The 144,179-nt window shown below is 47.6% G+C and overlaps 2 protein-coding genes across 3 annotated transcripts; one reads left to right on the top strand and one right to left on the bottom strand.

Annotated features, from left to right (window-relative positions):
• The first annotated feature begins 4,888 nt into the window (after positions 1-4,888).
• On the top strand, positions 4,889-6,225 carry LOC103638007 (myb-like protein I). Its single transcript, XM_008661006.3, has 2 exons — positions 4,889-5,375; positions 5,594-6,225. Exons 1-2 carry the CDS (start codon positions 4,954-4,956, stop codon positions 6,042-6,044), a joined length of 873 nt encoding a protein of 290 aa, XP_008659228.1. The 5' UTR covers positions 4,889-4,953; the 3' UTR covers positions 6,045-6,225.
• A 5,236-nt stretch (positions 6,226-11,461) lies between these two features.
• LOC103638008 (26S proteasome regulatory subunit 6A homolog) lies at positions 11,462-120,361 on the bottom strand. 2 transcript variants are annotated; one of them, XM_008661008.4, is made up of 10 exons: positions 119,978-120,361; positions 119,746-119,862; positions 119,157-119,264; positions 40,782-40,973; positions 19,194-19,385; positions 18,310-18,428; positions 17,985-18,100; positions 11,957-12,063; positions 11,705-11,845; positions 11,462-11,554 (listed from the first exon to the last, which is right to left on the bottom strand). In XM_008661008.4, exons 1-10 carry the CDS (start codon positions 120,239-120,241, stop codon positions 11,477-11,479), a joined length of 1,434 nt encoding a protein of 477 aa, XP_008659230.1. In that variant the 5' UTR covers positions 120,242-120,361; the 3' UTR covers positions 11,462-11,476. The 2 variants fall into 2 exon arrangements, with proteins under 2 accessions (XP_008659230.1, XP_008659229.1); XM_008661007.3 differs by lacking the exons at positions 11,462-11,554; positions 11,705-11,845; positions 11,957-12,063; ... (2 more) ...; positions 19,194-19,385; positions 40,782-40,973 and adding an exon at positions 116,746-117,858 and having other exon boundaries at positions 119,978-120,321.
• Between the last annotated feature and the right edge of the window lie 23,818 nt (positions 120,362-144,179).

The following is a 144,179-nucleotide window of genomic DNA, read 5'->3' on the forward strand; positions in this document are numbered from 1 at the left end:
CGTGTTAGGCAGGGAAACAGGTGGCAAAAGTCATCCAAGCAAGAACGTGATGATGATGTCAAGACCATTAGAGCTTCTCCAAATGTCTGTTTTTAGAAAGACAGACCTTGTGCAGTGTTCGGTGCACCCGCAGATAGGGAAGGCTAGGAGCTTCCAAATGAAGCTCCAACGGCTCCTAGGTCCCTTGGGGCTATAAAAGGACCCCCTAGGCGCCTTGGAGTAGCAACTAAGCATACTTTGAGCACACCACAACTCCGAAACTCCGTGACCACTCTTTTGATTTGTTAGAGAGACATTTGAGAGTGTTCTTGAGTTGTGATTCTATCGTTTTGATTTGTGTGCTCTCTTCTTTGCTTGTGTGCGTGTTGTTGCTGCATTGTGCTCTTGTGTGCGTCTCTACTCCCCTCCTTACTCCGGATTTGATAGTAATCATTTGTGTAAGGCGTGAGAGACTCCAATTTGTGAAGATTCTTGACAACAGGATATTGATATATGGAAGACGATTGTGGCACTCAAGTTTGATATTTGGATCACTTGAGAGGGGTTGAGTGCAACCATTAACCAAAGGAGGTCACCACAATGTGGAGTAGGCATTGGCAGAACCACTGTAAAATTCGTTGTGTCTCTTGTCTATTTTACTTATTGCGATTATTGTCTTCTTGAGTTCTCTTCTCACTTGCAATATTGCTCCCAAGTTTAATACTCATCCTAAAGGAGCAATTAAGTGAAGAGTTCTCCTTTCTTCTCTCTTCTCATCCTAACTTGGTTTAAGTTCTCACTAACACTTTGTATAAACAAAGTTTGTGTTGTTTAGAGTTAATTTCGCAGGATCACCTATTCACCCCTCCCCCTCTAGGTGCTCTCACCCGTTGGCGAACTTGGTCGCTATGTCGAGGAGGTCGACAGTGGTCTTTGGTCGCCCCTAGACGAGTTCATGGACGAGTGCTTCATAGGTTGTGTCGTAAGTGAAGGCACTGACCACATCGGCATTGATGGCATCATGGAGTTCGTTCCTTTTCTGGGAGAACCTCCAGATGTAATCTTGGAGGCTTTCCCTGCTCTTTTGGGTACACCTCTTACGGTCCTAGGAGCTCCTTGGGCGTTTGTAGGTGCCCTAGAAATTTCCGATGAAGGCCTTACTGTGGTCGGTCTAGTCATGGATGGTGCCACTTGGCAAGTGCTCAAGCTAGGCCCTTGATCCCTCCATGAGGTGAATGGGAGGAACTTGATGATGAGGTGGTCATCCTTGATTCCTGCCATGTGGCAAGCAAGGTGGTAATCCTCCAACAAAACACCGGAATTTGAGGATCGATTGTACTTGGTGATGTTGGTTGGCGCTCGCACCTTTGTGCTGAACTGTGCCTTCCTGATCGCGTGTCCGATGGTGCGTGGCCCCGACCCAGGTGGGTTGGGGCTACGCTCGCGCGGCTGCTCTACTTCTTGCTCTTGTGTCTGGTTATTGAGGATGTGTCAGGTGTCGCAAATGTCTCTGGGGCAGTTATTCAGGAGAACGTTCACCCTTGTTGATCAGGAGGGTTGTGCCCCTTGCTCTAGGATGAGGTTGTGCGCGTGTCGTAGCTATACGCGACGGTGGGCACCTGTCGATCAATTCTGGCTTGTTGCACAGTGGCTTTCTCAGCTAGGTTGCTGAGGTTTCGGTACATCACCCTCACCTCCAGTTTGTCTGGCTCGGGGAAGGTTCAAAGCATAACGGTTGTCATGGCCATGTTGTATCCCGGGTTGAGGAAATATTGTGCCCCATCGCTGCTCTCGGTGAGTTGGTCGTGGATCTTCCTTTCCCAAGGTCTTTCAGCTTCAAGGCGCTTCTATTTGATGTCATTATAAACCCGGTCGAGTTTACAGACGAGAGCGTTGAGCTTCTCCTGCTGCTATCGGAGGGTGGCCTTAAGGAGAGGATGTGTGCCTTGCACTGGCGCTGATACTCTTCTTCCTAGTTAGGGGACTCCTTGTCCCCCATCATTTTTGTTCTATGGAGGTGTTGTCACGAAACTGGCCATTCCCACCGCCTTGTTGGCATCGGGGTTGGGATCGATCGAGCTATGGCTCGAGTCATCCTCGAGCAGGTTGAGGACAGACGTTGGTTGATGGCCGATGACGACCACAAATGTTGAAGGTAAAGCTCCCTCTGTCTTCTGCTTGATGGTGTTGGTAAGTCTGTTAAGGCACCTCTTCATGGCGGTGGCACGCCTCTTGATGAGTCACTTCTCCACCTAGCTGCTAGAGGTGACAGAGCGTGCGGGTCCTAAGCCTGTAACGACAAGCATGTCAGGGTCGACGATGCGCAGCTTGCCGGTGGTGGTGGTGAGGAAGTTGAGGGAGCCGAACAAGATGTGGCTTCCTAGTGCGAAGGTCTCGCCACCGGTGAGCGCTGAAGTCTGAGCCATCGGAGTGGATTGTGTCACTTGGCACACTAAAGGTCCCCTACCGGGTGCGCCAACTGTCATGGTTTCGTAAACTCGGGGACGATAGAATTTGTATTCGGTGGGGATGCTAGCGTGGACTCACTATGAATGGTGAATCACCTCGGACTCAAGCAGAGGGTTATACTAGTTCAGACTTTCGCCCTAGTCCAGTGTAGTGCTGATCGTAGATTCATAGTACTGTTTGAGGATTGTGTTACCGCTGCTGCATGCGTGGGAAGGAGGGGCCCTGCCCTTTTATAGCTCAAGGGTAGGACCTTACAGAGGAGACTTGTTTCCTACTGGTAAGAGCGTGATCTGTTGCCCCTAGTTGACGTATCTTCTTTAACGTATTTCATAGGGTCATGTGTCGCCATACTCTCGGTCTGGCATACCATCACGCTTGTCCGGACGTCTTTCATAGGGTCATGCATCACCGTACTCTCGATATGGTGTACTGTCACGCTCGTCTGGCTTACGGGTCCCTGTAGCGAGTCTGATGTTGATGTCCTCATAGTGGCGCATGGCGGCTCCCATAGTGTAGTCTCATGGTGCAATCGTGCGCGGCGCGACCTCGCCTTTCGTCATGGACTCTGCGTCATCCTCCAACGTGCATATGTGTACACTAAGTATGGTGTATCATCCTATCCTTTATGGTATAAAACTCACTGTAGGGACTCTGGTGCTTAGGTCCCCCATTACTGGAGATGACTGGCCCCACAAGACAGCTGGGATACGTCAGAGACTGTATGCGGTGGCATGTCATAATGTTGATAGGGACTTCTCGACGCCCCTTCGGTATGTCGCACACATGTCTAGGCGTGGTTTCCTGATGATGCGTCTCATCGTGGCCGATGTGGGTTAATAGTATTGGATTCAGGGGGCCTCCGCCTTACTAAGTTGCTCGGTGAGGACTTGGTCAGCCACTCTGCCTTGTGAAGTTGCTCGGCAGGGAGTTGACCGGCCGCTCCACCTCATAGGATTTCCTGGCAGAGAGCTAGTTGGCTGCTCCGCCTCATAGGGTTGCTTGGTAGAGAGCTGGTCCACCGCTCCGCCTCACAGGGTTGCTCGATAGAGAGTTGGTCCACCGCTCCACCTCGTAGAATTTCCTGGCAGAAAGCTGGTTGGCCGCTATGCCTCACAGGGTTGCTTGGTAGAGAGCTGGTCCACCGCTCCACCTCACAGGGTTACTCGATAGAGAGCTGGTCCACCGCTCCGCCTCACAGGGTTGCTCAATAGAGAGCTGGTCAGCAAGTGGGCCATTAAGAGGCTTTGGGCCTACTTCGGGCACCTGGTTCCTAGGTACCCGACAATATATGGTTGGCATATACATCTCCAAAGTATTTGAGGAAGTATCAAGTGCTTTTGGCTCATTAAAACTCTGCCAAAAGGAAGGAGCATGTGTTGAACATGAAATTTGGCAGCACTGGTATTGTCGGACGATCCAACGTGTTAGCTCAGATGGTCCACGCCCTGGACGGTTCGCGATTAGATGAGTTTGGGTTAGAGTTCTGATTTCTTTTAGGATTCTCTGGATATCTCGCAAGATTTTGTTGGACAATGCCTAGGAACGGGTGTAGAGCTCCCCCTATAAATATAAAGGAGTACAACCAATTGAAACACTAACAATCGATCTACAAATGGGTTTTATCTTATTTACCTTATGCATTAGCCTTAGGAGTAGTTCTAGCCCTAGCTATAGTTTTCCAACCTTAATATTCACCTTGCTTTGGCTTTACGTCGTCTTGAGGCGCTTTGGATAGCCTATCGACCCCAAAGCAACCCCAAGATCCTTCCTCCTCGACTAGGTCCCTCCCATGAGGCGGGATCTAGGTTCTTCTTAGAGCCCTCTGCGCCATCGCAGCCGGTCTGTCACCTTCACACGGACAGTCAGGAACCCCGCAGAGAAGTCCCTAAGGTCTTGTACGTCGCGCGCAGACCCTAGGGATCATTAGTATTTGGCCTGAAAAGGAGCCAACAGATATGTAATAATAATAATAAATGGTAATAATAATAATTATTATTATATCATACTATAAAGCACCGCAATCATGAAAATACACCACAAATGATAGAGTTAGCTTACAGTACTCAATCAAGCACCAGTATACTACTATATTGTCTGCCTAAGAGCAGTGGCCATGATGGTATGTCCATACTCATCTAAACATCTTGAACCATCAATGGATACATATGTGGGTGTCCACATATGTCCCTTGACACCTCATTTTCATGACCAATGTGCGCTAATATTATATCTATGAGATAGGAGTGTTATCTTGACATTATTACTAAAGTATAAAAGTATAGCGTGCATGGGCAAATGAACTTATGTGGATGACTCAATATCTTTAACTTTATTATATTAAAATCCATAGTTTTCTCAATACCAGAGTTGAATATTTAATAAAAACCATGACAAATAGATTCACCATGTGGCCTATAAATACATGGCCTTCTGATGTTCATTCTCCCCACCCCAACAACCATTATTCAGATTTCATAATACCATATATCGTAGTACCCAACCCCCATGGATCCTAATTATGGAGAGTGGAATTTCTCTGAGATCAAGATAGCGAAAGCTCTCATTGCTAGCCACAATGCCAAGAGTAGCTATTCTAGTGACATGAACAATAAGCAAACTGACATTATAGACATGCTCCAAGCAAGGTTTCCCACAAAAGAGAAGCATAAGGTAACCAAACTGTATGTTGATCTCATGTTGGAGAAGATGCAGATGATATTGAGTGGCAACCAACATGCAACAATGGGTAAGAAGCTTGTGAATGACAAGTTTGGGATGTCGATAGAGGATCCAGCCATAGATTTCATGGGTGGTGATTTAGTGGAGAAAAGGACGGCCAAAAGGAAGGCAAGGGAGGATATGAATACCCACCTAGATTCTCAGAAGGAGAGGCGGTACCGAAGGTTTTGGACCATAGACGAACACAGGTTAATGATTTCTTTATTTCACACATGCATTTGTTTTGTTCTATTTATATCTTTTGTCTTATTTTGGAAACACTTTTCACATTTTCATGCACATTATTGTTACATTCATTAGAATGACGTATGGGGTATTGGTTATTATGAGGTGTTTGAGATTTTTTCACTAATAATGTTAGTGTGGATACTATGCATTTTTCAATCTAATCCTTATCTTGGTGTAGGAATTTCCTCTATGGTTTGCGTGCATATGGTCGAAGCGACTGGAAGAACATCTCAAAGCACTTTGTTACCACTAGGACGCCAATGCAAATCTCTAGCCATGCCCAAAAGTATTTCCATAGGATGGAGAACATTGCTAGGAGGCAGCGGAGCAGCATCAATGACATTGTCCTCCACGATGATGAACCCAGGGTGCAAAGTAATGATTCTAGCCTACAGAGGTTCACCTTCACCAGTGGAACCTACAACCCAAATCATTATGGCTCTAGCAGCCAATTTGTCGCCATGAGTAACATTGCCAAGCATATGTGGTTTCCATCTGTATGTTGTATTGACCAAGAGAGCACCAGCAACAACCAAATCACTACCTTAGATAGAGGTGGGTCTGGTGGTTCTTGTGTGGCTCTAGAGGTGCAGGGGGTTGGGAGCAAGGCAAAACTAATTAGTGATTAGGAGGGAGATTTTCTTGTTGGTCAATGGATGATGATGCTGATGATGAAATAGGTGTTACATCTAGCCAAGTACCCTATGATTCTTGGCGACCTATTAGTTCATCATATACATGTGAATTAAATGTTATATCCAATAGTAGGGAGGGCACAATTTCGTCACAATGAAACCTTTTGAATTATTATATGTATGTGGTCATGTTCTAGTGTGTCGTCATTTGCTTCATTTTTACAACCAAGACCCTACCCCATCTCCATGAATGAATAATATAAATATATTATAGTTTAGATAACTTTCACACTAAAGAAAAAGCACAAGAGCTAAACTCACTAGAATACGCACCATACCCATCAACTAACATAACAAACAACAAAATGATCAAAAGCACTAAATAAAGCTAGAACAACTAGTTAAACAATCAGAATATTTTCAATTCTGGCCATCATCCCTCAAATCACAGTCTTGTCCTACATCCCCATAATCTTGCGCATCTCTAATCGACTTGGTCTGGATAACATCCCATGATAACTTGGCAAGTAGCTTGAGAGCAATCTTGAGCATAGTGTTAACACCTTTGATTAGCACCTCCTTGTCTCCATCACTTTGGAGTCCTACCCGAAGTCTTATAAGCGCGCATGCAAGGCATATAATCTCAATAGAACTATTGTGACACCCTAATTTCTGAATTCTAAAATTCAATGTTAGTTTGATAACATGTCTAGTTATATTTATGTTTCTAGGAGAAAGCAAGAGTTCCATAAAAAGAACCAAAAATAAATGTAAGGTAACAACCTACTTTTGTTGCATTCATGTTGGTGCATGATTTCTTTGTGTATTTGACGTTCTAGCCTAGAATTTGAACTAGGTTTATAGATCCTTTTTCCATCCTTGGCCAAAATATCTCCTTTCTCTCTCTCCATTTTCTCTTTCTAGCCTTGATAACCACACCAACCCACGTCGGCCACCGCCACACCCAACCACCCCTAGGTCAGCCTCGACCCACAACCACTCTATGCCCTAGAGGCTTCTCTCCCTACTTTTTGACCACTTTACGCCTCATGGACATGCCGTAGACATCATAGCCCACGACAACTAGCCATAGCCACCTCTAGCCACCCCTAGCTTGTAACACCCCGTCCACTCCTAGAACGGCGGTAATTACTCCTAGCAGCTCTCTAGGACCAAATATCATCCCCACATACCAACACGTGACTTTTGTGCGTACTTTGTCCTCGCTCATGCCTACCCAGGAACACTTCCCATCCGGTCACCCATCCCAAGACTGCTCTAGACCAAGCACGCTTAACCTAGAGGTTCTTTCGAGGTAGGCTTCAAAAAAAGAAGATGCACATGTACGATTATTTTATTAATTTATTTAAGCCTTGGGCCAAGATATCACCATCCACTAGAACCAGGATATCACAATTCACAATCCACCCCCCTTAGAAGATCGACGTCCTCATCGATCAACCCCAAGCAAGGAACCTCCCCTCTTGGACACGTCTGTGTGTCCAGTGTTGTCATATGCCATGCCATGTGACCACTCTAGTGTCACATGTGCCATGTGCCATGTACCCAAACCCTAGCCCACACACGCCTGTGAAACCGCGAGGTTCAGCTCTAATACCATTTGTAACACCCTGTCCACTCTTGAACCGGGGGTACTTACTCCTGGCAGCTCTCTAGGACCATATATCATCCCCACGGACCAACATTTGTCTTTTGTGCGTACTTTGTCCTTAGTCATGCGTACCCAGGAACACTTCCCGGTCAGTCACGCATCCCAAAATTGCTCTGGGCCAAGCACGCTTAACCCATAGGTTCTTTCAATGTAGGATTCTGAAAAAGAAGATGCACCTTGTTGGTATGAATATTCTATTAATTCTATTAGGTCTTGGGCCAGGATATCACCATCCACTAGGGCCAGGATATCACATAGCTTGTGCTAGCCAGCCACACCCTAGATGTCCCTAGCCTAGCCAGCTAACCATAGCCATGCCCTGACCACCACTAGGCATATATAGCTCATGTTAGTTGGTTTCCCTTAGCCAATGGTCGCCTTTGGTTGGCCACCTACCTCTAATGCACCCCAAGGACTGGCCATGCATGGTCGCCTCCCTTCTTCACTTCCTCCAGCCCTGACCACCCCTTAAACTCTATTTGGATCCATGGTGCTAAAGTTTAGCACTACACTTTTAGCTAAACTTTAGTACATGGAGATCCAAACAAGAGTGCTAAAAGGTGCTAAAAGTGAAGTGCTAAAATTTAGCACCCAATAGCAGTTTAGCTCCTCAAGGTGTGCTAAACTTCATCACCTTGTTAAAGTTTAGCACATGGGATCCAAACAGGCCCTTAGCCTCCCTAGTTAGAACCCTCTCCCTCCTGCCACCCATAGTCAGCCATAGCCCCTCCCCAACTAACCACATTCTTTGCGAGGTAGCCATAGCCAGCCAGAGCCCTTTCCAGCCAACTACGACAGTTCCAAGCTAGCCACATCCCCTCCTTGACCGGCCAGAAGCAAGTTTAGCTAGCCATTGCCCATTTTTTACTGGCCAAGCAAGGTTACACCCTTCTCAATTACTCCATAGCTTGAGAGAAGGCTTTGGTATAAACCCCCCTTCTTTCAATCTCTTCTCTTCATGTTTCTATTTTCAAGTCTATGGGAATATTACAAAGCCGCTCCACCAAGAACCCTAGCCTTGTGCTAAATAAACTCTTTCACTTAGAGTTCATAGCAAGAAAACTTTGTGTCAGTAGACTTCTAGAAGGTTTTGTTTGGTGTACTATTTCTAATTTATAATCCATGTGTGTCTTTCAATGCATATAGAAGGGGTCAGTTTGAGGGTATCATGGAACAAGCTTTCAAAGAACCCAAGACGCTATATTCGATTACATATTTGGAAATTAATCATGACATACAAATGATTATCACCTAGTTTTGGTCCTTCAAAATTGGGTGTGACAACTATTCAAAATATTTGCACCAAAACAGGCTCTATCGTGAACTTTCCAGATTTCCCAATAAATGGCAGCAATTTTTTACCATTTGGCGAACATTTTTCATATCATTTCCATTTATGGGAGGTAGTTGAAGCATGGTTTACAAAGCAGACTATGGTAAATAGCAACATGTTTTTCTTGGGGTTGTAAACCTATAGCGTGGCTATAATAAAGCTATGACATATGGTGGTTTATAAGAAAACCATAAAACATATGAGTAATTGCTTCAAAAAATATGACAATCATGAAATTTGATGAAGATAAGTATATTTTTAAGGTTCTAGAGATGTAGGAAACATTAGTTAATATGATATTAGGGCATGATTTATAAAACTCAAGTGTTCAATTTTCTAAAATACAAAATTTACTACAAAATATAAGTAGATAATAATTATGTTGTCACTATTAATACCCAAAACTAAAATAGTAGGGCTATTTCAAAAGCTACAGCTAAGCAATTTAGAGTACTATAGCACAATATATTGCTCGTAGTTGACATAACGATAAAACGACAATATCTTAGTGTGGTCTCTCTCCCGCATCTATAGCCTGCTATTTGAAACCATGAGTTGAAGAAATATTAGAAGACAAATGGCAGTAGTAGCCCACATTTCCCTGGCAATACAACATGATAACAGGAGGTGGTTTATAGTTTTGTCTTGGTCACATAAATAGCATGAAGGGTAACCCAACCAAGTCCTCCTAATCATATTATCTATTGTTATGATGGCATTGTTCTCAACCCGCCATAGGAAAAACTTTATTTTTGCTAGAATATTTTCTTTTCAAATATGTTTAAATGTAGGGCCACCTTCATTAATAGATCATAGCATTATAAGTAGTTTTGACTGAAAAACTACCTTTATTGCCTAATTTTCACCCAATTCTATCTTGTCCAGAACATAAAGGAAAGATAGTAGAGTCCTGAACAATCTTTTCCCAATTAGTCATTATGTCTTTAATAAGCCAACATCATAAGGAGATTCGAACCTCTATATTTATCATTTGACTTACTGATGTGTTTTTCTAATCACATAAATCGAAAAGATCATGAAACTTAAGGGATTACCATAAAGCCATGTGTCTTGCCAAAAAGAGTTTTTTTTTTATAATTTGGACTACGATGTGCCTTCCCTGAAGGTATACAACTCGTACTTCCAAAAGGTCAATCCAGGTAAGGAAATCTGAATTCTCCTTTTAGATACTTAAACTTGATAATGCCTTGCCATAAATCATCCTTTTCTCAAGCTTCCACCACCATCACTTACAAAGTAGACTAATGTTAATTTTTCTCTAGCACCACATGTTAATTACCTTGTGTCACTTTTGGTGGCTTTGAGGGATCTAGCAAGGGATAAAGTGCACTTTAGACCTTGTTCCAAACCTTTAAAACTAATAGTTAGTAGTTAAAATTAGCTGAGCGTTTTAAAACGGATGAGCTAATAGACCAACTAATTGTTAGTTATACCTATCAAATAGCTATGAGGGCTTATTTGGTGACAATGGAATTGGAGATTGATAGGGAAATTAGTTCATTTTCTCTCAATACTCTCTAAAACACCTCAATTTTCTTGACGACAAAGAAGCCCTTAGTTATTAGCTGCTCTAACCCAACTAAAACCAACTAATAATTTATTAACTGACTAACAATTAGCTCTAGATGTTTGGAACAGGGCCTTAAACGTTGTGGTGGCTAATAGACTAGCTAATTATTAGATATACCTCTCAAATAGCTATTAGTTATTAGCCAGCGCTGACTAATAATTAGATTACCTTATTAACAATTAGCTTCAGAGGTTCATAACACGACCTTAACGTGGTGTTATAGCAATTTCCAGAGAGCAGTATGGATAGGGTTGACAATAGGTTTCATATTTTACACTATAGAATTTAAGTATCATTAGCGGATTATAAACAAACTTTATTTCTATTCATTTTCGAACTAAAATTAATTTAGGGCTTAAACAAATTATGAAGAAAAATTTAGATCGCAATACTTTACCACCTAGATATGAGATAGGTATGAGATGTAAATGCATCTTTTATCGCTACTCAATATTCAGGCTTAAGAAAGGTACATAATTTGGCAAAAGGAGAAAAGCAGTTGAATACGTCCAGTGTCGTCGCTTTTGGCAAGTGACATTTCTTCGTGTAACTTTATGGCAACTACACGGCGCATGATAGCGATACGCTGCTTATTCAGGATACACGTCGTCAGACATCATAACACACAATGCAACATATCGTTCGATTCATAGACTCACCCTCACAACACAGATGGTAAGCAAACAGTTTTCTGGGGAGCCTGAGGCTGAAGAAAAATCTGAGGCAATGTTAAAAACTCGCATCTCAACGCAAACGTAAAAACGTAGCTTCGATCATCCACACAGTAGTGTTACAAACTAACTTGTGGTTCTGACATTTTTGCATATAGCTTAAGCATAGTAGTTCAAGCTTGACTTTTTCTTTGCCTGAACCTGCACGATTCCTTCATTGAAGTCCTCGTGAGTTACCTGTGCAAAGAAAAATCAGGTTAGGAAATCGCAATCATCACAAAAAGAAAAATCAACAAGTCAATAATCAACCTACGGGATGTCAGAATCCATCTATTGATGCAAGGAAAATATAATCGAATCGTGCATATGGAGGAGCGGAAGGCTCACCTCTGTAGCATCCCGCCGTAGAGCGAGCATGCCAGCTTCTACACAGACTGCCTTCAGCTGTGCTCCGTTGAAGTCATCTGTTGAGCGAGCCAATTCTTCGAAGTTGACATCCGGATTTACGTTCATTTTTCTTGAATGGATCTACAGTGCGACATACAGAAAACATCAGTTGGTAAATGACCTACTGAGTGAAGCAAAAACATCATTCATTGACAAACTTCAGCAAATTGAACATAAGTTGTGGAGACCGACTTGCAAGATTCTAGCTCTTGCTTCTTCAGATGGGTGAGGGAACTCAATCTTGCGGTCCAGCCGTCCTGATCGCATCAGAGCAGGGTCAAGGACGTCGGTGTTGAGAACTACGTTACCGCGGATCACCAGATCCGCTCCCTTCCCTCCCGTCAGCAGTAGAGGCGCAAGAAGATGTAGAGAACCCGTCTCCCTTCCCTTAAGCACGACAGAGGAAACACACGAGACACAGGATATAGGGTTGGGCCTCTGGCCTCTTTCTCTTCTCTATTCCATATGAGGGGGTACAAGTTATATATATATAGAGACGTGATCGTCATCAGGGGCATATTCGGTATTTGCCCACATAACCCTTCATTAGGGTTTCTCAACACTCCCCCTTGGGCGAATACCGCGACCAACACATGCCTCATTAAAACTCCCAAAAAACCCAATGGGAAAATATGGAGAAAGAGCGCATGGTGACGCATATTGCATTTACACTTTGTTGCCTCGTTAAAAACCTCATGTGAGAAACTTCAGGAAAACTCACCAAGGGAAAAAGAGTACAACAGCTGTCATCGTGACAGATTTTGATCCTCTCGGATCTAGATTCTATCGAATCTTCTACAAGGGCTAACTTTAGAAATGTGCTCCCCCTGATCCTTGCAAAATCATATCAATAAGGCAAAACATCTTCTTCTAGAAGTATATGCATATAAAGATTTAGTAATCAGATTGCATATCCTTGCAAGGACTATTTCAGTAACTTTACCTCTACTCACTTCTAGGATATACGAGGTAAGTGCACGTATCAATATAAATAAGTCACTTTGACTGATGGTGTTCGATCGACGGGATCTATATATTTGATAGAAAATTCCATAAAGGTTCACATATTGATCATCAAGCTCACGCCTTCAGGGCATAAAATATGACATTTATTGTCTCACGGTTGTGATCAATATAAGCATTCGCTCCCCCTGACGATGACATCTGTCAAAGTCTTTATCCCTCATAACTCAAGCATATTCTTCAAGATATATGTCTCATTGTTCATCTGGAATAACGAGAATGAATGAGATTGGGGTGCTATCATTTTCTATCTTACACCACAATTTATACATAGTTGTGCAAAGCAAATAACATATCCTTCAATAGGACTTAGGGGATAATATAGTTGCAATAGTACATATTCTAAATATGACACATCGCTCGAGGCGTTCATCCATTGCAACATCTATGATGGTGTAACAAAAGTCCATCTAAGATCGTAAGCCATCAGGGATTTTTCATCGATCAGATACATCGTTATAGTCTGTCATTCTGGCACAATGGGGATATTTTGCCAATAACACCTAAACCTTATAGGTTTCTGCCATCAGGGCTTTAGAGGATACCGTAATTCCACATCTAGTGGAAATTACCATGAGTAAAACTCATGGAATGCACATGTGCTTATTCGATGAACTTCAAGTCCTTTGGTACCTCATCTTATTCCTTTTCGGGTCTGTATGGGTCTTTATCCCTTTATAGGGATTATCAAACTTTGGTGTTCAATACAGACTTTGTTTCTTCTGGATAGGTTCCATCTGGGAACGATAGTCTCAACTACGAGATATTCTCCCTACATAGGAGAGTGATCATTCATCAGGAATGTATTATTCGGTATGAGATTTATATGTTGCATATTTATAATTCAAATATATGAGTCCTCCTAGGATCTCATGACGGATCTTCAGAATCCTATTAACTGCATATTTTAATTCATGCCATTTGCCAGATATATTACATAGCGAAACTGTGTTTATTCAACACATATGTGGGATGGATCTCTCACAAGACCACTTGAACCATCGCATTCACCACACATTATTTCAATAGTGCCCATAATGTCCGAACTTCAAGCTCGTGACTTTCACTTTGCGATTATTGGTTCAGCCTCGATTGCATTTATCAATGACCCGATAAGAGAGCTTAAAGCACTCATGCCTAGGACTTTGTTTTGGATCCATTTGCAATCTAGAGGGGCAAGATAGGTGTCGACATATTTGTCTCCCACATTTAATAATGATCTCCGTTATTTCCCAAAACGAAAGATTCATTGTTCTGTATTCCCAGCACAATGATATTGCGCGCATTGCTAGGAATTTCATCATCAATATGAACCTCTTCGTGAGGCAAATCACCATCAGGGTGAATTAATCGGAGGAGAGTTATCACAGACCACGTGAATCTGCAATCAGAAACATATGCTTTGACTAAGGCTAATGGATCATATTCGCAGGCGTCCCCAAGAATAGATCAAATACCAATAAGTCAAATGTGGATATGATATTAATCCCGGGTATATCCACATCTACATCAAGTAGAAGCATTCAAACCAATATGGTTACTCCTCAACGATTTCTGGCAAACTCCATATACACAGGAGTACACACCGAACGACAGGTTCAGTTTGGCTTTTGTGTGTTTAATAGAATATTGAGGCATTACACTATATGGGCATTCCTCCCCCTAATGCCGAGATATTCTAAAAGCATACATATAAAATCCCCAACCACAATCATCTAGTTTGTGGCCAATGTATGCTATTGTGGTGATTTATTTGGGAAATCTTACGCACATTACATATAGGGGTTTTATACAGTGAGCTTTGGACTTAGATTAATGTAGTGGCATGAATACTACATATTTGTCCTTCAACATGAAGGGTTAGTCTCAACATTCAGCGAGACACGCACAACAAGTTGCTTAATGGTTATAATTCTGCAAACTTATTGTTATTACTACCAAATGCACAGTCAATCATTAAGATTTAGACTAATATGCACAACACTATTTTATTCATAAGGATCCTTCAGGGGCTCATGAATACCATTCGTCGTTTGGAGCCATTAGTTGACTTCAGATCAACAAGTAAAATGACCATCAGGGTTTAACGCTCACAAAGACATTCACTGGTTGCATTGTGCTTTAAGCACATAGGAAAAATGTGTGTGTTTATATTGGTAGTGAAGTGCACGGTATCAGGCCAATGCTGCCAAGCAGAGATTTTTATATGAAGAGTTATATAGTCCAGCTCGTTTTATTATTGCCCATGGTTTACCCAATTACTCATACCGATCTGAAATTGGGTATCAATTTATGCAACATTTTTAGGTATTATAATTTTGAGAGAGAATTTATAACAATAGTTAATAGATTGTGATGCTGCCAGCAGGGCAAACATTTCTCCTCATATTATATACCAATTTGTTCTATAAAGCATTATTTCAATCTCTTCGTTGTTCGGCAAAAAGAGAAGCTTTGGAATAGAACAGACAAGGCCAAGAATTCCTTTTATCTGGGAAAATCACCATATAACTAGCTTTTGATGAAGCAAATGATGATAACTGCTTGGCAAGAACGAAACAATACTGATATCCGCCTAGGATCCATCTTCAACAACAGATATTACTGCTCTCATACGAAGAAATCATCAGGAGTAGAGAGGATACAACATGTCTCTACAAGATCTTCATATTTCTATCACAAATTATCATCACTAGTAGTCTAGTGGTCAAGACATATGACTCTTCTGGCTCCGAGGACCAAGAACATGTTAATGTCTAATTTAGCTTCAAGCTCTGTGGTGATATGGGATTTCATAGCTAGTTTATACTCTTCTTACTCCTAGTAGATCAGAGATAGATTACGGTAAGCATTTCAAAGGTGGAATCCAATGTAGTTCTGCTACATAAAGTCCAGGTATATGTCCATTCAGGACCGACCTTTACCATTTAGCTTAAAGCTATACCATACCAATCAAAGAATTATACCAAGTCAATTCAGTGACTATAAGTATTTACAATTCTGAGAGATGTATGCAACACAAGCATAGAGGTCCTAGATAGGACGAGTAAAGTGGTTCGACGGGAACACACAATGGTTTTTCACACAAACATTGTGAAAAAATTCTCAGAATTACCTTTCGATGTACTCGCAACTTCGTGTTGCTAAGGTACAAGACATTTATCTCAAAGTTCGCTTCATGTCGTTCAGCGACAAATAGCAATGTGCCAACATCTGGTTGAGCAATGTATGACTGAGATTCTAGCATTTATTCATCTGATAAGGTCTTATTGCTTACTAATAAAATCCCAATTTGTGATGTTTTCTGCGCCAAAAAGGCTTTCATGCATTATATATCTTCGGTTTACTTCGGATAAAACTTTTATGCATGAGGAGAGAGAGCAAAAAAATTAACTTATCTGTGCTTTATTGTATTTCAATTTATTTTCCCAGAATATTCAAGCACTATAGAGCTTGATATAGTTGTTATGGCCACTTGGCAATATAAATAAATATATGATGCCACACAAAACAATCAAAAAAAATATAAAGTTAAACAACATTATTTATGAAGGTTGCGCTATGCTGTGACTTCAGGGACTCGAATAATCCACCACATTCCACGCGAGTACAAGCTCCAGCGTATCTGGCGTCAACGTGTGTGTGGCCATCAAGGCTACAACAACGAATAAGCCTCCGTAACAAGCGCAACAGGCGCAATTGTGGCTTGATAGTCGGGGTACAGGATAAGTCCACACAACTCGGTGATGGCGGTCCGACTCAACGGGAGTGGTCCGACTAAGTGAGAGTACAACATAGCAATCACATGACGCAGCCAAGTTCGGACGACACAAATAACGTGTCGTGTTGCCAGGGCGCAACCAATGCTCGCCAATGCCATAACTCAACCGATTAACAACAAAGTCTGGTCGACATGTTTGAGTACCCACTATATAGTTTAATCGCTCGATATGAGTCCAAAAGCTCAACATAATATAAATATTTAGAGCGATTTAAATATGCACAATATAGAGTTTACATGCATTTTAATATTTTCTGCTAAATATCTACCACGATAAATAAAAGCAGAAAAATAAACACCAAAATTAATGCATGAGCATAACACATCAGGTGTAAAAGGCAACTTCCTTGTATGTAAGCATGCATTTTTCTAGTAATTATTTACTACAGGAAATAATTAATTAAGATACATACTGCAACAGAAAGCATGCCTTATTTTATTTATTATTTGCATCCATAAAATATGATAGAAAAATCACGCATGTAATTATCCGCATGTAAAATATGATAGAAAAATCACACATAGAAAAATCCAGGAGCCGTAGTTTTCCAACGCCAGAGGAATAAGCGGTTACGACTTGGTCAAAGAACTGGTATGGAGTGAGAGGCGGCCAGCCCACATAGCGCATGTCACGTGCATGTGGGCATGCAAGTTTTTTTTCATAACAAAAATCCTAACTACCTCAGCTTTCTCAGGCTTGTACGCACGTACACGCCCACGACATGAATGGATCACGACTTTGACCACATGAGCCGCCCCCATTCACCTCGCACTCTAGAACCATAGGATGCGCATGATTCTCGTGACTAGGCGGGCACGAACTCGGGTGCACGGGCGAGATTGAGTGGAGCCTCACCGGACATGGTGGAGCGATTACGAGATTCTACCAACATTAGATCTAAAAAAAATTATACCGTTCAATTGCGTGATCCACTCAAAATTTCATACGGGCTCGCAGATAATATACGCGATGAACAATAAATTGCAGATCCGCTCAAAATTTCATACCGTGATTTCTGGTTCGACAAACGGGAACGAAGCCTGTCGCGTAGGACAGTTCGGCAAGGCCGGGGACCTGCCGGTGTGACGGAGAGTTGATGCAGATCTGATCTCGCAGCAACGTCGAGGTAGAGCGTGCTGATAACGTGTTGAGAACTACGTTACCGCGGATCACCAGATCCGCTCCCTTCCCTCCCGTCAGCAGTAGAGGCGCAAGAAGATGTAGAGAACCCGTCTCCCTTCCCTTAAGCACGACAGAGGAAACACACGAGACACAGGATATAGGGTTGGGCCTCTGGCCTCTTTTCTTCTCTATTCCATATGAGGGGGTACAAGTTCTATATATATAGAGACGTGATCGTCCTCAGGGGCATATTCGGTATTTGCCCATATAACCCTTCATTAGGGTTTCTCAACAGTCGGCACGGTTCGTTGCAGCTATGACCTTTATTCTCTCATCACTGCTGAATCCATCCAGTTGATTCAGTAATTCCAACATTGTTCGCTGAACTTCTCTATCACCACGAACTTCACTGTACCAAGAGAACAAAATTATGGAGCATACATCAGATAAGCTTCTTCGTAATAAGAATGATTGGTTTCCACTAAATTGAAACATAAAAAAGTGTTCTACTTTCTGTGGTCTTGTGCAACTGATTCACATTTTCATCTCATAAAGAGTATCATCAGCCAAAGCAGGAATAGAACCATGCAAGAGCTAAAAATGTCATAAAAGGCATACCTATCAAAACGTTTGGTGCCGATGGCATCTATCTCATCAATAAATATAATACAAGGAGCTTTCTCTTTGGCAAGCTGGAATGCATCCCGGACAAGCTTTGCTCCATCACCAATAAACATCTGAACCAGCAAGAACATCGTTACTACCCTACTTCAAAATATAAAGTATGCTCAGAATAAAACAGATTTTCCATGGTAATGCAATATCTCCATTTTGTCGTCAATGAAAATGGAACAAATGGTCAATATTAGTAATGCAATCAGACTAATATTTTAGTTAAAGCACTAAACCATACAACTTTGTTTCCAAATTCCAAATCCAATTATAAAATAGAGACAGAATGTTATACAAGATCCTGATAATTCATCAACCACGACACATAACTGGCAACTGACTAAACTTCAACAAAGAAACTTTGGACTGACAAACTCCATAATAACAGAAAGATGCAATCCATATATCCATTTTCCTCAACAGTAACAATATTGGTATGTACAAAAAGCTTACTTAGACATTCAGGAACACAGTAGCCCTAGATAAGTTAACAAACTATGTTCAGAAGGTAGAAAGCACCAAGACATTCAAACTTGCTTCTGAGAAGCTTAGCATAAGGAAATATTGCTTCATGTTAATTCGTATACATAAGAAAAGGAAATCAACCAGGATGATGCAATTAAATAATAAAACTATTGCAGAAAGCTAACATAAACAAAGAGTGACAGAAGTTGCAGTACAAATATGATAACATGAAATGGAGCAGCAGTGTACCACAAGATTCATGTCAGAAAAAAAATATCTTATCATCGAGAAGGCATGCAGGCGCAGCTATATAACGGACACATAAAAAAGGAAAATAAAGCTTAATTCTCAAGTAAACTGATTACTTGCACAAGTTGTGGACCAGCTAATTTCAGAAATGTTGCATTCGTCTGTGCAGCACATGCACGAGCCATGAGTGTCTTGCCAGTTCCTGGCGGTCCATACAGAAGAACTCCTTTTGGAGGACGAATACCCAACTTCTGGAACCGGTCTTTATGTGTCATGGGCAGTACAATTGCCTCTACAAGCTCTTGAATCTAAATTCAATCACATAAGATTCAAAAGCACTAGGCCCGGATGGCTTTACAGGTTTATTCTTCAAAGTATGCTGGGATATCATCAAGGAGGACGTTCTTGAGGCTTTTCATCAACTTCATAGCATGAATGGGGCGGATTTTCGTTTACTCAACTCTGCCAACATCGTGCTTATACCTAAAAAGCCAGATGCTTTGACAGTGGGGGACTACCGCCCCATCAGTTTGATACACAACATCGCAAAAATCTTCTCCAAACTGCTTGCTAATCGGCTGGCCCCCTCCTCAACACTCTAATCTCCAAATCCCGAAGTGCCTTCATCCAGAAAAGATGTATACAAGACAACTTCTTTTATGTGCATAACGTAGTTAGAAGACTACACAAGCAAAAAAACCAACGCTCTTCCTGAAGCTTGACATCCAGAAGGCTTTCGACACAGTTAATTGGGGCTATCTCCTGGAAGTCCTCCAGACCATGGGTTTTGGCCCTCGAAGGCGTGAGTGGATTTCCATCCTTTTTGGGTCCGCCTCGTCTCGAGCCCTCCTCAATGGCCGACAAGGAGCAAACATCCAGCACAGGAGGGGGGTTAGGCAGGGAGACCCCCTTTCCCCTATGTTGTTCATCCTTGCCATTGATCCGCTGCAGCGTATCCTGGACCTTGTAGCCAGAAATGGGATCCTTTCCCCCATTCCGCTAACTACAGCAAAACTGAGGACTTCTCTCTATGCCGATGATGCTGCTATCTTTATCAACCCTTCTAGAGAAGACCTCCTGGCGGTCAAAGACATCCTGCACGCTTTTGGCTGTGCCTCGGGCTTGGTCACCAACCTTGAGAAGAGCTCTATCCACCCGATAAGATGTGATAACATAGACCTAGACCACGTGCTCCAGCCGTTCCAAGGGACCAGGGGGACCTTCCCGTGTCGTTACCTAGGCCTCCAACTTCACACCCGGGCGCTCCAGAAAATTCATGTCCAACCTCTGATCGAGAAAATCCAGAACCGTCTAGCCGGATGGAAAGGAAGCATGCTCAATCGGGCTAGTCGTCTCACGCTTATGTCTTCCGTCTTGTCTGCTATGCCCACATACCACTTGCCGGTCTTTCCCCTCGCGACATGGGCCCGTAAACACGTCGATAGGATCCGCCGCTCCTTCCTCTGGAGAGGAAAGGCTGAATCAAATGGAGGCCATTGTCTTGTGGCTTGGCCACTAGTCAGCAAGCCCAAAACCCTAGGCGGTCTGGGCATCCTCAACCTCGACAAATTCAGCTGCGCCCTCCGGCTAAGGTGGTGATAGTCGCCTAGAGGGGGGGGGTGAATAGGGCGAAACTGAAATTTACAAATATAAACACAACTACAAGCCGGGTTAGCGTTAGTAATGAAGAAACGAGTCCGTGAGAGAGGGCGCAAAACAAATCCCAAGCGAATAAGCAAGTGAGACACGGAGATTTGTTTTACCGAGGTTCGGTTCTTGCAAACCTACTCCCCGTTGAGGAGGCCACAAAGGCCGGGTCTCTTTCAACCCTTCCCTCTCTCAAACGATCCACGGATCGAGTGAGCTTTCTCTTCTCAATCACTTGGAACACAAAGTTCCCACAAGGACCACCACAAGATTGGTGTCTCTTGCCTCAATTACAAGTGAGTTTGATTGCAAAGAAGGAATCAAGAAAGAAGAAAGCAATCCAAGCGCAAAAGCTCGAAAGAACACAAGCAAATCACTCTCTCTAGTCACTATGGCGTTGTGTGGAATTTGGAGAGGATTTGATCTATTTGGTGTGTCTAGAATTGAATGCTAGAGCTCTTGTAGTAGTTGGGAAGTGGAAAACTTGGATGCAATAAATGGTGGGGTGGTTGGGGTATTTATAGCCCCAACCACCAAATGTGGCCGTTGGGAGGCTGTCTGTTCGATGGCGCACCGGACAGTCCGGTGCCCCTGCCACGTCATCACTGCCGTTGGATTCTAGCCGTTGGAGCTTCTGACTTGTGGGCCCGCCTGAGTGTCCGGTGCACACCGGACACGTACTGTTTGCTGTCCGGTGTGCCAGTATGGGCGCGCCTGACCTCTGCGCGCGCAGAGCGCGCATTAAATGCGCGGCAGAGAGCCGTTGGCGCGGAGATAGTCGTTGCTCCGGAGTCGCACCGGACAGTCCGGTGCACACCGGACAGTCCGGTGAATTTTAGCGGACTAGCCGTTGGAGTTTTCCCGAAGCTGGCGAGTTCCTGAGGCTGACCTTCCTTGGCGCACCGGACACTGTCCGGTGTACACCGGACAGTCCGGTGAATTATAGCGGAGTTGCCTCTGGAAATTCCCGAAGGTAGCGAGTTCGTGTTGGAGTCCTCTGGTGCACTGGACATGTCCGGTGGTGCACCGTTCACTGTCCGGTGTACACCGGTCAGTCCGGTGCTCCCAGACCAGAGGGCCTTCGGTTCCCACTTTGCTCCTTTGTTGAATCCAAAACTTGGTCTTTTTATTGGCTGAGTGTGAACCTTTTACACCTGTGTAATCTATACACTTGGGCAAACTTAGTTAGTCCAATTGTTTGTGTTGGGCAATTCAACCACCAAAATTATATAGGAACTAGGTGTAAGCCTAATTCCCTTTCAATCTCCCCCTTTTGGTGATTGATGCCAACACAAACCAAAGCAAATATAGAAGTGCATAATTGAACTAGTTTGCATAATGTAAGTGTAAAGGTTGCTTAGAAATGAGCCAATATAAATACTTACAAGATATGCATGGATTGTTTCTTTTATATAACATTTTGGACCACGCTTGCACCACATGTTTTGTTTTTGCAAACTCTTTTGTAAATCTTTTTCAAAGTTCTTTTGCAAATAGTCAAAGGTAGTGAATAAGAGTTTTGCAAAGCATTTTCAAGATTTGAAATTTTCTCCCCCTGTTTCAAATGCTTCTCCTTTGATTAAACAAAACTCCCCCTAAATGAGATCCTCCTCTTAGTGTTCAAGAGGGTTTTGATATACCATTTTGAAATACTAATTTCTCCCCCCTTTTGAACACAATAGGCTATCAATTGAAAATATTCAACACTTAAGTTTTTGAAATTGGTGGTGGTGCGGTCCTTTTTGCTTTGGGCTCATTTCTCCCCCTTTTTGGCATGAATCGCCAAAAACGGAACCATTAGAGCCCTTGAAGTGCTATCTTCCTCTTTGGTCATAAATGAGTGAATTAAGATTATACCAAAGACGAAGTCCGGTCCTTTTGCCTTGGGCTCTTACTTTCTCTCCCAAAGACAAAGACCTTTTCTTTGATGCTCATTTCTCCCCAAAGAATAGAGAGTTGCTTGGAGTGATGGCGAAGTATGAGTAACGGAGTGGAAGCCTTTGTCTTCACCGAAGACTCCAGTTCCCTTTCAATATACCTATGACTTGGTTTGAAATAGACTTGAAAACATGTTAGTCATAGCATATAAAAGAGACATGATCAAAGGCATATAAAAGAGCAATGTGTGCAATTTTAACAAAAGAAGTTCCTAGAATCAAGAATATTGAGCTCATGCCTAAGTTTGTTAAAAGATTGTTCATCAAGAGGCTTGGTAAAGATATCGGCTAATTGATCTTTAGTATTAATGTAAGAAATCTCGATATCTCCCTTTTGTTGGTGATCCCTTAAAAAGTGATACCGAATGGCTATGTGCTTAGTGCGGCTATGCTCGACGGGATTGTCGGCTATTTTGATTGCACTCTCATTATCACATAGCAAAGGGACTTTGGTTAATTTGTACCCGTAGTCCCGCAGGGTTTGCCTCATCCAAAGCAATTGCGCGCAACAATGGCCTGCGGCAATGTACTCGGCTTCGGCGGTGGAAAGAGCAACCGAATTTTGCTTCTTTGAAGCCCAAGACACCAAGGATCTTCCCAAGAACTGGCAAGTCCCCGATGTGCTCTTCCTATTGATTTTGCACCCCGCCCAATCAGCATCCGAATATCCAATCAAATCAAATGTGGATCCCTTAGGATACCAAAGCCCAAACTTAGGGGTATTAGCCAAATATCTCAAGATTCGTTTTACGGCCGTAAGGTGGGATTCCTTAGGGTCGGATTGGAATCTTGCACACATGCAAACGGAAAGCATAATATCTGGTCGAGATGCACATAAATAGAGTAAAGAACCTATCATCGACCGGTATACCTTTTGATCTACGGACTTACCTCCCGTGTCGAGGTCGAGATGCCCATTAGTTCCCATGGGTGTCTTGATGGGTTTGGCATCCTTCATTCTAAATTTGGTTAGAATGTCTTGAGTATACTTTGTTTGACTAATGAAGGTGCCTTCTTGGAGTTGCTTGACTTGGAATCCTAGAAAATACTTCAACTCCCCCATCATAGACATCTCAAATTTTTGTGTCATGATCCTACTAAACTCTTCACATGTAGATTCATTAGTAGACCCAAATATAATATCATCAACGTAAATTTGGCATACAAACAAATCATTATTAAGAGTTTTAGTAAAGAGTGTAGGATCGGCCTTACCGACTTTGAAGCCATTAGCAATAAGGAAATCTCTAAGGCATTCATACCATGCTCTTGGGGCTTGCTTGAGCCCATAAAGCGCCTTAGAGAGCTTATAAACATGGTTAGGATACTCACTGTCTTCAAAGCCGGGAGGTTGCTCAACATAGACCTCTTCCTTGATTGGTCCATTGAGGAAGGCACTTTTCACGTCCATTTGATAAAGCTTAAAGCCATGGTAAGTAGCATAGGCTAATAATATGCGAATTGACTCAAGCCTAGCTACGGGTGCATAGGTTTCACCGAAATCCAAACCTTCGACTTGGGAGTATCCTTTGGCCACAAGTCGAGCTTTGTTCCTTGTCACCACACCATGCTCATCTTGCTTGTTGCGGAAGACCCATTTGGTTCCTACAACATTTTGGTTAGGACGTGGAACTAAATGCCATACCTCATTCCTAGTGAAGTTGTTGAGCTCCTCTTGCATCGCCACCACCCAATCCGAATCTTGAAGTGCTTCCTCTACCCTATGTGGCTCAATAGAGGAAACAAACGAGTAATGTTCACAAAAAAATGCAATACGAGATCTAGTGGTTACCCCCTTATGAATGTCGCCGAGGATGGTGTCGACGGGGTGATCTCGTTGAATTGCTTGGTGGACTCTTGGGTGTGGCGGCCTTTGCTCTTCATCCTCCTTGTCTTGATCATTTGCATCTCCCCCTTGATCTATGCCGTTATCTTGAGGTGGCTCATTTGATTGATCTTCTTCTTCATCAACTTGAGCCTCTTCCTCATTTTGAGTTGGTGGAGATGCTTGCATGGAGGAGGACGGTTGATCTTGTGCATTTGGAGGCTCTTCGGATTCCTTAGGACACACATCCCCAATGGACATGTTCCTTAGCGCGATGCACGGAGCCTCTTCATCACCTATCTCATCAAGATCAACTTGCTCTACTTGAGAGCCGTTAGTTTCATCAAACACAACGTCACATGAGACTTCAACTAGTCCAATGGACTTGTTAAAGACCCTATATGCCCTTGTGTTTGAGTCATAACCAAGTAAAAAGCCTTCTACAGTCTTAGGAGCAAATTTAGATTTTCTACTTCTTTTAACAAGAATAAAGCATTTGCTACCAAAGACTCTAAAATATGAAATGTTGGGCTTTTTACCGGTTAGGAGTTCATATGATGTCTTCTTGAGGATTCGGTGTAGATATAACCGGTTGATGGTGTAACAGGCGGTGTTGACCGCCTCAGCCCAAAACCGATCCGAAGTCTTGTACTCATCAAGCATGGTCCTTGCCATGTCCAGTAGAGTTCGATTCTTCCTCTCCACTACACCATTTTGTTGAGGGGTGTAGGGAGAAGAGAACTCATGCTTGATGCCCTCCTCCTCAAGGAAGCCTTCGACTTGAGAATTTTTGAACTCCGTCCCGTTGTCGCTTCTTATTTTCTTGATCCTTAAGCCGAACTCATTTTGAGCCCGTCTCAAGAATCCCTTTAAGGTCTCTTGGGTTTGAGATTTTTCCTGTAAAAAGAACACCCAAGTGAAGCGAGAATAATCATCCACAACAACTAGACAGTACTTACTCCCGCCGATGCTTATGTAAGCAATCAGGCCGAATAGATCCATGTGTAGGAGCTCCAGTGGCCTGTCGGTCGTCATTATGTTCTTATGTGGATGATGGGTGCCAACTTGCTTTCCTGCTTGGCATGCGCTATGAAAGGGAATTAGGCTTACACCTAGTCCCTAATTAATTTTGGTGGTTGAATTGCCCAACACAAACAATTGGACTAACTAAGTTTGCCCAAGTTTATAGATTACACAGGTGTAAAAGGTTCACACTCAGCCAATAAAAGACCAAGTTTTGGATTCAACAAAGGAGCATAGTGGGAACCGAAGGCCCTCTGGTCTGAGAGCACCGGACTGTCCGGTGTACACCGGACAGTGTCCGGTGCACCAGAGGACTCCAGCTCCAACTCGCCACCTTCGGGAATTTCCAGAGGCGACTCCGCTATAATTCACCGGACTGTCCGGTGTACACCGGACAGTGTCCGGTGCGCCAAGGGAGGTCGGCCTCAGGAACTCGCCAGCTTCGGGAAACTCCAACGGCTAGTCCGCTATAATTCACCGGACTGTCCGGTGCAACTCCGGAGCAACGGCTACCTCCGCGCCAACGGCTCTCTGCCGCGCATTTAATGCGCGCTCTGCGCGCGCAGATGTCAGGCGCGCCCATTCCGGCACACCGGACAAGGAACAGTAGATGTCCGGTGTGCACCGGACACCCAGGCGGGCCCACACGTCAGAAGCTCCAACGGTCAGAATTCAACGGCAGTGTGACGTGGCAGGGGGCACCGGACTGTCCGGTGTGCACCGGACTGTCCGGTGCGCCATCGCGCAGACAGCCTCCACCAACGGTCAAGTTGGTGGTTGGGGCTATAAATACCCCAACCACCCCACCATTCATTGCATCCAAGTTTTCCACTTCCCAACTACTACAAGAGCTCTAGCATTCAATTCTAGACACACCAAAGAGATCAAATCCTCTCCAAATTCCACACAACGCCATAGTGACTAGAGAGAGTGATTTGCTTGTGTTCTTTCGAGCTCTTGCGCTTGGATTGCTTTCTTCTTTCTTGATTCTTTCATTGCGATCAAACTCACTTGTAATTGAGGCAAGAGACACCAAACTTGTGGTGGTCCTTGTGGGAACTTTGTGTTCCAAGTGATTGAGAAGAGAAAGCTCACTCGATCCGTGGGATCGTTTGAGAGAGGGAAGGGTTGAAAGAGACCCGGCCTTTGTGGCCTCCTCAACGGGGAGTAGGTTTGCAAGAACCGAACCTCGGTAAAACAAATCCGCGTGTCACACTCTTCATTTGCTTGCGATTTGTTTTGCACCCTCTCTCGCGGACTCGTTTTATATTTCTAACGCTAACCCGGCTTGTAGTTGTGTTTATATTTGTAAATTTCAGTTTCGCCCTATTCACCCCCCCCCCCTCTAGGCGACTATCAATTGGGATCAGAGCCCGGTGCTTCATTAGAGCCTAACCGCTCGAAGTGATGTCGGGAGATCACGCCAAGAAGGAGATGGAGACCGGCGAAAAGCCCACTACAAGCCACGGGAGCACTTCATCGGAAGAGTCCCGCACCAAGAGGAGGGAGAAGAAGAAGAGCTCCTCCAACAAAGGGAAGGAGAAGAAATCTTCTTCTCACCACAAAGAGAAGAAGGAAAAATCTTCTTCCCACAAGCCGCATCGGAGTGGGGACAAGCAAAAGAGAATGAGGAAAGTGGTCTACTACGAGACCGACACTTCATCAACATCGACCTCCGGCTCCGATGCGCCCTCCGTAACTTCTAAACGCCAAGAGCGTAAGAAGTTTAGTAAGATCCCCCTACACTACCCTCGCATTTCTAAACATGCACCTTTACTTTCCGTCCCATTAGGCAAACCACCAACTTTTGATGGTGAAGATTATGCTAGGTGGAGTGATTTAATGCGATTTCATCTAACCTCACTCCACAAAAGTATATGGGATGTTGTTGAGTTTGGTGCACAGGTACCATCGGTAGGGGATAAAGACTATGATGAGGATGAGGTGGCCCAAATCGAGCACTTCAACTCTCAAGCGACAACAATACTCCTCGCCTCTTTAAGTAGAGAGGAGTATAACAAAGTTCAAGGGTTGAAGAGCGCCAAGGAGGTTTGGGATGTGCTCAAAACCGCGCACGAGGGAGATGAGCTCACAAAGATCACCAAGCGGGAGACGATCGAGGGGGAGCTCGGTCGATTCCGGCTTCGCAAAGGGGAAGAGCCACAACACATGTACAACCGGCTCAAGACCTTGGTGAACCAAGTGCGCAACCTCGGGAGCAAAAAGTGGGATGACCACGAGGTGGTTAAGGTTATTCTAAGATCTCTTATTTTCCTTAACCCTACTCAAGTTCAATTAATTCGTGGCAACCCAAGATATACACTAATGACCCCCGAGGAAGTAATCGGGCATTTTGTAAGTTTTGAGTGCATGATCGAAGGCTCGAGGAAGATCAACGAGCTTGACGAACCCACCACATCCGAAGCTCAACCCGTCGCATTCAAGGCGACGGAAGAAAAGAAGGAGGAGTCCACACCAAGTCGGCAACCAATCGATGCCTCCAAGCTCGACAATGAGGAAATGGCGCTCGTCATCAAGAGCTTCCGCCAAATCCTCAAGCAAAGGAGAGGGAAAGACTACAAGTCCCGCTCCAAGAAGGTTTGCTACAAATGTGGTAAGCCCGGTCATTTTATTGCTAAATGTCCCATATCTAGTGACAGTGACCGAGGCGACGACAAGAAGGGGAGAAGAAAGGAGAAGAAAAGGTACTACAAGAAGAAGGGCGGCGATGCCCATGTTTGTCGGGAGTGGGACTCCGACGAAAGCTCTAGCGACTCCTCCGACGACGAGGACGCCGCCAACATCGCCGTCACCAAGGGACTTCTCTTCCCCAATGTCGGCCACAAATGTCTCATGGCCAAGGACGGCAAAAAGAAGGTTAAATCTAAATCCTCCACTAAATATGAATCCTCTAGTGATGATAATGCTAGTGATGAGGAAGATAACTTGCGCTCTCTTTTTGCCAACCTCAACATGCAACAAAAGGAAAAATTAAATGAATTAATTAGCGCCATCCATGAGAAGGATGATCTCTTGGACTCCCAAGAGGACTTCCTAATCAAGGAAAATAAAAAGCATGTTAAGGTTAAAAATGCTTATGCTCTAGAAGTTGAGAAATGTCAAAAATTATCTAGTGAGCTAAGCACTTGCCATGAAACAATAGACAACCTTAGAAATGAAAATGCTATTTTGTTAGCCAAGGTTGATTCTCATGTTTGCAATGTTTCAATTCCCAACCCTAGAGATAATAATGATGATTTGCTCGCTAGGATTGAAGAATTGAACATTTCTCTTGCTAGCCTTAGAATAGAAAATGAAAATTTAATTGCTAAGGCTAAAGAACTAGATGTTTGCAATGTTACAATTTCCGATCTTAGAGATAATAATGATATCTTGCATGCTAAGATTGTTGAACTTAATTCATGCAAACCCTCTACATCTAGTGTTGAGCATGTTTCTGTTTGTACTAGATGTAGAGATGTTAACATTGATGCTATTCATGATCATATGACTTTAATTAAACAACAAAATGATCATATAGCAAAATTAGATGCTAAAATTGCCGAGCATAACTTAGAGAATGAAAAATTTAAATTTGCTAGAAGTATGCTTTATAATGGGAGACGCCCTGGCATCAAGGATGGCATTGGCTTCCAAAGGGGAGACAATGTCAAACTTAATGCCCCTCCTAAGAAATTGTCCAACTTTGTTAAGGGCAAAGCTCCCATGCCTCAGGATAACGAGGGTTACATTTTGTACCCTGCCGGTTATCCTGAGAGCAAAATTAGGAAAATTCATTCTAGGAAGTCTCACACTGGCCCCAATCATGCTTTTATGTATAAGGGTGAGACATCTAGTTCTAGGCAACCAACCCGTGCTAAGTTGCCTAAGAAAATTCCTATTACATCAAATGATCATGACATTTCATTTAAAACTTTTGATGCATCCTATGTTTTAACTAACAAATCCGGCAAAGTAGTTGCCAAGTATGTTGGGGGCAAACACAAGGGGTCAAAGACTTATGTTTGGGTACCCAAAGTTCTTGTGTCTAATGCCAAAGGACCCAAAACCATTTGGGTACCTAAAGTCAAGAACTAAACTTGTTTTGTAGGTTTATGCATCCGGGGGCTCAAGTTGGATACTCGACAGCGGATGCACGAACCACATGACTGGGGAGAAAAAGATGTTCTCCTCATACGAGAAAAACCAAGATCCCCAACGAGCTATCACATTCGGGGATGGAAATCAAGGTTTGGTCAAAGGTCTTGGTAAAATAGCTATATCTCCTGACCATTCTATTTCCAATGTTTTTCTTGTAGATTCTTTAGATTACAATTTGCTTTCAGTTTCACAATTATGTCAAATGGGCTACAACTGTCTTTTCACTGATGTAGGTGTCATTGTCTTTAGAAGAAGTAATGATTCAATAGCATTTAAGGGTGTGTTAGAGGGTCAGCTATACTTAGTAGATTTTGATAGAGCTGAACTCGACACATGCTTAATTGCTAAGACTAACATGGGCTGGCTCTGGCATCGCCGATTAGCACATGTTGGGATGAAGAATCTTCACAAACTTCTAAAGGGAGAACACATTTTAGGATTAACAGATGTTCATTTTGAGAAAGACAGGATTTGTAGCGCATGCCAGGCAGGAAAGCAAGTTGGTGCTCATCATCCACATAAGAACATAATGACGACCGACAGGCCACTGGAGCTCCTACACATGGATCTATTCGGCCCGATCGCTTACATAAGCATCGGCGGGAGTAAGTACTGTCTAGTTATTGTGGATGATTATTCTCGCTTCACTTGGGTGTTCTTTTTACAGGAAAAATCTCAAACCCAAGAAACCTTAAAGGGATTCTTGAGACGGGCTCAAAACGAGTTCGGCTTAAGGATCAAGAAAATTAGAAGCGACAACGGGACGGAGTTCAAGAACTCTCAAATCGAAGGCTTCCTTGAGGAGGAGGGCATCAAGCATGAGTTCTCTTCTCCCTACACGCCACAACAAAATGGTGTAGTGGAGAGGAAGAATAGAACTCTATTGGACATGGCAAGGACCATGCTTGATGAGTACAAGACTTCGGATCGGTTTTGGGCCGAGGCGGTCAACACCGCTTGCTACGCCATCAACCGGTTATATCTACACCAAATCCTCAAGAAGACATCATATGAACTCCTAACCGGTAAAAAGCCCAACATTTCATATTTTAGAGTTTTTGGTAGCAAATGCTTTATTCTTGTTAAAAGAGGTAGAAAATCTAAATTTGCTCCTAAAACTGTAGAAGGCTTTTTACTTGGTTATGACTCAAACACAAGGGCATATAGGGTCTTTAACAAGTCCACTGGACTAGTTGAAGTCTCATGTGACGTTGTGTTTGATGAAACTAACGGCTCTCAAGTAGAGCAAGTGGATCTTGATGAGATAGGTATTGGAGAGGCTCCGTGCATCGCGCTAAGGAACATGTCCATTGGGGATGTGTGTCCTAAGGAATCCGAAGAGCCGCCAAATGCACAAGATCAACCATCCTCCTCCACGCAAGCATCTCCACCAACTCAAAATGAGGATGAGGCTCAAGTTGATGAAGTAGAAGATCAAGCAAATGAGCCACCTCAAGATGATGGCATTGATCAAGGGGGAGATGCAAATGAGGAAGACAAGGAGGATGAGGAACAAAGACCGCCACACCCAAGAGTCCACCAAGCAATCCAACGAGATCACCCCGTCGACACCATCCTCGGCGACATTCATAAGGGGGTAACCACTAGATCTCGTGTTGCACATTTTTGTGAACATTACTCGTTTGTTTCCTCTATTGAGCCACACAGGGTAGAGGAAGCACTACAAGATTCGGATTGGGTGGTGGCGATGCAAGAGGAGCTCAACAACTTCACTAGGAATGAGGTATGCCATTTAGTTCCACGTCCTAATCAAAATGTTGTAGGAACCAAATGGGTCTTCCGCAACAAGCAAGATGAGCATGGTGTGGTGACAAGGAACAAAGCTCGACTTGTGGCCAAAGGATACTCTCAAGTCGAAGGTTTGGATTTCGGTGAAACCTATGCACCCGTAGCTAGGCTTGAGTCAATTCGCATATTATTGGCCTATGCTACTTACCATGGCTTTAAGCTTTATCAAATGGACGTGAAAAGTGCCTTCCTCAATGGACCAATCAAGGAAGAGGTCTATGTTGAGCAACCTCCCGGCTTTGAAGACAGTGAGTATCCTAACCATGTCTATAAGCTCTCTAAGGCGCTTTATGGGCTCAAGCAAGCCCCAAGAGCATGGTATGAATGCCTTAGAGATTTTCTTATTGCAAATGGATTCAAAGTCGGAAAGGCCGATCCTACACTCTTTACTAAAACTCTTGAAAATGACTTATTTGTATGCCAAATTTATGTTGATGATATTATATTTGGGTCTACTAACGAGTCTACATGTGAAGAGTTTAGTAGGATCATGACACAAAAATTCGAGATGTCTATGATGGGGGAGTTGAAGTATTTCTTAGGATTTCAAGTAAAGCAACTCCAAGAGGGCACCTTCATTAGCCAAACGAAGTACACTCAAGATATTCTAAACAAGTTTGGGATGAAGGATGCCAAACCCATCAAGACACCCATGGGAACAAATGGGCATCTCGACCTCGACACGGGAGGTAAGTTCGTGGATCAAAAGGTATACCGGTCGATGATTGGTTCATTACTCTATTTATGTGCATCTCGACCGGACATTATGCTTTCCGTTTGCATGTGTGCAAGATTCCAAGCCGACCCTAAGGAAGCTCACCTTACGGCCGTGAAACGAATCTTGAGATATTTGGCTTATACTCCTAAGTTTGGGCTTTGGTACCCTCGGGGATCCACATTTGATTTGATTGGTTATTCGGATGCCGATTGGGCGGGGTGCAAAATCAATAGGAAGAGCACATCGGGGACTTGCCAGTTCTTGGGAAGATCCTTGGTGTCTTGGGCTTCAAAGAAGCAAAATTCGGTCGCTCTTTCCACCGCCGAAGCCGAGTATATTGCCGCAGGCCATTGTTGCGCGCAATTGCTTTGGATGAGGCAAACCCTGCGGGACTACGGTTACAAATTAACCAAAGTTCCTTTGCTATGTGATAATGAGAGTGCAATCAAAATGGCCGACAATCCCGTCGAGCATAGCCGCACTAAGCACATAGCCATTCGGTATCATTTTCTTAGGGATCACCAACAAAAGGGAGATATCGAGATTTCTTACATTAACACTAAAGATCAATTAGCCGATATCTTTACCAAACCTCTTGATGAACAAACTTTTACCAAACTTAGGCATGAACTCAATATTCTTGATTCGCGCAATTTCTTTTGCTAAATTGCACACATAGCTCATTTATATACCTTTGATCATATCTCTTTTATATGCTTTGACTAATGTGTTTTCAAGTCTATTTCAAACCAAGTCATAAGTATATTGAAAAGGAAATGGAGTCTTCGGCGAAGACAAAGGCTTCCACTCCGTAACTCATACTTCACCGTCACTCCAAGCATCTCTCCATCTTTAGGGGGAGAATTCAAAAGCAAAAGGACTTTGTCTTTGGGGGAGAAAGTAAGAGCCCAAAGCAAAAGGACCGGACTTCGTCTTTGGTATAATCTTAACTCATTTATTTATGACCAAAGGGGAAGAAAGCACTTCGCGGGCTCTAATGATTCCGTTTTTGGCGATTCATGCCAAAAAGGGGGAGAAATGAGCCCAAAGCAAAAGGACCGCACCACCACCAATTTCAAAAACTTAGTGTTGAATATTTTTCAATTGGTATCCTATTGTGTTCAAAAGGGGGTGAGGTAGTATTTCAAAAATGGTATATCAAAACCCTCTTGAACACTAAGAGGTGGATCTCATTTAGGGGGAGTTTTGTTTAGTCAAAAGAGAAGCATTTGAAACGGGGGGAGAAAATTTCAAATCTTGAAGATGCTTTGCAAAATCTTATTCATTCACCTTTGACTATTTGCAAAAGAACTTTGAAAAGGATTTTGCAAAAACAAATCATGTGGTGCAAACGTGGTCCAAAATGTTATATAAGAAAGAAACAATCCATGCATATCTTGTAAGTATTTATATTGGCTCAATTCCAAGCAACCTTTACACTTACATTATGCAAACTAGTTCAATTATGCACTTCTATATTTGCTTTGGTTTGTGTTGGCATCAATCACCAAAAAGGGGGAGATTGAAAGGGAATTAGGCTTACACCTAGTCCCTAATTAATTTTGGTGGTTGAATTGTCCAACACAAACAATTGGACTAACTAAGTTTGCCCAAGTTTATAGATTACACAGGTGTAAAAGGTTCACACTCAGCCAATAAAAGACCAAGTTTTGGATTCAACAAAGGAGCATAGTGGGAACCGAAGGCCCTCTGGTCTGAGAGCATCGGACTGTCCGGTGTACACCGGACAGTGTCCGGTGCACCAGAGGACTCCAGCTCCAACTCGCCACCTTCGGGAATTTCCAGAGGCGACTCCGCTATAATTCACCGGACTGTCCGGTGTACACCGGACAGTGTCCGGTGCGCCAAGGGAGGTCGGCCTCAGGAACTCGCCAGCTTCGGGAAACTCCAACGGCTAGTCCGCTATAATTCACCGGACTGTCCGGTGTGCACCGGACTGTCCGGTGCAACTCCAGAGCAACGGCTACCTCCGCGCCAACGGCTCTCTGCCGCGCATTTAATGCGCGCTCTGCGCGCGCAGATGTCAGGCGCGCCCATTCCGGCACACCGGACAAGGAACAGTAGATGTCCGGTGTGCACCGGACACCCAGGCGGGCCCACACGTCAGAAGCTCCAACGGTCAGAATCCAACGGCAGTGTGACGTGGCAGGGGGCACCGGACTGTCCGGTGTGCACCGGACTGTCCGGTGCGCCATCGCGCAGACAGCCTCCACCAACGGTCAAGTTGGTGGTTGGGGCTATAAATACCCCAACCACCCCACCATTCATTGCATCCAAGTTTTCCACTTCCCAACTACTACAAGAGCTCTAGCATTCAATTCTAGACACACCAAAGAGATCAAATCCTCTCCAAATTCCACACAACGCCATAGTGACTAGAGAGAGTGATTTGCTTGTGTTCTTTCGAGCTCTTGCGCTTGGATTGCTTTCTTCTTTCTTGATTCTTTCATTGCGATCAAACTCACTTGTAATTGAGGCAAGAGACACCAAACTTGTGGTGGTCCTTGTGGGAACTTTGTGTTCCAAGTGATTGAGAAGAGAAAGCTCACTCGATCCGTGGGATCGTTTGAGAGAGGGAAGGGTTGAAAGAGACCCGGCCTTTGTGGCCTCCTCAACGGGGAGTAGGTTTGCAAGAACCGAACCTCGGTAAAACAAATCCGCGTGTCACACTCTTCATTTGCTTGTGATTTGTTTTGCACCCTCTCTCGCGGACTCGTTTTATATTTCTAACGCTAACCCGGCTTGTAGTTGTGTTTATATTTGTAAATTTCAGTTTCGCCCTATTCACCCCCCTCTAGGCGACTATCACGCTACAAATCCTGTCTTTCTCAAAATGAACATTTGTTAGTCCTAAAATGTGTTCTCCCTTTAGAAGCTTGTGAAGATTCTTCATCCCAACATGTGCTAGTCGGCGATGCCAGAGCCAGCCCATGTTAGTCTTAGCAATTAAGCTAGTGTCGAGTTCAGCTCTATCAAAATCTACCAAGTATAGCCGACCCTCTAACACTCCCTTAAATGCTATTGAATCATCACTTCTTCTAAAGACAGTGACACCAATATCAGTAAAAAGACAGTTGTAGCCCATTTGACATAATTGGGAAACAGAAAGCAAATTGTAATCTAAAGAATCAACAAGAAAAACATTGGAAATGGAATGGTCAGGAGATATAGCAATTTTACCCAAACCTTTGACCAAACCTTGATTTCCATCCCCGAATGTGATCGTTCTTTGGGGATCTTGGTTTTTCTCATATGAGGAGAACATCCTTTTCTCCCCTGTCATGTGGTTTGTGCACCCGCTGTCGAGTATCCAACTTGAGCCCCCGGATGCATAAACCTACAAAACAAGTTTAGTTCTTGATTTTAGGTACCCAAATGGTTTTGGGTCCTTTGGCATTAGACACAAGAACTTTGGGTACCCAAACACAAGTCTTTGACCCCTTGTACTTGCCCCCAACATATTTGGCAACTACTTTGCCGGATTTGTTAGTTAAAACATAAGATGCATCAAAAGTTTTAAATGAAAGACTAGGTTCATTTGATGCAATAGGAGTTTTCTTAGGCAACTTAGCACGGGTTGGTTGCCTAGAACTAGATGTCTCACCCTTATATATAAAAGCATGATTAGGACCAGAGTGAGACTTCCTAGAGTGAATTCTCCTAATTTTGCTCTCGGGATAACCGGCAGGGTACAAAATGTAACCCTCGTTATCCTGAGGCATGGGAGCCTTGCCCTTAACAAAATTGGACAATCTTTTAGGAGGGGCACTAAGTTTGACATTGTCTCCCCTTTGGAAGCCAATGCCATCCTTGATGCCAGGGCGTCTCCCACTATAGAGCATACTACGAGCAAATTTAAATTTCTCATTTTCTAAGTTGTGCTCGGCAATTTTAGCATCTAGTTTTGCTATATGATCATTTTGTTGTTTAATTAAAGCCATATGATCATGAATAGCACTAACATCAATATCTCTACATCTAGTACAAATAGTGACATGCTCAATGGTAGATGTAGATGGTTTGCAAGAATTAAGTTCAACAATCTTAGCATGAAGAATATCATTTTTATCTCTAAGATCGGAAATTGAAACTTTGCAAACATCAAAATCTTTAGCCTTAGCAATTAAATTTTCATTTTCTATTCTAAGGCTAGCAAGAGAAATGTTTAATTCTTCAATCCTAGCAAGCAAATCATCATTATTATCCCTAGGATTGGGAATTGAAACATTACAAACATGTGAATCAACCTTAGCATTTAAACTAGCATTTTCATGTCTAAGGTTGTCAATCATCTCACGGCAAGTGCTTAGCTCACTAGATAATTTTTCACATTTCTCAATTTCTAAAGCATAAGCCTTTTTAACCTTAACATGTTTCTTGTTTTCTTTAATTAGACAATCCTCTTGGGAATCCAAAAGGTCATCCTTTTCATTAATAGCACTGACTAATTCATTTAATTTTTCCTTTTGAGCTATGTTAAGGTTGGCAAAAAGGGAACGCAAACTATCCTCCTCATCACTAGCATTATCATCACTAGAAGACTCATATTTAGTGGAGGAGTTAGATTTAACCTTCTTCCGTTTGCCGTCCTTTGCCATGAGGCACTTGTGGCCGACGTTGGGGAAAAGAAGTCCCTTGGTGACGGCGATGTTGGCGGCGTCCTCGTCGTCGGAGGAGTCGCTTGAGCTTTCGTCGGAATCCCATTCCCGACAAACATGGGCATCGCCGCCCTTCTTCTTGTAGTACCTTTTCTTCTCCTTTCTTCTCCCCTTCTTGTCGTCGCCTCGGTCACTGTCACTTGATATAGGACATTTAGCAATAAAATGACCGGGCTTACCACATTTGTAGCAAACCTTCTTGGAGCGGGACTTGTAGTCTTTCCCCCTCCTTTGTTTGAGGATTTGGCGGAAGCTCTTGATGACGAGCGCCATTTCCTCATTGTCGAGCTTGGAGGCGTCTATTGGTTGTCGACTTGGTGTAGCCTCCTCCTCCTTTTCCTCCGTCGCCTTGAATGCGACGGGTTGAGCTTCGGATGTAGATGGATCATCAAGCTCGTTGATCTTCCTCGAGCCTTCGATCATGCACTCAAAACTTACAAAATGCCCGATAACTTCCTCGGGGGTCATTTTAGTATATCTAGGATTACCACGAATTAATTGAACTTGAGTGGGGTTAAGGAAAATAAGAGATCTTAGAATAACCTTAACCACCTCGTGGTTGTCCCACTTTATGCTCCCGAGGTTGCGCACTTGGTTCACCAAGGTCTTGAGCCGGTTGTACATGTGTTGTGGCTCCTCCCCTTTGCGAAGCCGGAACCGACCGAGCTCCCCCTCGATCGTTTCCCTCTTGGTGATCTTGGTGAGCTCATCTCCCTCGTGCGCGGTTTTGAGCACATCCCAAACCTCCTTGGCGTTTTTCAACCCTTGTACTTTGTTATACTCCTCTCTACTTAAAGAGGCGAAGAGTATCGTTGTCGCTTGAGAGTTGAAGTGCTCGATTTGGGCCACCTCATCCTCATCATAGTCCTTATCCCCTACCAATGGTACCTGTGCACCAAACTCAACAACATCCCATATACTTTTGTGGAGTGAGGTTAGATGAAATCGCATTAAATCACCCACCTAGCATAATCTTCACCATCAAAAGTTGGTGGTTTGCCTAATGGGACGGAAAGTAAAGGTGCATGTTTAGAAATGCGAGGGTAGTGTAGGGGAATCTTACTAAACTTCTTACGCTCTTGGTGTTTAGAAGTTACAGAGGGCGCGTCGGAGCCGGAGGTTGATGTTGATGAAGTGTCGGTCTCGTAGTAGACCACTTTCCTCATCCTCTTTTGTTTGTCCCCACTCCGATGCGGCTTGTAGGAAGAAGATTTTTCCTTCTTCTCTTTGTGGTGAGAAGAAGATTTCTTCTCCTTCCCTTTGTTGGAGGAGCTCTTCTTCTTCTCCCTCCGTTTGGTGCGGGACTCTTCCGATGAAGTGCTCCCGTTGCTTGTAGTGGGCTTTTCGCCGGTCTCCATCTCCTTCTTGGCGTGATCTCCCGACATCACTTCGAGCGGTTAGGCTCTAATGAAGCACCGGGCTCCGATACCAATTGATAGTCGCCTAGAGGGGGGGTGAATAGGGCGAAACTGAAATTTACAAATATAAACACAACTACAAGCCGGGTTAGCGTTAGTAATGAAGAAACGAGTCCGTGAGAGAGGGCGCAAAACAAATCCCAAGCGAATAAGCAAGTGAGACACGGAGATTTGTTTTACCGAGGTTCGGTTCTTGCAAACCTACTCCCCGTTGAGGAGGCCACAAAGGCCGGGTCTCTTTCAACCCTTCCCTCTCTCAAACGATCCACGGATCGAGTGAGCTTTCTCTTCTCAATCACTTAGAACACAAAGTTCCCACAAGGACCACCACAAGATTGGTGTCTCTTGCCTCAATTACAAGTGAGTTTGATTGCAAAGAAGGAATCAAGAAAGAAGAAAGCAATCCAAGCGCAAGAGCTCGAAAGAACACAAGCAAATCACTCTCTCTAGTCACTATGGCGTTGTGTGGAATTTGGAGAGGATTTGATCTATTTGGTGTGTCTAGAATTGAATGCTAGAGCTCTTGTAGTAGTTGGGAAGTGGAAAACTTGGATGCAATAAATGGTGGGGTGGTTGGGGTATTTATAGCCCCAACCACCAAATGTGGCCGTTGGGAGGCTGTCTGTTCGATGGCGCACCGGACAGTCCGGTGCACCTGCCACGTCATCACTGCCGTTGGATTCTAGCCGTTGGAGCTTCTGACTTGTGGGCCCGCCTGAGTGTCCGGTGCACACCGGACACGTACTGTTTGCTGTCCGGTGTGCCAGTATGGGCGCGCCTGACCTCTGCGCGCGCAGAGCGCGCATTAAATGCGCAGCAGAGAGCCGTTGGCGCGGAGATAGCCGTTGCTCCGGAGTCGCACCGGACAGTCCGGTGCACACCGGACAGTCCGGTGAATTTTAGCGGACTAGCCGTTGGAGTTTTCCCGAAGCTGGCGAGTTCCTGAGGCTGACCTTCCTTGGCGCACCGGACACTGTCCGGTGTACACCGGACAGTCCGGTGAATTATAGCGGAGTTGCCTCTGGAAATTCCCGAAGGTAGTGAGTTCGTGTTGGAGTCCTCTGGTGCACCGGTCACTGTCCGGTGTACACCGGACAGTCCGGTGCTCCCAGACCAGAGGGCCTTCGGTTCCCACTTTGCTCCTTTGTTGAATCCAAAACTTGGTCTTTTTATTGGCTGAGTGTGAACCTTTTACACCTGTGTAATCTATACACTTGGGCAAACTTAGTTAGTCCAATTGTTTGTGTTGGGCAATTCAACCACCAAAATTATATAGGAACTAGGTGTAAGCCTAATTCCCTTTCAGGTGGCTTTGGAAGAGCTGGACGACAGAGGATCACCCTTGGAAAGGGTTTGATGTGCCTTGTAACCTTGCAGACAGGCTCCTCTTTAGCGCCTCCACCATTGTCACCGTTGGAGATGGCAAGACAGCCAAATTCTGGCACGACAGTTGGCTTGATGGCATGGCGCCAAGAAACCTAGCACCACACCTCTTCGAGCTAGTATCAAGAAAGAACAAGTCAGTTGCCATTGAGATCAATGACAGGAATTGGATCAGGTCGTTGAGAGGCAAGATTACCTCCACGGTGCAGATCGAGGAATTCGTCTCCCTCTGGTTTAGACTCCATGATTTCCACCTCCAACCATAGGTGCCGGGCTCCATTGCCTGGAAATGGAACCCCGACGGTGTCTTCACGGTAAAATCAGCCTACAATGCATAATTCATTGGATCGTACAGCCACATTAATTCTGATTTTGTTTGGCGGGCACGGGCGGAGCAAAAGTGCAAGATTTTTGCTTGGATTCTTCTACAGGACAAGCTCCTCACTGCTAACAATCTGGCCACTCGGGGTTGGCCGCACCAACCAAACTGCTCCCTCTGCAATGGTTCCTTGGAGACTAGCCCCCACCTCTGTTTGCATTGCCCTTTTGCCCGGGCGGTGTGGCGTCAGATTCTAGTTTGGGAGGGCTTGAGCCTCCTGGCCCAGGCTGACCCTACTCACTTCTCCAGCATAAAAGACTGGTGGGAAGCTACATCCTCCCCGCTCCCAAAGAACCAAAAGCGTGACTTCAACGGCCTCATGATATACACCCTGTGGAACATCTGGAAGGAGAGAAACCGGAGGATATTCGAAAACAGCGCCCTCACCCCTATCCAATTAGCCTTGAAGATTAAAGAGGACGTGTGCACTTTCAAGAGAGCCATGTTCCTCCAGTATTATGGTTGTTGTAGTGGTTTCGCGGATTTGTGCGGGTCTGTTGGGAGCGCTCCTCACGTTGTGTTTGCTAGTCTGTCTTATCTCGGTCCTCGGACCTGTATAGTGTATTTTCTGAACTATCTCCTTTTAATGATTAGGCAGAGCTCCTGCCATTTCCTTCAAAAAAAAAAGATTCAAAAGATACAAGTAATAGATAAGCAACAGGGCATTATTTAAAGCTTATAGAAGACTGATGGAATTTGCTCAGTCAATTTCCTCAGTTAAATACCTGCTTTTCAAGACCTCCAATGTCATTATAATCTTTAGTGGGCTTTTCATCCACCTCCATTGCCTTCACTCGTGAATCATACTCTGATGGCAATGTATCTAGTATAAGATAGCTATCTTTATTGACTCCAACAAGATCACCAGGCTTTAGCTTGTCAGGGTCCACTAGCCCAACAACAGGAAGGAATATAGTCTTGCAACCATCAAGACAAGAAATGGAGATTTGCAGCAGTTAGTTTGATTCCTTAAACTCAAAACCATGCATAAAATGCAGTTCATAAAATGTTTCGTTGCTTCAAATTTTGAGTATCAAACATGATTCGACAAGAGATGTCGAAGAATGGGAACTAAGACAATGTAAAATATACATAATCCCACACCTGCAAGGCTGGGCAGGTGAACACAGAAGAAGAAAAAAAATGTTGAATTACTGATTTGGAACACAATGTGACAGCTGGACAAGCATATTACAGAACTGCTTCTTTTGCGAAAAAAAACTCAGCCAATTATGGCTTCTTAAACATATTTACATTTTTCAGTTATATACAATTTATTACTGGCATAATCTGTTATGACCTGTCTGATTCCTTAGATTACATGAGGGGGATGGACGGGAGCTGGGCTTGGGAGCCCGGCGAGCTGACGCCGTGTTGTCGCCGGCGTGGGATCTGGAAAGTGGAAGAACAGGAAGCAGACGGCAAGGAGGCAATCTCCTCTTTTTAAATTGAACTTGTCTGCCCTCAACAGGGTCCAGGGGATATATTTATTTACACGACCTGGTAACAGACTCCCCTAATTACAGGATCTACTAACAGACTCTTGATACTTATCATAACAACTCGGCTACCTTTTAGCCTTATCTAATGCTTTGGCTCTACAGCCTTATCCCTTCTACTATAGACTTTCCCTGTCATAACATCTCTTCCCCCCCCCCCCTCCTCCTCCCACCCCTGTCGAGGAACAGCTCGTCCTCGAGCTGAAACAGCGGGTAAGAGGCCTTGAACTGCTGCAACGATTCCCAGGTCGCGGCTTCTGGTGGTGAATCAGTCCAGTGTACCAAGACATGCCAAACTCCACGCTGAAGCTGTGCCTTTAGTATCTTGTGTGGTGAAGGAAGGAGCCAGCCATTCTCCATTGCAGGAAGCTCTGGGGGTGTGGTTGGAGGAGGCCCGCGAAGTGGTTTGAGGAGCCCCACATGGAAGACATCATGGATCCGTACACTGGCTGGTAGCTGCAGCCGATATGCCACCGTACCAATGCCTTCGAGCACTTGGAAAGGTCCTGCATAACGAGGCCCTAATTTCCCTTTGGGCCTGTCGACGAGTGTCAAAGCTTGGCGATTCAGAAGACGGAGCCAGACCCGGTCCCCAACAGCAAACTCCAGGTCCCTGTGGTGAGCATCATAGTATTGTCGGGCATAAGCTTGGGCTTGCAAGAGTCTGTCCCGAACTTCCTGAAGGAAGTGATCCCGCTCCTTCAAAAGGTCTTCACGCTTCCTCCATGCTGCAAGTTCCCAACCGCCCCGTGCCAGGCACTGCTGCTGTGCAAGTTGCACGGCAGCACACGGCTGTGCAGACATCTCAGACTCCATCGAGGGCTTCTCCAGGGACATTATCGGTAGCCAGGGAGTTGTTGCGACACCCTCTAAGCTCCACGGCCTCACCAGGGGCCATGAAGCAATGGCGGGACGACATCGACCGACTACTCGGTATGACACATTCTACTTCGATCAGGTCAAGGACACGGTCATCTCGGCGCCAACACGAGGCGTCAACATCTGTGCGCTCACTCTCAGTAAGGGGCGCACAGACCAACGACCTCCGGACAGAACTCAACTGCAAGCGTGTGGGAGAGGATGCCTGAGTATCTTTGGAAAGGGCGCGCGAGCGCCTCCAAAACATAGATGGTCGCAACCTTGATCAAGACTTCGTGGCGGTTGCACCGCAGACGCCAATGGGCAACTGGTCCCAAACGGGTGTCCCCTTGGCCGGTGTGGGCTGCGCCGCTCTTGTGGATCATCTTCGCGCGGCGTCATGGCCACCCAAGTTCCGGCCATACCTGCTGGAAAAGTACGACGGAACATCGAACCCGTCGGAGTTCCTGCAGGTATACGTCACCGCCATCACGGCAGCAGGTGGAAACACCGCTATGATGACAACATATTTTCATGTAGCCTTATCTGGACCTGCCCGGACCTGGCTCATGAACCTCACCCCGGGGTCAGTCTACTCCTGGGAGGAGCTCTGCACGCGATTCGTTGCAAACTTCACCAGTGCTTACCAGCAGCACGGTGTGGAGGCCTACCTCCATGCGGTGAGGCAGGAGCCCGGCGAGACTCTCCGGAAGTTCATCTCCCGCTTCACCAAGGTGCGAGGTACTATACCTTGTATTTCTGATGCTTCCATCATCACGACCTTCCAACAGGGAGTACGTGATGAAAAAATGTTGGAGAAGTTGGCCACACATGACGTGGAAACTATCCCCACACTCTTCGCTCTGGCCGACAAATGCGCCAGAGCCGCTGAAGGCCGGGCATGGCACTTAGCCCCACAAACCGGAGCTGCCCAGTCGGGTGGCTCGGGTGTCGTCCTCCGGGACGGAAAGAAGAAAAAGAAGAAGGACCGCGACGACCAGAAGCCGCGGTCCACCGCTCTGGTGGTCGCAGCCACGACTGGAGGCCAGGGCGACCGCAACAAACGCCCACGGCCGCAGAGGGGTAACATTGGCTCATGCCCTATGCACCCCAACGGTCGCCACAAGGCCACGGAGTGTCGCGAGATCGTCGACCTCGCGAAATGCGTCAGTGAGCGGCGCGAGCAGTCTTCCAAAGACGGCTCTCCACCTCGCCGCCGACCTGGCAAAGAAAAGGTGGACGACGGCGAGGTGGCCACGGCTGAGCGGGACCTCGGGTATCAGTCGCCCGAGGGGGGCCTAAAGGATGTCTTCGTTGGAGGCTCCTACTCCGGTGAAGACAACTAGACGGACCCCAGAGGGATACCGTGCTCCACGATCTACGGAGCTGAAGCATGCCTTCCTCCGGAAACCCTTCTGGATTCCCCACGGGTCCAGGCTTCCGACAGGTACATACAGGAGTGGCCACAGCAAAAGACAAGGGCTCCCGTGTCAAATGCAGATGGGGACCCAGGGTCGGGACCTAGCCCTACGGCAAGTACCAAACCAAGAAGGGCTCTGCAACTCTCCTCCCAGCTGGGAAGGACCCTTCAAGGTAACGGGAAAACACCAACCTAGGGGCAACCATCTAGTTACGACGGAAGGAATGCCTTACCCCGATCCCGAAACATCTCTGTAAGTTCTATCCATAGGGCAAGGCTAAGGGGTCGAATCTGTTTCCCTTTTTGTAACTAGGTAACGCATACGTGTACGACAACCCAGTGGGGTCTGTCCCCATAAACCCGGCCTATTGGTCTGCACACATGCAAGACGAGTTATAAAGAAAAACTACCCCCTCAGTTGTGCCCCTACGATAGATCCATCTTGCTGCTCCATGGTCCTACCTTGCAGTCTTTCAGATAGTACTTTTTGTCTAACCCACCCGTACGGTTTCTATCTGTCTGACATAACGGCACCCGAATTGAGCAGCCAGGCTAGCAGTTTAGGGCCCCTGATACGAAAGTTGGGAGGTCCGACAGCCTGGGAGCCGGCTCCAGAGAACGGAACCCTGTTCCATGGGGTGTTCCGGAGCCTGTGTGGCCGCTTAGCCTGGTTCCGTACCCGAAAGCCTACACACTCCACCACTCTGTGACAGGGTACCTAGTATTTGGGGCTATAAGTCCTGTGAGTCCGACAACCTCGGGACCGGAGCTAGAGAATAGACATTAGTCTCCTAGGGTGGTCCAGAGCCCGTGTAGCCGCCCAGCCTGGTCCTGTACCGTGGGCCTGCACGCTCCACCGCCCTGCGACAAGTGTCCTAGTACCTAGAACCGCGACCCAAGGGGGTCCGGACACGCAACTTGGCCACCCGGACTGAAACCTACGAGTCCCGAGCATGTATCAAAGGATGGCGAATGTCAGACAGGGAACCCTATGGGTGTACTACTAACGCTCCCTAGCTGAAGCTGTGTACAGATCCAGTTCCCGGTGAGATTGCCTCCCGAGAATTGTTGACAACCCTTTCAGATACGCCGGTGTCCAGCCTCAACACAACAAGCCTGCATCCCAGGTGGGGGGCCAGGTACCAGGGAGGAGTCAGCAAAATCGCACACAGCATAAACAAGTTGAAAATAGATAAGTGCTAATACTGCTTAATAAATAGTACTCTTGAGTACCTTACAAAAAGCAAAAGTATTACATTTGTTTTCAAGTGGAGCCCTAGTTCCATCTCTACTCTGCAGGTATGAACTACCTCCACACAGGTAGGACCGCGGGATAGCTAGCTCCAAGCGGCTCGCCAGCGGAGGCAACCACCTCAACACCAACGGTGACGGCTGCCTCTGCACCGACGACTCGCCAGCAGTGGTGACCACCTCAACACGAACGCCACCGCGAAAAAGGTCCTCGCCCCCGTCTCCCTATGGAGGGCTACAACGAGGCCATTAAAGCCAAAGAGCCAGGGGTCCAGCGGCAGGTGGCACTGACGGTCTCGCTAGCGGAGGCGACCACCTCTGCAGTGGGCAGCCTCACCAGCGGTGGCGACCACATCAGCTCCTCCAACAACAGCAAGAAGAAGACAAGGTCGGCGGCACCACCATGAGTGCGAGCTCTCCAGTGGTGAGGTCGCCGGAAGGGATGGCCTTGATGCGGATCCCTCCAGAGAACACCGGCGCACCCCATCTAGAGGCCTGGAAAGCGGAAGGGCGCGATGGTCACAAGAAGGGTGAGGCATGTCTACTGCCAGGGAGATCGACCCCTTTTTAAAGGCAGATCTCCCCACTCGCGCCCCCGAAGCATCATGGGCGAAGTCCCCCCGACGTGCACCAAGGTTCCCACCTTATGACACGGGGGCCAGGCCCCACACGTCATACAGACTGACCCGAAGAAGGAGCGTACAACTACCCCGCGGTTATGCTCCCCTCCATTCTTGGGGCAACTAGCGGTCAGGAAGGCGAACCGCTGCACAAGGGGCATGCAACCGCCCGACGGTTAAGCGCTCCTACATCTTCGCCGTAACCAGCGGTCAAAAAGACGAACCGCCACGCAAGAAGCGTACAACCGTCCCATGGTTATGCGCCCCCTCAGCTTCGCTGCAACCGGCGCGCCGGTTACCGGGTGCGGAAAAATCGCACCACCGCTTGCGCCAATGCCATGTCTTCTCGGGGCCGTCGCGGAAGTCTGAAAAGATAAGTTTTTCAAAACAAGTGCAGCGACTTGAGGCACCCCGTGCATGGCCCAACAGTGACATTTGAGTATGAAGGTCACGGGCCAGTAAGCCATGGGAATAGGCGTAGCAGTCGGCATGGCCATAGGCGGGCCGGCGGTAATTGCGCCAACGGGCGCGCAGGAGCAGCAGGCCAACCACCAATCAGACTCTGGCCCCACTTGCAGACTCATATCCTCCTCTGAGGCGGGCCCGGGGGCCACTGTCGGTACCCTGAATCAGGGGTACCCTCTTCTACAGTATGGATATGCTATACCCGTACAACACCTCCAGGTCACATGGAGAGCGGCACCCGACCCCACCACATGGGCAGGCCTAAGGGCACCACGTGGCGAGGAAGGATAATACATCCCATGAAGCACCTTTGGGTCCGGACCTCCATAGAGGAACACTGGACCCCTGTGAGTGCCAGTCCGGAGCTCCCGAGGAGACATGACGGGTCCCCCAGGTTGGTCCCCGGTCCCCCCCCCCCGAGTGAGGTTCGGGCCTTAGCAAGGTCCCGGGACGGGGAGGACCCCGACACAGGCAAGGGTCCGGTGCCGACACGTGTCCAGGCCTTGCCCTACACTCCCCGCTCAGGCGGAAACCCGCCACGGCCGTGTGGCTTGTGACATAAGCCAACGGGCCGAGCCTGACGTAAGGCCCATATAGCTGTGCAGCCTTTGCATTTATTGCGGAGAGGATGCGCCGCCTGCCACCACGCTGACGGGCGATGCGCCCTCTCAGCATTTAATGTGTCCTGTCCAATCCGCCGGTAGACGGCGTCAGGGTCACCCAGCAGACGGCGCACCTGACCAGTCTGTTGGCAAACAATGCACCCATGCCGAGCGGCGCATAGTACTCATCATCCCTTCTACAAGAAGCGTCCCCTACACGCTGAGGATACGGAGATCTCGAGCGTCAGGGCACAAGAAGATTGCCCCAGCAGCAAACATTTGTGGCTCCAAGCGCTATATTCTTTATGTCCCTGGGCCCACATGTCGGGGCCCGGTACCTTTGTGCATGCCCTCCTTCAGCTATAAAAGGGGAGGCATGCGACGTTACACACAAGCTCAATCTTTCAAACCCAATCTCAGACTCACAGGCTCATACAAGCTCTCAAGCAATACATCACACAGTGGAGTAGGGTGTTACGCTCCGACGGCCCGAACCACTCTAAATCCTTGTGTGTTCTTGTGTTCTTCCCACTTTTCCATCTAACAAGCAAAACGCTTAGGCCACTCCTCATCTTAGGATTTAGGGCGGGTGCACTCCGCCACCCGGCCAGAGATTTGCTCTCCGACAGCTACAACTGTGTATTTACAGATGTAGGTGTTACTGTCTTTAGAAGAAGTGATGATTCAGTAGCATTTAAGGGAATGTTAGATGGTCAGCTATATTTAGTTAATTTTAATGATAACCAAGCTGAACTTGACACTTGCTTAATTGCTAAAACTAACATGGGTTGGTTCTGGCATCGCCGACTAGCCCATGTTGGGATGAAGAATCTCCACAAACTTCCAAAGGGAGAGCACATTTTGGGACTAACAAATGTTCATTTTGAGAAAGACAAGGTTTGTAGCGCATGCTAAGCAGGGAAGCAAGTTGGAGCTCATCATCCACAAAAGAACATCATGATGACTGACAAGTCGCTTGAGCTACTCCACATGGATCTATTTGGCCCGATCGCTTACATAAGCATCGACAAGAGTAAGTACTGTCTTGTTATAGTGGATGATTATTCTCGCTTCACTTCGGTGTTCTTTTTGCAGGAAAAATCACAAACCCAAGAGACCTTAAAGGAATTCTTAAGACGGGCTCAAAATGAGTTCAGGCTAAGGATAAAAAAGATAAGAAGCGATAATGGGACGGAGTTCAAGAATTCATAAATCAAAGGTTTTCTTGAGGATGAGGGCATCAAACATGAGTTCTCTTCTCCCTACACACCTCAACAAAATGGTGTAGTAGAGAGGAAGAATATAACTCTACTGGACATGGCAAGGTCCATGCTTGATGAGTACAAGACACCAGACCGGTTTTGGGCGGAGGCGATTAACATCGCCTGCTACTCCATCAATCGGTTATATCTTCACTGAATCCTCAAGAACACATCATACGAACTCCTCACTAGTAAAAAGCCCAATGTTTCATATTTTAGAGTCTTTGGAAGCAAATGTTTTATTCTTGTTAAAAGAGGTAGAAAATCTAAATTTGCTCCAAAGGCTGTAGAAGGTTTTTTACTAGGATATGACTCAAACACAAGGGCATATAGAGTCTTCAACAAATCCACTGGATTAGTTGAGGTTTCTTGTGACATTGTGTTCGATGAGACTAATGGCTCCCAAGTGGAGCAAGTTGATCTTGATGAACTAGATGATGAAGAGGCTCCATGCGTCGCGCTAAGGAACATGTCCATTGGAGATGTGTGTCCTAAGGAATTCGAAGAGCCTCCACAAGCACAAGATCAACCGTCATCTTCCATGCAAGCATCTCCACCAACTCAAGATGAGGATCAGGCTCAAAATGATGAAGATGAAGATCAAGAGGATGAGCCACCTCAAGAAGAGGACAATGATCAAGGGGGAGATGAAGTAAATGTGGACAAGGAAGATGATCAAGTTCAGGGTCAAAGACCGCCACACCCAAGAGTCCACCAAGCAATTCAACAAGATCACCCCGTCAACTCCATACTTGGTGACATCCATAAGGGGGTAACCACTAGATCTCGAGTTGCACATTTCTATGAGCATTACTCTTTTGTTTCCTCTATTGAGCCATACAAGGTAGAGGATGCACTAAGGGATCTGGATTGGGTGCTAGCAATGCAAGAGGAACTCAACAACTTCACGAGGAATGAGGTATGGCATTTAGTTCCACGTCCTAATCAAAATGTTGTAGGTACCAAGTGGGTTTTTCGCAACAAGCAAGATGAGCATGGTGTGGTGACAAGAAACAAATCCCGACTTGTGGCCAAAGGTTACTCACAAGTCAAAGGTTTGGACTTTGATGAAACTTATGCACCCGTAGCTAGGCTTGAGTCAATTCGTATATTACTTGCCTATGCTACTTACCATGGCTTTAAGCTCTATCAAATGGACGTGAAAAGTGCCTTCCTCAATGGACCTATCAAGGAAGAGGTCTATGTTGAGCAACCTCCTGGCTTTGAAGATAGTGAGTATCCTAACAATGTATATAAACTCTCAAAGGCGCTTTATGAGGGAAAAACCAACAAAGGGGGGATATCAAAATAGCTTATGTAAACACCAAGAATCAATTAGTCGATATCTTTACCAAGCCACTAGATGAGAAAACCTTTAGCAAACTTAGGAATGAGCTAAATATACTTGATTCTTGGAATCTTGATTAAAACATTGCACACATTGCTCATTTGTATACTTTTGATCATGTCTCTTTCATTTGGTGCAAATGCATATTTCTTATCATTCTTGTACCAAGGCTACGACTAATGTATTTTTCAAGTGTATTTCTATACTAAGTCGTAGATTGAAAGGGAAATGGAGTTCTCGGCAAAGAACAAGGCTTCCACTCCAACTTTGACGGTATCAACTACCCTTTGTCGTTGTTCCTTCACACTCTCAATTGGTATAATCCTTCACTCTTATTTACTTGTACCAATGGGAAGAAAGTATTGAAGGGCTCTCAAAGTCTCCGTTTTTGGCGATTAATGCCAAAGGGGGAGACAATATTAAGCCCAAAGCAAAAGGACCGCACCACCATAATTTCAAAATTTTCGAAATAAATCTTTAATTGATATTTGGCAATTTCTCAATTGGTATCCATGCTTCACTTGTATTGAGAAAGCAAAATTTCAATTGATATCTAAATAATGGAAATCTCTTCAATTGGTATCTTTTAAGATCATTTTTCAAAATTAGTATCTATTTCAAAACCCTCTTGAAAGCTAAGAGGAGAATTTCATTCAGGGGGAGTTTTATTTAGTCAAAGGAAAAACATTTGAAACAGGGGGAGAAATTTCAAATCTTGAAAATGCTTCTTGCAGTCTTATTCATATACCTTTGACTATTTGCAAAAGATTTTGAAAAGATTTTCCAAAAATATTTGCAAAAACAAAACAAGTGGTGCAAATGTGGTCCAAAATGTTAAAGAAAAGAAAAGCAATCCATTCATATCTAGTGAGATTATCAATTGGTTTAATTCCAAGTAACCTATCACTTACCATATGCAAACTAGTTCATTTCTGCACTTTATATATTTGCTTTGGTTTGTGTTGGCATCAATCACCAAAAAGGGGGAGATTGAAAGGGAAATAGGGTTAACCTTTTCCATAATTAATTTTGGTGGTTGAATGCCCAACACAAATATATGGACTAACTAGTTTGCTCTAAAACTCATGTATAACAGGTGCATAAGGTTCAACACAAACCAAAAAATATTCAAGTTAGGGACCCAATTTAAAAGGAGCAAAAAGAACTTGAGTGTGTTGTGGTCTAGCGCACCGGACTGTCCGGTGCACCACGACCGTACAGGGTCAAACCAGCCACTCTCGGGAAAACGCTGGCGTGCTCCGCTATAATTCACCGGACTGTCCGGTGTGCCAGCGGGCAACGGCCATTCAGCGTGCAACAGTCGACTCTGACAGATGAACAGTGCAGCACAGTACCGCGCCAGAAGTCAGAACAGCAAGTCAGAGGGGCACCGGACTGTCCGGTGCCGCAAGAGGACAAAGCCCCCAACGGTCGACCGGGCTCTAGACCCTAATGGCTGGGTGACGTGGTGGCGCACCGGACAGCCTACAGTGCCTGTTCGGTGGCGCACCGGACTGTCCGGTACGCCCATCGCCAGCAGCCTCCCCAACGGCTACTTTGGTAGTTGAGGGCTATAAATACACCCCAACTACCACAACTCCAAGCATCCAAGATTTCTGAACATTACATTCAATACAAGAGCTTTAGCATTCACTCCTAGACACAATTCAAAAGATCAAAGCCTGTCCAAGTCCCAAATTCACCTCAAATACTTAGTGACTTGTGAGAGAGTGATTCCATGTTCTTTTGAGCTCTTGCCTCTTGGATTTCCTTTCTTCTTTCTCGTTCTTGTTCTCAAGTGACTTGTAATCAAAGCAAGAGACACCTAAGAGTGTGGTGGTCCTTGCGGGGTCTTAGTGACCCGATTGATTAAGGGAAAGGCTCACTCAGACTAAGTGACCGTTTGAGAGAGGGAAAGGGTTGGAATAGACCCGGTCTTTGTGACCTCCTCAACGGGGACTAGGTTCTTAGAAACTGAACCTCGATAAAACAAATCACCGTGTTCATTCGCTTGATTTCCATTTGATTTGTTTTCCCCTCTCTCCCGGACTTGATTTTAGTTCTAACGCTAACCCCGGCTTGTAGTGTGTGTTTGAACTTGTAAATTTCAGATTACGCCTATTTACCCCCCCTCTAGGCGACTTTCAATAAGCATATGTAGAGCTAGATGCACCCATAGCATGAGGATTAAATGCAGCATTATGAGAAACCATATTATCATATCACCTATCATTATGAGCACGACTAGTAAATTTCTTATCATAAAGATAGGCATGGTTCTTTTGAGAACTACTAGCCATTGGAGCCTTCCCTTTCTCCTTGTTGAGACTGGAGGTCCTTTGGCTTGTTAAGTTCTTGGTTTCCGTTCGGAAACCAAGTCCATCCTTAATTGAGGGGTGTCTACCAATGGTGTAGGAATCCCTAGCAAAATTTAGTTTTTCATAACTTTCTTTGCAAGTCTTAAGTTGAGCATTAAGGGCATGTTTGGTTCGCTGTCTAACTTGCCACACTTTGTCTAACTTTTTTGCCTAAGGTTAGTTCTTCAATTCAGACGACTAACCTTAGGCAAAGTGTGGCACAGTTAGCCACAAACCAAACATGCCCTAAGACTTGCAACATCATTGTTTAACTTAGCAATAATAGAAACATGTTCATTACAAGCATCAACATCAAAGTCTTTACATCTATTGCAAATAACAACATGCTCTACACATGAACTAGTTACATTAACTTTCTCTAGCTTAGCATTCAAATCATCATTTAAATTCTTTAGACTAGAGATAGATTCATGACAGGTAGACAAATCAGAGGATAGTATTTCATTTTTCTTGACTTCTAGAGCAAGAGATTTTTGAACACTAATGAATTTATCATGTTCCTCATACAAAATATCTTCTTGCTTTTCTAGCAATCTATCTTTTTCATTAAGAGCATCAATTAATTCATTTATTTTGTCTACCTTAGTTCTATCTAATCCCTTAAACAAATCAGTATAATCTACTTCATCATCAGACGATTCTTCATCACTAAAAGAAGTATATTTGGGGATGTCTTGAATACATACTTTCTTCTCCTTAGCCATAAGGCACGTATGGCGTTCGTTGGGGAAGAGCGAAGATTTGTTGAAGGCCGAGGCAACTAGTCCTTCATCTTTGGAGTCGGATGAGGAACAGTCGGAGTCCCATTCCTTCCCGATGTGCGCCTCGCCCTTGGCCTTCCTATATTTTTTCTTCTTTTCCCTCTTCCCATTCTTCTCTTGTGCCTGGTCATAATCGTTATCGGGGCATTATGCAATAAAGTGACCAGTCTTACCACATTTGAAGCAGGAGTGTTTTCCCCTTGACTTGTTCTTATTGGGGTACTCCTTGCGTCCTTTCAGTGCGGTCTTGAAGCGTTTGATGATGAGAGCCATCTCATCCTCATTGAGCCCGGCAACCTCCACTTGTGCTACCTTGTTAGGTAGCACCTCCTTGCTGCTGGTTGCTTTTAGGGCAATGGCTGCGACTCGTAGAGGGGAAGTGGACCGTTCAAGGCATCGTCCACGTATCGTGCTTCTTTCACCATCATACGCCCACTTACGAATTTTTTGAGGATTTCCTCGAGCGTCATCTTGGTGTAACTGGGGTTTTCATGAATAAGGTTTACAAGATGAGGATCTATAACACTGAATGACCTGAGCATGAGTCGGACGACGTCATGATCCGTCCATCTTGTACTCCCATAGCTTCAGATTTTGTTGATAAGCGTCTTGAGCCTGTTGTACGTCTGTGCTGGCTCTTCTCCCCTTATCATCGCGAATCTCCCCAGTTCGTCTTCCACCATTTCCATTTTTGTAGTCATGGTGGCATCATTTCCCTCATGTGATATCTTGAGGGTATCCCAGATTTGCTTAGCGTTGTCCAAGCCGCTCATTTTGTTGTATTCATCCCTGCATAGAGACACTAGCAAGACAGTGGTGGCTTGAGCATTTTTATGTATTTGCTCATTTATGAATACGGGGTTGTAAGTACTATCAAAATGCATCCCATTTTCAACAATATCCCAGATACTAGGATGGAGGGAGAATAAATGACTACGCATTTTATGACTCCAAAAAGAATAATCCTCTCCATCAAAGTGTGGGGGTTTTCCAAGTGGAATTGATAGTAAATGAGCATTCGAATTATAAGGGATGCGAGAATAATCAAAGGAGTAATTTTGATTTACTGTTTTCTTTTTCGACGAAGAGTCTTTGTCGTCGTCATCCCTTGGTGAAGAAGAGGAGGCGTCACTGTCGTAGTAGATAATCTTCTTGATGCACCTCTTCTTCTTCCTGTCCCTCTTCTTGTGACTCGAGCCTAAGTAAGTGGGCTTGTCCTCTCTTGGCTCGTTGAGGAGCGACTCCTTCTCCTTGTCGTTGATCACCATCCCCTTGCCCTTAGGATCCATCTCTTTGAGCGGTTAGTCCCTTTAATGAAGAGTATAGCTCTAATACCAATTGATAGCACCTAGAGGGGGGGGGGTGAATAGGTGATCCTGCAAAATTCAACACTAATAGAACAAACTTGGTTTATAAAATGTTAGTTAGATCAAACCAAGTTGTGAGCTCTTGAGAAGAAATCAATCACAAAGAAAAGCAACATAAGAGACACAGTGTTTTATCCCGTGGTTCGGCCAAGTATAACACTTGCCTACTTCCACGTTGTGGCGTCCCAATGGACGAGGGTTGCACTCAACCCCTTTCAAGTGATCCAACGATCCACTTGAATACCACGGTTTTCTTCCTTAGACTGGTTTCCCCATTTGTGAGGAATCTCCACAAGTTGGAGCCTCTCACCCTTACAAAGTTGTTCACAACAAAAGCACTAGAGTAAGGGAGGGAAAGAGACACACACAAGAATCGCAGCAAATACACGCACACAAGTCAAGACGTGAGCACAAAACACGGTGCAGAGAGTTTACAACTCAAACGGTGCTCAAATCTCTAACACGATGATCCGAGTGCGTGGTGGCGAAGTCTAGGCGTCTTAGAATGTTCAGAGAATGCTTGGTGTTATGTTCCATGCGCCTAGGGGTCCCTTTTATAGCCCCAAGGCAGCTAGGAGCCATTGGAGATCCAATTGGAAGGCAATTCTTGCCTTCTGTCGGGTGGCGCACCGGACAGTTCGGTGCACCACCGGACATGAACAGTAGTTGTTCGGTTCCTGATCTCCTTCCTTATTGGGCGTACCCGACCGTTGGACCTTTGGTTCCGTTGGCGCACCGGACAGTCCGGTGTGACCAACTGACCGTTGCCGCGGGCCACGCGTCGCCCGCTGATTGCGCTGCCAACTGTTGGCCGCGGGCGCCGCTGACTCACCGGACAGTCCGGTGATTTTTAGCCGTGGCGCCTTCGCTTTTTCCCGAAAGCGACGAGTTCGTTGCTGGGCCAGCCTGGGCACCAGACACTGTCCGGTGCACCACATGCTGGTGCTGGTTTGGCTAAACTCAACCAAAACTTCTCCAATTCATTTCCATTTTTCTTGGTAGTGTCCCTAGCACTTAGAGAGATATGTTAGTATCCAAAACAATTTACTAGGGCTAGAAACATACCTTGATTCTTGATTTGCACTTCTCAACCACTTAGCACATATGAACTAAAACAATTTGTGTTGGGCATCTAATTACCAAAACATTTATAGAAATGGCCCAAGGGCACATTTCCCTTTCAGGTGCTCACAATATATCTGTGCTAGGCGGTAGGGGGTGCAACGGCCGAGGCCGAATTCGTGGGGAGAATCCCGGTCTCCGTGGCGGTGGGTTCGGACTGAGCACGACGGCCACGACGGAGGAGGTGGTGTATCTGACCGGATGGTCCCGCACGCCAGCGACAGCGAAAACGAGGGAACATGGGGAACTACTGTCACAGGGGCTCCACTAGTCAGAGACCCACCGACCGCGCGTGAGATACGGGCGTGCGCGGACTGACGAGTAAGATCCCCAGGGTCCACCTGTCGGTTGCAGCACGATTGAGGCAAGTCTGTTGGTGCGGCTGGCTTGTGGGCCCTGCGTGTCGGCGCACGGGCCGAGTGGGTCGCGCGGTGGAATGAAGTAATGGGCCGAAACCGGTATAGTGAGCCCATTTATATTCTTTCCCCTTTTCTTTCTCTTTTCTGATTTCCTTTTTCTCATTTTGGGATTTCAAATTTTGAATTTGAATTTTGGTTGTGAACTTGCACATATCAAATGTACAAATTCAAGTCTTAGTGTAGGAATAATAGATATTTATTTGTATGTGTATTTTCTGTATATAGTATTTCCTTTCTCTTCTTTTCCTTGTAACTTCCCATTTCTACATATTCAAATTAGGTATTAAATCCTCAATTTGGGATATTAATTTACTTCCATTAATGTGACTTCTTTTATTATTAAATGCACATACAAATAAAAGCCAACATGATGCACAAATTAGTAATGTGTCATTTATTAATTATTTACTTTTAGATGTCGTGTTCACATGTGCTAATAAATGGAGGCAACACTTATAAAGGACATCATCTCATTTCTTATGTATTACATATATCAGCCGAGCTCACGGTTAAGAGCGGCCTTGGGATCCTCTTTGATTAGAAGAACTTTGGATACTCTTATGATGATGTTTAATGATGATGGTTATAATTATGATCTTTGGTATTTCTTCTTATAGGGAGTATATTTGGGTAATAACTGGGTTTATTACTAAAAGTTGGCTCTATTAATAGTAATAAATACTTGACCAACTAAAAGCAACTGCTTAACCTTAACTCCACATATAACTAGTCCACTTTAGCCAACCGGGACATTTGCTGAGTACGTTGATGTGTACTCACCCTTACTTCAAAAACCACCCACCCTAGGTTGTCCCCACTGTATTCAGTGCTCAGGAGGAGATGCTGGCAACATGGAGGACATTGAGGAGTTTCAGGACTACGACGAGTTCTAGTTATCTTAGTGGCAAACCCCCCGTCAGCTGCCTGTGAAGGCCTTATCTTCTACGTTTCGTATTCCGCACTTTGATTATGTTAATGACTATGTTATAGACTCTATGGATGACTTGGACATCTTGATGTAATAAAGTACCTTTCCGCTATTTACTTTGAACAATATGTGATGATGTCCAATTATGTTATCATTGTGTACGTGAGTTTCTGATCCTGGCACGTACATGGTTCGCATCTGGTTTGCCTTCCAAAACCAGGTGTGACAATTATATATATTACTCTATATTGGTTAACCCCAACAAATAATCTTTCATTCATTTGGCAAAATGAATTCATGATTACGTGTAAAAATGTCAATTTCGGTTACAAAGGTACAATTACATTTTGTACAATGTCTACAATGGCAGCACATTGAATCTCAACGTCGCGCAGTCTGAGGAAATCGTATGAAGGAATGCAACAACGCAAGGAGGAGCAACGATTCACCTGTGTCGGTTTGGATTCGGTGACGTCAAGTGAATCGAAAACGACGACGAGGACGGATTTGGGCTGTGCTTCCTTTTCTTGTCTCCAAGCTTCAACGCGTGGACAGAACATCGATAATGTTTGGCGATAGTTTGTTGGATGCAGAGGATGGTGGAGTTCCTAGTCGCCAGCAACTTGAGTTCGCCCCGACAACTAGGGCGGCCTGATGGGCGGAACGCTTCCACCCGCGGCGAGTGGTCTGCAGCCGGACCCGCCCAACCTCGGGACCCTCGATCCCAGCTTCGCACAGGTGTCTGAGTACATCCGCCAGGATCCAGCTAGCGTCGTTGACGAGAGCTTTGCTATGGGAAGAGGGCGAGAGGGGAAGCTTCCATCTTGGCGCGGGAGGGAGGGAGAGAGAGAGAGAGACAGTGTACAACGAACGCTTGAGATCCGCCAGATTTACAGTCTCTGGTGACGCACTCTAAATTTACCGGACGTTTTGCCGTTCGTTGCTGGGCGGATGCAGGAGGTCACCGATCGCCAGATTTAGCGGACAGAACCTTTTACCGGCTCTTGTTGGAGACAGTCTTAATCTTCATATTATAGTGCACATTCTAATTGTTTTTTGCTACAATTTTCGAGTTCAACGAAGAAGCAGTAGATTTACAATATGAGGTTGGCTTGTTTGACTTGAACATGGAGCCACCTATTGAAGAGTCTTTTGTAAAAAATTCTTCCACAAATTTTAAGCTTGTTGCATGACATGGTGCTACTAGACGAGAAAGAGAGATATATGAGGGAGGCGTCTGTTTTATTATGGCCGCGTGGACTACTCGTTGCTGGGAGCTGGACGTGATGCTTGTTATCTGTTGATTAAGTCTTGCACCTTAGTCGGACTGCATGTTTACTTATTCAATTGTTTGCACTTAGTCTGCATGTGCCGAGCGCCGATGTGTGGTGCGCTTTCAGACAACACCAAATCCACCATGTTCGAGTTTGTCTGTGTGTGTGTTCATCTTCGATCGTATTCGTCGCCGGTGATCACTCGTCGATCCTGACAAGTGGTATAAGAGCTTCGTTCATCTGCGACGATCGCGAAGGTACAAGATGACATGCCGCGACGGCATTCGAGCTCCCCCACGCGCCTTGGTTCCAGCAGCCGCACTAGCGAAAGTAGCGGCGAGAACAATCACGAGCTGGTGATCCACTGTGTAAGGGAAGGCGGTGGCGGCGGACCGGCAAACTACCCCGTGCTCAACAAGACGAACTACACCAGTTGGTTGCTGCTCATGAAGATCAAACTGCAGGCACGCTGCATCTGTGGCGCCATTGACCCGGGAGCAGACATCCCGGAGCACAAGGACCGGATGGCTCTGGACGCCATCTACAGTGCCATCCCAAAGGAGATGGTTCCTGCGCTCGCGGTCAAGCCCTCGGCGAAGGACGCGTGGGAGGTCGTTCGCACCATGCGCGTCGGGGGCGACTGCATCCGGAAGACGAGCGCACAGCGAGTGCGCCGGGAGGGCAAGAGCGTTGAAGATTTCACGCTCTGGCTCACGGGCATCATCAACAAGCTCGCCACACTCGGAGATCCAGAGCCCGACGACAAGGTCATGGAGAAGTATCTCCGGATTGCGCGCTCGAGGTACAAGCAGTTGGTAATTTTGATTGAAACTCTGCTAGATGTCTCGACGCTTTTCGTTGAAGAGATCACGGGCCATCTCATGGCCTCAGAAGATGACCCGGAGCCCCAACCGTCCGTTCTCGCTGGCGGCAAGCTCTACCCCACTGAGGAGCAGTGGCTTGAGCGCTACAAGCAGAAGGAGGAGGGCTCGGGTTCACGCGGTTCCGATGGCACCGGGTATCGTAGGCGACGTCGTGGTGGCTGAAGGAGGCCTCGCGGCAGCAGAAATTTGAGTGCATGTGATGGCACAGGATCTTCATCAGGCCGCGGCGACGACATGTGCAGGAAGTGTGGCAAAGTGGGCCACTGGGCATGAGAGTGTCGCTGCAAGCCGAAGGCAGAAGGGCAGGCTCATTTGGCTTAGGAGGAGGAGTCCACCCTGCTCCTTCTCGAGGTCAGCGACGACATCAAGCTCCAGATGCGGGAGAAGCGAGCTATTGAGGAAACATCGACAGCTGCTTGCGTCGCGACCATGACGGTATCAAGTCCTCCACGCAGACACATTGAACTGGTGGAGGAAAAGGTGTTCGTCGTTCTAGACTCCAATCCAGAGCGTGACACGCGCCAGTGGATCTTCGACACCGGCGCCTCAAACCATATGACAGGTGCCTGGGAGGTCTTCTCTGACCTGGACACATCGGTGGCAAGCATGGTTTGGTTCGGTGATGGCTCTCTGGTGCAGATCGAAGGCTGCGGCACCATGCTATTCGACTGCAAGAACGACGAGCACCATGCCCTCGCCAACACGTACTACATTCCGCGGCTGACTGCCAACATTGTCAGCTGCGACCAGCTCGATGACAACGACTTCGAGATCCTGATCAAAGGTGGAGTGATGCGGGTGCGCGATGGACAGGGAGGTCTCCTTGCAAAGATCGATATGGGCCCGAGTCGGCTGTACGTGCTCGACCTCACCATGCCCCCACTGGTCTGCCTAGCGGCATACACAGGGGAGGATGCGTGGCGGTGGCACGCTAATTCGGCCACATGAACTTCACCGCGTCGAGGAAGATGAAGAAGGAAGGCCTAGTGCGGGGGTTACCTGCGCTATCGCAAGTGGAGCAACTGTGTGAAGCCTGTCTCGCCGGCAAGCATCATCGGGCATCTTTACCGGCAATCTTCTCTAGCATTCAACTGAACCATTGGAGCTGCTCCACGGTGACCTGTGCGGTCCAATCACCCCAACCACACCGAGCGACAATCGATATTTTCTCTTGCTCGTTGATGATTACAGCAGGTACATGTGGCTGACACTCCTGGCATCCAAGGACGCAGCACCGGGCGCCATCAAGCGAGTCCAAGCGGTGGCCGAGCGCAGCAGCGAAAGGAAGTTGTGCGCCCTGCATACCGATCGCGTGGGAGAGTTCACGGCAGGTCACTTCAACGACTATTGCGTCGAGCTCGGCGTGAGGCATGAACTGACTGCCCCATATACACCCCAGCAAAATGGCATCGTCGAGCGCAGGAACCAGACGGTGGTTGGCACCGCCAGGAGCATGCTCAAGGCCAGCGGCCTCCCCGGCTCATTTTGGGGGGAGGCGGTCTCCACCGCTATCTACCTGCTAAACAGGACCATCACGAAGGGAAATGGCGGCAAGACGCCATATGAGCTGTGGCATGGGAGGACGCCAGCGGTCCATCACCTGCGCACCTTCGGTTGTGTGGCTCACGTCAAGAGCACAAGCCCCAAGATCAAGAAGCTGGAAGACCGAAGCAAGCCGATGATTTTTGTCGGGTATGAACCTGGCACGAAGGCATACCGAGTGTATGACCCGGTTTCTCGCCATGTACACTTAAGTCAGGACATCATCTTCGACGAGGAGGCGCACTGGAGCTGGTCCGACAATGGACAAAAGGAGGATGATGGCGAGTTCACAATCTAGTACACCTTGGTGTCACACCCAGAGGTGGTGACCACGCTTCGGCCACGACACGCAGCTACGTTGGCATCGCCCACTTCTCCAGTGGCTGCTACGACTTCATCCCCTCCAACGGCTACGGCTCCATCGTCTTCGGCAACTGCGTCTCCATCCTCTACGACGGCTTCGACGTCAACAACGCCCGTAGGACCGACGATCGAGTATGCTACACCGCCAACCGTGGATGTGGAGGATTTGGACGTGGATCATGAAGATGACGTACCCCTTCGGTTCCATCTCCTAGACAAGGTCATAGGACCGGCGATGTCCCGAGGGATCGTTCACCGGTTTCTAGATGAAGATGAGGATCTACTGATGGCTGAAGAGGACGAGCCGAGGACCTTCAAGCAGGCGCAACAACATGACTGCTGGAGGCTCGCCATGCTGGATGAGATGACATCCATCGAGGCGAATGGCACCTAGGAACTGGTGGATCCGCCACCACATAACCGTCCGATCGGGCTTAAGTGGGTGTACAAGGCAAAGAAGAATGACATGGGGATTATCACGAAGCACAAGGCTCGTCTCGTCACAAAGGGGTATGTGCAGCATCAAGGTGTTGACTTCGAAGATGTGTTTGCCCCGGTGGCACAACTTGAGTCTGTCAGACTCTTGTTAGCGCTGGCGACGAGCGAAGGATGGATTGTCCACCATATGGACATGAAGTCTGCCTTTCTCAACGATGTGCTGAAGGAAGAGGTGTACGTCACTCAGCCTCCGGGGTTCGTTGTCACCGGCAAAGAAGGGAAGCTTCTCCGCCTTGTCAAGGCGCTCTACGGTCTTTGTTAGGCGCTGCGCGCATGGTACGCCAAGCTGGATGCTTCTCTGGCATCTTTTGGCTTTCGGCGCGGCATCAATGAACATGATCTGTACACGCGAGGGAAAGGCATACATTGACTAATCGTCAGTGTGTATGTTGACGATCTTGTCATCACTGGTGGAGATGTGGTCGAGATCAAGCACTTCAAGCAGGACATGAAGAGCACATTTCAAATGAGCGATCTGGGATTGCTCAGTTACTACCTCGGACTGGAAGTGAAGCCAGGCAACGATGGGATCGCCATCAGTCAAGGGGCGTTCGCTCGGAAGATTGTTGAAAAAGCAGGCCTGAAGAATTGCAATCCGAGTGCCATGCCCATGGAGACACGCCCAGGACTGAGTAAGTCGAGTACCTGTTCTGCTATTGATTCTACTGCATATAGGTGCATAGTTGGTGCACTTCGGTGCCTGGTGAACACAAGACCGGACATAGAAATTGTTGTGGGATTTATCTCACATTTTATGGAGAAGCCTACTACCGAGCATCTCCTTGCTGTGAAGCGAGTGCCGCGGTACGTAGCAGGTACTGCAGACTATGGCTGCTACTATCAGAGAAGGAAGAAGTCGGTAGGTTTGACCGGGTACAGTGACAACGATCATGCAGGTGATGTTGATACCCACAAAAGCACGATGTGGGTGTTGTTCTTTCTCGGCGACAGTCTTATTACTTGGCAATCACAGAAGCATAAGATAGTGGCCTTATCAAGCTACGAGACTGAGTATATTGCAGCAGTCGTCGCCTCTTATTAGGGTATTTGGCTGGCATGTTTGCTTGCTGAACTGCGAGGAGAAGAAGCTGAACCGGTGATGCTCTTCATCGACAACAGATCAGCAATAGAGTTGTCCAAGAATCATGTGTTTCATGAGCGAAGTAAACACATTGATACAAGGTACCATTATATCAGGGAGTGTGTTGAGGAAGACAGGATGAGGATTGAGCCGATTGACACTAATAATCAATTGGCTGACATATTCACAAAGGCATTAGGGCGCGGTCGGTTCGTCCATCTACGTTCCAGGCTTGGGATCATCAACACAAGGTTGTTGTGCAAGACTTAAGGGGGAGAATTGTTATCTGTTGATTAAGTCTTGCACCTTAGTCGAACTGCATGTTTACTTATACAATTGTTTGCACTTAGTCTGCATGCGCCGAGCGCCATTGTGTGGTGGCCGAGCGCTTAGGAGATCATGCCCAGAATCGCTCGGTCTTAGCTGAACTCGTGGATCAGTGCGCGCCATGTGGACGTGGGGATGGACACGACCAAGGGTGTGGCACGAAGCTCTCAGCGACGTTTGTTTTCTTTTTCAGTTGTTGGTAATAAAAGGAGTAGAGAAAAACAGAAAACCCTGCGCTTTCAGGCAGCACCAAATCCACCGTGTTCGAGTTTGTCTGTGTGCGTGTGTGTTCATCTTCGATCGTGTTTGTCGCCGGCGATCACTCGTCGATCCTAACAATGCTTCGGCTTCGGTGCCGGATAGGTGGACTACTCATTGCTGGGAGCTGGACGTGATGCTTCGGCTTCGGTGTCGGATAGACGGACGGGGCATGGGAAACATAAGCATTCAAGAGGGGTACTAATGGAAACAGAAGACCCAACGATAAGAATTCCTGCACTTGAATGCTGTGATTCCCAAAAATTGAGGATAAATTACTTCCACTAGAATAAGTGGCGCCCTTACGGGCGCCCTACCGAGACAATAGAATTCTTGAGTAAATTGCTATATACCTTTCATGTAAATTGTTCTCGAGTTTTGGCAGATTGGGGCAATAGTAATAAAATACTTTAGGTGTGCATGAGACTATCACGATAATTAATGAGCATACAATATATGTTGTTCTAACCAGGCACACCAATCGATGTAGATGCAGATGTACAAACAGAGCGCACAAAATCAAATTCCAATTGATTAAAAAACATATCAATTTTGTCAGTATAGAGAATAAGCAAAGACAAAACACATATGTCAGTGTGTCTGTGAATGGGAAATCCAGCCAGAATTCCTTAACTTGCTATGGGTTCTAGAAAACAAAGCACATATGTAGCATGGAATCCTACCAAGTGATGCCAATCCATGTTCCTTCTCCTAGACAGCTTTGTGAAGCCGACATTTGTCAAGAACATTAATAAGAACAGAAAGTAATTAAAGTGATTGATTTGAAGTTCGAACTGGTAAAGTGGTACAACAGAGCCAGAAACAAACATGAATAGTTGTGCATATTGTAATACATCGCACCTCCCAAAATTGTTGATTCTAAAATTGCCCAAGAGGATCTAGATTATACCTTATGCTTCCCTAAAGAGTGTTGGATGTTGCAAAATGATACCAAAGCATGAACGCATGTCATGTAAGCCAATTGTTGTGATATCTACAGAGTCTATAGTTATTTTTCCTCTTGTTGGCTATTTAAGAAACTATAAAAAAAATTAAACCTCCATATTGCAGCGTACATGAATGCTTGAACAAGCGTAGCTGAAGTAAGCATTTCATACTGCATCTTTTTCTATTGCTATGCGTGTTACGGACCAATACTTCGTGAACTAATTATTTGGTCTGACAAACATTTCAAGCACAAGTTACCCTTTTTCATAAAACCATTATCCAAACAAATTACGTAAAAATGAATCTCACAACAAAATGGAAATATAAATTATGCTCTAGAATAACAGTAGGTTTCTCCAAGGCAACAACTGGCCTTCCAACAATATCAATGTGTGAATACAAAGCGTGCATAAAAACCATTGCTTTTAGGCACGATGACTATGACAACTATTTAGCTCACAACAACATACATTGAGAAATAACCTCTTGCTGCTACCGTATTGGAAAGGGAGCTCAAACTTCATACCCTTTGACCCTTTAGGTAGAACAACTTGTTCAACAACAACGATACTTATACAAGGGGCAAATACAACTAATGCAAAGTCAGAATTTGGAAAATTAATAGTACATAATACCCTGTCACTGTTCTTGGTATCCACATTCCAATAAAGATGATAGTTTATAATGAGTACCAAACAGTTGATAGTAAAAGCCACACCCTCCAGCCATAAAAACATATCCTTTAGGACAAGTTTTATAGACAAGCTTTAAAACTACAAACATCAATAATGTTTAAAAAGCTATTTAGTTTGAGAACGTTAAGCTATATGTGTAGAATTAAAAATTGCATTGAAAAATACTCGCAAATCTCATGGATCTAAAGACCCAAATCTAGGTGTACTTTTACAAACACAAAATAATTTGCTCTTTGTTGAAGGACTTACAAAAATAAGCAAATAGGTCCAATGGTCACACTTTAAATAAAATTTGATCACTGAAAGGATAATTAAATGCACAAATGCTTACCTCAATATATGAGGCTGCAACATCTGAATGCTTCTCGTTAGTTTTTGCTATGAATATATCCCAAAAAACGACCACCACTCGAAAAGAAAGCCACCAGGTGCATCAATTGCTGAAAAATAGTTTTGGGGAAGTAAATAATACTCTTGACAAACAACAAAGAACATAGACTGTAAGAACTCAAATAAAAAATAGCTCTAGACAAGAATAACCAATGCTAATGATATTCCCTCTCCATTCTTGGCACATCCTAGTTCTAAATTTTTTTGGTGGTTCAGTAGTGCAACGACAGCCATGAACGTAACTATGAGCAACACCTATGAGTAAGCACAAATGATAGTCAATTACTGAATTATCCTTGCAGTCTTGCCATAGTGAAGACGAACAACTGAAGCTTGTAGTAATTGTGTCTGCATGGTGATAGGCAGGACGACGATGATGGTGGTGCTGATGATGATCCAAACAACATCACTTATGAGGTTTGTGGTCACAGAATGTTCTTTTTTCCCTTTTTTCAAGTGATATGTAAAAGCTTGTGATCAAAATAGAACTACACATGTAGTGTGTACCTTTACACCTAGGTTGGAAAGGCCACTAATTTTTTGGTGATGCAGCAAAGACAGTCACTTGTAGAATCTGTGGGGACCGATGACATAGGTTTATCCGATGAAACAAATTAAATCATATTGTGATGATTGAGTTTTTTTATTTTGAAACAAGCCAACATTGCATATACAAAGAAGCAAAAAAAAGAGTCGGCAATAGCTTTTTCTATTGGACAACCCTGTAGAGCTCTGCACAGAAATGGTAATATGTGTCTTGATTCTTTGGACGAAGTATCATGAATGGAAGCTGTCGCCTACCAGGTGAGTCACTCTGGCACGTTGTTTAGTGCTCACCTGGTATAAACAACGGTCAAAAGCTATGACGAGTAACGACTTTTTCACACCTATTGTTAAGTATATGGTTGGTCTAGTACTTCGTCGTTCCTGTTAAGTATATGGCTATTTTATGGTTGTTATAGATTTAGAGTACATGGGTCTTACACCAAATGAGGGAATATCAACACTGTTAACCAACGAAATGTGCTTCCAAATAGATAGATAAGTGGTCCATACTAATAGATGTGATGTTTTTTTACTGAAGGTCTCATGTTCATGTTCCCTTCAAAGTATATGAGGTTGCATGCATATTGTCAATCGCAGTACGGGATCTAATCATCTATGCTAATGTTGCTGATTTTAATTTCCCATTCTAGCTTGCTCTATCTAGGAGGTCTGATCCTTGAGAGAAAGAAAAATAAAGAAAAGAAACCAAATGTTATCCTATAATAGATAACATAACTGATTAAGAAACAAAGAAGCAGCCTAACATATATTCAGATGAATATTTTCTAGGTCAAACCACTGGTAAAAATAGTAGCTGATAATTGTCTGACATGTTCGTCCACTATCGAATGAAATTGCATTTTGCACAAATTGTAGCCTCCTAAGCTCCTACCATGAACGAACCACAATGAGCTAAGCGATACTCTGATCTCTCGGCAAAACCAAAAGATGCCTGGAACACAAACCGATGAAAAGCACCCAACAATCAGATGATAAGATGCACTGGCAGAGGTCAGTGGCAAAACAAACCTGCACCCACGGAGGTCTTCGCAAGATCTGGTTTAGGAACGCTCTCAGCACTAACCCCATGGAATGCCGGCCAGAGGCCTGACGACACGGGCGTGGAGCAGGGGTAGGAGGAGGCAAGGCGGCTCTCTGGCCATCGACGGCCTCGTCTCTTGTGGGAAAAGGGGGTCCCGTGCATGGTAGATGGCTTAATCGTGTCCGTGAGGAGCAGGACGTCCTCTGGGTCGACGCGGGGAGCGACAGAGCAGGCAGAGGGAGAGAGGAGTGCGTGTGGGAGTGGGATGTGGGCGAGGCTAGGTGGTAGTGGAAGAGGTGGAAGAAGAGATAGATGGACGGCGAGTTGAATTTTTGAGAAGCCAAAGGGCTGATTTGCAAAATACACAGGGCACGTGTCATCGCTGAAACGGCTGTGCCTCCGCAAAATGCGGTCGTGCGTGGGAGGTCTGGTCCTTGAGAGAAAGAACAAAAAAGAAAAGAAACCAAATGTTATTCTATAATAGATAACAGAACTGATTAAGAAACAAAGAAGCAACCTAACATATATTCAGATGAATATTTTCTAGGTCAAACCACTGGTAAAAATAGTAGCTGATAATTGTGTGACATGTTAGTCCACTATCGAATGAAATTGCATTTTGCACAAATTGTAGCCTCCTAAGCTCCTACCATGAACGAACCACAATGAGCTAAGCAATACTCTGATCTCTCGGCAAAACCAAAGGATGCCTGGAACACAAACCGATGAAAAGCACCCAACAACCAGATGATAAGATGCACTGGCAGAGGTCAGTGGCAAAACAAACCTGCACCCATGAAGGTCTTCGCAAGATCTAGTTTAGGAACGCTCTCAGCACTAACCCCATGGAATGCCGGCCAGAGGCCTAACGACGCGGGCGTGGAGCAGGGGCAGAGAGGAGGCGAGGCAGCTCTCTGGCCACCGACGGCCTCGTCTCTAGTGGGAAAAGGGGGTCCTGTGGTAGATGGCTTAACCGTGTCCGTGAGGAGCAGGACGTCCTCTGGGTCGATGCAGGGAGCGACAGAGCAGACAGAGGGAGAGGAGAGTGCGTGTGGGAGTGTGATGTGGGCGCGGCTAGGTGGTAGCGGCAGAGGTGGAAGAACGGATAGATAGACGGCAGGTTGAATTTTTGAGAAGCTAAAGGGCTGATTTGCAAAATACACAGGGCACGTGTCATCCTTGAAACGGTTGTTCCTCCGCGAAACGCGGTCGTGCGGGCTTTAGCTTTTAACAACAGAGATATCACTGGAATCCTCTCCTCTCTTCTACAATCCTGCTGACATTGCTGTTCTGCACCAGCACAGCACCTCAACGAACGATGCCTTCTGCTTCTTCGTCCTCGTTTTCCTCCCTCTACATCATCGGCGACTCCTCGCGTCTCCGTGACGACCCCATCATCGAGGTCGGCGACATAGACGAGAACGACAGCAGCGACGACGCGCTCTCAGGGTTAGGGGCAGAGCGCTTCGCATCATCCTTCGAAACCCAAGGGTCCATTGACGCCCTCTGTAGAAAGTACGGAGTACCGGAGGAGTACTCGACGGTCCTCCCCGCCGGCCACGAGCGCGCGTGTTCGCCCCCGGGGTTCGCCGTCTCCGTGTACGCGCATGCGCTGGAGACCAGCATGCCCGTCCCGCTGCACGGCTTCTTCTGTGAGGTGCTCGGCCACTTCGGCGTCGCGCCGAGCCAGATTGCGCCCAACGGGTGGCGTGCCATTGCCAGCTTCGTCTTCCGCTCCCACTTCATCGGCGTGGCCGTGAACTACGCGTCGTTCTCGCTGGGCTACACGCTGGAGCTCGAGGATAAGCTCGCGGCAAGGGAGCGCGAGGCGAACGCGCTGCGGCGGGAGCTGTCGCAGGCCAAGGCCGAGCTCGCCGGCGCGAAGAAGGCGACCGCGGAGGAGGTGAGGGGCGCCAGGGAGGCTGTCGTGCGCGACTTCTGGGGCTCCACGGAGCAGGTGGTCCGTTTCTTGGAGCACGCGTTGGCCGTGTACGAGAAGGGAATGGATGATATGAAGCATGCCCGAATTTTTTGTTTTTGAGTCCTTTTTGTGTCAATAATTTCCAATTAGACCCCCAGAAAACTTAAATGCAATTTTGGACCCATTTCTCGGCGCCATGAGCTATGGCGCCGAGTTTACACAGCTCGGCGCCATAGATCTTGGCGCCGAGCTACCTGCCGCGCTGTCGTCCACCAGCTGACGCGGCGCCGACGTGGCACCGAGCTCGGCGCCAAGATCTATGACGCCGAGCTCGAATATGTAACCACAAAGCTTGTCTAGCTCAGTTGGTATAGTGCAAGGCTCTTAACCTTAAGGTCGTGTGTTCGAGCCCCACTATGAGCGTTCAATATTTTTTGTCTTTGTCACTGATTTGTTTTTTATTGTCCAGATTTTTTCGTTTATGTCGCTGGTTTGTCCGTGCGTTTAATATTTTTTTGTCTTTGTCACTGATTTGTTTTTTTATTGTTATTATGTATTTAGAATTTATGTTCAAAAGAACTAAATCAAAATATAATATTTTTATTTGATCACGATTGAAGTAAGAGTGTTCTTATTTGATTTTTATTGTGGTTAGCTGAGCAAACAAGGGGAGAAGTTGACGGCTTGTGAGCACTGTGGCACACAGCCGCTGTGCTCGCCGGATAAAAAAAATCTGGACGAATAAACAAATCAGTCATACAAAAAAACTGGATGAGAAATAAATCTGGACGGACAAATCAGCGACATAAGCGAAAAATATGGACAACAAAAAAACAAATAAGTGACAAAGACAAAAAAATATTAAAAAAAATGTCCACTGTGGGGCTCGAATCCACGACCACAAGGTTAAGAGACTTGTATTTTACCAACTGAGCTAGACAAGCTTTCTGTATAGAATAGAGCTCGGCGCCAAGATCTATGGCACCGAGCTCGGTACCACGTCGGTGCCACGACGTCCTTTTGTGCCAACGCAGCGCGTACCTCGGCGCCATAGCCTATGGCGCCGAGCTGTGTTACCTCGGCGCCATAGGCTACGGCGCCGAGTAAAGGGTCCAAAAATGACATTAAAATTTTTTAGGGTTTAAACGTGAATTTTTTTCGATGAAGGACCAAAATACAAAAAATTCGGTGAAGCAAGCCGTGCTGCGCAGGTACCCGCACCTCGACCCGGAGCAGCTCGTCATGCCGGCGGACGGTGACAGTACTCAGTAATTAGCTCGTGGCGTCGAATCGACGCGATAAGATTTTTTTTGCGTGCCGGTCCCCTAACTAACCTCAGGATCAGACAACGTTTGGCGTTTTTAATATTGAATATAAATTGTACATATTTATATACATTTTTTAAATAAAAAATATAATCCTGTCGGGCTAGACCAGCACTACGGACCGAGACTACAGCCCAAACATGGCATGACGCTCGTACCGGGCTAGCCCAGACACTATTAAATAGGTCGTCCCTCTGGCCGAACCGTCATACACGGCTCATTTGGTCGTCCATACCTCCACACGATAATGATAGTCCTCGCTTTAGTTGTTGCCACCTCGTTCATCACCCTGCTTCTTTTCTCTCTCTCTCTCCTCATGCCTCCGCCTCCGCGCCACCCCATTCTCGGCAAAGGGCGTGGGAGCAGACGTCTCCTCCTCGTATTAGTCCAATACCAGCTCCGACACCGACCCACGCAGTGGCTATTGCACGTCCACGAGGACGTTTCACAGTATGCACGCACCATCGTTTTCGCCGTCGTCGGACGTCCCGTTTGTCTTCCCAGCCTTCACCCTGTTCTTCCTCCCCAACCTACTGCCCCCGCCCACGGTCGCAGCCGCGAGCCGACCGATGCTCTTCGACGCGGGTACGGGGCGAGTCGATCTTGCTTCTGGCCTTTCTTTGTGCATGCCGCCGAGGAGGACACGGTGGCGCCTGCCACACTTAGGTTATCTTGGCGATGAGGAGTCCAGGTCTGAGATATTGGACAACCAAGGCCCATAGCGCAGCAGAAGTCGGCATATGCTACGGAGTTGGTTGTGGTGTTATGTCGCCTCGGCGGGTCCAGGGCTGGGAAGGCACTTGCATTCTCTCACCCTTCTCGGACCGACACCCGATGCAGGTGCCTCTCGGTTTGGAGCTGCTACAGCTGGGCTTCTTTCTACGAGTTATCGTGGCATAAATTTGAGTTAATAGTCCTTCTCCGGTTTTCATGGGGTTTTCTCTATGTTTTATTTGTTTGGTCTCTCCTTGAATACTCTAACTAAAACTAGTTCCAATTAGTTGCTCATGTGTGGTTTAGGACCTTTAGGTAGACCATTAGACCAGATGCATGCTTTCAAAAGGAAACTTGTTGACACTGAGAATCGTTAAATATCTTCATCTTGTATTTCGGTAGTGCACAATTGGCAGTCGAGTAGTCGACATAAAATCAGTTAGTGTTCTAATGCCTCTAGATTTAAAGCATAGGTGTGTAGCCTTCAAATGTTCGTTTTCCTTTATATGTCTTGTGGCCACCTGGGATCAAAAGTATAGGTGTGTAGCCTCTCAACTGGATTCTCTACCAATCATGTGATCGCTCGGTTTACTACAAGTTCCTATTGTTGCCAACTATTGCTTTTAGTTAGGTTTGTTTTAAGCAATAATGTTTAGGTCAATCATTCAACTATATGAATGCGGAACACTGCTTAAATTTGGTGGTACCGTGCAAATGTGTTTTGTTACAACAGAATGCACACATGTTGCCCCTTCATATTTGTGCAATTAAAGTTGTATCATATTAATGTGGCTAGGCCATTGGTGCTGCTACTGTTCAGAAATAAAACCCATATGATTAATGTCATTTGTAGCTATTGTTGGGGGCCTTCCTCTTCCGAAGGTCCTCAAAAAACATAATTCACCATTTGTTTTCAGCATAAGCTATTACATGAAGCTTTGTCTTTAGGATGTAAGTCTGTTTCTCATGATGAAGGCATACGAGATGAAGATATGATCTAAGGATGATAAGAATAAACGCCAAAGCTATCGCCAGGTTGACAACTTCGGCTCGTTATGAAGATGAAGTATGATGATGATGATGAGCGAAGGGGAAAAGACTAATTAGTCCTTAATGACTTGTATTACGATCATAAGTGAATATTGAGGACATAAATATACTTTTACCCGGGCTATGTCCCATGCCTATAAATAGATGAACAGTAGCACCGTATTGTTCACGCTGATTTGTAATCTCCCTCGCATCAACACCTTTTCGAGCAAGCCGAAGGTATCATTGTAATACAAATCTCGTTAATATTCATGTATGTTATGTGAAATGCAAATCCGAATGAATCAACGGGATACATTTGTTGTTTTCGTCTCTTTGCAGTCTCATCTTTCTATAAGATGATGAAGGCATGTCCTTCATGACCTTCATCTGATGATCATTATGTACATGAGGAGATGATGCTTCAGAAGACGAAGGTCTTTAATACTTAACAAATGTGTTGCCTTATTCTTGATTCACATCATTTGAGAACAAGTAACCAACAACTATCTTCATATTTTAATTTTTTGTCTCTTAGCAATAAGATGGTAGAATGCTCTTGAAGAACACGAGAGAATGATGACATCTATGAAGTTTGCATGGTAGATGAATATCTGATTATGACAGTATTCAACTGATGTGTTACAAGTATCTATGGGACAATTTGATTGCATAGAAATTTCCAACAGAGAATTTCTTCAGCTATTTTAACCTGGACCCCAACTACTTGTTATTAGATCCATGATGTCAAGGAGGTACATTAGCTTATTAGGGTTCGATGCAAAGGTGATTCACCTCATCTTTAAAATTTGTAATTCACCCTTCTAATAGTTTTCAGGCGGTTTATGTGATTGACTAATCTCGTTTATTCATGGGAAATCATTCGCTACTATGAGATAACAAACAGAGCAAATACATAAGAAGTGATTGCTAATACTCTTTTTTCACTATATTTTTGGATGCTCATTCATGCTACCGTCGTCAACATGTTGTATGGTTTCTTTTGCAGACTTGAAAATGTATCAAAATATTTCAAGGTTACATGCCACACGCTACTACGGTCTCAAGAATAGCTGCTCTTAAGGTAAACATGAGTTACAGGCTTATAACCTAAGCAGCAGTAATCTATTGTACATACTACGAAATGGCAAATCACTTTTTTCTGAACCTTTTGGAAACGGGAAACCACAAATATAGAGAGTAATCCCCTTCATATTTACTGGTGCAGATACAAACTACATGAAGACCACTCCCTGCTTGAAGAACACCAGTTCACTTATGATGCTAGGTGGTTCAATGATCAAATCTAGGAAGTCCTCATCTTCTGGATAGGATCACGTGAGCCTAGATTTGTAGCTAAAGAGGTGTGGAAGTGTCGTTTCTACAAATTTGTGTCACGTTGTCCATAGATTGCTTCCATACCAAGTTGTTGACGCTAACAAAAAATGTTGTAATTGGTGGCTTGGTGAAATATTTAATGTTGAGTTGAAAAAACAATTGTACTACTTGTCGGCGTTTCGACCCCGGGGGGTCCCTGGACCGACGAGTAAATTTGTCGTTGTGTGTCCCAGCCCAGATGGGTTGGCGCAAGATGGAACACAAGGGGGAAACGCGGCTCGTGTTATCTCGCACCAGGGGGGTGTGCTCGTAGTAGGGGTTACAAGCGTTCGCGAGAGAGAGAGAGAGTGAGCCTGTTCGTCAGCTCGTCCCTCCGCGCGACCCTCTCGCATGAAGGCCCTAGACCTCCCTTTTATAGATGCAAGGAGAGGGTCCAGGTGTACAATGGGGGGTGTAGCTATGCGCTAACGTGTCTGGCAGAGAGGTGCCTGAGCCCTGTGTACATGCCAACGTGGCTGTCGGAGAGGTGTTAGAGCCCTGTGTACGCGGTATCGTGGCCGTCGGAGGAGTGCCTGAGCCCTATAGAAGCGCAGTTGTCGGTGCTGCTAGGATCTTGCTGACGTCTCCTTGCTTCCGTAGGGGGCTGAGAACCACCGTCGTCATGGACGCACGCGGGGAGCCATCATTACTTGTTACCGGGGCGAGCCAGATGGGACGCCGGTCTTATCCCCCCGTAGCCTGAGCTAGCTAGGGGTAGGGTAATGATGTATCCCCCGTGGCGCGGTCGGTCCGAGCCCAAGGTCGGGCGAGGCAGAGACTTCTCCTGAGGCCAAGGCCGGGGTCGGGCGAGGACGCGATTCCTCCCGAGGCCAAGGTTGAGGCCGATCCCTGGGGTCGGACGAGGCGGAGACCTCCTCCCGAGGCCGAGGCCTAAGGTCGGGCGAGGCGGAGCTTCCTGTTGCGCCTGAGGCTGAACTTGGCTGTTGTCAGCCTCACCCTGGTGGGTGGCACAGCAGTTGGAGCGGGGCGAGCGGCGCTGTTTTCCTGTCAGGTCGGTCAGCGAAAGGGCGAAGTGACTGCGGTCACTTCGACTTTGCCGACTGAGGCACGTGTGTCAGGATAAGGTGTCAGGTGATCCTCGCATTGAATCCGCCTGCGATACGGTCAGTTGGTGAGGCGATTTGGCCAAGGTTGCTTCACAACGAAGCATGCCCGAGCTGGGCTTCGGGCGAGTCGAGGGTGCGCCCGTCGCTTGAGGAGGCCCTCGGGCGAGGCATGAATTCGTCCGGGACTACTGTTCCCGCCCGAGGCCGGGCTCGGGCGAGGCGAGATCGCGTCCCTTGGTAGGTGAGGCCTTGACCTAAACCGCGCCCATCAGTCTTTGCGGTTTGTGCTGATGGTGGTTACCAGCCGTGTTTAGGAGTGTTGGGGGTACCCCTAATTACGGTACCCGACAGTAGCCCCCGAGCCTCAAAGGGAGTGTTGGTACTCGCTTGGAGGCTTTGCCGCACTTTTTTGCGAGGGGACCGACCTTTCTCGGTTACAATTTGTTCCGGTGGGTGCGCGCGAGCGCACCCGCCGGGTGTAGCCCCCGAGGCCTCGTGTCACACCCGGTTTTAGAAGGCAAACCGAATGCGAACCATGTACGTGTCAGGATCAGTTATTCACGTACACAGCAGTTACATAACATGGACATCATCACACAGTGCTCAAAATGGTATTAAAAGGGAAATAATAGTTGATTACATCATACGTCTGAGACGTCCACATAGTCCTTACAATAAAAATCAAAGTGCGGAAAAGAAACGTAGATAAACGCGGCCTTCAGAGGCAGCCGACTGGGGGTTGCCGCTAACCCACGCCTAGAACTCGTCGTAGTCTTGGAACTCCTGGAAGTCTCCTTCCACGGCTTCATCTTCTCCTGAGCAGTGGTTGCAATGCTGACAACCTGGGGACGGGGGGGGGGGGGGGGGGGGGGTTTGGTGTGTAGAGCAAGGGTGAGAACACATCAACATACTCAGCAAGTATCCTGTTTGGCTGTAGTGGACTAGCTTTATGTGGGGATAAGTCAAGCAGTTGCTTTTAGTTGGTCAGATTATTATTTACTAATAGAAAGCCAGGTTTTAGCATTAACCCAAGTTATTAGCCCGATGTACCCTTTCCAAACGGAAAGAATACCACTTACCAGCACCATAGTCGTAACCAGAACCAACAATCTCATAGCTACCTGTACCATAATGTCTCTGATCAAGTACCACTAATCACTGGAGCACGGCTGATATATCAGTTTTCAAACACTCTGCAGAGGTTGTGCACTTTACCCACAAGCCGTGATTCCCTTTCTGCCCGTAGATCATGACTCTCCATTGATCACTACCAAGGTGACCCAGCAGGGCATCACTACGTAGCCTTTACAAAGATTCCCCGGGGCTGTAGTCGCCCGTTAGGTTTCCTAAATGCACCGCACTCCTCCCCAAGGGGCGAACCCAAACTTGGCAGAGCGAGCCGCATACACCGAGCCCCATTGATGGCACGACGGCTAAGCGAACTACACCCCGGATCCTCTAATTATTCAGCTAAGGGCACCCCATTCCACCCTCATGGTTGCACTGTTTTCCCGGGCGGTCATCCATAGAACAGGTCCTTACGGAGAGGCACTCGAGAAACCGCTCGAGCCCCCTTAAAGGCCACAAGTATAACATCATAATAAGAAGAGGGAAAACAGCGTATCATAGATAAACTCATCATGTTCATTGATTAGAGTTTGAGCAATAGCATAAAGCTAAACAATAATAATCCAACCCAAATAGGTAAACAAGGACATGGATATCAAAGCTAGTCAATCCTTAGGTATAAATGTGTAATGCGGGAGGTGATTTAAAGAATGAATAGGACAGAGATAGGTCAAGGGACACTTGCCTTCACCAAACAGATGCTCAGGGTCTTCAACTTTGTGGAACTCGAAGAGCCTGATCACTTGGTCGCCAACGCTTGATCGTCGATTCCTCGAAGCCCAGAAATGAGTCGCGATCTAATCGCGACGCGAAGCGAAGACGAACAGGCACAAGCAAACAAACATGTACATATGCATAAGAACATTACACCATACAAAGAGAAACATAATCAAAACATGCAATACGAAATAGAGCGCGTTACTACAGTCACGCGAGAAAAAGAAATGTGATAGTTGAAGCTACGATCGAGGGGTTAGCGTATTTACGCTAAACAAGTATTAATTATAGCATTTAGTTCGACATGGTTATATTAATCTACCCTTATTAAATGTAGATTAAAACTACTACCTAGTTTCGACTGAAATACTATTTTAATAGTGAATAATTACTCAAACAGCTACTTAACTGACCTGAGTCATTATAAGCGAACTGCTTAACCTCGCGCGCGGACAACGCGCGACACGCGCGAACGGCGCGCGGCAAGGCACGCGACACACGCGAACGGTGCGCGACAACACGTGAAACATCACGCGACAACATGTGAAAACAGCGCGACGGTAAGCTAGAATCGCTAACCGATCCCGCATCCCTATTAAGAAAGTGTTAATTACAACATTTGCATCGACATAATCACATTAACGGGTATTTATACGTGAACAGGTTAGAGCTATACCTAAATTGGAATGTTATTTTATTAGTCATTGGACAAACAAATAATCCATTAACTAGCTAAATCCTGTGATGCGACAAAATACTATTATTAACGTGTACTCGACATGACCACGAGGTTACCACAATCAGAACATGATCAAATGTATCTGCTATGCATACACAATGAATACATACTCGCTCACGATTCAGTACGATGGGATCTCATGTGGCCACAATCCATCTCATCCACGAACTAGTCCTGCGCGACGTGCAAAGGCGCGAGCAGCTTCGCCGGGGCTGCTCGAACCGTGCTGGTCGAGCGAAGATGCCGCGAGCCATGCCGGGGCCGCTCCTGGGCGAGCCGTGGGCACGCGAGCCACACCTCGCACGAGGGGAGCTTGGCCACGCTGCACGCCAGGGGAGGCCACGGCTGGGCCGTGCGGGCCGTGCCGAGCCGCCGCGCAGGCAGGCTGTGCCGAGCCGCCGCGCAGGCCACGCGGGATGGCTGCCGCGCCGACTGGCCGCCGGGCTGCGCGTCAGAGGGCCGCGCCTAGGCCGCCCGCGCCAGGGTCGCGCCCGCGCCGAGGCCACGCGCGCAGGGGCCACATTGCCCGCGCCGGAGCCGTCGTGGCCGAGACCGCCTGCCCGGCCGAGATCGACGCGCGCCCATGCCACCGGGGCTGGCTGGGGGCCGCGCCCGCGAGCCGTGCGGCCGCCGGGCTGCGCCCGCCACCGGGGCCGATGCCCGTCGCGCGCGCCCGTTCGTCGCGGGGCCGAGACCGTCGCGCGCCTGCTCGCCGAGCCGGGGACGCGTGCTCGCGCCAGGGGGTCGTGCCCAGGCCGCCCGCGCCGGGCCGCCGGGGCCGCCGTGCCGGCAAGGCCGAGCCCTTGCCGCGGCTGCGGCTGCGCCCTGGCCACTGCGCGCTGGCGAGCCGCGCCGGGCCGCAGCGACGCCGCTGCAGGGGGCGGCGGGGAGAGGGAGGCGCGGGGGAAAGGGAGGGTGAGGGCGAGCGGCGTCAAGGAAGAGAGAGGGATGTGCGCGGGATCGGGGAGGGAGAGAAGGAGGTAGGGGAAAGGGGGTGGGGCTGACGAGCGGGCCCCACCAGGGGGGTGGCGGCGGCGGAGGCTGGGGGAGGGGCGCGGCCTAGGGTTAAGGGGGTGGGGCTGCTGCGCGCGGGATGGACCAGGTGGGCTGCGCGGGGGAGGGGGCGGCTGGGCCGCCGAGCCAGCCGGCCCAAGGGGAAAGGGGGAAGGAGGGGGGCTGCTGGGCCTGCCAAAGAGCCGACCCAAGAGAGAAGGGGGATCCTTTCTATTTTCCATTTTCTTTATCTTTTGTTCTTTCCTATTTTCTTCACGATGTTAAATTGAATTCCTCATTAAACCCATGCTCCACAAAATCACTCATCAAACAAAGTGAAAGTATACGCCAGCATGATGCGACAATCAAAGCGCTCATAGGGTTTTAATTTACTAGGCTTACACGTAGATATAATACAAAATAATTCCCCACTATTTAGGGAAAGAAAAGAAAGATCAAGGAAAAGAGAGGGTAACACCTGAATTTGGTGGATATTGGAAAAGAAATTTTATATCCCCAAATTCAGGGTGTTACAAATCTAACCCCCTTAACAGAATCTCGCCCTCGAGATTCAAGAAGGGGCTAGCAAGAAAATGAGATTGGTTCATTGGTTGATCATGACCTTCTTGAGTTGGCTTTCACTCTGCAACCTTAACTTGCGGACTTGTTGCTTTGACTTTCAGATGCTCGAGACCAATTGATGCAGTTCTTGAGGATCTCCTGGACCTGTGGGTTAGGACCCCCACATGCTTCCGTTGCGCCACTCCGATCTTGTTGGTTGATGTTGATCGCATTGCCTTCATTGGGGTTAGCGGCTAACCCCCTTAACAGAAGCATTGATACGCACTTGGTGAAGATGCTGCCAACTCTGATCTTGACCGATTAAGAGAGGTTGGAGGTTGCCAAATGGACAGGTGTGAGAGGAAAGAATAGCGAGAAAACATAAGTATAGACAGATTAGAGAGAGTAGGGGGAGAACCCAACTACTTAACTCTATGGCACTCAACTAGTAAACTGATGTCATTGCGGACCAAGGGCCACAACACATCAACACTCATCACAAAGAAGCAAATCAGTCATCACACAAAGACAAACAGCACAAGCATACAACAACAAACATCTCGTTGCTATACGTCACTTTTAATTAAATGGTGGTCTTTCCTTACCAAGGGAAAACTATTCTAAGGCCATCGAAAGGCAAGGGGAATAATAAGACATACAGAATAAGGGCATGAGCACTATAAAGGATGGAGCTAAAGCAAGGATTGTAACCGACAGGGGAGAGAATGCAACCAAAGTCAAGATAGGTAAAACATCATTCTCAAATCAAAATAGGAAAGATGATATTTCAAAAGGTAGGCATAGGGTAAGCATCATGGAAAGATCTAGATATTAGGAAGGTAAGGGTGATATCGAGCAAAAGCTAAGACTTGCAATGCGACAGAGGAAAAGGGAACGGACAAGAGCGAGATGGGCAAGACCTCACTCTTGGAATGAAATGGGAGAGGTGGCTTTAAAATGCGGGCAAGCATCAAGGTAAGGATCGAGGGACGACAAGGGTTAAGGTGATAATGGTCGAACACACAACAAAGGATTTTTTTGACAGAACTGGTAAGGTGTCAAAGAAGGGGGAGCAGTCAGTGATGAAATAGATGAGGCATTATCCCCGAACAGGGATGGAAAAGAGGAGGCTCAAAGGGGTAGGTTCAATGTAAGCATGTGGGCAAGGGCATAGGTATCACGAGGGTTTAAAGGTGATAACGGACGAGGATGTAGGAGAGGAGGTAAATGTGCATAAGAACCAAGAATATAAGTACCACAAAGGATGGAGTTAAGACAAGACCTACAAACGGAAAAGGAGAGGGTACGTCCAAGGGCCAGATAGGTAAACTGCCACTCTTAAATTGAGGTGGAAGAGAGGAGATTTTTTTAAAGAATAAGAATAAAGATAAGTATCAAAGCAAGACTGATGGATGACAAGGTAATGGTGGTAGCAAATAAAACACACAACCGAGGATGGAATTAAGACAAAACTTGTAAGGTGATAAGAAGTGAAAATAAATCAAGGGAGAGATAGGTAATTCACAGCTCTCAAACTGGGTTGAAAGAAAGGGGAGACTTTTAAAAGATAAAATCAAGGTAAGCATTTAGGTAAAGACATAAACATCGCAAGGGTCAAAAGCGATGATGGACGGGCGTGTAAGAGAGAAGATAAAGGCATAGAAGGGCCAGTGGTATAAGTACAACAAAGAATGTAGTAACGTCAAGGCTCGCACATGGTAAGGAAGAGGATATTGCAAAGGGTGAGATAGGTAAAACACCGCTCTCAAATTGAGTTAGAAAATAGGAGATTTCAAATAGCCGACCTAGAATAAGCATCGAGGCAGGATCCACCTATTGCGAAGGTAAGGATGATATCGAACAAAAGCTCATGAAGGATGGAGTTAAGGTAAGACAAGACTTGCAACGTGACAAAGGAAAAGGAAATGAACAAGAGCGGGATAGGGAAAACAACACTCGGATTGAAATGGAACAAATGAGGCTTTAAAAATGTGGGTGAGTGTCAGGGTAAATATGGAGAGATGTCAAGGGTCAAGGTTGATAACAGACAAGGCTATAAGTGAAGAGGTAAATGTGCATCAGAACCAAGGATCTAAGTACAACCAAGAATAGAGTTAAGCTAAGTCTTGCAAATGGTAAGGAATGGGATATAACCACGGGTGAGATAAGCAAGACGCCACTCTTGAACGGAGATGGAAGATTGGAGATTTTAGATAACAGGCATGGAGTAATTACCAAGGTAAGATCAAGAGAGAAAGGTGGAGGCAATAACAAACAAAAGCACAACAAAGGACGAAGTTACAAACTCGCAAGCCAAAGAAGAGGATACGACCAAGGTAAAGATAGGTAAAGTGTAGCTCTCAGAATGAGACGGAAGAGAGGTGATTTTAAAGGGCAGGTATGAGACAAACATCAAACAAAATATAAAGGTGTCTAAGGTGAAGGTGATTATAACAAAAGGCATGACAAAGGATAAAGTTAAGGCAAGACTCATGAAGTGGCGAAGTGGAGAAAACAATCAAGGGTAAGATAGGTGAGGGTGCAATAGAATGGTTGAAGTAAGAATTCATTATCGATAGAAGTTATAAAGGAACAACGAGATCACCAAGGATGGGCAACATAAAATGATCGCTCATGGACCGTTGAGAAATAGGGGTGGTCAAGGACATGTTAACTGAAATGTCCTGAACAGTTATTGGGATATAAAGGTAGGCATAAAAAGATAAGAGTATGAGAGATTTCAAGGAGATGAGCATACCAATACCAAGAGTAAAGAAATTGCCGAAAGATAGCGACTTAACAACAGAAAAGGAAAAGGTCTCAAAAGACAGAAAGGTCATGAACATATAAACTGAAATGTTTTAAGTAGGCAATAGAAATTTAGAGGCAAGTATTTGAAACAAGAGTATTAAAGGGATACAAGCATGTCAATACCAAAGGACTAGAGTTCGCCAGATGGTAGCAATTTGATGACGAAAGAGGAAAGAATCCCAAAAAGATAAGAAGATTATGGTCAGGGGCATCTACAAAGGTGTCTCAAGCAAAAGGGTGAGAATAGAACTAGTATGACCAGCAAGTAATAAACCATAAATAAATGAAGGATTAGAATAAAACACAATTTTCAGCAAGGTATAATATATAGTAGAACATAGGTTTGGTCGATATGACCAACTTTTGAAGGGATACCAAAGTCAAGGCAGGGACAGAGGTCTATAATCCTTAGAACGACCATTCTATTCTAGGTTAGCGGTCCTACAGTCAGCACGGCTCTGATACCACTTATGTCACACCCGGTTTTAGAAGGCAAACCGAATGCGAACCATGTACGTGCCAGGATCAGTTATTCACGTACACAGCAGTTACATAACATGGACATCATCACACAGTGCTCAAAATGGTATTAAAAGGGAAATAATAGTTGATTACATCATACGTCTGAGACATCCACATAGTCCTTACAATAAAAATCAAAGTGCGGAAAAGAAACGTAGATAAACGCGGCCTTCACAGGCAACCGACTGGGGGTTGCCGCTAACCCACGCCTAGAACTCGTCGTAGTCTTGGAACTCCTGGAAGTCTCCTTCCACGGCTTCATCTTCTCCTGAGCAGTGGTTGCAATGCTGACAACCTGGGGATGGGGGGGGTTTGGTGTGTAGAGCAAGGGTGAGTACACATCAACATACTCAGCAAGTATCCTGTTTGGCTGTAGTGGACTAGCTTTATGTGGGGATAAGTCAAGCAGTTGCTTTTAGTTGGTCAGATTATTATTTACTAATAGAAAGCCAGGTTTTAGCATTAACCCAAGTTATTAGCCCGATGTACCCTTTCCAAACGGAAAGAATACCACTTACCAGCACCATAGTCGTAACCAGAACCATCAATCTCATAGCTACCTGTACCATAATGTCTCTGATCAAGTACCACTAATCACTGGAGCTCCCTTGGCCGCTCATAACCGCGAGCACGGCTGATATATCAGTTTTCAAACACTCTGCAGAGGTTGTGCACTTTACCCACAAGCCGTGATTCCCTTTCTACCCGGAGATCATGACTCTCCATTGATCACTACCAAGGTGTCGGTGTTTTGGGTCCGACCGCACACCCGGGGTTGCCCCTCAAGGTGTTTTTAGGAGTAGGACGGTGTCAACGACTGTAGCAAAATGGTTCGTGCCGATCGCACGAGGGACAATGGACAAGATTTGCAGGTTCGGGCCGCTTAGAAGTGCGTAACACCCTACGTCCTGGTGAGTATATGAGCGTGGTTACAAGAGGACTCTCTGGATTGAGGGCGCAGAGAGTTTACGTGGGTGGCTAAGTAAAATAGGGTCGATCGATCTGAAGGGGTGCCCCCTAGGCCTTATATACTCGACCGTGGGGCAGTACACGTGGATATGATAACAACAAGTAGCTGAAAGGTAGTGAACCTCTTGAGTTTATCCTTACGTAACTCTCGCCGACTTATCCTCGCATGGCTCTGTTGCATGGGGGCTTCAGCGCGGGAAAGTCGGATCTCTGTTGCGATTTACTCGTTCGACGTTGTGGGCCGTCCGGGTTTGCATCAATCCGGTCTTACGTCTTCTCTGCTTTGTTGATTGTCTCTCCCGAGGCCCACGAAAGAACGACCTTACGATTTATTGGGCCTTTGGGCCTTTCGGGAGGTCTTTTACTTCTTTAGTGGACCCAGGGGATATCTATCCCCCACAAGCCCCCGATCTTTGGGTTGATTTGGAGGTAATCAACCCAAAGATCCAAGGTCCAAAAAATGACTTCCTGATGTCTTCTCTTGCTCCGATCACTCATTCGACCGAAGTTTAGCTCTGTACTTGTGCCTTAGAGGTCGGCATTTTGATTTGTAGGATTCTGAACTTCATTGGGTGCACCGGAGGTGCACCCAATGGGTGTAGCCCCCGACCTTTGAGTAGATTTTAGAAGATAATCTACTCGAAGGTCTTCCCCAGAAATTATCTCCATGCGCGCTCCTGTACCTCGGTTGAGGATTGGTCTTTTCAATCTTGTCCCACGCCTTAGAAGTCGGCACTATATCGGGTTAGAATGATAATCCATGGGGTGCACCGGAGGTGCACCCAATGGGTGTAGCCTCCGACCTTCAAATGGATTTTTTAAGGATAATCCGTTCGAAGGTCTTCCTTTTGCTTGTAAAAATTGGCATGAAGCTATTCGTATTATGCTTTGGAGGTCAGCATTATGTCATCAAAATTTTGCTGCAGAGGTCAGCATATATTTTGTCTTTAGCAGCCGAGTCTGCAATCCGTCCATATCTTGTTAGGTAATGCAATTTATTTGCTTCTGCGACTTGATTGGACGTTTAATGGACGTTCTCTGTCTAGTCCTCACATCACTTCTGTCGGTCATATCTTGTACTTTGTTGGCTATATTTGGCTTTCCTCTGATCCTTACTGATATCTCATTTTTGTCTTGAGGTATTTACTGCGTGCTCTGCACGAATGTGACCGTTTTGGAAAATATACTGATAATTCCTGGGCGTCCCCCCCAATGGGTGTGGGCAAGGGACGGCTTGGTACGCTGAGTGTTTTAGCCGGCTGCTTCTGAGTAGTAATGTGATGGGACGGCTAGTGTAATCATATCCTTTGCGCTGTTGACTGGAGTCCTAATGGGTGTAGTGTTGCACGAAACGGCGTCTGCCGTCTGACGTGTCTTCAGATGGGTGGGAGTGCTTATTGAATGCTTTGCGACTGTTCAGTGACCGCGGTTGGAAGTGAGCGGTTGCCTTTCCTTTCTATAAATAACGCCCTTGCTCCTCTGGTTTTTTCACATCCTTTGTTGTTCTCTGTTTCTTCCCTTTCTTCTCTCCCGTCTGCTTCCACCATGGGCAAGAACAACAAGCGCAAGCGTGAGCCGACTCCTCCATCGGAGGAGTTTGGTGACTCGGAATACTCAGAGGAGGAGTTCTCCTCTGAGTCCGAGGGGTCTCCGGCTCCCATCCCCCTGCGTGAGTCGTCTGATGACTCAGACGACTCCCAGGGGCTTGCGGCGGAGGTCTGGACGTACATCCGGGCCGTCGAGCGCTCCGGGCTCGAGGGCTCGGATGAGTCTGAGTTCTCCTCGGACGAGGAGGACTCGGACGGCGGCGAGGACGAAGATGATGACGACGACGACGACGACGACGACGGTGGCGACGGCGACGGTGACGGCAGCAACGGCGGCGGAGGCAGCGGCGGCAAGGGCAGCACCAGAGGCGGCAGCAGCACGGGGAGCACCAGAGGCGGCAGCAGCAAGGGCAGCACCAAGGGCGGCGGCGGCAAGGGCAGCAGCAGCAAGGCCAGTGGCTAAACGCCACTGGTCTTTAGATATTAGTATAGTGTAGTTAAAATAATGTAATAGTAATGTAGAGTAGTATAGTGTAGTTTAGTAGTAGTAGTAATGTAGAGTAGAAGTAGGGAAGCACCAACTCGCGAAGAGTTGGTTTGTAATCTTATTGACTTCCCCTTAATGAAGAACTGTCGTTGACCCCCTTTTTGATGACTCGCTTTCTCTGATTGTTGAACTGATTCTTTTGATATAGTAGATGAATATCTTTGCGCATCACATTGACGCCTCCAGAAGCAGCTGCCGAGTAATATCTTAGTCGATGTCGGCGTTTTTAGAAGCAATGCCGAGCGATTTGAAGGTTGACATCAGCGTTTTAGAAGTAACGCCAAGCAATCGAACACGAGATCAGCGTTTTAGAGGCAACGCCGAGTGATAGAAAGTCATCATCGGCATTTTAGAAGTAATGCCGAGCGATTGAATACGAGGTCAGCGTTTTAGAGGCAACGCCGAATGATAGAAGGTCGGTGTCGGCATTTTAGGAGTAATGCCGAGCGATTGAACGCGAGGTCAGCGTTTTAGAGGCAACGCCGAGTGATTGAAGGTCGGCGTCGGCATTTTAGAAGTAATGCCGAGCGATAGAATACGAGTTCGGCGTTTTAGAGGCAACGCCGAGTGATTGAAGGTCGGCGTCGGCATTTTAGAAGTAATGCCGAGCGACAGAATACGAGGTCGGCGTTTTAGAGGCAACGCCGAGTGATTGAAGGTCGGCGTCGGCATTTTAGAAGTAATGCCGAGCGACAGAATACGAGTTCGGCGTTTTAGAGGCAACGCCAAGTGTTTAATGGTCGACATCGACATTTTAGAAGTAATGCCGAGCGATTTAAACACGAGGTCGGCGTTTTAGAGGCAACGCCGAGTGATAGCCAGCCGCACGAGTTATTTTTAGGATAATAACCGAGCGATGAAGTGGCACGTCAGCTTTTTTGGAAATAACTGTTAGATGTCCACGTGGCATGCTGGGATTTCGGAAATAACTGCCGGGTGATGACTGGGCACTTTTTGAAGGGGTATCTGGCTCAAGAATATCCCATAAGAGTTGCGCTTTTAGCCGCCTTTGCTTTCCGTGCCCTAGTTCTTGCATTCCCGCATCTGAATCTTCTCTGCCACTCGCCTCCTACTCTGTTCGCCAGTGAGAAGCAAGATGGCGCCCAAGAGGAAAACTGCGAACTCGTCTGCTGCGGTGATCCCCGCAATCGACCCCAACAGTCAGTTACCCTTCGCAGGTAACCACATGTCTGTTATTTCCGAAGCTGAGCTTCTCCGCCTCGTCTCCATCGGGGTTCTTCCTCCGCGGGAACTCTGTTCTTGGCGGATTTGCCACGGGACTACTGTCCCAACCGAAGATACCCACGAGTCAGTAGTTTACGCTCCTTTTCTTCTCCGCGGCCTCGGCCTTCCTATCTCTCCTTTTTTCCGTGGCCTTCTTGACTTTTATCACATCAACTTGACCCATTTGAACCCTAATTCCATTCTCCAAATCTCCATTTTCGTTCACCTATGCGAAGCCTACCTCGGTGTGCTGCCGCATTTCGGTTTATGGAAGTATCTGTATCATTGTCGCCCTGGGATGGCCGGGGGGCAACACCAGCTGGTCGGAGGTGCCAGTTTGGAGATGCGCCGTGGGCGGAAGACCGAGTATCTTGAGATTCCCCTCAAAGATAGCATTAAAGGGTGGCGTCTGGAGTGGTTTATAGTTGACAATTATGGAAATTCTCTCCCCTCCCGGTCGGGAAGACAGCCAGACGTTCGCACTCCGAGTTGGACTGAGTCTCCTACAGATCAGGAAGTGGCCGAGGCAGGCGTGCTGCTTACTGAAGTCGGATTACTGAAAGAAAGAGGTCTGACTGCCGAAGCTGTGGTCACTGATTTTGTTTTCAAGAACATTCAGCCACTGAAAGATAGGGCCTATCCAGCATATCTGTATCAAGGGATGGCCGACTCAACTCGGGTCACCAATAAGAGAATTCCTTCTGCTGACTTGGTAAGCCGGCTTGAAATGATCCTCAGGGGTAAAGTTTCGAATGTTGGTGCTCCAGTGGCATACTCGGCTTGGAACCTGCCTCCTCCCAAAGCTTTCACCCTTTTTGTGTCAAATCCGCCTGTGACTGATAGCAATTTGGGCCTTAGAGTGCGACCTTCTGCTGAAGAAGTCAGTACTTTGGTCGCTTCGCTCGGGGCAATTCCTGATGATGAACGGCAGGTTTATTTTGAAGTGCCTCTGAACCCTAGTGATGCCGACATAAACGATATGCTTGATCTGTTAGCTGAGGATTCATCCGATGCTGCTCCTGATGGTACGTTGGCAGTGGTGCCCCTTCCAGAGGTTGATACAACTTTGGATGTCCCGAAACCTATCAGCACTCGCCCGAGGCGCCCTAGCCGAACCAGTCAGCCCGAGCCTTCTGCTGATGAGCAAAAGAAAAAGAGAAGACGCCTCCGGCGAGTATCCAGTTTTGATGAGGACGCCGGTACCTTAGCTCCTGCTGCTGAAGAAGTGCCTGCAACTGGTCTTACTGACACTGATCCCAATGGGTGTGCCCAAACTGTTGCTGATCCCAATGGGGGTGTTGTTTGCGTTGCCGCCGTGGAGGATGAAGAGGAAGAAAATGAGACTCCCTTAACTCGGAAAAACAGTCGGCAGTTCATCGCCAGCGGTGGAAGTAGTGGAGTTCCTTCTCCTGCTTTGTCTGCCCTTATTGGTCTGCAAGAACTGTCCATGGCCAATTTTGATCAAACTCTAGAGGATATGGTCCCAGAGGATTTGCTATCAGAGCCTGTGGATGTTGATGCAACAGAGACTTGTGCTGCCGTGCCCGATGCTGGGTTGAGGTCATCCCGTGCCTCGTCGACCTTAGAGCATGATCTCGAGGGTCGGGATGCTGACTTGGATTGTCCTGGTCCCATGGAAGTAGCTGAAGGCCCGTCAACCTTAGAGGTGGTTACGGCAGAGAGCTTGGACCCCTTGAATAGTGCTGACACGCGCCCAGCCCCCGAGGATGTCGTCGGGGAAGACTTAGCTCGGGTGAAGAGTATAAGCCACTGCCCAGCCCCCGAGGGTGTTGCTGGGAATGATCCGGCTCAAGTGGGCAGTGCCAACTGTGACCCAGCCCCCGAGGGTGTCCAAGCAAGGTCTCCTTCCTGCACTTCCATGGATGTTCATGCAGGTTCACCTCCACACTCTGGCGGTATGGTGGTGGCCCAGACTCTGGATCAGGGGGTCGCTTTAGAGGGCAGCATCCCCACTGGTCTGGCGTTAGGCTCTGTTGAATGTACTGAACTCGTTCCTGCTGGTCTGCTGCAAGCTGCTTCGGGTGGTGGTCTGGCACCTGGTTATCAACTGATTTCTCCTGACTTGGGGATCCCTTCGTTCTTTTCCAACCTCCAGGTACTGTGCGGTACTTTAGCTTGTTCTTTACGTTGCATGAATTTTTGTCATTATGCTTATCCGCTCTTCTCATCAGGCTTTGGTGGATGGGATGGCCAGCCAGCTGAAATCGCAGGGTGCTTCCATCCCAGAAGTGGCTTCATCTCTTGAGCGTTGGAACCCGGTGTCACTTCATCGTCGTGTATCCGAGTTGGAGGCAACTAACGCTGGTTAGTGCCCTTCTTCTTCTTCCTTGCTTTTATTTGTGGATTGTTTTACCTTCTGACCTCATTTCGTTTGATTACCTCTTGATAGGAATGACTCGGCAGATTGCAGTTCTTGAGGAAAAACATTCCCGAGATCAAGCTGAAATGGCTCAACGGTGTGCTGACTTCGAGGAGAAGTATTCTCAGAGCCAGACTGAACTGAATCAGGTTTCCGCTGCTTTGGATGACGCCAACGCTCTGAGTTCTTCTCTTCACGCTCGGCTTGACTCTGAAAAGGTAACTTACCAAACCGTGCCTCGCCTTGTTATGCTCTTACTACTTACTTGGATTCTGAAGGAGTTGATTTTTGTTTGTAGGAAGAAAAACGTATCCTTGCTGCCTCTCGCGACAATCTGGACAGATTGTACCGAGATTCTAGCAACTCGCTGACCATCCTGGAGAGGAGTCACCGCTTTACAATGGAAGAACTGGACAATCAGCGCTGCAGGCTGCAAGAATCTGTGGACGAAGTGACCCGCCTCAATCAATTGATATCAGCAAAGGATGCCACCATCAAGGGACTCCGAGCTTCTAAGAAATCCATTGCTCAGGAGTTAGAAACTGCTCAGCTGGCTGCTAAAGTTGCCGAGGAAACTGCTGTTACTCTCAAAGCTCAGCGTGACAAAGCTATGGACAAGGCTATTCGGGCGGGACGAATCTTGATGAGAAGACCCGGCGTGGTAGTTCCTGAGGACATAAAGGCCGACGTGCATGCTGCCCCCGATTCCTCGAATCGCCCTTCCTCGTATGTCGTTCCTGAGAGAGACATTGAAAAATAGAGGAACATTCTGCGTGCTATGAGCGCGCGGTTAGTACGATCAAGTACTCGCTAGAGGATATCAGCTTATCATTCGAATGACATGATTACTTTCTTTATTGTATCAGAATTTATTAGTTCGCGAGTTTGTGGTAATGCTGCATGATGATTATGAAGTTTGTTTTCGGGATATGGAAGTCATCCCCTGAATTGCATAAGCGCGAGTATGCTGCACCGGCTTAAGCCATCGCTGACTTTTAGCCGATAGCTCCGTTCGTAGGGCATAGTGGTCACCCCGAGTTAAGTAAGCGTGAGCATGTTGCACCGCCTTAAGTCGTTGCCGACTTAAGTCGATTGCTCCGTTTGTAGGGCATAGTGGTCACCCCGAGTTAAGTAAGCGTGAGCATGTTGCACCGCCTTAAGTCGTTGCCGACTTAAGTCGATTGCTCCGTTTGTAGGACATAGTGGTCGTCCCGAGTTAAGTAAGTGTGAGCATGTTGCACCGCCTTAAGTCGTTGCCGACTTAAGTCGATTGCTCCGTTTGTAGGGCATAGTGGTCACCCTGAGTTAAGTAAGCGTGAGCATGTTGCACCGCCTTAAGTCGTTGCCGACTTAAGTCGATTGCTCCGTTTGTAGGACATAGTGGTCGTCCCGAGTTAAGTAAGCGTGAGCATGTTGCACCGCCTTAAGTCGTTGCCGACTTAAGTCGATTGCTCCGTTTGTAGGGCATAGTGGTCACCCTGAGTTAAGTAAGCGTGAGCATGTTGCACCGCCTTAAGTCGTTGCCCCCTTAAGTCGATTGCTCCGTTTGTAGGGCATAGTGGTCACCCTGAGTTAAGTAAGCGTGAGCATGTTGCACCGCCTTAAGTCGTTGCCCCCTTAAGTCGATTGCTCCGTTTGTAGGGCATAGTGGTCACCCTGAGTTAAGTAAGCGTGAGCATGTTGCACCGCCTTAAGTCGTTGCCCCCTTAAGTCGATTGCTCCGTTTGTAGGGCATAGTGGTCACCCCGAGTTAAGTAAAAATGCAAGTCAATCGCAAATGAGCCGAGTGTCTTTGAAATCTCTCTTTATTGATGACGTATTTCCATTTTACAGAATACATGGTCGCCCCAGCTGTTTTGAAATACAGCTAGGGGTAAAACTTTCTGAGGTGCTCTATGTTCCAGGAGTTCCCAATTTCTGTGCCATCCATCTGGGTGAGGCGATACGACCCGGGCCGAGTGACTTCTGCTACTATGAAAGGCCCTTCCCATAGGGGTGATAACTTGTGTCGTCCCTCCCCCGTTAGAATTCGGCGGAGGACGAGGTCTCCTATTGAAAAGAACCGCTGCCGCACAGCTTTGTCGTGATAGCGCCTTAGAGTTTGCTGGTACCGTGCTGATTGGATTACTGCATTCAGTCGCTCTTCCTCAAGTACATCAACATCTTCCAGCCTGGTGGCCTCGGCTTCTGCTATGCTTTCGAAGATCAATCTTGGCGCCCCAAACTTGAGATCAGCAGGTAGCACTGCCTCCGATCCATAGACCATGAAGAAAGGAGTATTTCCATGCAGGGCTCGGCTAGGTTGGGTTCTTAAGCTCCAAACGACATAAGGCAGTTCTCTTATCCATTTTCCTGCGAATTTTTCATTCTTATCGAAGACCCTTTTCCTGAGTGCCTCCAATATCATTCCGTTGGCTCGCTCAACCTGCCCGTTGGCTCTTGGATGTGCTACAGATGCGTACTTGATCTGAATGCTCTTTTGTTCGCAGAAGTCAAAGAATTCTGAACTGGTGAAGTTGGATCCCAAGTCAGTGATGATACTGTTTGGTATCCCGAATCTGAATATTATGCTTTGTATGAATTCCACGGCTTTAGCAGAGGTTAAAGAAGCAATGGGCTGAAACTCTATCCATTTAGTGAATTTGTCAATTGCCACCAATACATGGGTATATCCTCCTTGAGCTTTCTTGAAAGGTCCAATCATATCCAGTCCCCAGCATGCGAAAGGCCAAGTTACTGGTATGGTCTGTAGTTGCTGTGCTGGCATGTGCTGTTGCTTTGACAAGTATTGGCAAGCTTCGCATCTCTGAACTAACTCGGCTGCATCGTTCTTCGCCGTCGGCCAATAGAATCCTGATCTGAAAACCTTCCCGACTAGTGTTCTGGATGCTGCATGTACTCCACATTGCCCTGCGTGGACTTCCTCCAGAAGTTGCTTCCCGGTGGACGGGAGAACGCACTTCATGAGGACGCCTGACGCGCCCCTCCTGTATAATACCTCCCCAATGAGTGTAAAGTGAGCCGATTGTCTGGCAATACGCTCTGCCGAGTTCTTGTCATCTGGTTCTTCTTCATTCTTTATATACTTAATAATCGGTCGTCTCCAGTCATCAGAGTCTGACTCGGGTTGATCTATGACGTTGCACTCTTCTGTTTGATCCATCGAGATACTCGGCTGGAGAATTTCTTGCACGAAGACCCCGGGCGGGACCTGAGTCCGACCGGATCCGAGCTTGGACAGTACATCGGCCGCCGTGTTCCGATCTCTTTCTATATGATGAAACTCTAGACCCTCGAATTTATCTTCCAGCTTTCGGACGGCGGCGCAGTATTTTCCCATTGAATCACTTGAACAATCCCATTCCTTGTTTATATGGCTGATGACTACCAGAGAATCTCCATATACCATCAATCTCTTGACGCTCAGTGATATGGCGATGTTTAATCCGTGTATCAAAGCTTCATACTCGGCTGCATTGTTAGAGGCCGGGAATAGCAACTGGAGAGCATACTTGAGGTGTTCGCCTCCAGGTGCAGTGAAGAGAATCCCTGCTCCTGCTCCCTGCAGCTTCAGCGAGCCATCAAAATACATTCGCCATACTTCTGCTGTCTCTGGATTGTCTGGAACTTGCTGTTCTGTCCATTCCGACACGAAATCAACCAGTGCTTGAGTTTTGATGGCGGTGCGAGGTCGGAACTCGATATCGTGGGATCCCAACTCGCAAGCCCACTTGGCTATTCGGCCAATGGCTTCCTTGTTGTGAAGAATGTCCCCTATTGGGAAACCAGTAACTACTATGACTTTGTGGTCGTCAAAGTAGTGACGCAGCTTGCGGGCAGTTAGAAGTACTGCATATAATAGTTTCTGAACCTGAGGATACTTTTTCTTCGAGGGGCCTAGAACTTCACTGATGAAGTAGACAGGATGTTGTACTGGATAGGCATGTCCTTCTTCTACTCGCTCGACTACCAACGCAGTACTTACCACGTGAGTCGTGCAAGAGATATACAACAACAAATCTTCAGCCGGTCGAGTCGGCGTAGCTCGCCAGGGTGGTTTCAATACCGGTGGTGTTGTCAAGAATTTTTTCAGTGCGTCTAGAGCTTCTTGTGCTTCTGAAGTCCATTGAAACTTATCCACCTTCTTGAGCAGCTAGTAAAATGGCAAACCTTTTTCTCCCAGCCTGGATATAAATCTGCTCAGAGCTGCCATACATCCAGTGAGTCGCTGAACCTTCTTTTGCGACCGAGGAGCTTCCATCTTCATGATAGCTTCAATCTTATCTGGATTAGCCTCAATTCCCCGGTGGCTGACGATAAATCCGAGCAACTTTCCTGCTGGTACCCCGAAAACACATTTTTCAGGATTGAGCTTCCATCTATATCTTCTCAGGCTGTTGAAAACCAACTGTAAATCTTCGATGAAGTTTTCCGAATTCTCTGTTTTGATCACCACGTCATCTACGTAGGCCTTCACACGCTTGCCCCAGTGATCGGCTAAGCATGTTTGAATGGCTCTCTGATAAGTCGCTCCAGCGTTTTTGAGGCCGAACGGCATGGAGGTATAACAGAAAGCACCAAACGGAGTGATGAACGCCGTTTTTTCCTCGTCTTCTTTTGCCAAACTAATCTGATGATACCCGGAATAGCAATCTAAGAAAGACAGCACAGAACATCCGGCGGTGGAATCCACCACTTGATCTATCCTCGGGAGCCCGAAGGGATCCTTCGGACAGTGTTTGTTGAGATCAGTATAGTCGACGCACATGCGCCAATCCACTTTATTCTTTTTGAGTACAAGAACAGGGTTGGCTAACCACTCGGGGTGTAATACTTCTCTAATAAATCCAGCCGCGACCAAGCGGGCTAACTCGGCACGAATGGCCTCTCTCTTGTCGGGCGTGAAACGACGTAGCTTTTGCCGGATCGGCCTCGCCTGAGGATAGACCTTCAATTTGTGCTCGGCCAGTTCTCTTGGGACTCCCGGCATATCCGCAGGTTGCCATGCGAATACGTCTCGGTTATCTTGCAGGAACTGGACGAGCGCGCTTTCCTATTTGTCATTCAAACTGGAGCTGATGATGGCCGTCTTGCGCTCATCAGCGAACCCCAGGTTGATCCGCTTGGTTTCTTCAATTGGCCGCATAGAGGTTACGGCCTGAGCTTCGTTTGCCGGTACGGCGAGGTCTTCCTCAGGCTTAGAGTTCGCCGGCGTAGAAAGAACCGTTGACGGCTTGGTGGTGAGGGCTGCTTGGATGGCCACTCGGAAACATTCTGCGGCGCCTTGGAAGTCGGCGCGCACAGTTATGATTCCTTGCGGTCCTGGCATCTTCAGTATCATGTATGTATAGTGCGGAATGGCCATGAATTTGGCCAGTCCCGGCCTCCCGATGATGGCGTTGTACCCGCAGTCGAAGTTCGCCACCTCGAACCTGAGGAACTCGGTTCTGTAGTTCTTCGGAGTCCCGAAGGTGACCGGCATGTAGATGTGGCCCAGCGGGTATTCCCCTTCCGTCGGCACGATGCCAAAGAAAGGAGTGTCCGACTCGTGGAGCTCTCTGAGGTGAACTCCCAAGCCTTGGAGCGTACGGGGGAAGGTGACATTGATGCAGCTCCCCCCGTCTACTAGCACCTTCTTTACCCGGCTCTCTCGGATCACCGGATCAACGAGGAGCGGGTATTTGCCTGGATGGTCGAAGTTGAGCCATTGATCCTCCCGAGTGAAAGTGATCGGGTGCTCCGACCACCGGTATGGGGCGGGAGGACCGGTGGTCGCCACCAGTATCTGGCGGTCGTTGAGCTTCTGTTGTCTTTTGTTCTCCTGCGATCCATGTCCGCCGAAGATGACGTTGACCTCCCTGTCAACGCGGGGGAAAGCTCCTCCTCCCCCCTCCTCCTGCTGACGGGGCTGTCGTGGTTCATCTGGTCCTCCCCTCGGCGGAGGAGGCGGTAGAGGTTGGAAGGGTCGGCCGTGCCCGACGGAGTGCTTGAAGTCCCGGCAGTTTCGAAGAGTGTGGCGCATGTCCTTGTGGTACGGGCACTAGGCGTCGAGGATGTCGTCCAGCGTGCGCTCGCCTCCACGAGGTCCTCCTCGGGCGCGAGAGGCGGGTGGTCCGGCGGCGTGTACTTCTTCTCGAGGCCTCTTCTCCCAGCGTTTGTCGGATGGCTGGTTCGCGTCGCGTCGTGGTGCTGCCGGTGCAGGCTTTGCTCCTCCGATGAGATCCTGGGCCCGCTCGTCGGCGGTGATGTAGAGGTCGGCTTCCCGGAACAGCTCCTCGGAGGTAGTCGGTGCCTTTTGTAGTATGGCTCGGACGAAAGCCGAGTCATTGGATCCTCTATAGAAGTCCTCGATCACAGCCGCCTCCGTGACCTCGGGGATACGGTTTCTCATGGTCTGGAACCTTTTGAGGTACGACCGGAGAGTCTCGTCCCCCCAGCGCTTGATGGATTTGAGGTCCCATGGTTGCGCTGGTTTGTCGGAGAGGGACTGGAAGTTGGCGGTGAAACGTCGACTGAAGTCTCCCCAGTCGTCGATGCAGTGTCGAGGTAGATGTCGTAGCCACTGCAGCGCATCTTGCCCAAGGACGATGGGCAGATACGCGGTCATGACGTCTTCAGACGCCCCGGCAGCCCGAGCAGCGGTGGTGTAGACGGCTAGCCAACCCCCTGGATCCTGCTTAGGTTCATATTTGTCGACGTTGGATACCTTGAAGTTGGGAGGCCATTGGATGGCCCTAAGGCGCGGAGTAAGAGCGGATACTCCGCACGTGTCTTCCTGTCGTCGGGGACGATGTCTGTCCCGGGGAGGGGAGTGGTGGTGGTGGTTCCTCGACCGTCCCCGGGTGGTACCACCAGTTGAAGCTGTTGCCGACTCAGTCCTGGTGGCCTGGCCTTGAGTCGGGAAGCTGTGATCTCGGTCATACTCCTCCCGACGGCGAATTTCGTTTTCATGCCGCCGTTCGCGCGAAGCATTGATAGAGCTTCGCGCGTCTCGGCGACTGTTGATGGCGTGTCGCAAATCGTTCGGCGGGTGGGCGAGTGGTAGAAGATGGTTGGCCGCCTGAGTGAACAGGCGTCGGTATCCCTCGGCGTCGGGAGTCCGAGGAAGTCCATCAGCTATCCGAGCTAGAACGCCTCCGACTTCGCTCGGCGTGTTCATAGCTCGGGCGAAGTCGGGGTTCAGGTTGCGCCAGAAGAGCGGATTCTCCCGGCGTTGCCTTGCATCTTGCTCGGCTTGCTCCTGAGTCCGTCGGCGATCACGTCGTCGGGAGTTCCTTCGTTCCCTGAAGACGCGTTCCTCCGGGGTTTCTCCTATCTCCGAGACCTCGTCTCGCGAGACAGGCTGCTCCGGATCCCGTTCTCCGGCCGCGTGATGTCGTCGAACGTTCCTGCGTCGGTTCCTCCGTCGGCGGGATTCTCGTTGAGGTGGTTCTTCTCCAGGCGCGGTCGGTTCGTCGTCAGAGACGGCGGGCGACTCCACTCTCCCGATGAAGAGGACGTCGGGGTAGAATGGTGCTGCTGTCATGGCGACTTTCTTTCCGTTCTCCTTTGAGGCCGGAGGAACGGAAAGAACGACTTGCCTTTCCCTGGTCTCCTTCTTCCTCGCGATCCGTGTCCATTCATTTGTCGGGGAAGTAGACAGCGGAGTCTCCCGGGTCGGCGAGCCTCTAGCTCCAGCCTCTCCGAAGACGATCTTTTTCCGAAGGGCTGGAGGTTGCGTTCCTCCAGCTTTTTCGGGGTTCGTTGGAGGAGACTTCTTTTCCGGCGGGTCCGCGATGCGGTGTAGAATTCCCTCTTCATCCGCTATAGATGAGATTGTCCCGAAGCAGAAAATGGATCCGGGACGCACGGTGATCTTGCTTTGGAAGGTGACGGCCATTGAGCTAGCTTGGATCGTCGACACACCCCCTACCTGGCGCGCCAGCTATCGGTGTTTTGGGTCCGACCGCACACCCGGGGTTGCCCCTCAAGGTGTTTTTAGGAGTAGGACGGTGTCAACGACTGTAGCAAAATGGTTCGTGCCGATCGCACGAGGGACAATGGACAAGATTTGCAGGTTCGGGCCGCTTAGAAGTGCGTAACACCCTACGTCCTGGTGAGTATATGAGCGTGGTTACAAGAGGACTCTCTGGATTGAGGGCGCAGAGAGTTTACGTGGGTGGCTAAGTAAAATAGGGTCGATCGATCTGAAGGGGTGCCCCCTAGGCCTTATATACTCGACCGTGGGGCAGTACACGTGGATATGATAACAACAAGTAGCTAAAAGGTAGTGAACCTCTTGAGTTTATCCTTATGTAACTCTCGCCGACTTATCCTCGCATGGCTCTGTTGCATGGGGGCTTCAGCGCGGGAAAGTCGGATCTCTGTTGCGATTTACTCGTTCGACGTTGTGGGCCGTCCGGGTTTGCATCAATCCGGTCTTACGTCTTCTCTGCTTTGTTGATTGTCTTTCCCCAGGCCCACGAAAGAACGACCTTACGATTTATTGGGCCTTTGGGCCTTTCGGGAGGTCTTTTACTTCTTTAGTGGACCCGGGGGATATCTATCCCCCACACAAGGTGACCCAGCAGGGCATCACTACGTAGCCTTTACAAAGATTCCCCGGGGCTGTAGTCGCCCGTTAGGTTTCCTAAATGCATCGCACTCCTCCCCAAGGGGCGAACCCAAACTTGGCAGAGTGAGCCGCATACACCGAGCCCCATTGAAGGCACGACGGCTAAGCGAACTACACCCCGGATCCTCTAATTATTCAGCTAAGGGCACCCCATTCCACCCTCATGGTTGCACTGTTTTCCCGGGTGGTCATCCATAGAACAGGTCCTTACGGAGAGGCACTCGAGAAACCGCTCGAGCCCCCTTAAAGGCCACAAGTATAACATCATAATAAGAAGAGGGAAAATAGCGTATCATAGATAAACTCATCATGTTCATTGATTAGAGTTTGAGCAATAGCATAAAGCTAAACAATAATAATCCAACCCAAATAGGTAAACAAGGACATGGATATCAAAGCTAGTCAATCCTTAGGTATAAATGTGTAATGCGGGAGGTGATTTAAAGAATGAATAGGACAGAGATAGGTCAAGGGACACTTTCCTTCACCAAACAGATGCTCAGGGTCTTCAACTTTGTGGAACTCGAAGAGCCTGATCACTTGGTCGCCAACGCTTGATCGTCGATTCCTCGAAGCCCAGAAACGAGTCGCGATCTAATCGCGACGCGAAGCGAAGACGAACAGGCACAAGCAAACAAACATGTACATATGCATAAGAACATTACACCATACAAAGAGAAACATAATCAAAACATGCAATACGAAATAGAGCGCGTTACTACAGTCACGCGAGAAAAAGAAATGTGATAGTTGAAGCTACGATCGAGGGGTTAGCGTATTTACGCTAAACAAGTATTAATTATAGCATTTAGTTCGACATGGTTATATTAATCTACCCTTATTAAACGTAGATTAAAACTACTACCTAGTTTCGACTGAAATACTATTTTAATAGTGAATAATTACTCAAATAGCTACTTAACTGACCTGAGTCATTATAAGCGAACCGCTTAACCTCGCGCGCGGACAACGCGGGACACGCGCGAACGGCGCGCGGCAAGGCACGCGACACACGCGAACGGTGCGCGACAACACGTGAAACATCACGCGACAACATGTGAAAACAGCGCGACGGTAAGCTAGAATCGCTAACCGATCCCACATCCCTCTTAAGAAAGTGTTAATTACAACATTTGCATCGACATAATCACATTAACGGGTATTTATACATGAACAGGTTAGAGCTATACCTAAATTGGAATGTTATTTTATTAGTCATTGGACAAACAAATAATCCATTAACTAGCTAAATCCTGTGATGCGACAAAATACTATTATTAACGTGTACTCGACATGACCACGAGGTTACCACAATTAGAACATGATCAAATGTATCTGCTATGCATACACAATGAATACATACTCGCTCACGATTCAGTACGATGGGATCTCATGTGGCCACAATCCATCTCATCCACGAACTAGTCCTGCGCGACGTGCAAAGGCGTGAGCAGCTACGCCGGGGCTGCTCGAACCGCGCTGGTCGAGCGAAGATGTCGCGAGCCATGCCGGGGCCGCTCCTGGGCGAGCCGTGGGCACGCGAGCCACACCTCGCACGAGGGGAGCTTGGCCACGCTGCACGCCAGGGGAGGCCACGGCTGGGCCGTGCGGGGCCGTGCCGAGCCGCCGCGCAGGCAGGCCGTGCCGAGCCGCCGCGCAGGCCACGCGGGATGGCTACCGTGCCGCCGCGCCGACTGGCCGCCGGGCTGCGCGTTAGAGGGCCGCGCCCAGGCCGCCCGCGCCAAGGTCGCGCCCGCGCCGAGGCCACGCGCGCAGGGGCCACATTGCCCGCGCCGGAGCCGCCGTGGCCGAGGCCGCCTGCCCGGCCGAGATCGACGCGCGCCCATGCCGCCGGGGCTGGCTGGGGGCCGCGCCCGCGAGCCGTGCGGCCGCCGGGCTGCGCCCGCCACCGGGGCCGATGCCCGTCGCGCGCGCCCGTTCGCCGCGGGGCCGAGACCGCCGCGCGCCTGCTCGCCGAGCCGGGGACGCGTGCTCGCGCCAGGGGGTCGTGCCCAGGCCGCCCGCGCCGGGCCGCCGGGGCCGCCGTGCCGGCGAGGCCGAGCCCTTGCCGCGGCTGCGGCTGCGCCCTGGCCACTGCGCGCTGGCGAGCCGCGCCGGGCCGTAGCGACGCCGCTGCAGGGGGGGCGGGGAGAGGGAGGGGCGGGGGAAGGGGAGGGCGAGGGCGAGCAGTGTCGAGGGAGAGAGGGACGTGCGCGGGATCGGGGAGGGAGAGAAGGAGGTAGGGGAAAGGGGGTGGGGCTGACGAGCGGGCCTCACCAGGGGGGTGGCGGCAGCGGCGGCTGGGGGAGGTGCGCGGCCTAGGGTTAAGGGGGTGGGGCTGCTGCACGCGAGATGGGCCAGGTGGGCCGCGCGGGGGAGGGGGCGGCTGGGCCGCCGAGCCAGCCGGCCCAAGGGGAAAGGAGGGGGGCTGCTGGGCCTGCCAAAGAGCCGGCCCAAGAGAGAAGGGGGGCTCCTTTCTATTTTCCATTTTCTTTATCTTTTGTTCTTTCCTATTTTCTTCACGATGTTAAATTGAATTCCTCATTAAACCCATGCTCCACAAAATCACTCATCAAACAAAGTGAAAGTATACGCCAGCATGATGCGACAATCAAAGCGCTCATAGGGTTTTAATTTACTAGGCTTACACGTAGATATAATACAAAATAATTCCCCACTATTTAGGGAAAAGAAAAGAAAGATCAAGGAAAAGAGAGGGTAACACCTGAATTTGGTGGATATTGGAAAAGAAATTTTATATCCCCAAATTCAGGGTGTTACACCTCGAAGGAGTGGTTTGACTCCTCTGAGGTCTTAATGCCTTTCGTGATGCCTCGGCCGGCCTGGTTGTTCCCTCATGCGGCCTGGCCATAGCCCGGGTGCATGGTCAGGTTCTGAGTTTTTAGGCTGGTTTGTTGACGCTGTCAACGGTTTGGCCGTAGCCGGGTTTGCGAGAGCAGCCCCCGAGCCTCTGCACAGAGCGAGAGGACGATCAAGGACTGTCTCGACTTTTATTATACGCCCCTTCATCGCCTTTTCGCAAGGAGGAAGGGGGAGAAAGCGCCATGTTGCCCTCCGAGAGCGCCGAACATGGTGTCTCCAGTGAGTTGCTAACGGGTGATCCGAGTGGACGCTCGTGCCCCGTTCGATAAGGGTTGGCTAGTGGCCCAGAGGCGCGCTCCAAAAGTACCTGCAGGTGATTTGCCGGACCCGAACCCGTTCGATAGGGTCCGAGGGCTCGATGCCTCCCTCTGATGGGATTCCGTTACAAAATCGCTCCTGTTGGTCTTGGAAATGTCCTAGGGTACCTCGGGAGCGTAGCCCGAGCCTCAGCCATGTAACGGACATACCCAGAGTCATCCCTCGCTCTGCGTGCTCTTGGGCAGCTGTCGAACCCTTCCGAGGGGCCAGCCTTTGAACCCCTGATCAGTAGTGGGCGCGGAGCCCGAGTGCTCTGGGCGGCTGTCGAACCCTTCCGAGGGGCCAGCCTTCGAACCCCTGATCAGTAATGGGCTTGAAGCCCGAGTGCTCTAGGGCGGCTGTCGAACCCTTCTGAGGGCCAGCCTTCGAACCCCTGATCAGTAGGAGGGCTCGGGGCCCGCTTCCTTCGTGGAGAAGGATCCTTTTCGAAATATCCCCTTTCCCGGTCCCTGTAGCAAGAGAGAGAAAGGGGAAGAGGAAAAGGATATGAATTTAAATGGTGTGACGCACCTTTTTTGACGCGATTGTTATGGCGGAGGTGAAACGACGCCTGCTTCGCCTGCCAAAGGTGTTGCTTGCCCTGCCGAGGAGTTAATGCGACGGGACGGGCGATTCGCGGGGTGGCCGCGTGCACGAGTCGTTCGAGGAACAGAACACGGGCACGTCGTCTTCACGCCGTGAGAGAGGGCTCCCCTTGCTGCTTCAGGAGGGGATGCGAGCCTACAGACGATTTGACCGCTGCTTCCGCTCGTCTGCTGCCGCCATTACTGTCGGTCCACTTTTGGCCATATCAACCGTCGCGCCTCCTCCCACAGCTGACTGACCCGTGATCGTTGCACTCAATTGGCACCGTTGGGTCGCGCGCAGGGCTGCCTCGAGTCGCGACACCGATTCTGCAGTCGAGAAGGCGCGGCATTGGCGCAAGTGGCGGTGCGGTTCCTTGCACGTAGTAACCGGCGCGCCGATTACATGACGTGTGGGCCTGGGCCTCCATGCCGGATGCGACGAAGCCGAAGAGGTGCGCCACTGCGGTGCGGTTGCATGCCACCTGCATGGCGGTCCGCCCTTTCGACCGCTGGTTTCGGCGAGGATGGAGGAGTGCTTGTAACCACGGGGCGGTTACATGCTCCGTGCGCGGCGGTTTGGCTTCTTCCGTTTCGGGTCAGTTTGCATGACGTGTGGGACCTAGCCCCGTGTCGTTGGGGGGGACCCCGGAGCACGTTGGTGAAGACTTTGCCCGTTATGCTTGAGGATGCGAGTGGGGAGAGCCGCCTTTAAAAAGGGATCGATCCTTCGGGCGGTAACCATGCCTTCGCACTCCCCTCATGCATCGCGCCCTTCCACCTTCCGAGCCCCCGGATGGGGAGCGCCCGCGTTGCCTTCGTCTTGCTGCTGTTGGAGGACCGGACCTCTCGGGGGTTGGTGCCCTTCAGCCATTGCTCGGCTTCAAGGATTTTCATCATGCAGCTCGGCTGCATTCCCCCACCAATGATCATCCAGGATGATGACCACCAGTTTGGTGGTTGGGAGAAGCAAGCCGGGCTGCGGCCTCTGCCTCGCCCTCAGCTTCAAGGATCTTCATCATCCTCGCTGTGGAGGAGGGCGGGGCGAGTCGGGGCCTGCCTCCGCGTGGGCCGGCGGCCCGCTTCTTCCTCCGGCATTCGGGGGAGAAAGGCATCCTCCAGCTCTATGGAGGAGGCGTCCTCCAGCCATGCGGGGGAAGGCGAACTGCTGCTGCTTGGACAGGGTGCAGCTGTCCGTCCTCCACCCCGGGCGACGGTCGTGCCGTGCGCGGGCCAGCCACGTCCAGGTCCTCCCTACGCCGTCGGCTGCACAACACGTCATACTCCACGAGGGCGGTACTCATGTTCTGGGACGGTCCCGTTCTTGTTCTTGTGGCGAGAACGGGAGTGAGGACCTGCCGGTGCGCTTTGGGGCGGCCGCCGCTCGCTGGTGCGGTGTTGGTGGGCAGGTGGCCGCTGTCGTCGGTGCCGAGGTGGTGGTCGCCAGAGGAGGTTTCTCCGCCGACGAGATCGTCGGCGCCACCCGTGGTCAGACCCCCGGCTCTTTGGCTTTGATGGCTTGTCCTCGCCCCTCGTGTGGGGACGTGGGCGAGGGCCTTTCCACAGTAGCGTCTGCCCTGAGGTTATCGCTGCTGCTGTTTAGCCGCCCGAAGCGGAGGTCGTTGTCGCTGCTGGTGCAGTGGTTGCCGGCGAGCCACCTGGAGTTTGTTGTCCCGCAGGCCCTCTGGTGTGGAGGTTGTTCATACCCGCGGGAGTGGAACCGGAGTTTCGTTTGTAATGGCACCCTGAGTATGGGTGTTTGTTCATTGTGGCTGTCGAGGCCTGAATATCTGGGTATTTGGGCGTGAAGCCGTGTTTCTTCCTTATTTCGAGCACTAGGACTCGCCTGTCGGCTAGCTGAACCGCTTAACCGAGTGTGAGTTGCCTTGCGCGGAAGGTGACGAGTGAGGTATCCATATCCCGAAGGCGTAGGAGTCCCTCGGCTCGGTCGGCCTTGCCACTCAAGGCCTCTCTTGCTCAATTTTAGAACCTTCGGCCACTCTACGATGAGCTGGAGCCGGAGGCAGCGGTGTCAGCGTGGACAGAGGCGGAGTCGGCTCGAAAAGAGGCTTTGTCGGCCTGGGAGCAGGTAGCTTCCTAGGCCGAGGAGGTGCAGCAGCGGCGGCTAGAGCTTGGCCACGTCATCCGCGAGCGGGACCAACCTCGGAGTCATGCTGCCGAGGCCGTGAGCCGGGCTGAGGTCCTCGGGGGACAGCTGGCTGAGGCTACGGAGTGGCCAACTGAGGTGTCTGCTCGGGCCGGGGCCCTAGCGGAGACCCGGGCTGCGATGGCCCGAGCGCGGTGCTGGTGTCCTCCTTCGAGGTGGAGATCCTTCCGCCCGTGTCGCCTTCCGAGGCTAGGCCAGATTTCGCCGAAGGTGGAAACAACGCCGAGGGTGCTGCTGCTCCCTCTGTCGATGTCTGAACCTGCAGGAATAGTCCAGCTGTCTGTAGTATGCGTATGTTTTTTTGCGGCCGCCGAGCCCTAAACATCTTATTGTCGTATTATAAAGCTACGTTTCCTTTCCTCTTGTTTTGAGTATCAGGACTTGTTCGTCGGTAGCAGAATCGCTTATCCGAGCGAGAGTTACTTTTCGCGAAAGGTGATGAGTGAGGTATCCGTATCCCGGAGGCGTAGGAGTCCCTCGGCTCGGTCGGCCTTGCCGCTTACGTGCACTCTTACTCGTTCACAGGATTCTGTTATCGATATAGTCGAGAAGGCACAAAAATCATTCTGGTAGAAAAGACTTTTTCCGAGGAAAAATTTAACGCAGAGGGGGTTCCCCCCTTCTAGCCCCCGAGGGAGGGTCGAGCTTTGCCGAGGCAAGGCTGACCCTTCCTTGACGGTTAGACTTTATTTGTGTATGTAAAGAGAACGAGGTATATGAACGACTTGAAACATCTTAAGGGTAGAAGCGACGTAGCTGTTTGATGTTCCAAGCATTGCTGTAGACCTCGCCTTGATTGTTGGCCAGCTTGTATGTTTCGGGCTTCAAAATCTTGGCGATGATGAACGGCCCTTCCCAGGGAGGAGTAAGCTTGTGGCGCCCTCGGGCGTCCTGCCGCAGCCGAAGTACCAAGTCTCCCACCTGGAAGCCTCGGGGCCGAACCCCTCGGGCGTGGTAGCGTCGCAGAGACTGCTGATACCGCGCCGAGTGTAGTAAGGCCACATCCCGAGCCTCTTCGAGCTGGTCCAGTGAGTCTTCTCAGCTGGCCTGGTTGCTTTGGTCGTCGTACGCCTTTGTCCTTGGGGAACCGTATTCTAAGTCTGTGGGTAAGATAGCCTCGGCCCCATAGACTAGAAAGAACAGCGAGAAACCCGTGGCTCGGCTTGGCGTCGTCCTCAGACTCCAGACCACCGAGGGTAGCTCTTTCATCCATCGCTTGCCAAACTTGTTGAGGTCGTTGTAGATCCTCGGTTTAAGTCCCTGCAAAATCATACCGTTGGCACGCTCCACCTGCCCATTCGTCATGGGGCGAGCTACGGCGGCCCAGTCCACACGGATGTGGTGGTCCTCGCAGAAGTCCAGGAACTTCTTCCCAGTGAACAACGTGCCATTGTTGGTGATGATGGAGTTTGGGACCCCAAAGCGATGGATGATGTTTCTGAAGAACGCCACCGCCTGCTCGGACCTGATGCTGGTTAGGGGTTGGACCTCGATCCACTTGGAGAATTTGTCGATGGCGACCAGCAGGTGCGAGAAGCCCCCGGGTGCCTTCTGCAAGGGACCAACGAGGTCCAGACCCCACACAGCAAACGACCAGGTGATGGGTATTGTCTGCAGGGCCTGAGCGGGCAGGTGCGTCTGTCTCGCGTAGAATTGACACCCTTGGCAGGAGCGTACAATCCTAGTGGCGTCGGCCACCGCGGTCGGCCAGTAGAAGCCTTGTCAGAAGGCGTTCCCCACGAGGGCTCGAGGTGCTGCATGGTGACCGCAAGCCCCCGAGTGTATTTCTTGCAATAGCTCCTATCCTTTGGTGACGGATATGCATCGTTGGAGAATGCCTGAGGGGCTACGGTGGTAGAGCTCCTTTTCATCACCCAGTAAGACGAACGACTTGGCGCGCCGCGCCAGTCGCCGAGCTTCGGCCTTGTCGAGGGGTAGCTCTCCTCGGAGGAGATATTCCAGGTACGGGGCCTGCCAGTTCGGGTTAGGCGTGACCCCATTCCACTCTCTCTCGACGCGTAGGGCCTCACCCTCGGCGGCCGAGGATACCTTAGGCTGGGCCGAGGCCTCCTCGGGCTCGAGCGTGTCGTCGATCTTGACGTAGGGTTGATGTATGTCTCTGGAGAAGACATCCGGGGGAACCGTTGTCCGCCCCGAGGCTATTTTAGCCAGCTCATCCGCAGTCTCGTTGTACCGTCGAGCGATATGGTTGAGTTCCAGCCCGTAGAACTTGTCTTCCAGGCGCCGAACTTCGTCGCAGTAGGCCTCCATCTTCCGGTCGCGGCAGTGGGAGCTCTTCATGACTTGGTCAATGACAAGCTGCGAGTCGCCACGAGCATCGAGGCGCCGAACCCCTAGCTCGATGGCGATGCGCAACCCGTTAACCAGAGCCTCGTACTCGGCCACGTTGTTTGACGCCGGGAAATGGAGGCGCAGCACGTAGCGGAGATGTTTCCCTAGGGGTGAGATGAAGAGCAGACCAGCATCTGCTCCTGTTTTCATCAGCGACCCATCGAAGTACATGGTCCAAAGTTCCGGTTGGATCGGAGCTGTTGGCAATTGGGTGTCGACCCATTCCGCCAAGAAATCTGCCAAGACTTGGGATTTTATGGCCTTCCGAGGGACGAATGAGAGTGTTTCGCCCATGAGCTCCACTGCCCACTTTGCTATCCTACCAGAGGCCTCTCAGCACTGGATGATCTCCCCCAGGGGGAAGGATGACACCACAGTCACTAGATGAGACTCGAAGTAGTGTCGCAACTTTCGTCGTGTCAGAATTACTGCGTAAAGTAGCTTCCGAATTTGCGGGTAGCGGATCTTGGTCTCGGATAGCACTTCACTGATGAAGTAGACCAGCCTCTGGACGAGTAGTGTATGCCCTTCTTCTCGTCTCTCAACTACGATCACGGCGCTGACCACCTGAGTGGTTGCGGCTACGTAGATCAAGAGGGCTTCTCCTGCAGCGGGGGGCACCAAGATGGGCGCATTTGTAAGGAGTGCCTTTAAGTTTCCGAGGGCTTCCTCGGCCTCGGGGGTCCAAGTGAAGCGCTCGGTCTTCCTTAAGAGGCGGTACAAGGGCAGCCCTCTTTCGCCAAGGCACGAGATGAAGCGGCTCAGAGCCGCAAGGCATCCCATGACCCTCTGTACTCCTTTCAAATCCTTGATCGGCCCCATGTTGGTGATGGCCGCGATTTTCTCCGGGTTGGCCTTGATGCCTCGCTCGGAGACGATGAACCCCAGGAGCATGCCTCGGGGTACTCCGAAGACACACTTCTCGGGATTGAGCTTCACGCCCTTCGCTCTTAGACACTTGAATGTCGTTTCAAGGTCTGAGAGGAGGTCGGAGGCTTTCCTCGTCTTGACAACGATGTCATCGACGTAAGCCTCGACCGTTCGGTCGATGTGCTCTCCGAACACGTGGTTCATGCACCTTTAGTATGTCGCACCTGCATTCCTCAAGCCAAATGGCATAGTAGTATAACAATACATGCCAAAAGGTGTGATGAAAGAAGTCGCGAGCTGGTCGGATTCTTTCATCTTGATTTGGTGATAACCTGAATAGGCGTCGAGGAATGACAGGGTTTCGCACCCAGCAGTGGAGTCCACAATTTGGTCGATGCGAGGCAGAGGGTAGGGAACCTTCAGACATGCTTTGTTTAGACCAGTGTAGTCTACGCACATCCTCCACTTCCCACCTTTCTTCTTTACAAGCACAGGGTTAGCTAGCCATTCGGGATGGAATACCTCTTTGATGAACCCTGCGGCCATCAGCTTGTGGATCTCCTCGCCTATGGCCCTGCGCTTCTCTTCATCAAAGCGGCGTAGGTGCTGCTTCACGGGTCGGGCTCCAGCTCGGATATCCAGCGAGTGCTCGGCGACATCCCTCGGTATGCCCGGCATGTCCGAGGGACTCCACGCAAAAATTTCGGTATTTGCGCGGAGAAAGTCGACGAGCACTGCTTCCTATTTGGGGTAGAGCTCGGAGCCGATCCGAACCTTCTTGTCGGCGTCGTTGCTGGGGTCGAGAGGGACGGACTTAACCGCCTCAGCTGGTTCGAAGTTGCCAGTGTGGCGCTTCGCATCAGGCACCTCCTTGGAGAGGCACTCTAGGTCGGCGATGAGGGCCTCGGACTCGGCGAGGGCCTCAGCATACTCCACGCACTCCACGTCGCATTCGTACACGTGTCGGTACGTGGATCCGACGGTGATGACCCCGTTGGGGCCTGCATCTTGAGCTTGAGGTAGGTGTAGTTGGGGACGGCCATGAACTTGGCGTAGCACGGTCTCCCTAGCACCGCGTGGTAGGTTCCTCGGAACCCGGCCACCTCAAACGTGAGGGTTTCCTTTCAGAAGTTGGAGGGAGTTTCGAAGAAGACGGGCAGATCGAGTTGTCCAAGGGGCAGGACGCGCTTCCCGGGGATGATCCCGTGAAAGGGCGCCGCACCAGCCCGGATCGTGGATAGATCGATCCCCAAGAGCCCGAGGGTCCTGGGGTAGATGATGTTGAGGCTGCTGCCTCCGTCCATGAGGACCTTGGTGAGCCTGGCGTTGCTGATGACGGGGTCGACGACGAGCGGGTACTTTCCTGGGCTCGGCACGCAGTCGGGGTGGTCGCCTTGGTCGAAGGTGATGGGCTTGTCGGACCAGTCTAGGTAGACTGGTGCCGCCACCTTTACTGAGCAGACCTCCCGGCGCTCCTGCTTGCGGTGCCGAGCTGAGGCGTTCGCCACTTGCCCACCGTAGATCATGAAACAACCGTGGACCTTGGGGAACTCCTCTGCCTTGTCGCCCTCCTTCTTGTCGTTGTCTTGGCCTTTGCCATCTCCCGCCGGGGACCCGGCTTTATGGAAGTAGCGCCGAAGCATGACGCATTCCTCAAGGGTGTGCTTGACGAGGCCCTGGTGATAGGGGCACGACTCCTTAAGCATCTTGTCGAACAGGTTGGCCCCTCCAGGAGGCTTCCGAGGGTTCCTGTGCTCGGCGGCAGCGACAAGATCTGCATCGGTGGCGTCGCGCTTCGCTTGCGACTTCTTCTTGGCCTTCTTCTTTGTGCCACGCTGGGCGGATGCCTCGGGGACATCTTCATGCTGGCGTCCCTGAGGCTGCTTGTCCTTCCGGAAGATGGCTTCGACCGCCTCCTGACCAGAGGCGAACTTGGTGGCGATGTCCATCAACTCGCTCGCCTTGGTGGGAGTCTTGCGGCCCAGCTTGCTCACCAGGTCGCGGCAAGTGGTGCCGGCGAGGAATGCCCCGATGACATCCGAGTCGGTGATGTTGGGCAGCTCGGTGCGCTGCTTTGAAAATCGTCGAATGTACTCTCGCAGGGATTCCCCCGGCTGCTGGCGGCAGCTTCGGAGATCCCAAGAGTTCCCAGGGCGCACGTACGTGCCCTGGAAGTTTCCAGCGAAGGCCTTGACCAGATCATCCCAGTTAGAGATCTGCGCAGGAGGCAGATGCTCCAGCCAGGCTCAGGCGGCATCAGAGAGGAACAGGGGGAGGTTGCGGATGATGAGGTTGTCGTCATCCGTTCCACCCAGCTGGCAGGCCAGCCGGTAGTCCGCAAGCCACAACTCCGGTCTTGTTTCCCCCGAGTACTTGGTGATGGTAGTCGGGGCTCGGAACTGGGTCGGGAACGGCGCCTGTCGTATGGCCCGGCTGAAGGCTTGCGGACCCGGTGGTTCGGGCGAGGGGCTCCGATACTCCTCTTCTCGTCGAGGCAGGCTCAACGGTCGCGGTGGTGGCGCTCGTTGCCGAGGCGATCCGGGGCTGCAGGCGTCGCGTCCCGCGTGCGCCTGGTGTAGACCGAGGCTTCCCGCATGAGTCGGGAAATCGCTGCGCGATGCTCCGGGGGGAACCCTTGCCTTCAGGAGGCAGAGCTCTTGGCCCGTTGGACCACGACATCCTCCAGGAGATTCTTGAGTTCTCCCTGGATACGCTGACCCTCGGTGGTGGATGACTTCGGCATTGCTCGGAGTAGTATCGCCGTTGTAGCCAGATTCTGGCCGACCCCGCTAGAGGCAGCCTTGCCCTGGCATCGTCAACGATACGGCGCTGGACGTCCCGGGCCCGATGACACGCTTCTCCGGCGAGTGCTCGGCCTGCCCACTCCTACTCGATGTTTTACCGGAGCTGCACAAGTTGCCCTGCTTCCTCGTCGAGCTTGGCCTGCATCTCGCAGATTTGCTCGAGCTGTGTGTCTTGACCCCCCGCAGGGACTGGGACCACATCTAGCTCCCGCAGGATGTCAACACGAGGCGCAGGCCCAGGGGGATCATCATCCTCCGGCATACCGAGGTGGTTGCCTTCGTCGTGACCCCCTAGATCGACGTGGAAACATTCGCGACTTGGGCCACAACCCTCGTCGTCAAGGATGTGGCCATCATCGGAGCAATCGGAGAGGCAGTAGTCACATGCGGTCATGAAGTCTCGCATGGCACTGGGATTACCGAGCCCGGAGAAATCCCAACCAGAGTCGGGCTCGTCTTCTTCCTCGGAACCCGAGGGCCCATAGGTTGAGACGGCCGTCAGTCGGTCCCAGGTTGACCACATGTGGTACCCCGGAAGGTTAGGGTATGCCTTTACGAAAGCGCTCACCGAAGCGGGGTCGCTTGGTGGATCAAAGCTGAATCTAAAAGGCACAGGGAGGAAAACGGACGGTACCTCTTGATCGATGGACGGTGACGAAGTCGCGTCGGGGACGGACTGCACCGTTATCTCAGGTACGAGGCTAACGCCCAGCAAGCCCTTCGCGAGTGTGCAGGCGTCATCTGCCCGCTTGGGGTTGGCACGTTGCGGGGAAACGACACTCGTCGTTGTCTCAGGCGCGAGGACAACACCCGACACACCCGACAAATCAAATTGGAAATGAGAGGGTCGCGCGGAGGGACGAGCTGACGAACAGGCTCACTCTCTCTCTCTCTCTCTCTCTCGAACGCTTGTAACCCCTACTACGAGCACACACCCCTGGTGCGAGATAACACGAGCCGCGTTTCCCCCTTGTGTTCCACCGGACAGTCCGGTGCTCCCAGACTGAGCAGACTTTGGCTGAACGAATCCATCTCATTTCCAATTTGATTTTTCCTGTTTCCAGCACTTAGACACAATACATTAGTTTCTAAAAAATGTACTAAGTCTGAGAAACATACCTTTATCCTTAATTTGTACTTTGTCCACCATTTTACACTTAGGCACTTGTGTTGGACACTAAATCACCAAAATACTTAGAAATGGCCCAAGGGCACATTTCCCTTTCAATCTCCCCCTTTTTGGTGATTTATGCCAACACAATATAAAGCAAGTAGAACAAATACAAAATCAATTCAAATAAGAACTCAAATTGTTTTGATTCAAATTTGACATATATGGATCACTCTTTGCCACCACTTGGTTTGTTTTTGCAAATCAAACTCAACTTTCTATCTCTAAGTCAAACACACATGTTAAGACATAAAGAGAGTCATTCCAAGAGAAATTGATTCACGATTTCAAAAACTCCCCTTTTCCCATAATCAACACTTCTCCCCATAATCAACACTTCACCCCACAAGAAGCCAACTTTTGACAAGAGAGACAATAAAAGATTTTTGACAAACTAAAAGCTCTATTCTACTATTTTCAAAATCTCTCAAGTGGTAGCTGATCCATTTATCACTTTGGCCTTTATTTTCTCCCCCTTTGGCATCAAGCACCAAAACGGGATTAATCTTGGCCCTAGAACCCCATTGCCTCACCAAAATCTTCAATAAGAATACGAAGGCAATAAGAGTACATGAGATGAACTTGGAATAAGTTACCCTCTCATCGGAGTGCAGTGGAAGTCTTTCATGGTCTAAGTCCACCTTTTCCCTTTAAAACCTCCTTTGAGACTAAAACAAGCAAACTCAAGCACATGGTTAGTCTCAAAGGGTCAAGTTGTAGCACAACTCCCCCTAAATATGTGCATTACTTGCAAAAAGGACTTGTGAGGTCCGGGGAGTGTTTGTACAACTTGAGCACCATAAGTAAGCAACGAAATGCATAAGGAACATGATCAAGGGCATAAACACATGTATGCTATAAATCAATCCAGGTTCCGCGAATCTAAGACATTTAGCTCACTACGCAACCTGCAAAAGGTCTGCTCATCTAGAGGCTTGGTAAAGATATCGGCTAGCTGGTTCTCGGAGCTAACATGGAACACTTCGATATCCCCCTTTTGCTGGTGGTCTCTCAAAAAGTGATGTCGGATGTCAATGTGCTTTGTGCGACTGTGTTCAACAGAATTTTCCGCCATGCGGATAGCACTCTCATTATCACATAGGAGTGGGACTTTGTTCATATTGTAGCCAAAGTCCCTGAGGGTTTGCCTCATCCAAAGTAGTTGCGCGCAACACTGTCCTGCAGCAACATACTCGGCCTCAGCGGTGGATAGGGAAACGGAAGTTTGTTTCTTAGAGTTCCATGACACCAGGGACCTTCCTAAGAATTGGCACGTCCCCGATGTACTCTTTCTATCGACCTTACATCCAGCATAGTCGGAATCTGAATATCCAATTAAGTCAAAGGTAGACCCCTTTGGATACCAGATCCCGAAGCAAGGCGTAGCAACTAAATATCTAAGAATTCGCTTCACCGCCACTAAGTGACACTCCTTAGGATCGGATTAAAATCTAGCACACATGCATACACTAAGCATAATATCCGGTCTACTAGCACATAAATAAAGTAAAGACCCTATCATTGACCGGTATGCCTTTTGATCAACGGACTTACCTCCTTTGTTGAGGTCGGTGTGTCCGTCGGTTCCCATCGGAGTCTTTGCGGGCTTGGCGTCTTTCATCCCAAACCGCTTTAGCAAGTCTTGCGTGTACTTCGTTTGGGAGATGAAGGTGCCGTCCTTGAGTTGCTTCACTTGGAACCCAAGGAAGTAGTTCAACTCGCCCATCATTGACATCTCGAATTTCTGTGTCATCACCCTGCTAAACTCTTCACAAGACTTTTGGTTAGTAGAACCAAATATTATGTCATCGACATAAATTTGGCACACAAACAAATCACCATCACATGTCTTAGTGAAAAGAGTTGGATCGGCTTTCCCAACCTTGAAAGCATTAGCAATTAAGAAATCTCTAAGGCATTCATACCATGCTCTTGGGGCTTGCTTAAGTCCATAGAGCGCCTTAGAGAGCTTACACACGTGGTCGGGGTACCGTTCATCCTCGAAGCCAGGGGGTTGTTCCACGTACACCTCCTCCTTGATTGGCCCGTTGAGGAAAGCGCTCTTCACTTCCATTTAGAACAACCTGAAAGAATGGTGAGCGGCATATGCTAGCAAAATACGAATGGACTCTAGCCTCTCCATAGGAGCAAAAGTCTCCTCAAAGTCCAAACCTGCGACTTGGGCATAACCTTTTGCCACAAGTCGAGCCTTGTTCCTTGTCACCACCCCGTGCTCGTCTTGTTTGTTGCGGAACACCCACTTGGTTCCCACGATATTTTGCTTAGGACGAGGCACCAGCGTCCAAACTTCATTCCTCTTGAAGTTGTTGAGCTCCTCTTGCATGGCCAACACCCAGTCCGGATCTAGCAAGGCCTCTTCTACCCTGAAAGGCTCAATAGAAGAGACAAAGGAGTAATGCTTACAAAAATTAACCAATCGAGATCGAGTAGTTACTCCCTTGCTAATATCACCCAGAATTTGGTCAACGGGATGATCCCTTTGAATCATAGCTCGAACTTGGGTTGGGGGTGCCGGTTGCGCTTCTTCCTCCATTACATGATCATCTTGTGCTCCCCCTTGATCACACGCCTCCTGTTGATGAACCTGTTCATCGTCTTGAGCTGGGGGATGCACCATAGTTGAGGAAGAAGGTTGATCTCGCTCATTTTGTTCATGTGGTCGCACCTCTCCAATCGCCATGGTGCGTATTGCGGCCGTTGGAACGTCTTCTTCATCTACATCATCAAGATCAACAACTTGCTCTCTTGGAGAGCCATTAGTCTCATCAAATACAACGTCGCTAGAGACTTCAACCAAACCCGATGATTTGTTGAAGACTCTATACGCCTTTGTATTTGAGTCATAACCTAACAAAAAACCCTTCTACGGCTTTGGGAGCAAATTTGGAATTCCTACCCTTCTTCACTAGAATGTAGCATTTACTCCCAAAAACACGAAAGTACGATACATTGGGTTTGTTACCGGTCAGCAGCTCATACGACGTCTTCTTGAGGAGGTGATGAAGGTAGACCCTGTTGATGGCGTGGCAAGCCGTGTTCACGGCTTCCGACCAAAAGCACTCGGGGGTCTTGAACTCTCCAAGCATCGTCCTCGCCATATCGATGAGTGTCATGTTCTTCCTCTCTACCACACCATTTTGTTGTGGTGTGTAGGGAGCGGAGAACTCGTGCTTGATCCCTTCCTCCTCAAGGAACTCCTCCACTTGAAGGTTCTTGAACTCGGACCCGTTGTCGCTCCTTATCTTCTTCACCTTGAGCTCAAACTCATTTTGAGCTCTCCTTAGGAAGCGCTTGAGGGTCCCTTGGGTTTCAGACTTATCCTGCAAAAAGAACACCCAAGTGAAGCGGGAAAAATCATCAATAATAACTAGACCATACTTACTTCCTCCTATGCTTAGATAGGCGACGGGTCCGAAGAGGTCCATATGTAGCAGCTCCAGGGGTCTTGATGTGGTCATCACATTCTTGCTGTGATGCGCTCCTCCCACTTGTTTACCTGCTTGACAAGCTGCACAAGGTCTATCTTTCTTTTTCGAAAGTAACATTGGTTAGACCTATCACGTGTTCTCCCTTTAGAAGCTTGTGTAAGTTCTTCATCCCCACATGTGCTAAGCGGCGATGCCACAGCCAGCCCATGCTAGTCTTAGCAATTAAGCATGCATCTAGACTGGCCTCCTCTTTTGCAAAATCAACTAAATAAAGTTTGTCGTCTAATACACCCTTGAAAGCTAGTGAACCATCACTTCTTCTAAAGACAGACACATCTATATTTGTAAATAGACAATTATAACCCATATTACATAATTGACTAACAGATAGCAAATTATATCCAAGACACTCAACTAAAAACACATTAGAGATAGAGTGCTCATTTGAAATTGCAATCTTGCCTAAGCCTTTCACCTTGCCTTGGTTCCCATCACCAAATATGATTGAATCTTGGGAATCCTTATTCTTGACGTAGGAGGTGAACATCTTCTTCTCCCCTGTCATATGGTTTGTGCATCCGCTGTCGATAATCCAGCTGGAACCCCCGGATGCATAAACCTTCTTCTCCCTTGCCATAAGACATGTGTGACGCTCGTTGGGGAAGAGGGATGACTTGTTGAAGGCGGTGGCGGCAAGTCCTTCATTGTCGGAGTCGGATGAGGAGCAATCCGAATCCCACTCCTTTCCAAGATGTGCCTCGCCCTTTGCCTTCTTGTAGTTTTTCTTCTTTTCCCACTTTCCACTCTTCTTTTCCTGGTCACTATCATTATCGGGGCAATTAGCTATAAAATGACCAATCTTACCACATTTGAAGCAGGAGCGCTTCCCCTTCATCTTGTTCTTGTTGGGGTGCTCCTTGCGACCTTTTAGCGCCGTCTTGAATCTCTTGATGATGAGGGCCATCTCTTCATCATTAAGTCCGGCCGCCTCAATTTGTGTCACCTTGCTAGGTAGCGTCTCCTTGCTTCTTGTTGCCTTGACAGCAAGGGGTTGAGGCTCATTGATTGGACCATTCAATGCGTCGTCCACGTATCTTGCTTCCTTGATCATCATTCGCCCGCTTACGAACTTTCCAAGTATCTCCTCGGGCGTCATCTTGGTGTACCTATGATTCTCACGAATATTGTTCACAAGATGAGGATCAAGGACAGTAAAAGACCTTAACATTAGGCGGACGACGTCGTGGTCCGTCCATCGCGTGCTTCCATAGCTTCTTATCTTGTTGACAAGGGTCTTGAGCCGGTTGTACGTTTGGGTTGGCTCTTCTCCCCTTATCATCGCGAATCTCCCGAGTTCGCCCTCCACCAACTCCATCTTGGTGAGCATTGTGACGTCGTTCCCCTCATGAGAGATTTTGAGGGTATCCCAAATTTGCTTGGCGTTATCCAAGCCGCTCACTTTGTGATATTCATCCCTGCACAATGAAGCTAGAAGAACAGTAGTAGCTTGTGCATTCTTATGAATTTGCTCATTAATGAACATGGGACTATCCGTACTATCAAAGTGCATTCCACTCTCTACAATCTCCCATATACTAGGATGGAGAGAGAACAAGTGACTACGCATTTTGTGACTCCAAAAACCGTAGTCCTCTCCATCAAAATGAGGAGGTTTACCAAGTGGAATGGATAATAAATGAGCATTTGTACTTTGAGGAATACGAGAGTAATCAAAAGAAAAGTTCGAATTGACCGTTTTCTTTTTCTCGTAGTCTTCGTCGTCCTTTTGGGAAGAGGAAGATTCGTCACTATCGTAGTAGACGATCTCCTTGATGCGCCTTGTCTTCTTCTTCTTCCCGTCTTTGCGCTTGTGGCCCGAGCCCGAGTCGGTAGGCTTGTCATCCTTCGGCTCGTTGAAGATAGACTCCTTCTCGTTGTTGTTGACCACCATCCCTTTTCCCTTAGGATCCATCTCTTCGGGCGATTAGTCCCTTCTTGAAGAGAACGACTCCGATACCAATTGAGAGCACCTAGAGGGGGGGTGAATAGGTGATCCTGTAAAACTTGAAACTTAACTCACAAAAACTTGATTAGGAGTTAGCACAAATAATGCCAAGTGACTAGAGAGGAGTCTCAACAAAACACAATAACCACAAGAGATCAATCACAGAGATGGCACAGTGGTTTATCCCGTGGTTCGGTTAAGACCAATGCTTGCCTACTCCACGTTGTGGCGTCCCAACGGACGAGGGTTGCAATCAACCCCTCTCAAGCGGTCCAAAGACCCACTTGAATACCACGGTGTTTTGCTTGCTTCACTATATCCCGTTTGCGAGGAATCTCCACACTTTGGAGCCTCTCGCCCTTACACTTAGATGATCACAAAGAAGCACGGAGTAAGGGGGAATAAGCAACACACTCAAGACAAGAAATCACAGCAACACCACGCACACAAGTCGCAACAAGAGCTCACAACACAACTCAATAAGTTCACAACTCAACTAGAGCTCTAATTGCTATCGCAAAGAATCAAAGGCGCGGAATCGATGTCTTAATGCTTAGGAATGCTTAGGAGATGCTTGGTGTAGTCCTACTTGCCTAGGGGTCCCTTTTATAGCCCCAAGGCAGCTAGGAGCCGTTGAGAGCAATCTAGGAAGGCAATTCTTGCCTTCTGTCGCCTGGCGCACCGGACAGTCCGGTGCACACCGGACAGTGTCCGGTGCCCGATTTCTTTCCTTCTACGGCGAAGCCGACCGTTGGCAGCCAGAGAGCCGTTGGCGCACCGGACATGTCCGGTGCACACCGGACAGTCCGGTGCCCCCTTCTAGCCGTTGGCTCAGCCACGTGTCCCGCGTAGATTGCGCGGCCGACCGTTGGCCCGGCCGACCGTTGGCTCACCGGATAGTCCGGTGCACACCGGACAGTCCGGTGAATTATAGTCGTACGTCGCCGGTAAATTCTCGAGAGCGGCCAGTTCGCTCGAGCCACCACCGGACAGTCCGGTGCTCCCAGACTGAGCAGACTTTGGCTGAACGAATCCATCTCATTTCCAATTCGATTTTTCCTGTTTCCAGCACTTAGACACAATACATTAGTTTCTAAAACAATGTACTAAGTCTGAGAAACATACCTTTATCCTTGATTTGTACTTTGTCCACCATTTTACACTTAGGCACTTGTGTTGGACACTAAATCACCAAAATACTTAGAAATGGCCCAAGGGCACATTTCCCTTTCAGTGCTCTCGAACAGTATCACCTTGCTAGCCGAAAAAGGTCAAGCGTTCGAGTGAGCTACAAAAAGGGTAGGTTTCCTTTTCAACTTATACCCTTCTCCACATTTTGGCTAAGATAAAGTGTAGTATATGTATTTTAATATCTGATATGTAGACCATATATCCGCATTAATTTTATTTTTTATGAGAAGGGTCGACTTTAATTTTGATTTTTTGGAGGGTCCAGCATATCCGAACCCTTGTGTGTCGTATAGATTAAATATAATTGGTGTGTCGTTGCAACGCACGGGAATTGTACTCACTTCTTAGACTTTGTTTTTGTGGTTTTCATATTGTATTGTAAATTGATTTTTTGTATTAGTTTAATTCTTCATTGGTTATTGCAAGAGAGTTTATAAGATTGAGATCGATAATATTATATGTTATTTGCTTTATGTAATCATTGTGCACTGATATTTTGTATGTTGTTGCAACGCACGAGCACTTGACTAGTTTGTATATATATTTATGTACGTGCATGTTGGTTTTCAGTGGTCTACTTGGCTGGATGCAAAATATGACCAACAGACATTATCAGTGGTCAGCATTTGTACGAGCTCAAATAAGTTACATGGTTAAGTTACATGGTTACGGTAGCAATCACACTTAAGTTACATGGTGATCTATTCATAATGTTATATGCTAGTATGTTCTTCTTTGCATTTCCCATTACCGGGAAATTGAGAAGGAAAAGTTTGATGTTAATAGCCCTTCATGATACCTCTTTGCAAATAACATGGAATCACAACTGCTTCTTAGCCAACTTTCTGTTATGCTCCAGAGCAGGGTAAACTCTCTGATACTGCAAGATAGCCCAAACAAGGTGCCTAAAGGAGAACTCGGGCCACAAAGGATCTGGATTCTGCAAGTGACTAAACGTTGTCTGCCAAAGGAGGAAATTGCTCAATCGAGTCTCGCCCGAAGTCCGGATGACGATATCAGGATCTGGGCATCCGGCACTATACATGTGGCGATCCAACTCTGCCACTGAAATCTCTGAACGCACACCGTTATTTGCAGCATGACCATTGCAGTCGCCAATATGTTCGCTCTGAAACATTTCCATCCTTTCCGCACAGACTTCACTGACAGCATTGACAATCTCAGAAGTCGAGTTGTATGGCATGCAGATAGAAAAAACCAGCCCTGTGTTCCCAGCTGTGCTCGCCATCAGCTTCTCAGCCGCCAACCGCACCGGCTCATATAACAAGTCCAAGTTACCCCAAAAGTTGATCTTACACTTAATCTTGTTGATTACACTTTGGTTCTCTAAGAGTTCGTTGATTTTTTCCTCCATTAACTGCATCAAGGATTCCACCTCACTTGGGTCCCTTTTAAAATTGTCGATGCTGAATGCGTAGACAGTGATGTACTTCACACCCATTTCATAGCAGTACATCAGACTTGCAATAAGGGTAGAGAAACCCATCCTGTGACCAGCTCCTTCTTGCATGCTTCTGAATTTAGCATATCGACGATTGCCATCCATAATAAATGCAATGTGCTTCGGCATTGGGCCATATGAGAGGCTAGCTATGAGGCACTTGCGTAGGAAATTCTGAAGGCTTGAAAGCACACCAGCTGTAACCATCTCATTAGGATTCTCTGCCTTCGGATCCTACACCAAAAGCAAATAAAGAACTGAGCAGAGTCTTACATGTTATAAGAATTCTTGTCCATGTCAGCATAACAACAAGGTTATAGCTCTTTGAAGATTTTTACAAGCCTAAGAGCATCTCCATTAGTTCCCTAGAAAATGCTCCCTACACTCAGATTTAGCGAGTTGGTAAATATATATTGGGAACATAAAAATAACTCTAGCCTCCAACATTTCCAAATTCTTAGGTTGCTAAATATTTTCAAATTATATTGGCTCAACTTTTTTCTAATTAATACTTGCAGCTTTAAAGTTAGTTTTATTTGTACGGTAAAATTTAATGATCATTATTCTTCTCTTGATTACTATTTTTATCCGCATGAATTACAGTCGGTCATTTTTCTCTATTGCTAAAGAATCACCCTTTTCTTTAATCATGTGTTTTCCTGTTTGCAGCTTTGGTAATTGGTTGCATAGTCCCTCATCATCGGAATGGTGGGATCACTTATCTTTCCCTCACCTAATGTGGTGAGTTTCATATTTGCAGCGGCATATGTTGATTCATTTCTTGATAAAGCATTTAGATATCAGTTATTAGAGCATCTTCAATAGTCCCCTAAAAAGTCACTAAAATTAATTTAGGTTGTTATTAGCAAAAAAATCATGCTCCAACAGTTACTTAAATGAGATTCCCAAATATAAACCAAGGAGGAAATCTCCTCTTTTTAGATTGAACTTGTCTGCCCTCAACAGGGTCCAGGGGATATATTTATTTACACGACCTGGTAACAGACTCCCCTAATTACAGGATCTACTAACAGACTCTTAATACTTATCATAACAACTCGGCTACCTTTTAGCCTTATCTAATGCTTTGGCTCTACAGCCTTATCCCTTCTACTATAGACTTTCCCTGTCATAACATAATCCATACAGTAGAGCCATTACAATATAACATTGTTATTAGGGTCAGACATGACAATGTGTCAATACCTAATAAGTTATGGTTTTAAACAAAAAAAATGACTACCTGGATCAAAAGTAGTACAAACATAACCCAAATGTCTTATATGACTAATTGTCCTGGGTACCCAATACATACCCTTTGCTACCTTTTTCACATGTTAGCAGCAACAAAATTGTTGGTTGTACTTTTGACCTAGAATCTCCTGTACTATATTTTCATGTGATAAATCTTCATGTTGTATGCATATTAGTGGTCAAAGATTTAGAAAGTGGACTGTATACAGTATATGGACACACAAAAAAAGAACAGCAAAAGAGACATGACCCTGATGAGCAGAGAACAGATTGCTCACTTGTCTTGTGGAGGTCTTCAGAACAACACATTTTCCTTTCCTTTGTGAATCTAAATCAATGTTAGCACCATCCTCCTTAGCTTCATCCTCAGGATTCATTTCCAAGATCTAGAACAGTTGAGAAAAGGGCAAGTCATATATGAGTAACTCATAAACAAAATGTTCAAACCATCAAATGTTCAAAAATTATTGTATACGACTCAGAGACTCGAAATTTTGGAAGCTAAGGTAGTTGGTTATAAACCAGTTATCAAGTTCCAAGTTTATGAATCTCTGGATACTTAGCCAGACCACGGTTACTCAATTAAAGAACCAATGGTGTACTAAAGACAAACTACGCTAACTAATTTGAAGTGTCTGCACAAGAGGAAAGTGTGCTCTGTTCCTGATTACGTGCGGCATTGGTGTGTATAACATGAAATTATAAATGAACAAACATAATATAATAGCACAAGCAGTTAAGTATGCTGTCACACCAAATCATGTGATTATAGACCAAATCATTTTCACCTATTCACTTCCCTGGCCTCAAATTAACCCAGGGCAACAATCACACGCAGGGATTTTATCGAATGGAAGGAGACTGAACCTCAACGAAATTGCCAACGAGGTAGGGTAGCTGTTTGTTGAGCTTAATTTTATCCTGGTTTTCCTTGATCTTCTCCTTGAACGACTCCAACTCCAGGTTCGTCCGCTGCAACTCGTCCTGGGTACCGCCGGAAAAAACCAAACAAGTCCAACAGATCAGACGCAAACCCTAACGACGAACAAACGAGGGTTCCAAAACCGCGAGGTTCCGATCTAAGACTGGGCTCGCTCACCTTGAGGACGCGGATCTCGTTGTCGAGGAGGCGGGAGGCCCGGATGTCGTCCTCCGTGGACATGGAGGCGAGCTGGTCGTCCTCCGCATCGTCCACGGCCATCGCCGCCGCCGGGGCGGGGGCGGTAGATGACGACATCGCCGGCGCCGGCGACAAGGGTTCCGGAGTTGGAGCTGTCGACGAGAAGATGCGAGTTGCGGGAACGAGCGAGTTGGGTTTCTGAGTTTTTTTCCCTCTGTCGCGAGCCGTCGAGATTATTGACATTATGAAACACGGCACAACTTTCGACAAAATAGAGGCGTAGACGAGGGCTTCGACATTTTGGAGGCGCAGTCGACGGACAAACGCTAATATGGAATTGATCTAGTCATTAGCTACCATGAATAAGGATTTAGTTGCTTTAGCTCACGTCGTTTGCTACACCGCGGACGGCGCCGGCTGAGCTCTGCCTCCTTATCGGCGACGTTGTTCCCGCTCAAGTGGCAGCTCATCAGGGACCGACTCAACCGGCTCCACGCGGGCCTCGCGCACATCACCGTCTCCACGGGCGACGAGAACAGGTACGATGCGTTCGAGAACCTCCTGCGGGACGTCGCGGCGGCCGCCCGGGAGGTGCGGGAGCTGGTGCCGCGGAGCCAGGGCGGCACTACGGCGGCGGCAAGCTGCGGCTGCGGAGTGACCACCACGTACCGCTCGCGGCTCGCGGGAAGGAGCTACTCATCGACGTCACCTGGGTCACCATCGACGGCCTCAGGGTCGTGCAGCTCCGCCGGCTCCGTTGGAACTTTCGCGGCTGCCACACCATCTTCCTCGACGGCGGCGCCCCCGTCGACATGACGTGGGACCTGCACGGTTGGCTCTTCCACGCCCACGCGCCCGCCGTCGAGTTGCCGCACTCGTCTTCCTCCTGCGTCGTGTTCACGTTCCAGGCGCGCGGCGCGTCAGAGGCAAAGTTGTGGACAGTCGACGGTTGCTTACGCGACGGAGATGAGCCGGACAAGCTGCCGGTGACGCCGACCGGTCGGCGGCAGAAGGCGGCAGCCGGTGGGGCGTCGGGGCAGGGGTTCTGCCTGCTGATCCAAGGCTTCAGGGGCTTTTCCAAGAACATTTAACCTGTACATACCATTAGAGACTTTCTATCGTCATTTTTCACTTCTTGCTTGGGGTTTGTCTTGGATTGATTAGGATTGACATTCAGCTGCTTGACTCTTGTCCATTAATCTGATGCATGACAAGGGGTGGTGTGATTGTGAATGGTAGGGATAGTGTCAGAGAGAGGTTGACACACAGAAAGAGATGTTTTTGTTTCAGTTTGCCACATCCCTGTACTGAATGGACTCCTGGTCGAATGGACTCCTGGCCGCCGACCAAACCATCTCTGTTCTTCGCGAGAGTGCGGCATAGCATCTTCTCTATGTCTGCGGGGACCGGCCAAATGGTCTTGCACTTTTTGATGCGGAAGTCCTCGTTGCCTGTGAGCAGGACGAAGGACCTCACCGTGTGGTACAACTTCACGATGCACTGCGGGAGACATGTTTGCTCGGAGGCCCGGATGCTGCCGAGGAGCGTGAGCCAGCGGCGGGTGACGCAGGCGGAGGCGCCGCAGCCGCGGCCGTGGCCGCACGAGCACGCGGCGCAGGATCTCGAAGAGGCACTCGTTGGGAGCGTGTCGAGCGACGACAGCGCCAGCTGCCTCTGCTTCTTGGCCACCCTCACGAACTCGGCCGCCGCCGCGGCGACCGCGGACGCGGCCACCAGCGTGCGCTTCCGCTGCTACACGGCGTCGTGGCAGAAGAGCCCGACCAGCTCAGCCGGCGCGGTCCGCGGTGTAGCAAACGACGTGAGCTCAAGCAACTAAATACTTATTCGCGGCAGCTAATGACTATATCAATTCCATACCAGCGTTTGTTCGTCGTCTGCGCCTCTAAAATGTCAAAGCCCTCACCTAGGTCTCCATTTCGTCGAAACCAGTTCTGTCGTGTTTCATAATGTCAATAATCTCGCGAGCGTCGGAGCGTGTCTCTATACTCCCTCGTATATAAAAATCTTGGGCTGGTAGGGGATTCAAGCGAAATAATTTTCCACTGAGGTGACAAAGAAATTGGAGGGATCTAAAGGAGAGAAAATTCATTGATACTTAATTAATTTCTCTCAATTCTTTAGTTACCAAACCAGCTCTTAGGCTTGAGTATAGATTGTAAAACATAAAAATTATATATTTTTTACGCTCGAGTATAAAGTGTGAATATGGATTTGAAGTCAATAACCATGCTTCGAATCCACGATTGTGTATAATCCATGGCTCTAGAAACATATGGATTCAAGTTTGTGATACCATAAAATGATTGTTTATATATCGGATCGGGTGTTGGATGCAAATATTCATATGCAAGTGGAGGATGTGTTTGTCTATACTCATACATGATTGATGGTGGTATTGACCCGGTTGGTGGTGTCCAAGCTCTATACAAGTTTTGGTCATGTTGAGAAGGATAGTTGTATCTAGAACTGACTGAGTTATGGCTACCATCATCAACTGGTCCACAAACCGAATGATGCGGGTCACTTCTCGTCTCTCATTGTTAATGAGGTGTTGAATCTTGGGAGGCATGGGTGAACTAGCTGTCTCCAGTGAATCTCCGGTCCCTCGTACCACTCCCTCCTGCACGACTACCCCCAGCACCATATGTTTCCGCATCACCTCCACCATTATCATCGTTGCCACCATCACCTTCACAAGGATCAATTGTGCTTTCTTCGGTCTCAAACCTTCTTCTTCATCGTCAAATTTGACCATTTGTCATTTCCTTTCTAAAGGACCAAGTTTTGTTTTCCTCTTTCCAAGGTGTGTTTTCCGAGGTGTGTCACCAACTGTTGTATCAACCCATTTGTGTACATCCTCTATGTCTCCATGTTGTTGGACAATTGATGTAAACAACTTGTTAGGAACATGTGTGTCACTGTGAGATGAGTCCTTCAAACGAGTAGCACCACCACCATTTTTCGTTTCATGGCAATACTTGCACCTAAAACCAAACCCAATCTTCTCCCCATGCTCCCACACTAGGTCTGACATTTCACCTACAACAATGCAAACAATAAACTATCAACTTTCTCGTGGAAATGAGGTAACAAATATGAACTACCGTGACAGAAGTAACAACTACGTTGGAAATATCAACTAACAATTATCCCCTAAATGGAAATGAGGTTTTTACATATGGATTAGGGATACAAATCACTACAAATATGAACTCTCTGACACACGAAATAACATAATGAATCAATTAGGGCCACAAATCTAACACCAATGCCACCATTTAACTTAAAATCGCATATATATACAGCAGAAGTCCGCCCATATAACGTCGTTGACAGACGCTAAGCGTACGGTTTTAGACACTTGCGGAAAAAACCTCACCTCCTCCGACAGCCCCTGCTTCGATGCCCTTCTCGCCGAGAAACATGTGCACGCAATCGGATCTCGCTGCTCTCACTCAATTAGTTTCACAGGTCAGGGAGGAGCGCTTGCAAGTCGAGCGAGAACTGCTACTTTCTTGCCGAATCTTGTCGCCGCCGCACCAGATCTTGTCGTCTATAGAGCGAGACAAGTTGCCGAGGTTGCCTAGGTGAGAGCTGAGCAGAGAGGATGACTGTGTGAGGGAGTGATAGAGTGGAGAGAATGAGCGGGTTGACGAGGTGAGGGAGCAGATGCAACAAATATCCATCAAGGTTAATGTCTACAACCCATTTTTTTGTTTTTTGGCACAAAAAACATGAATATTTGAACAACATTTTTACGGCTCATGGAGACCTCTAGTTTTTATTAGAAAATTTTATTGTTTTTAATAATTTTTTTGAAATTCCACGTTTTGAAACGAAAAAATTCAGAAGCTTCTAACAAAAAATGTTTTCGCCTAGTTCAATAACGGTAAAAATTGTCGGTAACCTCTGGAAACTGAGCGGGAAATTTAACCGTGATTGCGGGTGTGTGGAGGTGACGTCTTCTCAACTTCAATCATAGAACGATTGATTAACTTGGATAGTTTAGAGTACAAGAAGACCTTAAAATCAGTGATTCACATACAATATATCATTATAGAATCTTGTAACTCTTGTGAACTGCGCAAAGACAAATTCGAGGGAATTTATATATACACACAGTGAAAATTGTTGATAAGTTTGCGATTGCAAGTGCTCGAAACAACGAATAAATTAACCAAAATTAGCTACATTTACTCGTATACGCAATTCATTTCTGTGAAGTTTGAAACACTCAAGCCATATTCTATAGCCAAAAAGCTTTTTATCATACTTTAGGGGAACAGTAACTAACAACAGAGTGGCGGTCCTAAGATTTTGAATGCCCGAGGCAAGTTTTAATGTAGAGACCCTTCTAATATTTTTATATATACATATTACCAATATAAGCACTCAATATACATATAAAGGTATTTATATCAAATAACAAATAAATAAATAATTACATATTACAATATTACCTTAAAAGTTTATTCTAACATTATAAATATGATTAAGATATGGATACATTGTGGTTGTTAGTTCTTCGATACTTCACCGCTGAACTTGTAGACCATAAATTGGTAGTCTAGCCAATATAAACATATATTTAGGGTTAGGCCCTTTGTAATTGGGGGCCAGGGCGGCCGCCCCTCTGCCCCACCCTCGGGGCCGACAGCAGCGCATCAACTGTTGTATCCTTGCCACTTGCCAGCACGTCGAGCGGCGTCGGCATGTCGATCGGTGGCCTCATGTCGTCGGTGCCAGTGGCTGACAGTGTGTCATCACCTTCTCTGGCGCCCAACATCAAGAGGAGGATAAGTGTCACACCCGGATTTTAGGGTCCAAAACCCGGGCGCGAACATAATCATCAGGTGTGCTGGGACCAAGTCTCACACATATGATGAATCATGGCACAGGATCGAATGTCACATCTTTACTATATAACAGGAGTTCTATACAAAATAAATAATTACATTATAAGGAGACAACGGTCCAGCAACCCAAAGTTGACTGGGAGACAACGGCCTAGACCTCTCACGAACACATCGCAGCATCCTCCATGCGCCTCATCATGTGGTACCTGTTCTTGACCTGTGGGGGTGTGAGACAGTAAGAGTGAGCTCACATACGTTCATCGCTCAACAAGTTGTGGGGAATAATGTGCATGAACTCGCCAAAGGTGGGAGCTCACGTGAAGTGTAAGGCTTACCAAAGAGGATGGTTAGAGTTGAGCATTGCTTTTAAAGTTGGTCAAAATTTTATTAGCAGTTACTAAGTATAAGTAAATACCAACCCAATTAAGAAAAGTAGTAACATCACCTGCGATGCAATGCATATGACAAATTGAATTTAGTTCCATAAATTAATCATGTGAGGGTCCGAGCTACTCATGATCGTGAGCACGGCTAGTATACCAGTTTTACACTCTGCAGAGGTTGCGCATCTTTACCCACAAGTCATGTTACCCATCTGCCAAGGGATCGCGACTTCCCATACACCTCTACCGAGGAGGCGAGGCAGGGTAACACTACGAGGCCTTTACAAAGTTCCACTAGCTTCAGAAAACCCGCTACAGTTTATAGGAAGCTCCAATTCAGGGATCCCTTGCCTGACCGCCATCGCAGCAAAATCAACCAAGGACCTCCCTACACTGACCACTCCCCTACTGCCCTTGCCCCTTTCGGGTAAGGTAGTCCTCCATTAGCTTTCCTAATTAATCGGCCAAGGGCGTCCATAAACCCTTGTGGTAGCACTGTTTTCCCGGGTGGTCGCTCCATGTTCCAATTAACATAATGATCTTATCATGAACAGTAAATAACAACTGATAATAAAAGTGTAATCATGAATAATGTATCTCCATACCCAAAACCACATATAGCACTAGCAAGTACTACCCAAAAATATTGAGTGGTGAAACAAGGTATAAAGATAGACAAACTAGGGTAACCTATTAGGTCCCATTAAAATTAACCTATGCAGATCATTATGATTAATTAGAACATGAGTTGGTAAAAGAAGTGATCAAGGACACAACTTGCCTGGGACTTGAGATGCCAGGTACCAACTTGCTCTTCGGTGACTCATAACCTCGCGCTAGTCGTAGCAATACAAACAAACATGGTATAGGCAGAATTAACATCACACCAAACATAAGAATAAACTGCGTAATAATAATCTACGCGCCGTAACAAGATCGTGGGCTTGAGAGCCATTAAAATCGGAGTTACGGTTAAGGAGTTATGGTATTAAAAAGGCCTACGTGCGGAAGCAATTAAAGTAGGTCTTGAGTTAATTTTATAAAGATAATATAAGAAAATAATCAATTCAACTTTAATATTAATTATAACTTGACTAGGGATTATATTTTAATCAATTTATAATTTTGGACATGTTAGCTTTGATTTGGAAAAGTTAATCTAGTAGACATAGGATAAACAAGTATCTAATTATAAAAGTATGTGATATGGTACAATTAGGGCTAGTACTGTATGGGAAATTTTATTACAAAGCTATCACAACTTGAATGGGTCAAATCGAAGTTGAAATATGTAAGATATGAATTTTCAAAGTTTTCTGTGCATTTTATAGTAATTTTCATGCCTGAAATAAACTACAGGGGCCAAACTGTTAAAAACAGGACCCAATTGTAATACTTTTAGAACTATAAGGGACTGTGGGTTAGTTTTAATAAAACAAAGGGTCTCTTTTGAAAGAAGTGCACGGCGAAGGGGTATGGATGAATATCTGCCGTCCGATCAGATTCAACGACACAGATTAGAAGTTACTCATACCGAACCGGTATGCAATCCGAGCCACCCAACGAGCGATTGACGTCCCAGATTTAAAACAACCCAGAAACGATCTCGCTCGTCCGTCCACGATCAGTGGCCCAGATCAGATCAAAGTCCCGTGAACCGGTACTCGATTTCCACCGTTGGATGGAGATCAAATGGCCCGAGTTTTATCGCCCAGATCCAATCCGAACCACCCATTAAGATCCAACGGTCTCAAAGCTCACGGTCGAACCGTACGTGTGGCTTAATCTGGGGCGTTCATCGCTGAACCAAGGGCCACCGCATCGCCCCCAACTACACCCTGGCAGCCAGGCACCTCCCAGAGATGGTGGTGCTGCCGCGCGACGAGGTACGCCGATGAACGGCCGAATCAAAGCCGTGGCGCAAAATTGGTCACGGTTGGGTGCAACATACCGAGGAGGGTCATCCGAATTGATTAAATAGTTTCTCACCGGTAATGGAGGCAGCAACAGGGTCCCCCACGGCGTCACGCGGATCCGCGGCGGTGTTCTTTCTTCGGTGCGCAGTCCTAGTTATGCACGCCATGGCTCCCAGATTTGATGACCCAACGCCTGATTCGCTCAATTTCACGAAGCTCTCAATCCACCAGTCGAGGCCAGATCGACGGCGTAACCCGGACTCCATTGCGACGACGGCGGAATTGTGTGGTCGACGAACGCGGCGCTGTTCTCCCCCCATCCAACGGCGATGGTGGCTACGGCGCTTGCGCAACGGAGGTGGGCGCAGGCGGATGGGACGAGGGGCGGGGGGCGCGACGGTCGGCTATGGGTTGTGAGTCGAGGAGGGGTTGCTGCTTTGGCTTTTATAGCCCAGCAAAGATCTCGACTGGGATCTGGCCGTAACAACCATGCGACGACCGCAATTCTGTTCCGATTAACAGGGTGAAGAAGCTCCCGTGCTGGGGGGTACACATGTCTGTGGGTCTTATACTCCAAGCCAGGGAAGTCCGAGGAGGGGGAAGAAAGAACTCGGCCAGCCGAACTCCCCGACAATCATGGGCGAGCGCGCGGCAGTCTTCGCGGTGTTCTGTTGAAGAAGAAGCTGACACAGGCGGCCCCAACACGCGGAGGCACCAGCGCCAGAGGAGTGGATAGTGCGCGCATGGAGGTCGTTCCGATGGAGATGGGCCACGGTAGATTCTGCCCAAATAGGTCTTGTTTCCCCTTTTTCTTTATTATTTCCTATTTTCTTTCCTATTCTTTATTCTTTTGAATTTGAACTTCAAATTAATTCAATTCTAAGTTTTAACAAACAAAATAATCCTAGTATGATGTGATAATTATTTTATTATTTGAATAATATCGATGCATAATTCATGAGAGAGAGAAAAGAATAATTAACTCATCCGAAATTACAAATCTTTACGTTTATTAAAAGATTTTCAACTTTGACTTTTAGTTTTGAGACTCCAATCTATATTTGATAAAATAATAAAAAGAATATATATAATATTGCCACTTACTTATTTCCAAGAAATATTTACTAACCTAATAAAGTTCTTATTCATTTGTTTTCTCGTTTCAAGTTGAATCCTAGTTCCAATCTTTAACTCAAATATTTTGGACAAACTTTTTATGAAATTCCAAAGTTAGGATTTTGGGATGTTACAAATCCTACCCCCTTAAAAGAAATCTTGTCCTCGAGATTTGTAAGAGAAGGGATACAGAAGGATTGGTTTGTAATTCAACTTTTAGTCTATGGTTGTTTCAAAAGTCCAGAGTCTCAATTTTTTATAGTCAATAGTGGGTGATTAGGAGAGCGTAGGTATCCAGCTACCTATTATGTAGGATATAAGTGATGGGTAGGTTAGGGCAAGAATAGTCAGGGTAAGAAAGCTTATGGTAAGGAAGAACTCCGTGTTGGGTGATAATGCATCTGAATATTGAGTTTGATTTCTCTCCTTCCTTGACGAGGTTGATCTTTTCTTCTCTGGTCTTGGTCTCATTGATTCGAGGTTAATATATATCAGCAGGGTTGGGGAGTATGGTTAAGATAGACATGGATGAGATAGAGTACATGATGTAGGTCAGAAGTTTGTTTGATGTTAGGTAGGGATAGACTGATTATGCAATCCATCATGACTCTATTGGTTGGGTTAGCTCTTGGTTCTTATTCTAGAGTGGGATAAATATGCTAATTAGGGCAAGATGAATCCATAAGGATAAGGTAGAATCTTTTGAGGTCAGTGACATCTATTAGGATAAGATAAAATCTTTTCAAGATAAGATGAATCTATAAAGATAAGAGAGAATCGTTTAAGATGAGATGGATCTTATGAAGCTAGATATACTTTAATGGGGCATAATCTGTGTTGTCTATTTTATAAATATTCTCTTTTATGCCTAGATATATATGCAGATGTAATTGTGAACATTAATCCACAACCCATCACACTCAATCAAAGATCCAAATCACACAAATATCATAAGAACAAAACATTCAAATTCATAGATATCTATAAAAAATAGTTTTATTTTTGTTTCTTAAAAGTAGGTCTCCTATTCCTAAAGGTCACTTTAGGCACAGGATTTCAAAGTGTGAAATCCACATTTGTCTTTAGAAAAGAAAAGGTAAGAATAGTCAGAGTAAAGCGAAAATAGATGAGAGAAGATTAAGGAAAGTTTAGAAAGAATCAGAGTAGCAAAGGTAAGTAGACAATGGTTGTCCAGTTCTATATAGGTTTCGTCCTACAGTCAACATTTCTCTGATACCACTTCTGTCACACCCGGATTTTAGGGTCCAAAACCCGAGCGCGAACATAATCACCAGGTGTGCTGGGACCAAGTCTCACACATATGATGAATCATGGCACAGGATCGAATGTCACATCTTTACTATATAACAGGAGTTCTATACAAAATAAATAATTACATTATAAGGAGACAACGGTCCAGCAACCCAAAGTTGACTGGGAGACAACGACCTAGACCTCTCACGAACACATCGCAGCATCCTCCATGCGCCTCATCATGTGGTACCTGTTCTTGACCTATGGGGGGTGTGAGACAGCAAGAGTGAGCTCACATACGTTCATCGCTCAACAAGTTGTGGGGAATAATGTGCATGAACTCGCCAAAGGTGGGAGCTCACGTGAAGTGTAAGGCTTACCAAAGAGGATGATTAGAGCTGAGCATTGCTTTTAAAGTTGGTCAAAATTTTATTAGCAGTTACTAAGTATAAGTAAATACCAACCCAATTAAGAAAAGTAATAACATCACCTGCGATGCAATGCATATGACAAATTGAATTTAGTTTCATAAATTAATCATGTGAGGGTCCGAGCTGCTCATGACCGTGAGCACGGCTAGTATACCAGTTTTACACTCTGCAGAGGTTGCGCATCTTTACCCACAAGTCATGTTACCCATCTGCCAAGGGATCGCGACTTCCCATACACCTCTACCGAGGAGGCGAGGCAGGGTAACACTACGAGGCCTTTACAAAGTTCCACTAGCTTCAGAAAACCCGCTACAGTTTATAGGAAGCTCCAATGCAGGGATCCCTTGCCTGACTGCCATCGCAGCAAAATCAACCAAGGACCTCCCTACACTGACCACTCCCCTACTGCCCTTGCCCCTTTCGGGTAAGGTAGTCCTCCACTAGCTTTCCTAATTAATCAGCCAAGGACGTCCATAAACCCTTGTGGTAGCACTGTTTTCCCGGGTGGTTGCTCCATGTTCCAATTAACATAATGATCTTGTCATGAACAGTAAATAACAACTGATAATAAAAGTGTAATCATGAATAATGTAGCTCCATACCCAAAACCACATATAGCACTAGCAAGTACTACCCAAAAATATTGATTGGTGAAACAAGGTATAAAGATAGACAAACTAGGGTAACCTATTAGGTCCCATCAAAATTAACCTATGCAGATCATTATGATTAATTAGAACATGAGTGGGTAAAAGAAGTGATCAAGGGCACAACTTGCCTAGGACTTGAGATGCCAGGTACCAACTTGCTCTTCGGTGACTCGTAACCTCGCGCTAGTCGTAGCAATAAAAACAAACATGGTATATGCATAATTAACATCACACCAAACATAAGAATAAACTGCGTAATAATAATCTACGCGCCGTAACGAGATTGTGGGCTTGAGAGCCATTAAAATCAGAGTTACGGTTAAGGAGTTATGGTATTAAAAAGGCCTACGTGCGGAAGCAATTAAAAGTAGGTCTTGAGTTGATTTTATAAAGATAATATAAGAAAATAATCAATTCAACTTTAATATTAATTATAACTTGACTAGGGATTATATTTTATTCAATTTATAATTTTGGACATGTTAGCTTTGATTTGGAAAAGTTAATCTAGTAGACATAGGATAAACAAGTATCTAATTATAAAAGTATGTGATATGGTACAATTAGGGCTAGTACTGTACAGGCAATTTTATTACAAAGCTATCACAACTTGAATGGGTCAAATCGAAGTTGAAATATGTAAGATATGAATTTTCAAAGTTTTCTGTGCATTTTATAGTAATTTTCATGCCTCAAATAAACTATAGGGGCCAAACTGTTAAAAACAGGACCCAACTGTAATACTTTTAGAACTATAAGGGACGGTGGGTTAGTTTTAATAAAACAAAGGGTCTCTTTTGAAAGAAGTGCACGACGAAGGGGTATGGATGAATATCTGCCGTCCGATCAGATTCAACGGCACAGATTAGAAGTTACTCATACCGAACCTGTATGCAATCCGAGCCACCCAACGAGCGATTGACGTCCCAGATTTAAAACAACCCAGAAACGATCTCGCTCGTCCGTCCACGATCAGTGGCCCAGATCAGATCAAAGTCCCGTGAACCGGTACTCGATTTCCACCGTTGGATGGAGATCAAATGGCCCGAGTTTTATCGCCCAGATCCAATCCGAACCACCCATTAAGATCCAACGGTCTCAAAGCTCACGGTCGAACCGGTACGTGTGGCTTAATCTGGGGCGTTCATCGCTGAACCAAGGGCCACCGCATCGCCCCCAACTACACCCCGGCAGCCAGGCACCTCCTAGAGATGGTGGTGCTGCCGCGCGACGAGGTACGCCGGTGAACGGCCGAATCAAAGCCGTGGCGCAAAATTGGTCACGGTTGGGCGCAACATACCGAGGAGGGTCATCCGAATTGATTAAATAGTTTCTCACCGGTAATGGAGGCAGCAACAGGGTCCCCCACGGCGTCACGTGGATTCGCGGCGGTGTTCTTTCTTCGGTGCGCAGTCCCAGTTATGCACGCCATGGCTCCCAGATTCGACGACCCAACGCCTGATTCGCTCAATTTCACGAAGCTCTCGATCCACCAGTCGAGGCCAGATCGACGGCGTAACCCAGACTCCATTGCGACGACGGCGGAATTGTGTGGTCGACGAACGCGGCGCTGTTCTCCCCCCATCCAACGGCGATGGTGGCTACGGCGCTTCGCAACGGAGGTGGGCGCAGGCGGATGGGACGAGGGGGGCGCAACGGTCGGCTATGGGTTGTGAGTCGAGGAGGGGCTGCTGCTTTGGCTTTTATAGCCCAGCGAAGATCTCGACTGGGATCTGGCCGTAACAACCATGCGACGACCGCAATTCCATTCCGATTAACAGGGTGAAGAAGCTCCCGTGCTGGGGGGTCCACATGTCTGTGGGTCTTATACTCCAAGCCAGGGAAGTCCGAGGAGGGGGAAGAAAGAACTCGGCCAGCCAAACTCCCCGACAATCGCGGGCGAGCGCGCGGCAGTCTTCGCGGTGTTCTATTGAGGAAGAAGCTGACACAGGCGGCCCCACCACGCGGAGGCACCAGCGCCAGAGGAGTGGATAGTGCGCGCGTGGAGGTCGTTCCGATGGAGATGGGCCATGGTAGATTCGACCCAAATAGGTCTTGTTTCCCAAATAGGTCTTCTTTATTGTTTCCCCAAATAGGTCTCGTCTAACAATAAGCCAGGCGCACCGCCGACACGTTGCGGTGCACGACGCTCGCTTCTGCTCCTCACCCACCTAGTGTCCTTCCCCACAGACTCAGCACAGGGCGAAGTCGAGGCGCTCTTGAGGTGGAAGAATAGCCTACCGCTGTGGCTCGTGGACGTGCTTGCCTCATGGTCAACGGCTCCGCAGTCACCACGATGCACGCGCCATTCATGTGGCGCGACGTCTGGTGCGACTTCCTCAGTGGCTCAGCCACGTCCTGCTTGGCTGCGGTGAGGCTCGACATTACAATGATGCAGGAGGGATAGACGACCAACGTGTTTGATCTCCCTCGAGCGGTGGTGGTGGATGGGGGCAAACTGATTGCCTTCCTTGATTGGGAGGCCAATGTGGTGGAAGGATCAAAGGTTGAGGTCGTCGTGTAGGAGGACAGGCTTCGATGGAGACTCGCCGCTAGCCGGCGACACCATCGCATTGACGGAGCCTTGTGGTTGGGGTCAAGGCTAGGGCACGAGAGTGGACGGAGAGGTGGATGGGCGGTGGGAGAGATTAGTTGTGCGTAGATGGGGGATGAGAATCGCTCCATACGAAAGGCATGACGTGGAAGGACATCGCACGATGAAAATCTCATGTTAGTAGCGAATTAATGGCAGAGGTGAAGGGAATGCATGTAAGTTTATTTTATTTTTGTTGTCCTTATTCATCTATATATATATATAAGTTTATTAGATTGTTAGACGAGACACTGAAAGTCGCCTAGAGAGGGGTGAATAGACGAAACATGTAAATTATAAACTTTGAACACGAACTTCACCCAGGGTTAGGATTAGAAACAAATTATAATGAATGTGGAGTGTGGAAGAGAGTTTTTCTTGCTATGAGTTACTCAATCAATGCGGATGACTTTGGGAGCTAACTCAAAAGATTGTGAGCAAGATAACTTAGAGAGAGGGGAGGGGAAGAATCAAATCGAACGGTGATGATCAAGTTGTCGGCGTTTCGGACCCGCGAGAACCGTCAACCGACCAGTAAATTTGTTGCTACGTGTCTCTGCCCAGATGGGTTGATGCAAGATGGAACACAAGAGGGAAATGTGGCTTATGTTATCTTGCATCGGGGTGCTTGTAGTAGGGGTTACAAGCGTCGTGAGGGAGAGAGTCCCTGCGTGCTGCCTGTCTCGTCTGCCCCGCCTGTCCTCGACGTCCAACGTTGTCAGTGTTGCAGCGTCTGTCCACGACGTCCAACATTGTCAGTGTTGCAACGTCTATCTCCGACGTGCCTTAGGAAGGCCCTGGACATCCCCTTTTATAGATACAAGGAGATGCCCAGCTGTACAAGAGGGTGTAGCTATGTGCTATCATGGCTGGCGGAGAAGCACCTTGAGCCCTGTACACGAGCTAACGTGGTCGTCGGAGAAGTGCCTTGAGCCCTGTAGAAGCACAGCTGTCGGCGCGGCATGGATCCTGCTGACGTTGTCTTGCTTCCGTAGGGGGTTGAGAGCGATCCGACGTCATGGGCGCACGCGGGGAACCATCATTACCTGTTGCCGGAGTAACCTTAGATGGGACACCGGTCTTGTTCCTTCATAGCCTAGGGCAGCTAGCTAGGAGTAGGGTAATGATGTATCCCCTGTAGCGCAGTTGGTCCGAGGCCCAGGTCGGGCGAGGCGGAGACTTCTCCTGAGGCCGAGGCTGGGCTCAGGCGAGGTTGTGATTCCTCCCGAGGCCAAGGCTGAGGCCGAGGCCTGGGGTCGGGCGAGGCGGAGATCTTCTTCCGAGGCTGAGGCTTAGGCCGAGGCCTGAGGTCGGGCGAGGCGGAGCTCCCTGTTGCGCCCGAGGCCAAACTCGTGGGAGATCGTGACTCCGTTTTATCTTGGTAGTTGGCACAGTAGCCGGAGCAGGGCGAACAACGATGTTTTCCTGTCAGATCGGTCAGTAAAGGGGTGAAGTGACTGCGATCACTTCGACCTTGCCGACTGAGGCACACGTGTCAGGATAAGGTGTCAGGCGATCCTCGCATTAAATGCGCATGCGATACGGTCGGCTGGTAATGCGATTTGGCCAAGGTCGCTGCACGACAAAGTCTGCCCAAGCTGGGCTTCGGGCAAGCCAAGGGTGCGTCTGCTGGCTGAGGGGACCCTCGGGCGAGGCATGAATCCGTCCGGGACTACTGTTCTCGCCCGAGGCTGGGCTCGGGTGAGGTCGCGTGTGGCGGAACTTCCCGAATTATTCCAACTTAAGTGCCGAAGTCCCGCCTTAGAGGCTAGACCACACTTAAATGGGAATAACTCATCAATCCCTCGGATCTAGTCCGACAAGGCCACTGACAGGATCAAGTACCACAATCTCACTCGATGGTGAGTCACAGAGCAAATACAATAAAGCATAAAACCATGCATAGGGGAGTATTAAATTATTACATCATCATCAGAGTTTTTGCAAATGTAGTCATCATTGTTCGAAGTGCAGCGGAATAAAACTAACGGTAAGTAAACAGAGAGATGGGGAAGCCTGTCCCATCACTCCTCATGCTCCTCCTCGGCCAAGGTAGGGTCCCACTCGACATTCCAACCCGGTGGCAAGATGGACGACCAAGTCACTTCAGCAACCATGTCCTCCAGAGAACCTGTAAAAATTATGCCGCAAGCAAGGCTGAGAATACTAATACTCAGCTAGACTTACCCGGTGTGAGGAGTCTACTCCTCTACCTCTAGACATGCAGTTGTTTGGCTGTGGGGTTTGGTTACCAAAAGCACTAGCTGAGTTTCTAAATCAAGTTTTTAACTTTGTCAATTTAAGTGTGACTATCTTAAGGCTAAATGTGTACTATCTACTCATACATGGTAGCAAACATTTTTAGCAATCAACATCTTGTATCATCTCATCATTTTCCACTTGTTACTCAATGCAGTACAATGGATCAAGCAGTCTCATTAGCTGCGAGAAGCAGACAATTCAAATCGAGTTTTTATCCTTGCAAGGTAAACCTAAACACACGACATGCAGGGGCACTCCGTCCCCACACACATCAACCGTCCCCATCGATTCCCTGGCAACAGATCAGGGCTCACCGCCTTGGCGTACAATGCCTCACTGACCCCGACTGCCGTCGTGCAGTGACCGCACTTGTACCCACCACAACCGGAATGGGAGACCACATCTCAGGTCGCGTGAGGGGATATGTCTGCGGGCAGGTTCACTCAGGTACTAGGCTTACCGATTTACCATATTTCTCGGTATGTGTTTAGTACGTTCAAATGCTTGACATAGGTATCCGCACGTTAATCCTTATTCCAATTTCCCACCTCGTAGACAACCAATCCCCATGGATTGTTGTCCACAGGCTAGTATCATGAGGATATGAAAGTGGGTACAACCAATTCCTGATCTTGCACGAGTGCTAGAAAAATCACTCGACTTCTACCGAGATCCTAATTAATAAAGCAGCTACTCGACCTAGCATACTAGTATTCATCTCAACAGGATTCCTGAGATCATGCAACTATGGTTTCAAACAACTCCTACACTTAAGTACACAATCAATCCTACAATCCTTAAGTATATTAAAATAGCATAAATAACAGGTTATGCATAAACCGGGACTTGCCTTCCAAGGCTGTGGCAGGCAGATCCTCTGGTGCAGGCTCAGGTGCTGGATCCGGGGCTACCTCCTGAGCAGCTCCTTGCTCCGGCACGAGGACGTACTCTCCGTCAGTAAGGTTACAGTCTATCGAAATGCAATGAACATGTATGTCATGATTATGCAGGATTTAATAACATTATGCTAAGAGAAGAAAAACTAAGTTAATGAGTAACTTAGGGTTTCTGGGTCATACGTGGCTTTTAGTGGTTTATGCTTATCACTCTAGGTTTAGGTTTTGTTAGGGCTAGGCATAGTGAATTGGTATTGCCTTTATATATTTCAGTGGACAGGTTAATAAGGGTTTTAGGATGACACTAATTCCTATTATTCATTTTCCCTTTCTTTATTTTCTATTTATGGTTTCTAGTGTAGGGTTGAACTACAACAGTGGTTTAACTTTTTCCAAAAATTCTGTAACAATTACAGTGGGTTGCCATTGGTCATTATAGCCTGTTCTAGGAATTTGAGGTTTAAGGTAAAAAGGCTATGCTTTAGACAAAAATAACAAAAGTTGTGTAAAATGGGCCACTTTGCACTACATCTCTTAATTAGGGGTGGGTTCTGTCCTAAGGGTTATTTTTGTTGGCATCTAATAGTAATAATAAGCTTCTGTGCCAAAGATCACAGAAAGCTAAGGGATGATTATTTAGTTATGATTTTCTAAAGTTTAATGCCAAAAAGGCACTTTCTACTACATTGTTATTTGAAAAATGTCAAACAGCAGATTTCATATTTTTCCTAAGTTTTTAATAACAAAACATTAATTATCCCAAGGGTTGGGGTGTTTTCACCTTGGGGTTATTTTTGTAGGGTTTTTCTAAGTTTTCCTTGTTTTCTTAAAATAAAAGGGATCCTACTTATTTTATACAAGACCAGGGTATAATAGATTTTTCTAGTGATCTAAATTGAATAAGTACTCTAAAAAAATAGGGGTGCCCTCTGGTTCATCATTTTAATCACCTTTTTCATTTTTCTTTATCTTAAGCATATTGTAGAATAAATGGCAAAAGCTACCTTAATGGGGTGGACAGAGAGGTTTAGCATTTTTAAACAGGTAAGTAGGTGGATATAAACTTCTCCAAATTTTCCTAACCCTAGTCAAATAGTGCAACTATTTTTCTTCCTATTATTTAGCTTTTGGCCAAAACAATAATTAAATCAGAACCCTAAAGTTTTCTTTAGTACATAAGGGTTTTATATTTTTCCTAAGTAGTTTACATTATTTAAAGTCTGACAAAATTGGTTTGACTAAATTTGGATGAATAAAACAGAAGTTATGGATTATTCAATTTCTGTCAAAATTTAAATCAGATTTAAATAAGGGTTTCCTGGAAAACTACTTTGCACCGAAGACCCTGGGTTTAATCTAAATCAACCCACTCAAATCTACCCCTGCACCACTATTCCCCTGAGTCACTGACAGTTCAAAAAGCCCCCTGACCTTTCCTTCTTCTTCCCCGAGGTCCTTCCCCTAATGTAAACAGTACCCGCGGGAAAGAAAAGGGCGGCGCGGCTTACCGGCGGCGAGAGGGGTCCGGCGAGGGGAGGGGTTGGCTCGGGGAGGCTCTGGCGGTCACAGCGATGTACGGCTCGACGGCGGGGATGGCCGGAATCGCTCGGTCCACGTGCGCAGGCGGGTGTCCTCGTCAGCGGCGGTTGTGCCGGCCAAATCACGGCGATCTAGTTCAATCCATTGGCACGGTGAGCTTCACGGGGTGATGTAGAGGCTAGCTGTGCCTTGAATCGAAAAATGGCGCAGTGGCTTACCCGGTCTACGCTCGCCGGCGGTCGGAGGGAGTCCGGCGACCGTGGACTAGCCTCTCCGGCGAAGCAGACTTCGATTCCTCGCTCGGGGAGCTTCACCGAGGTGTGCTCAGTCCTCTTCGAGGGTCGGACGGGGCTGGGAAAGGCTTGGTTGGTCGGTCTACGGCGACAGGGGCTCAGGTGGCCGCGGACACGCCGTGCATAGGCAACCGACGGTGAGTTTGAGCTCCGGTGAGGTTGAGCGCGTGCAGAGGGGTGTGGTCGACGCCTGAGTGGGCTTTATAGGCGTGGGCGCGAGCCATGGCGTCGGCTGGCCTTTGGCGCGACGCGGGGCGCGCGCGGGCGTGCTCTGGCGTGCGCAGAGCGCGTCGAACACGTGGAGGTTTTCTTCTGCCCGTGTTCCACAGCTCGCCCAAGTCACAAACGTGCGAATCTTGGCAAAAATCCGGCGCGAGTCTTTTCCTGGCACCTAGAGCTGTCTCTCATCTGTGAGTCGCCATGGCAGATATGCCCTAGGTAGGGAGATCTTTGGACGCCAAATCAGGTATGTCTCCCTGCCCACCTCGCGACAAAAACGATGCCAAGGCATGTCAAACGTCAAGGGCTCGGGCTCAACTTTTTCCAGGGGGTGCCCTAGGTGGTATGCCACATTTTTGGTATAGAACATAGTTGGTTTTGGTGCCATCTTCAAGGTGAACACGGTTGATCTTTAGAGTAGGTGTAGTTTTTGACTTAGAGAGAATTAGAGAGCTCTAGCTCTCTCTCTACTTAGGGATTGGATTTGGGATTTCTTAAGGGGTCTTTTAGCAATGTTTCCTCTCTATAATTGTAGGTTAATAAGTTACCTAACTTTGTGCTAAAGGTTTGGTCATGACTTGCACCTTTGCTTAAACTCTCCCCTTTAACCAAGGTGCTTAGAAGATAGGATTCAAGATAGGTCTAGGGTTTACTCCCCCCCCCTTGTCCAAAGTGATAAGTGCACACAACTTGGGTAATGCTTTTGGTCATCCTCATCTCTTGGTTAAAACCTAGCCCCCAAGGCTCTTACACTTTGCTCCTTAAGTTTCCTCCACAGGTGATCATAGTCATTAGTGTATAGGTGTGCCCTAGCCATGGTAACACCTGAGGTGTTACAGCCCTCCCCCCTTAAAGGAATCTCGTCCCAAGATTTTAGGCAGAGTCCTCTAGAGGGGTGCTAAGAAAGCGCGTGGGTGTGCTATTCCTTCTTTTACTCAAGTTTCTCTTGTCAACTGCTCTTCGAATGTCATTCTCTTTGCAACTTCAGAAGGAAGCCCTTTTTAAGTTAAATCCACAACTTAGAGTATCCTTGTTATCTATGTTTTTCTTATAATTGTATTCAAAGGGCAGGTGGGGGTGGGGTTTTGGGGTTACGTACCGACTCCTTTGGGCAGAAAGTCGGGGAAGCGAGAGCGTAGAAAATCCTCAGTTTCCCATGTAGCTTCTTCTACTGAATGGTGACTTCACTGAACCTTATACATTCTGATTGATTTTGCCCGCGTTGACCTTTCTTTCTGATCCAATACCTTGACGGGGTACTCTTGATAGGACAAGTCTGGTTCTATCTCAATGTCTAGTTCAGGTAGCACTTCGGTAGGTAGGCGAACACATTTCCGCAGCTGAGACACATGAAATACATTGTGAACTGCTGACATGTGAGGTGGCAATTCCAATTGATAGGCTATGGGTCCACAACTTGCTTTGATCTCATAGGGTCCAATGTAGCGAGGAGCTAACTTGCCCTTAATTCCGAATCTCTGGACACCCTTAGTGGGTGATACCTTAAGATAAACATGATCTCCCACTTCAAACTGTAGAGGCTTCCGCCTCTTGTCATGATAGCTCTTTTGCCTGGCCTGAGCAGCTTCTAAGTTCTTTGTAATAACCCGGACCTTTTCCTCTGCCTCAAGTACCAAATCTGGCCCAAATATTTCCATTTCTCCTGCTTGAGACCAATTCATCGGGGTTCTGCATCTTCTCCCATATAAAGCTTCAAAAGGTGCCATCTTTAGACTGGACTGGTAGCTGTTATTATAAGAAAACTCTGCCAAGGAAAGACACTTGTCCCAATCTTTTCCGTAGTGCAGTACACATGCCCTTAACATATCTTCCAAAATCTGGTTTACCCTTTCTGTCTGGCCATCTGTTTGGGGATGGTATACTGAGCTTCGTATTACATGGGTCCCAAGTGATTCTTGCAGCTGCTCCCAAAAGCGTGCCACAAACAGTGCTCCTCTGTCAGATACAATGGTCTTTGGAATACCATGCAATCGCATTATTTGATCAACATAAATTTCTGCATACTTCTCTGTCTTGTGGGTGGTATGCACTGGTAAGAAATGAGCAGTCTTGGTCAATCTGTCCACAATAACCCAAATGGAATCATGGTGACTGGAGGTATTGGGCAATCCTACGATAAAGTCCATGCAAATGTCCTCCCATTTCTAAGATGGTATGGGAAGGGGTTGCAAAGGGCCTGCTGCCTTCAAATGACTGGCTTTGATTCTCTGGCAGGTGTCGCACTCAGATATGTACTTGGCAATTTCCCTCTTCATTTTGGTCCACCAGTATAAAGATCTGAGATCATGATACATCTTGTTGCTACCCGGGTGCATGGAGAATTTTGAAAGGTGAGCTTCATCCAATATCTTCTTTCTGAGCTCAGGGTCCTTGGGAACAACCAATCGATCTCCAAACCATAGGATTCCCTTGCTGTCCTGACGAAAGCACTTGTATTTTTCTGCCTTCTGCTTGATCATTTCTTGGATAACCTGAACACCCTTGTCTTCAATCTGTGCCCTGACTATTTGCTCTTGTAATGTGGGCTCCACCGAGATGTAACTTAAATCACCTGAAGAAACCACTTCCAGGTTCAACTTGCACAATTCATCACACAGGGTGGTAACTCTTGCATCCATGTTCATACAATTGCACTGGGCCTTTCTGCTCAAGGCATCTGCCACAACATTTGCTTTGCCCGGATGGTAGTGCACCTCCAAATCATAATCCTTGATTAACTCCAACCATCTCCTCTGCCTCATGTTCAGATCTGCCTGAGTGAAGATGTATTTGAGACTCTTGTGATCAGTGTAGATGTTACAGCGAGCTCCCATCAGCTAGTGTCTCCATATCTTAAGAGCATGAACCACAGCTGCCAACTCCAGATCATGTGTAGGGTAGTTCTGCTCATGGGGTCTGAGTGCTCGGGAAGCATAAGCAATGACTCTGTTATCTTGCATTAAGACACATCCCAATCCCGTACCAGAAGCATCACAATAAACTTCAAATGGCTTGGTGTTGTCAGGTTGAGCCAGTACCGGGGCTGTTGTCAAATGATGCCTCAAGGTATGGAAGGCGTCTTCGCACTTTTGGCTCCAATCATACTTGACTCCCTTCTTCAACAGTTCAGTCATTGGCTTGGCAATCCTGGAGAAATCCGGAATAAATCGTCGATAATACCCGGCCAAACCCAGAAAACTCCGAATCTGCCTCACTGTAGTCGGGGGTTTCCAATCCATTACCTCTTGTACCTTCTCAGGATCAACTGATATCCCATCCTGAGAAATTGTGTGACCTAAGAATTTAATCTCCTTCAGCCAGAATTCACATTTAGACAACTTGGCATACAACTGATGATCACGCAGCCTCTGCAGTACAGTATGCAAATGCTTGGTGTGCTCGGCTTCATTCTTGGAATACACCAGAATATCGTCAATCAAAATGACCACGAATTTGTCCAACTCTGGCATGAATACTGAGTTCATCAAGTACATAAAATAAGCCGGGGCGTTGGTCAGCCCAAAAGACATCACCAAAAATTCATAGAGCCCATATCTGGTTGAGAAAGCCGTTTTGGGAATATCACTAGTACGGATCTTGATCTGATGGTAACCCGAACGAAGGTCTATTTTGGAGAAGACCTTGGCTCCCACCAACTGATCGAACAATACATCAATGCGGGGCAGTGGATATTTGTTCTTAATGGTCACCGCATTGAGAGGGCGGTAGTCAACACACATTCTCAAACTCTCATCCTTTTTCTTCACGAACAAGGCAGGACATCCCCATGGTGAAGTACTTGGGCGAATAAACCCCTTGTCCAACAACTCCTGCAGTTGCTTTTTCAATTCTGCTAATTCCGCAGGAGGCATCCTATAGAGTCTCTTAGAGATAGGAGCAGTCCCGGGTTGTAATTCAATGGCGAACTCAATGTCTCTATCCGGTGGCATTCCCGGTAATTCATCCGGAAAAACATCTGGGTAGTTACAGACCACTAGGATCTTTTCCACTGGGGATTCTATCATAACGAAGGCACAAGAACGGGTACATCCCCGGTCGGGCAAATATAATGTGGTTTTACCACAGGTTGGTGAGTGCACTTCAATGGCCCTAGCTGCAATATCAATCACAGCCTGGTGTTTGGTCAACCAGTCAGTTCCCAATATGATATCCACACTATCCAAACCCAAAATGAGGTTGGTTTTAATTATCAGACTACCAAACTTTATAGGCACATTCTTGTTGATTTGGTAGGTGGCAACCCTGCCTCCTGGTGTTGAAATTGTAATGCCCCCATTGGTGTGGTGAAAAGGCAACTGGCACTTGGCACTAAATTTGGCACTGATAAAACTATGCGATGCACCAGAATTAAAAAGAGTAATAGCAGGATAATTCAAAACTGTAAAGATACCAGTCATGACGGGTGCTCCCTCTGGAATATCAGCCATGGTAGTGAAGTTCAGCCTGCCCTGCCTCACTTGCACCTTCTGTCTCTTGCCTTGATTCTGATTAGCATTCTGCCCCTGCCTTTGTTGGTTCCTGGGGCAATTCTTGGCATAATGTCCGGTGTTGCCGCATGTAAAACACCTGTTGTCATTTGCCTGGCGATACTGCTGCTGCTGATTGTTCATCTGAGCTGGAAACTGGGTGTGGTTGGGTGCCTGCTGCTGCTGCTGTGGTCGGATCACCCATCGCCCTTGCTGCTGCTGAGGTCCCCTATTCTGAGTGTCAGACACAATCTTGAAGCGCTGTGGCTGAGCTGAGGGTCCTGCCACAGGGGTCTTCCTCTTCTTTTCTGCCTGACGAGCTGTGATGTAGTCCTCCTGGGAGATAGCCATGTTGACCAACTCATTGTAGCTGTTGGCCCTGACGGTGTTGAGACGGTCACGGAGCTTAGTGCTGAGCCCCCTAATGAACCTGTCTCTCTTCTTCTCGTCCGTATCTGCATGATATCTAGCATACTGGCGCAGGTCATTAAAAGCCTGGGCATACTGCAATACTATTCTGTTGCCCTGAGTGAGTGCCAGAAACTCGTTGAGCTTTCGGTCCATAATCCCGGCTGGTATGTGGTGTCCCCTAAAAGCTGCCTTGAACTCTCTCCAATCCACCTCTCGGTCCTCTGGCTGCATAGCAAGAAAATGGTCCCACCAAGTCCTTGCGGGTCCGCGAAGCTGCTAGGTGGCGAACCTGACTTTAGTGACCTCTGAACAAGCTCCATGGAGTAGCGGGAATTTGTATTCCACTACTCTCAACCATACATCTGCATCAAGTGGGTCCTCTGCCCTTGTGAACAATGGAGGCTGGGTACTGAGGAACTCCTGGTAGGTAGCTGCCGCGGGGTGACGCTGATGATCTCCACCACCATAGTGCTGAGGTGGTGGCTGACATTGAGCTAGCTGCCTCAAGATCTCATTCTGCTGAGCCATTAGCTCCTGCAGAGTGGGAGGCAGTGGCGGCGGTGGAGGAGCGCACTCATTCTGACCGCGACGTTGTCTCCCGGCCATCTGAAAAATCACATATATGCTTAATACCATATCTTCAAGTTCAAGGTTTAATCGCGGTGAAGGAGCCAAAGGTGAATTGATAGATTTCGACATAAACAAAAGGATTTCAAAAGGCATAACTTTCCTTCCAACTTAAAAATTAACAGCATCCATCCACTTATGCTTCCAAAAGAGTTTATCATGATTACATCAATGTCCCAAAAAGACTCAACTCTATCTAGCCTAGTACCCCAAAGGTGCAAAAGCTA

The sequence above is a fragment of the Zea mays genome, chromosome 9 (genome assembly GCF_902167145.1).
Source record: "Zea mays cultivar B73 chromosome 9, Zm-B73-REFERENCE-NAM-5.0, whole genome shotgun sequence".
Taxonomy (NCBI): Eukaryota; Viridiplantae; Streptophyta; class Magnoliopsida; order Poales; family Poaceae; genus Zea; species Zea mays.

What these genes read in the sequence shown, in the direction of transcription:
- LOC103638007 (XM_008661006.3), top strand. Translation starts at nt 4,954, where the DNA reads ATGGATCCTAATTATGGAGAGTGGAATTTCTCTGAGATCAAGATAGCG. An exon ending in TGGACCATAGACGAACACAG is followed by an intron (nt 5,376 to 5,593) that starts GTTAATGATTTC and finishes ATCTTGGTGTAG; the next exon opens with GAATTTCCTCTATGGTTTGC.
- LOC103638008 (XM_008661008.4), bottom strand. Translation starts at nt 120,241, where the DNA reads ATGTCAATAATCTCGACGGCTCGCGACAGAGGGAAAAAAACTCAGAAA. An exon ending in ACGAGATCCGCGTCCTCAAG is followed by an intron (nt 119,863 to 119,977) that starts GTGAGCGAGCCC and finishes GGCGGTACCCAG; the next exon opens with GACGAGTTGCAGCGGACGAA. An exon ending in TTGGAGGTCTTGAAAAGCAG is followed by an intron (nt 19,386 to 40,781) that starts GTATTTAACTGA and finishes GATTGAATTTAG; the next exon opens with ATTCAAGAGCTTGTAGAGGC.